This window comes from Carcharodon carcharias, chromosome 7, assembly GCF_017639515.1.
Source record: "Carcharodon carcharias isolate sCarCar2 chromosome 7, sCarCar2.pri, whole genome shotgun sequence".
Taxonomy (NCBI): domain Eukaryota; kingdom Metazoa; phylum Chordata; class Chondrichthyes; order Lamniformes; family Lamnidae; genus Carcharodon; species Carcharodon carcharias.
Genome location: NC_054473.1, coordinates 77,396,495 through 77,540,673, shown reverse-complemented (window position 1 = coordinate 77,540,673; position 144,179 = coordinate 77,396,495). Strand labels below are relative to the sequence as shown.

General features: G+C 44.2%; 1 protein-coding gene and 1 long non-coding RNA gene across 5 annotated transcripts; one reads left to right on the top strand and one right to left on the bottom strand.

Moving 5' to 3' along the window:
• The first annotated feature begins 53,682 nt into the window (after positions 1–53,682).
• On the top strand, positions 53,683–90,194 carry LOC121280346. 2 transcript variants are annotated; one of them, XR_005943601.1, is made up of 7 exons: positions 53,683–53,775; positions 57,141–57,255; positions 60,441–61,364; positions 70,731–70,806; positions 83,151–83,306; positions 88,351–89,374; positions 89,595–90,194. It is a non-coding gene; the product is annotated as an uncharacterized LOC121280346 (long non-coding RNA). The 2 variants fall into 2 exon arrangements; XR_005943602.1 differs by having other exon boundaries at positions 53,708–53,770.
• Positions 90,195–102,415: 12,221 nt separating this feature from the next.
• Positions 102,416–135,013, bottom strand: LOC121280275 (nicolin-1-like). 3 transcript variants are annotated; one of them, XM_041192093.1, is made up of 7 exons: positions 134,879–135,013; positions 131,851–131,987; positions 131,158–131,343; positions 117,407–117,526; positions 108,394–108,456; positions 103,436–103,540; positions 102,416–102,711 (listed from the first exon to the last, which is right to left on the bottom strand). In XM_041192093.1, exons 2-7 carry the CDS (start codon positions 131,980–131,982, stop codon positions 102,670–102,672), a joined length of 648 nt encoding a protein of 215 aa, XP_041048027.1. In that variant the 5' UTR covers positions 131,983–131,987; positions 134,879–135,013; the 3' UTR covers positions 102,416–102,669. The 3 variants fall into 3 exon arrangements, with proteins under 3 accessions (XP_041048027.1, XP_041048029.1, XP_041048028.1); XM_041192095.1 differs by lacking the exon at positions 134,879–135,013 and having other exon boundaries at positions 131,847–131,923; XM_041192094.1 differs by lacking the exons at positions 102,416–102,711; positions 103,436–103,540 and adding an exon at positions 108,126–108,201.
• Between the last annotated feature and the right edge of the window lie 9,166 nt (positions 135,014–144,179).

Genomic DNA, 144,179 nt, shown 5'->3' with positions numbered 1-144,179 from the left:
ATAAGGCAGGTAAGGTAGATAAGGTGATCAATAATGTCGGGATCCATTATCCCAGCAATCATCTTACTTGCATTACATGTAGTGAGGTATATAGTTCAATTGACTCTTTTAAGGAACAACTTGGGGGTAGGCATTTTATAAAGGAAATTATAGCTACTTGTGGGGGATGAGGAAAAGAAGGAAACTATCATTCGATTGCATGCCATCACAGTAAATTCAAGAATTATAGAGAGGATATAAATGACAAGGGGATGATAGAATGTGGGATTTGCAGAATGAAATCTAAGACCACTCATGGGCTAGGACAGCATGAGATGCAGAGGCATGCAGAAGCTAGGAATAATAAAACAATAAATAAGATCAGATCCCCCCGACTGCCCCCCCCCAAAATTATTGGATTAAAGGTCCAAGTGGACCAGTGAAGTAATAACTATGTTTCTTCAGTTGGAAAAGGAATATAAAGAACATCATAACATTAATATTGGGTAAGAAGCGATCTTCTGAATTTATTAAGCTTAGAAATAGTTTGATCTTACATCCTGTCTTAACAACCATTGCCCAGGCGGACAAGCTTAATTCAGGAGATGAGATAGATGAATTTCCATTGGAGAATGCTTCTACAGCTAGGAAATACTGATAATGATGGTGAATTGGACAACAAAAGTATGATATCCTTGATTAATTTGACGATACCCAGTATTGTGACACAGCCAATAGTAAAGACTGAGCTGTTCAAATCCCAAAGGGAAACTTGAAACAACTGTCATAACCCATTTTTGCAATTTGTATATTTTGAAATGCAGGTTTTGAATTCAGTAGTAATAAGACCACCAAGCCCCAAGAGGTTATTTTTAATAAAGCTAAACATTTATTAATCCTTGAAAAATTGTAAATACATACATATATCTACAAAATTACTACTATAATTACTACAAAGGTCCCCTAATTAATCTCTCAGTTACACCCCTGTTAAGGCAACAGTAAATCTCATAGAGTTAAACAGACACCTGGCAGACCACACCCTGGACAGTCGCATTCAAAATGAGCTTCTTTCAGCTCTGGGTCCTTGCAGACAGACTTGAGGATTACAGACTGGAGGCTTCTTACACTTGATGGATCTTAAAATGCCTCTACCTTACCCACAATCTCCTTTCTCCTTTATGCATATCTTTTTCTTTTAATTTTACTTTTTCTAACAATAATATTCTTTCATTCCACCTATTTTATTAGTAAGCTGAAAAAAACACATTGCTTGGCGTCTTTCAGCTAGGTGCAAGATTTCACCCATTCTTTTGAATGGTTTATTTAAAAATGCAAATTGCCCCCTTGACACCTATGTTTCTAAACTTCCCCATATTTATCTAATTACTATTTCAAACCTACTTCTTTCTATACATCAAAGCACCCAGACTATCTGGCTTTAAACCAATTAAGACACACACACATAGACACAGACACCACTAAACTCTATTTTAAACAATAATTTCCAATAGCATTATAGACATGAATCTCTTCATGACATCAGAAGGAAAAAAACACTAAAAACTGGGAAATAAGAATATTGGTCCAAACTTGTATGCCTTAAAATGGAACATCAGTAAAAACTGGGAAATAAGAGTACCCGCCCAAACAGTTTTTTTCCTTCTGGGTACAAATTATTGAAACCAACACAATCAGAGTAGCTCAATTAATATGTTGAACCGTATTGGGATTAAGATAATTAGCTAAGAAAGTTAAAAGGGCAGCAAAAGAAATCAATAGGTGAATCTAAAAATAACACTAATGGTAAAAAAAAAGTCTATAATAACAGTGGTGAGGGAGATACGCTGGGAGGAAATCCACTTTTAAACAGACCCAGGTTCTCTTTATGAAGACATCTCGCTCAGAAAATAATGGGAGAACTGGATCAAATTGTTTGTTCTTTTAGTATTGATTAATTGGCAGCCCATTTAAGGACCAAATTATCAATACCCAGTAACAAAGCAGGTACTGGGAAACCGTCATCTTGCAGGATACAGGCAAATAACAAGGGGCTCTTGGATGAAATTGTAGTAAATGAGATTAAAGTGGGTATTGATGAATTCAAAACTAATACAACCCCTGGATCAGATAAACTGGAAATGAAAGTTTTGAAAGAAAATGTCTAATTGAGACAGGATGATTCTAGCAGGATTTCTTAGTCTGTGGATTAGAACATTAATGGTCCCCGTGATATTAAAAAAATTGTAGAACTAACTTAATCCCCAAAACAGATGATCAAGTTAACCAATTACAATTGACTCAATATTAGTATGGCTGCTTACTAAAATTATCACAAAGAGATTGGCTCCTGCCATCGATATCATTCCTAGGCAGAAGGGCTTTATATCTGAGACGCCCGGATGTAATGAAAATATCAGCATTCTTCAGAATTACCTGAAGGGGGCGAAACTAAACAAAAAACATTTGGTCATGGCATTTAACAATTTGCCCAAAGCATTTGATTCAGTAGGTTTAAATTAATTTTGAAAAGCATAGAAAGTGTGAGTCTCAGTGATAAATTTTTTTAATTTATTGAGGATTTATACAATGGCATAAATACAACCATTGAGGCAGGAGGAGGTAAAACAGAGCTAATTTTAATTTATAAGGGGATCAAACTGAGTGATCCTTCATCTCCTTTACTGCTCAATATTGTAATGGATACACTCATCCATACCTTAGAGGACGCAGGTACTGGGGGGCATCAAACTTGGAAGCAATAGCTGACCTGAGAAATGTATGTCATTAGCTTTTGCAGTAAATATTGCATTATTGAGTGACTCTCGTAGGTATGTGCGGAAATTTACAAATATTAGAAAATATTTGTAGAAAAGCTGGTCTCCAAATTAATGTCGAAGAGACTGCGGGGTTTTATTTGAAGGCAAAAAATAAAGCCTTCCATTACAAAGATGAGGAAATTGGACTCTGAATGGATTGGAATGAAAATATATTATGTCTCGAGAGGTTGAAAAATGTCTTACAGCCCGCATTAACCCCTGGGCCAGGGCTATGCTTGGTAATTGGGAGGCCAAATTACAGGTCTGTATTGACAATTTTATGGTCATATCTTTAAAACCTTCTCAACGGTTGGAAATCTTGAGTACTTATAAAAATCTACTATTGCTTAAGCTTAAAAGAAGCGTCTCAGAACGTGTTAATTAGTTCGGATAACATTATTAATAAGGCCTTTAAAAACATTTTTACATTTATCTGCAGAAACATCAGAAGGCCTCCTTTATTCTAAACATAGAAACTGAGACTTGGGTTTGCTGAGGCTGGAAATCCAAATCCCATGTGTAATTTTAAGGGAATTGACAGCTATTAAAGATCCTAGGGATCCAGCATCAAGGCTTGCTTTGTATATCATGGAAGGGATGTTGATCAATGTATTAATCACTTCATTCATAGAGGAATCAGGTACTTCCCCTGGAGTGGAAGAGTCCCCGAATAGGAATTACCAAGCATCGAACTCAATTGACCAAGATACCATTGTGACCAAGGAAGGACAATAAGTTTATTAATGATCCGCAAGATGGCGAGAGTATGAATTTGATAAAAGAAGCCAACTCAACTTTCAAGGAGTGGGCACTTCATCCTTTCACGAGGACCCTATATCTAACAACTGGCTTCATTTTAACCTCATTAAACAGTCTATTTTAATTACATACCAACACATTTCCTACAAAATGTGCACTGTAATTAGCAGATATGAGCATATGAAAAATTGGAGATGCAGGTACAAGGTTGAGACGTTTTTTCACATCTCAGGCAACTGCCTAGTCATTAAAAATGTCAATGCATAGATATACCCCCAGTATGCTGAAAGAGAGAGTTGTCAAATATGTCTCGTCCGCATTACGTGGAACCCAGATTTGGAACAACTGATGGAAATCTATGGAAACTGAACATCATCTTTGTTAAAGGAAAGGAGGCGATTGTGGTAGATATTACAGTCTGGCTTGAAGACAGCAATAATTCCTTAGAGAAACCGGGAACCGAAAGGTTAGCAAGTACGAATATTTGAGGCCGTTTGTTGCGGAATAGGGTGAAAACATCCAGTTTTTCAGATTTGAAATCGATGCTCAAGGCAAATGATTTTACCGTAACAACACTCTTATGAAGTTTCTCCAGATTAAGAATTGTAAACATTTGCCTGTCACGCTTTGTTAACTTTGGACATTTTATGGATTTTTATGGACAGTTAGATTATCTGCTTATGCTATGTTTTAACTGATTTTAGTATTTCACTTTAATTCAATTTTAGTAATAACGTTTGTAATTTTAGTGATTATGTATAAGATTAGAGTAAGATTAACTTGTCAATCACCTACAGCACTTGGTGAAATTTCTAACCTCTTATAGAGCCCTATTTTACTTTGTTCCTTTTCTCTGCTGGTTTGGACATTATCTACCGATTCGGACTCCTGAGGATGGACCACAGTAAAACTCAAAAGATATACTCACTCAGAACCTTGTTGTGAGACCTACAAAACCACACGTATCTTACAGCAGCCCTAACCAGTTCCTATCTCAAAGGGCAATTGGCATCCTATTCACCTCAAAGGACTTTGATTTCTATATTAAAACAGACCTGCTCTGGCAGGGAACTTGGACAATTGCTGGTAAGTCCCTTTTAAAATGAAGCTGGCCACAGTGCAGCTATTATCAGGGAGGTAAGGACACAACACATAGCATTGTCCTGTTAATTTAAAGTCAATCCCAATGTATGTGTGTGTGAATAAAAAAAATATAGTTTTAAGTTTATTTTGTGCGATGTTAAAATTTTACTTAGAAGTGGTGGAACTATCATGTAGAATTTGTGTAACTAAAACCCCAGAAGGAAAAAACAGTTCAGACCAGTACCCTTATTTCCCAGTTTTCACTGTTTTTTTCCTTCTGGGACTTGGCTGCCAGAAATTTTGAAAGCTACTGCAAGTAGAAATCTATTAAAACATGAAGCTAAATCTTCTTCCTGACTTGGAGAAGCTGTTAAGAAAGGAAGCCGATGAGAGACTGGTAGGCAAGGGAAGAACAATGGACCAGTTGGGAAGTATAATCGGGTGGATAAACACTGGGTAAAATTTCCTGGAAACTCCCCTGGCCAAGCTAAGTGATTTACCTTCATGCGAACGGTTCAGAACCCCCTCCCCCAAATCCTCTCACCCCCAGGAGAATGTAAACAGAGGCATCAGAGTAAGAAACTACTTGAAAACTGGGGGCTTCAGATGGTCACTGAACAACTGTTAGAGATGAGCGCCTGGATCCCCAGCAATACAAATGGTTATTCAATCCTAACAGTGGCAACAATGATAAAAGGCATTGGCACTGTTAAATAAAAATCAGCCACCTCCAAGTTAAAAAGATGATATTGGCATTAGTTAGAAAAAATCAGAGCAACAAACAGGTTGAGATGGATTGCGTGTGTATGAGAAGTCTGTGGGGGAGGCTGGAAGCAGCCCAATGACAGTAGGTAACGCAATATTTTTAAGGTTAAAAAGATGTTCAAATGACTTGTAACTTTTGAGGATGTTTAAATGTGCAAATTATTTTCCAACTTTTTTATGCCATTTGACTGTTCAGCATGCTTTAGAAAAGAGCATTGCAAAACAATATTGTGCTTTTCAGTTTTAAAAGTCTCTTTAATGCAATGTTGAACTTTAGAAGCTTTTTCAAAAGCAGTGTTTTGGTGACTTTTGGTGCTGTGAGCATTAGTGAGGTTTCACTAATACCATGCTCCCTTGGCTTATCTAACCCTGGTGAGGCTTTGCTTCCCTTTGATTGACTTGAGATAGTTGGTATGATTTAACTTAAAGTCTTTTATTAAGAACTATTTACAAAGACTTCAGAATAAGCAGGTGATATGAGGGAGGCAGACTCTTCTGTTTTCGGGCTTATCAGATATTTCTCACTTTATTGAGCTAAATACAAGACTCCAAGGGCTGATTGAGAGAATATTCAATGTCCAGGACAAATTGAGGCTATGATTAAAATGCTGGAATTTTGGGTTGCTGTTTGGAGGATAACAGCATTGAAATATATCTAAGCCTGCATGAATTCCTAATGAGCTGAATTTGCAGGACAGTGTTGAAGGTGACATCAAGCTACACATCACTGAATTGGCACAGCTGTTACTTGGTTACTTCCCCCGTGCCCACCCCACTACCCCAATGGACAACAGAAAGAGCTGGGTTTGTTAGCCTTCCTCAAATTTTCCTGCACTTTCCATGTCACAAGAAGAGCTGATGGGAACAGATCAAGGGAACCTCCTTGACACAGCAGCTACTGGCACACTCAAGGCTGAGTTTCTACAACGGACAGATTTTTGCAATCAGAGTATCCTCAGTGACAGAGCTGTAAAGGCTTTGATGTTGTTCTCTACAACGCACCTTTTGTGAAAGAGGATTTGTGCACTGACTGGAATGAAATCAAGACATGGGAAGAATTTTCCGGTCGGCGAGCAGGGGCGGGGCCCATTCGCCGATGCATAAAATGATACGGGATGACATCGGGCATATGTCCCGACGTTACCACGCGTCACTTAGATTTTCAGTTTGGCAGATGCGCAGCTGAGTTGGCTAGGCGCCCGCCGAACTGTCAAAGGCCTATTAAGGCCATTAAGAAAGTAATTAAAGTTGTTAAGAATGCTGCCCATCCAACCTTAAGGTGAAGACCCCAGGCAGCCCTTGCATTTTTCACGAAGCCTCATCCACAGGCAGGATGAGGTTTAATGAAGGCTTTATTAATTAAATAAAAAATTTTCAAACATTTGATAAACATGCCCCAGCTCATGTGATAGCGTCACTTGAGGGGACATGTCTAAATAATTTTTCTCTGTCTTTATTAAAAACTTTCATTCCAAACTTAATCTCCCTGAGGCAGCTCCATGCCTCAGGGAGATTTCTGCACTCTTTCGCACACAGGCTCCAACTCAGGGAAACCTCCCCCTCCAGCCTGCACAGGGAGCGCTCAGCGCTTCCGGGCATGCGTCACGCTGGGCGGGCCTTAATTGGCCCGCCCACATAAAATGGCGGAGCAGCCCCAATCAGGGGCACCAATTGGGTTTGCACCCACCCCCACACAACCCCCCTGACGGGGGGAAACTTCTGCCCCATATACGTGATGAGAACAGTTTGACCGAAATTGTCACCCATTTCTGCCAATTTCATGTGCTTAACCTCTATCAAACAAGTTCATCCATCACAATAATAATTTTTACTTACCATTTGTAAGTCTCTGCTTAACACCGACTCAGTCAATGGTGTTTCACTACAACATCAGTCATAAAATAGGGACTATTTGGCTCTTTAATGTTGCTCCATTCACTATAACATTCTTTGTTACAGATTTCCTGTTCTGTGGCCTGTACATCCCACATGAATACGTGGCATTTTCTGCCATCTTCCCCTGCACCGTTGGGGTCAGTGCACCAGTACTGAGACCCTTGGCTACTGTTCCGTTTCTACCCACCTCCCCCTCCACTACCCCTATCCTGTAAGGTAGCATTGTCCAAGCTCCCAGTGTCTGCTACCACCACTGGTTCTTCTTCAGCTGGCTCCTCCTCCCAACCCCCCAGCCCCGCACCTTTTTATTTTTATTTGTGCCTGCGATGTGGGCGTCGCTGGCTAGGCCAACATTTCTTGTCCATCCCAAATTGCCCCTGCTCAGGGGGCATTTAAGAGTCAATCACATTGCTGTGGGTCTGGAGTCACATGTAGGCTGGACCAGGTGAGGATGGCAGATTTCCTTCCCAAAAGGACATTAGTGAACCATATGGGTTTTTGTAACAATTGGCACTGACACTGACTCGGTGTCTGGGTCTCTGGAGTAACAGTCTAGTCACAATACCACTATGCCACCACCTGCCCTTGCTCCCACTCTCAGTCCTCAGTCCTGAACTCCCCCTTCTCCCCAGCTCCCGTTTCCACCAACCATCCTCACCTGTAAAGCCCCCGCTGCCAATACTGGGGCCTTCTTCAGCTGGCTCCTCTTCCTACGCCCAACCACCCCCATTCCCATTCCCACCCTGCGCAAGCACTGACAACCAGGGGGAGAATTTTCTCCCTGTCGGGAGGGCTGAGCGGGAGCGGGCACAGGCAGGTGCACAGCCAATCGCCGCCTGCAATTGGCTGTGCTCCACCATTTTACCTGGGGGGGGCCAATTAAGGCCCATCCAGCGTGACATGCACCCAGAAGCGCTCAACGTTACCTGTGTGGGTGGGGGGCAGAGGGAGAGTCAGGGCCTGTGCTCTTTCACACGTGCGCGCATAAGAGCACAGAAACTTCCCGAGGCACGGCGCTGCCTCTGGGAGATTATTTTCATTCTTAAAACTTTTTTTAAAAATGGAAAAAATTATTCAGCTATTTGCCTTCATGTGACAGTGTCACATGAGCTGGGACATGTTAATGAATTTTAATTAAAAAATTTATTGGATTTATAAACACTTCATGAAACCTCATCCTGCCCGTGGATGAGGTTTCATGATAAATGCAAAGGCCGCCTGGGCTCTTCACTTGCTCGCCAACCTTAAGGTGGGGTGGGCAGCCCAGACAACTACTTCAATTAGTTCAATAATGGCCTTAAAAGGCCTTTGACAGTTTGACAGTGTGCAGCCGACTCCGGTGTGCGCCTGTGAACTGAAGATCGGAGTGACGCGCGGTGATGTTGGGACACATCGAACATGCAGGGCCCACCCCCACACGCCAACGGAAAAATTCTGACCAGGCAGCTGAGCTTTTTTACAGTTGTGCAGCATTTCTTTCATATTTTTAAATTTGCTTTATTTTACAAGTTTTTATTTATGAATATAAAGTATTTTACCTTATAGTGTCTTTTCCTGACATCAAGGTCCTAAGGAACCTTTACAATGATTGTGATGGGAAAATCTGATTTGCTTAACATTATGTTACGGTGTGCAGTCAAGATATCTGTATTACATATTTTTAGAAAACTGTTGTAGAAGTTACATTTTTAAAACCTTGGACTGAGTTTAAAAACTGTTCTCAAAATGGCTCCAAGTTACCAGACAGTATTGTGGATTTCAAACTCCTTTCTCTTGCCTCCCGAGGAGGGTTCTCAGACATATATACATGTTAGTTTTTAATTTGTTCATTCATGAGATGCAGTTGCTGCTGGCTGGGCCAGTATTTATTGCTCATCCCTAACTGTCCTTGAGAAGGTGGTGAAAATTCTGGAATACACCAACATCTACATCAAGAACTTTGGAGAAGACTTGAGCACCACCAGGCTGAGGGAGATCTTCAATGTGTTTGGAACAACGCAGAGTGTTTGTGTCATGACTGATGCGAGAGGTCGTTCTAGGGGATTTGGGTTTGTTGAATCTTCTTGAACCGCTGCAGTCCATGTGGTGTAGATTCACCCACAGTGCTGATAGGAAGGGAGTTCCAGGATTTTGATCCAGTGACAGTGAAGGAACAGCGATATATTTCCAAGTCAGGATTGGTGAGTGGCTTGGAGGGAAACTTGCAGGTGGTGGTGTTCCCATGTGTCAGCCTTGTCCTTCTAGGTAGTAAAGTTCATGGTATGAAGTTGTTGAATCATTTCCCTCCTGGAGTTTGACAAGGTGTTTACTAAAACTCGCTTTCACAGCCATGTTTTCTTCCTCAGTGACTGTCTCCATCTCCGACTTACCCCACATGGAAAAGTCCAGCAACTTCAGATCATGAAATCTCTCTTCCATCCTCATCCCTTTTTGATCCCCTTTTGTCAATATTCATTCTTATTTTTTAATTTTAATTTATTTTTTTCACTTATTTTTTATTATTGCTATTTATTTCCATTTTTATTCATTGTTTTATCCCCAGCTTTTAGCCTATTTTTGATATTTATCCCCCCCACCATCCCCTCCCCCCACCCCATCCCCATTAGGGCCGCCTGTCACTTGCTCATGTGGTTCTTTCCAGAGTGCTTACTGTGGTCTGGCCTTTATCACATCCTGCTTTCTACAAAATGTCACCATTAGCACCTCCTTCAGCCAGTATCACCACCATTAATACCCCTTCGACCTTTTGTTTATGACATCTTTTGCAATCTCTCCTTTGCCTCCAACTATCACTGGCCTTCTATTCAGCTTCATCTGTCCCATCCCCCTTAAACAGTATATATTTCACTACATTTCTACCTCCCTTTAGCTCTGAAGAAGAATCTTATGGACTCAAAACGTTAACTCTGTCTTTCTCGCCTCAGATGCTATCAGACCTGTTGAGTTTTTCCATCATTTTTTGTTTTTGTTTCAGATTTCTAGTATTTTGTCTTTATCGTAAAAACCCATCTGGTTTGCTAATATCCTTTAGGGAAGGAAATCAGCCATCCTTACCTGGTCTGGCCTACATGTGACTCCAGACCCACAGCGATGTGGTTAACTCTTAAATGCACCATGAAATGGCCTAGAAGCCACTCAGTTGTATCAAACCTCTACAAACTCAATAAGGAATGAAACTGGATGGACCACCTGGCATCAATCTAGGCACCGGAAACAACAATGGCAAACCCAGCCCTGTCGTACCCGCAAGGTCCTCCTTCCACCTGGGGGCTTGTGCCAAAATTGGGAGAGCTGTCTCACAGACTAGTCAAGCAACATCCTGACATAGCCATCCTCACAGAATCATACCTTACAGGTAATGTCCCAGAAACCACCATAACCATCCCTGGGTATGTCTTGCCCAGCAGAGGTGGCGGCACAGTGTTATCCAGTCAGGAGTTGCCCTGGGAATCTTGAACATCAACTCCGCGCCCCATGAAGTCTCATGGCATAAGTTCAAACATGGGCAAAGAAACTTCCTGCTGATTACCACATATTGCCCTCCCTCAGCTGATGAATCAGTACTCCTCCATGTTGAACACCACTTGGAGGAAGCACTGAGGGTGGCAAGGGCGCAGAATGTACTCTGGGTGGGGACTTCAATGTCCATCACCAAGAGTGGCTCAGTAGCACCACTACTGACCGAGCTGGCCAAGTCCTAAAGGATATAGCTGCTAGACTGGGTCTGCGGCAGGTAGTGAGAAACAAACAAAAGGAAAAAACATACCTGACCTCATCCTCACCTACACACCTGCCGCAGATGCATCTGTCCATGACAGTATCAGTAGAAGTGACCACTGCACAGTCACTGTGGAGATAAAGTCCCAGCTTCACATTGAGGATACCCTCCATTGTGTTATGTGGCACTACCACCGTGCTAAATGGGAGATTTTGAACAGATCTAGCAACTCAAGGCTGGGCTCAACTCAAGAATTGTACTCAGCCACAATCTGTAACCTCATGGCCTAACTTATCCCCCACTCTACTATTACCATTAAGCCAGGGGATCAACCCTGGTTCAATGAAGAGTGCAGGAGGGCATGCCAGGAGCAGCACCAGGTATACCTAAAAATGAGGCGTCAACCTGGTGAAGATACAACACAGGACTACTTGCATGCCAAACAGCATAAGCAGCAAGTGATCCAATGGATCAGATCTAAGCTCTGCAGTTCTGCCACAGCCAGTCGTGAATGGTGGTGAACAATTAAACAACTCACTGGCGGAGGAGGCTCCTCAAATATCCCGGTCCTCAATGAGCACATCAGTGCAAAAGATAAGGCTGAAGTATTTGCTACAATCTTCAGCCAGAAGTGCCAAGTGAATGATTGATCGCTGTCTCCTCCAGAGGTCCCCAGCATCACAGATGCCAGTCTTCAGCTTATTTGATTCACTTCACGTGTTATCAAGAAATGGTGAAGGCATTGGATACTGCAAAGGCTATGGATCCTGACAATATTCCAGCAATAGTACTGAAGACTTGAGCTCCAGAACTTGCTGCACCCCTAGCCAAGAAGTTTAGTACAGCTACAACACTGGCACTACCCAGCTATGTGGAAAATTGTCCAGGTATGTCCTGTACACAAGAAGCAGGACAAATCCAAACCAGCCAGTTACCGCCCCATCGGTCTACTCTTGATCATCAGTAAAGTAATGGAAGGTGTCATCAACAGTGCCGCCACCTCTGATCGACAGGGATGACCCAGGGATGTGCAGGTGTTGTCTGGGACCTAATCTGTAAGGTATGATTCCATGACTCCCCAAAGCCTGTCTACCATCCAAAAGGCACAAGTCAGGAGTGTGATATATGTGTTCCTACACTGCAGGAACTCACCAAGGCTCCTTCCACAGCAACTTCCAAACTCATGACGGCTGCCATCTAGAAGGACAAGGACAGCAGATAGATGGGAACACCATCACCTGCAAGTTCCCCTCCAAGTCACTCACTATATTGACTTGGAAATATTTCATCATTCCTTCATGTCGTTGGTTCAAAATCCTGGAACTCCCTCTCTAACCCGCATTGTGGGTGTATCCACACCACATGGACTGCAGCAGTTCAAGAAGGTAGTTCACCACCACCTTCTCAAGGGCAATTGGGGCTGGACAGTAAATGCTGGCTTAGCCAGCGATACCCACATCCCATAAATGAATAAAAAACAAAGGACAAAACTAAAGACTCTGCATCTGAATGCACGTAGCATTTGAAACAAAACAGGTGAACTGATGGTGCAAATAGAAATAAATAAGTATGATGTAATAGCCATTACAGAGACATGGCTGCAGGATGACATGGGTTGGGACCTGTACATTGAAGGACAGGAAGCTAGGAAAAGGTGCAGGGGTGTCTCTGTTAATGATATTAATAGTACAATGGAGAAGGATGACCCAAGTTCAGGAAACCAGGATTCGAGAAGCGGTTCGGGTAGAGATGGGGAATGATAAAGGCAAGAAGTCACTTGTGGGAGTGATGTATAAGCCCCCTGACAGTAATCACATGGTAGGACGAGGTATAAAGGAAGAAATAATGGGAGCTTGTCAGAAAGGTACAATGATTATCATGGGGGATTTTAGTCTCCATACAAACTGGAAAAATCAGATGGACAGAGGTAGAATGTCTTCGGATTAGTTTCTTAGAACAGCAGATTCTGGCATCAACCAGAGAGTGAGCTATAATTGACCTGATATTGTGCAATGAGATAGGATTAATTAATGACCTCATAGTGGAGGCACCCCTAGGTAGCAGCGATCATAATATGATTGAATTTTACAGTCAGTTTGAGGGAGAGAAGAGTGGGTCTATTACTAGCATTTTAAACTTAAAGAAGGGCAATTAGGAAGGATGAAAGTAGAGCTAGCTAAAGTGAACTGGCTAATGAGGTTAAGGGATAGGCCAACAGAGATGCAGTGGCAGACATTTAGGAGATATTTCAAAATACACAGATAGATATATTCCAATGAGAAAGAAAAATTCCAAGTGGAAGATCCACCATCTGTGGTTAAATAAAAATGTTAAAGATAGTATCAAACTTAAAGAAAAAGCATATAATTGCGCAAAGACGGATGGCAAGTCAGGAGATTGGACAGAATATGAAAACAGCAAAGAATGACTAAAAGATTAAGAAGGAGGGAAAAATTAGACAGGAGAAAGATAGCAAGAAATATAAGGATAGAAAGCAAGAGTTTCTATAGATATTTAAAAAAGAAGAGTTAACAAAGTGAGCTTTGTTCCTATAGAAAGTGTGTCTGGATGATTAATAATGGGAATTAAGGAGGTGGCAGATGAATTGAGCAGACATTTTGCATCAGCCTTCACTATAGAGGATACAAGTAACATCCCAGAAATAGCTGTAAATCAGGAATTGGAAGGGAGGGAGGAACTCAAGAAAATTACAATCACCAGGGAAGTGGTACTGAGCAAATTGTTGGAACTGTGGGCTGACAAGTCCCCTGGTCCTGATGGGCTTCATCCTAGGGTCTTTAAAGAAGTTGCTAGTGAAATAGTTGATGTGTTGGTTTTAATTTTTCAAAATTCCCTGGATTTGGGGGAGGTTCCATTAGACTGGAAAATAGCAAATGTAATTCCTTTAGACAAAAAGGGAGGGAGACAGGAAGCAGGAAACTACAGCCCAGTTAGCTTAACATCTGTCATAGGAAAAATGTTAGAAGCTATTATTAAAGATGTTAAAACAGAGCATTTAGAAAAATTCAAGGTAATCAGGCAGTCAACATGGTTTTGTGAAAGGGAAATTACTAATTTATCGGAGTTCTTTGAACTTCTTTGTGCTGTGGATAAAGGGGAACTGGTGGATGTATTGTACTTAGATCTTCAGAAGGTCTTTGATAAAGTGCCACATCAAGGGTTATTGTGGGAAATAAAAGCTCATGGTCTAGGGTGTAACATATTGGCATGGATAGAAGATTGGCTAGCTAACAGGAAGCTGAGAGTGCATAAATGGGTCATTTTCTGGTTAGTTAGTGGTGTGCCACATGTATCAGTGCTGGAGCTTCAACTTTTTACAATTGATATAAATGACTTGGATGAAAGGATTGAAGGGATGGTTACCACATTTTCGGATGAAACAAAGAAAGTTAGGAAAGTAAGTTGTGAAGAGGACTTAAGAGGCTATAAAGGGATATAGATAGGTTAAGTGAGTGAGCAAAGATCTGGCAAATGGAGTATAATGTGGGCAAATGTGAAATTGTTCATTTTGGCAGCAGGAATAAAAGAGAAGCATATTATCTAAATGGTGAGAGATTGCAGAGATCTGAGATGCAGAGGGATCTGGGTGTCCTACTACATGAATCGCAAAAGGTTAGTATGCAGGTGCAGCAAGTAAACTAGCGAAGCTGATAGACTGTTATCGTTTATTGCAAGGAGGATTGAATGCAAAAGTAGGGAGGACATACTTCAGTTATACAGGGCATTGTCGAGACCACGTCTGGAGTACTGTGCACTGTATTGATCACCTTATTTAAGGAAGGATGTAAATGTGTTGGAAGCAATTCAGAGAAGGTTTACTAGATTAATACCAGGAATGGGCGGGTTGTCTTATGAGGTAAGGTTGGACAGGCTAGGCTTGTATCCACTGGAGTTTAGAAGAGTAAGAGGTGACTTGATTGAAATGCACAAGATCCTAAGGGGTCTTAACAGGGTGGATGTGGAGACGATGTTTCCTCTGGCGGGAGAATCTAGAACTAGGGGTCACTATTTAAAAATGAGATCACTCATTTAAAACAGAGATGAAGAGAAACTTTTTCTCTCAGAGAGATGTGACTCTTTGGAACTCTCTTCCACAAAGGGTGGTGGAAGCACAGTCTTTGAATATTTTTAAGGCAGAGGTAGATAGATTCTTAATAAGCAAGGGGGTGAAAGGTTATTGGGAGTAGGTGAGAATGTGCAGTTGATGTTACAACCAGATCAGCCATGATCTCATTGAAAGGCGGAGCAGGCTCAAGGGTCTGAGTGGCCTATTCCTGCTCCTAATTCATATGTTCGTATGTATGTTCGTATGAGCTGCCTAATGTGCATCAAGGTCCTTAACTGAGACTGAACAACACTATACTATCATAGAAAAAGAAACCCTCGCAGCGATTTGGGCATGTGAGAAATTATCTGATGATGTCCTATGCCAACACTTTAAGATTGAAACTGATTGTAAGCTGCTGGTAAGCTTGGTGAACAGGAAAGAAATTGCAAAGATGCTACCCTAGATCCAAAGATTCAGATTGATACTCACATGATATGATGCTACTATGGAGAATGTACACTAGACTACAGCCGACACTCTGTCATGGATTCCCACCAACTACCCAGAACAGGAAGATAAAACATCCATTGAAGAAGCTGAAGCCTTCATGACTCTCACTACTCAGTGCTTGCCAGCAACTGAGCATAAGTTGCAACAATTTCAAGAGGCTCAAAGGTGAGATGAAGATTGTATGCAGGTTTGTGCATACTGCCGGGATGGACAGCCACAATACATTCCAAGCAACCACCTCTTGAGGGAATACTTTGAACAGTGTCACATTAGCATCGTAGATGACCTCTTGGTCTATGATGGACGATTGGTGGTACCATGAGCTCTCCACCTGGAAGTCCCCCAGAAAATTCACCAAGGACATCTTGGTATTACCAAGTGTCAGGCCAGAGCACAACAGCTGGTAAGGTGATCAGGTGTTTCACATTCTAATGAAGAGATGGTCTCCAACTGTGTCACCTGCACCATCCACAGTCAGGAGCAGAAAGAGCCACTTCTGCCCCTCCTCCTTCCCATCCATGCCGTGGGAACGCCTTGGCATGGATTTGTTTCAATTTAAAGATGCAAAAGCTACATGGCCTCCCCTCTGAAGTCATTATAGCCTCTCTGAAGAGGATGTTTTCCACACACGGCATTCCGGACATTGTCGTCTCTGATAATGGGCCACAATTCACCAACAAGTGTTTCTAATCCTTTGCAGCATCATATGGATTTGCCCATGTCACAAGTTCGCCTAAGTCTAATGGAGAGGCTGAGAGAAAAGTACGTTCTATAAAAGAGCTACTAAGAAAAATTAAGACTTTGAGTTCTCTTTGCTCAGTTTGCTCTACACCATTGCAGAATAGTTTCACCCCATATGGGCTTCTGTTGAGTTGCAAATAAAGAACCCAATTTAGACTCATAGATGTTTACAGCACAGAAGGAGGCCATTCGGCCCACCATGTCTGCACTGGTCAACAAAGATCTACACTGACTACACTAATCCCATTTTCTAGTGCATAGCCCATAGCCCTGGAGGCTATGGCAACACAAGTGAATATCTAAATGCCTCTTAAACGTTACGAGAGTTTCCGATTCAACCACCCTTTCAGGCAGTGAATTCCAGACTCCCACCACCCTCTGGGTGAAAAAATTTCTCCTCAACTCCCCTCTTAGCCTTGCATCTCTTACCTTAAATCTAAGCTCCCCTGACATTGACCCCTCTACTAATGAAAAAAGTGCCTTCCTATCCACCCTATCTATGCCCCTCATAATCTTATACAATTCTCTCTCAACCTTTGCTGCTCCAAGGAAAACAACCCCAACCTATCCAATCTTTCCTCATAGCTCAGGCCTTCCAGCCCAAGCAGCATCCCGGTGAATCTCCTCTGCACCCTCTCCAGTGCAATCGCATCCTTCCTATAATGTGGTACCCGGAACTGCACGTAGTACTCCAGCTGTGGTCTAACCAGCGTTTTATACAGTTCAGCACAAACCCCCTGCTCTTGTATTCTCTGCCTCGTCTAATGAAGGCAAGTATCCCAAATACCTTCTTAATCATCTTATCTACCTGCCCTGCTACCTGCAGGGATCTATGGATATGCACACCAAGGTCCCTCTGATCTTCAGTACTTTCCAGGGTCTGACCATTCACAGTGTAATCCCTTGCCTTGTTAGCCCTCCCCAGTGCATTACTTCAAACTTTTCTATGTTGAATTCCATTTGCCATTGCTCTGCCCATCCTCCTCCTACTAGTTTATGGCTATCCTCCTCACTATTTACCACCCTACCAATTTTTGTGTCATCCATGAACTTCTTGATCATACCCCTAACATTTAAGTCCAAATCACTTATGTACACCACAAACAGCAAGGGCCCCAGCACTGAACCCTGCGGAACCCCATTAGAAACAGACTTCCAGTCACAGAAACATCCCTCTACTATCACCCTCTGCTTCCTGTCTCTCAGCTAATTTTGGATCCAACGTGCCACTTTGCCTTGGATCCCATGGGCTCTTACTTTCTTGACCAGTCTTCCATGAGGGACCTTATCAAAAGCCTTGCTAAAATCCATATAGACCACATCAAATGCGTTACCCTCATCAACACTCCTGGTTACCAAATTTGTCAAACATGACCTTCCCTTAACAAATCCATGCTGACTATCCCTGATTAACCCATGTCTCTCCAAGTGCAATATATCATGTCCCTCAGAATTCTTTCTAATAACTTCCCCACCACTGAGGTTAGATTGACTGGCCTGTAATTTCCTGGTCTATCCCTTCCTCCCTTTTTTAATAACTGCTGCTCCAAGGAAAACAACCCCAACCTATCCAATCTTTCCTCATAGCTCAGGCCTTCCAGCCCAAGCAGCATCCCGGTGAATCTCCTGTTAGCAGTTCTCCAGTCTTCTGGCACCTGACCTGGGGCCAGAAAGGATTTGAAAATTATTGCAAGGCCCCTGATATCTCTTCCCTTGCCTCCCTCAACAGCCTGCGATACATCTCATCTGGGCCTACAGATTTATCCACTTTTAAGGCTGTTAAACCCGCTAGTACCTCCTCTCTCTGTCTGTTAATTTCCTCTAATATTTCACAGTCCTCCACCCTGATGTTTATACCAACGTTGTCCTATTGCATTGTGAAGACCAATGCAAAATATTCATTGAGGACTGTACCCATGTCTTCCGGGTCCACACACAGATTACCTCTATGGTCCTTACTTGGCCCTACTCTTTCCCTAGTTATTCACTTGCTCCTTATATATTTAAAAAACCCCTTTGGGTTTTCCTTTATTCTACCCACCAATGCTTTCTCATGCACTCTTTTAGCTTTCCTAATTTCCTTTTTAAGCTCCCCCCTGCACTTTTTATACTTTTCTAGGGACTGCCATTTTGAGCCCTCGGTATCTGCCATAAACTTTTCTTTTTTCCTTAATCCTAACCCTTATGTCCCTTGACATCCAGGATCCTCCGGACTTGGTATCCTTCCTTTGTCTTTACGGGAACATATTTGCCCTGTACTCTCACTATTTCCTCCTTGAATGTCTCCCACTGCTCTGACACAGTTTTATCTTCAAGTAGCTGCTCCCAGTCCACTTGGGCCAAATTGTATCTCATCTTAGTAAAATTAGCCTTTCCCCAGTTTAGAACTTTTATCCTCGGCCCAACCTTACCCTTTTCCATAACTACCCTAAATCTAACTGAGTTATGGTCACTGCCTCCAAAATGCTCCCCTGGGCTCATTTCCGAATATTAGGTCCAGAATTGCCCCCTCCCTTACTGGGCTTTCTACGTACTGGCTAAAAAAGTTCTCCTGGATGCATCTTAAGGATTTTGCTCCCTCCTTACCTTGTACACTAAAACCATCCCAGTTAATATTTGAAACAAAAACAGAATTACCTGGAAAAACTCAGCAGGTCTGGCAGCATCGGCGGAGAAGAAAAGAGTTGACGTTTCGAGTCCTCATGACCCTTCGACAGAACTTGAGTTCGAGTCCAGGAAAGAGCTGAAATATAAGCTGGTTTAAGGTGTGTGTGTGGGGGGCGGAGAGATAGAGAGACAGAGAGGTGGAGGGGGTTGGTGTGGTTGTAGCGACAAACAAGCAGTGATAGAAGCAGATCATCAAAAGATGTCAACAACAATAGTACAATAGAACACATAGGTGTTAAAGTTAAAGTTGGTGATATTATCTAAACGAATGTGCTAATTAAGAATGGATGGTAGGGCACTCAAGGTATAGCTCTAGTGGGTTTTTTTTTATTTTATATAATGGAAATAGGTGGGAAAAGGAAAATCTTTATAATTTATTGGGAAAAAAAAGAAGGGGGAAACAGAAAGGGGGTGGGGATGGGGGAGGGGACTCACGACCTAAAGTTGTTGAATTCAATATTCAGTCCGGAAGGCTGTAAAGTCCCTAGTCGGAAGATGAGGTGTTGTTCCTCCAGTTTGCGTTGGGCTTCACTGGAACAATGCAGCAAGCCAAGGACAGACATGTGGGCAAGAGAGCAGGGTGGAGTGTTAAAATGGCAAGCGACAGGGAGGTTTGGGTCATTCTTGCGGACAGACCGCAGGTGTTCTGCAAAGCGGTCGCCCAGTTTACGTTTGGTCTCTCCAATGTAGAGGAGACCACATTGGGAGCAACGAATGCAGTAGACTAAGTTGGGGGAAATGCAAGTGAAATGCTGCTTCACTTGAAAGGAGTGTTTGGGTCCTTGGACGGTGAGGAGAGAGGAAGTGAAGGGGCAGGTGTTGCATCTTTTGCGTGGGCAAGGGGTTGTGCCATACGAGGGGGTTGAGGAGTAGGGGGTGATGGAGGAGTGGACCAGGGTGTCCCGGAGGGAGCGATCCCTACGGAATGCCGATAAGGGGGGTGAAGGGAAGATGTGTTTGGTAGTGGCATCATGCTGGAGTTGGCGGAAATGGCGGAGGATGATCCTTTGAATGCGGAGGCTGGTGGGGTGATAAGTGAGGACAAGGGGGACCCTATCATGTTTCTGGGAGGGAGGAGAAGGAGTGAGGGCGGATGCGCGGGAGATGGGCCGGACACGGTTGAGGGCCCTGTCAACGACCGTGGGTGGAAAACCTCGGTTAAGGAAGAAGGAGGACATGTCAGAGGAACTGTTTTTGAATGTAGCATCATCGGAACAGATGCGACGGAGGCGAAGGAATTGAGAGAATGGGATGGAGTCCTTACAGGAAGCAGGGTGTGAGGAGCTGTAGTCGAGGTAGCTGTGGGAGTCGGTGGGTTTGTAATGGATATTGGTGGACAGTCTATCACCAGAGATTGAGACAGAGAGGTCAAGGAAGGGAAGGGAAGTGTCAGAGATGGACCACGTGAAAATGATGGAGGGGTGGAGATTGGAAGCAAAATTAATAAATTTTTCCAAGTCCTGATGAGAGCATGAAGCAGCACCAAAGTAATCATCGATGTACCGGAGAAAGAGTTGTGGAAGGGGGCCGGAGTAGGACTGCAACAAGGAATGTTCCACATACCCCATAAAGAGACAGGCATAGCTGGGGCCCATGCGGGTACCCATAGCCACACCTTTTATTTGGAGGAAGTGAGAGGAGTTGAAGGAGAAATTGTTCAGCGTGAGAACAAGTTCAGCCAGACGGAGGAGAGTAGTGGTGGATGGGGATTGTTCGGGCCTCTGTTCGAGGAAGAAGCTAAGGGCACTCAGACCATCCTGGTGGGGGATGGAGGTGTAGAGGGATTGGACGTCCATGGTGAAGAGGAAGCGGTAGGGGCCAGGGAACTGGAAATTGTTGATGTGACGTAAGGTGTCAGAGGAATCACGGATGTAGGTGGGAAGGGACTGGACAAGGGGAGAGAGAAGGGAGTCAAGATAACGAGAAATGAGTTCTGTGGGGCAGGAGCAAGCTGAGACGATCGGTCTACCGGGGCAGTTCTGTTTGTGGATTTTGGGTAGGAGATAGAAGCGGGCCGTCCGAGGTTGGGCAACTATCAGGTTGGAAGCTGTGGGAGGGAGATCCCCAGAGGAGATGAGGTCAGTGACAGTCCTGGAAACAGTGGCTTGATGTTCAGTGGTGGGGTCATGGTCCAGGGAGAGGTAGGAGGAAGTGTCTGCGAGTTGACGCTCAGCCTCCGCGTGGTAGAGGTCAGTGCGCCAGACAACAACAGCACCACCCTTGTCAGCGGGTTTGATGACAATGTCAGGGTTGGACCTGAGAGAATGGAGTGCAGTAAGTTCAGAGAGAGACAGGTTAGAATGGGTGAGAATATTTGGGTAGTTAAAATCCCCTATTATCACTGCCTTATTATTTTTACACTTCTCTGAAATTTGATTACACATTTGATCATCTATCTCTCATTGACTGTTTGTGGGCCTATACTACACACCCAACAGCGTGCTTGCCCCTTTTGTGTTTTTTACTTCCACCCATATGGCCTCATTTGATGATCCTTCCAAGATATCATCCCTCTTCACTGCTATAATTGATTCCTTGATCAATATTGGGACACCCTCTCCTCCTCTATCCCCCTCTCTATCTTGTCTGAATACCCTATAACCTGGAGTGTTGAGCTGCCAATCCTGCCCTTCTTCTAGCCAAGTCTTGGTCATAGCTATGATATCATACTCCCACATGCCTTTCTGTGCCTTCAGCTCCTCTGTCTTATTCCTCAAGCTCCTTGCATTAAAATAAACTCCATTTAGCCTTGCTAAACTCAATTCTTTCTTATCTAGCCTATGTTTTCTCTGCCTTCCAGACTTAATTACTGGTGTTTTAACTTCTAATTCCATCTCAGCTTCTCTCCCCTCTGAACTACTTTTTAGGATCCCATCTCCCTACCAATTTAGTTTAAACCTGCCCCAACAGCATTAGCAAACCTCCCAGTGAGCATAACAAAAACAGAATTACCTGGAAAAACTCAGCAGGTCTGGCAGCATCGGCGGAGAAGAAAAGAGTTGACGTTTCGAGTCCTCATGACCCTTCGACAGAACTTGCGTTCGAGTCCAAGAAAGAGTTGAAATATAAGCTGGTTTAAGGTGTGTGTGTGGGGGGCGGAGAGATAGAGAGACAAAGAGGTGGAGGGGGGGGTGGGGGTGTGTGGTTGTAGGGACAAACAAGCAGTGATAGAAGCAGATCATCAAAAGATGTCAACGACAATAGTACAATAGAACACAAAGGTGTTAAAATTAAAGTTGGTGATATTATCTAAACGAATGTGCTAATTAAGAATGGATGGTAGGGCACTCAAGGTATAGCTCTAGTGGGTTTTTTTTATATATAATGGAAATAGGTGGGAAAAGGAAAATCTTTATAATTTATTGGAAAAAAAAGGGAAGGGGGAAACAGAAAGGGGGTGGGGATGGGGGAGGGAGCTTACGACTTAAAGTTGTTGAATTCAATATTCAGTCCAGAAGGCTGTAAAGTCCCTAGTCGGAAGATGAGGTGTTGTTCCTCCAGTTTGCGTTGGGCTTCACTGGAACAATGCAGCAAGCCAAGGACAGACATGTGGGCAAGAGAGCAGGGTGGAGTGTTGAAATGGCAAGCGACAGGGAGGTTTGGGTCATTCTTGCGGACAGACCGCAGGTGTTCTGCAAAGCGGTCGCCCAGTTTACGTTTGGTCTCTCCAATGTAGAGGAGACCACATTGGGAGCAACGGATGCAGTAGACTAAGTTGGGGGAAATGCAAGTGAAATGCTGCTTCACTTGAAAGGAGTGTTTGGGTCCTTGGACAGTGAGGAGAGAGGAAGTGAAGGGGCAGGTGTTGCATCTTTTGCGTGGGCATGGGGTGGTGCCATAGGAGGGGGTTGAGGAGTAGGGGGTGATGGAGGAGTGGACCAGGGTGTCCCGGAGGGAGCGATCCCTACGGAATGCCGATAAGGGGGGTGAAGGGAAGATGTGTTTGGTGGTGGCATCATGCTGGAGTTGGCGGAAATGGCGGAGGATGATCCTTTGAATGCGGAGGCTGGTGGGGTGATAAGTGAGGACAAGGGGGACCCTATCATGTTTCTGGGAGGGAGGAGAAGGCGTGAGGGCGGATGCGCGGGAGATGGGCCGGACACGGTTGAGGGCCCTGTCAACGACCGTGGGTGGAAAACCTCGGTTAAGGAAGAAGGAGGACATGTCAGAGGAACTGTTTTTGAATGTAGCATCATCGGAACAGATGCGACGGAGGCGAAGGAATTGAGAGAATGGGATGGAGTCCTTACAGGAAGCAGGGTGTGAGGAGCTGTAGTCGAGGTAGCTGTGGGAGTCGGTGGGTTTGTAATGGATATTGGTGGACAGTCTATCACCAGAGATTGAGACAGAGAGGTCAAGGAAGGGAAGGGAAGTGTCAGAGATGGACCACGTGAAAATGATGGAGGGGTGGAGATTGGAAGCAAAATTAATAAATTTTTCCAAGTCCTGACGAGAGCATGAAGCGGCACCAAAGTAATCATCGATGTACCGGAGAAAGAGTTGTGGAAGGGGGCCGGAGTAGGACTGCAACAAGGAATGTTCCACATACCCCATAAAGAGACAGGCATAGCTGGGGCCCATGCGGGTACCCATAGCCACACCTTTTATTTGGAGGAAGTGAGAGGAGTTGAAGGAGAAATTGTTCAGTGTGAGAACAAGTTCAGCCAGACGGAGGAGAGTAGTGGTGGATGGGGATTGTTCGGGCCTCTGTTCGAGGAAGAAGCTAAGGGCACTCAGACCATCCTGGTGGGGGATGGAGGTGTAGAGGGATTGGACGTCCATGGTGAAGAGTAAGCGGTTGGGGCCAGGGAACTGGAAATTGTTGATGTGACGTAAGGTGTCAGAGGAATCACGGATGTAGGTGGGAAGGGACTGGACAAGGGGAGAGAGAAGGGAGTCAAGATAACGAGAAATGAGTTCTGTGGGGCAGGAGCAAGCTGAGACGATCGGTCTACCGGGGCAGTTCTGTTTGTGGATTTTGGGTAGGAGATAGAAGCGGGCCGTCCGAGGTTGGGCGACTATCAGGTTGGAAGCTGTGGGAGGGAGATCCCCAGAGGAGATGAGGTCAGTGACAGTCCTGTGTTTCCAGGACTGTCACTGACCTCATCTCCTCTGGGGATCTCCCTCCCACAGCTTCCAACCTGATAGTCGCCCAACCTCGGACGGCCCGCTTCTATCTCCTACCCAAAATCCACAAACAGAACTGCCCCGGTAGACCGATCGTCTCAGCTTGCTCCTGCCCCACAGAATTCATTTCTCGTTATCTTGACTCCCTTCTCTCTCCCCTTGTCCAGTCCCTTCCCACCTACATCCGTGATTCCTCTGACACCTTACGTCACATCAACAATTTCCAGTTCCCTGGCCCCAACCGCTTACTCTTCACCATGGACGTCCAATCCCTCTACACCTCCATCCCCCACCAGGATGGTCTGAGGGCCCTTAGCTTCTTCCTCGAACAGAGGCCCGAACAATCCCCATCCACCACTACTCTCCTCCGTCTGGCTGAACTTGTTCTCACACTGAACAATTTCTCCTTCAACTCCTCTCACTTCCTCCAAATAAAAGGTGTGGCTATGGGTACCCGCATGGGCCCCAGCTATGCCTGTCTCTTTATGGGGTATGTGGAACATTCCTTGTTGCAGTCCTACTCCGGCCCCCTTCCACAACTCTTTCTCCGGTACATCGATGATTACTTTGGTGCCGCTTCATGCTCTCGTCAGGACTTGGAAAAATTTATTAATTTTGCTTCCAATCTCCACCCCTCCATCATTTTCACGTGGTCCATCTCTGACACTTCCCTTCCCTTCCTTGACCTCTCTGTCTCAATCTCTGGTGATAGACTGTCCACCAATATCCATTACAAACCCACCGACTCCCACAGCTACCTCGACTACAGCTCCTCACACCCTGCTTCCTGTAAGGACTCCATCCCATTCTCTCAATTCCTTCGCCTCCGTCGCATCTGTTCCGATGATGCTACATTCAAAAACAGTTCCTCTGACATGTCCTCCTTCTTCCTTAACCGAGGTTTTCCACCCACGGTCGTTGACAGGGCCCTCAACCGTGTCCGGCCCATCTCCCGCGCATCCGCCCTCACTCCTTCTCCTCCCTCCCAGAAACATGATAGGGTCCCCCTTGTCCTCACTTATCACCCCACCAGCCTCCGCATTCAAAGGATCATCCTCCGCCATTTCCGCCAACTCCAGCATGATGCCACCACCAAACACATCTTCCCTTCACCCCCCTTATCGGCATTCCGTAGGGATCGCTCCCTCCGGGACACCCTGGTCCACTCCTCCATCACCCCCTACTCCTCAACCCCCTCCTATGCCACCACCCCATGCCCACGCAAAAGATGCAACACCTGCCCCTTCACTTCCTCTCTCCTCACCGTCCAAGGACCCAAACACTCCTTTCAAGTGAAGCAGCATTTCACTTGCATTTCCCCCAACTTAGTCTACTGCATCCGTTGCTCCCAATGTGGTCTCCTCTACATTGGAGAGACCAAACGTAAACTGGGCGACCGCTTTGCAGAACACCTGCGGTCTGTCCGCAAGAATGACCCAAACCTCCCTGTCGCTTGCCATTTCAACACTCCACCCTGCTCTCTTGCCCACATGTCTGTCCTTGGCTTGCTGCATTGTTCCAGTGAAGCCCAACGCAAACTGGAGGAACAACACCTCATCTTCCGACTAGGGACTTTACAGCCTTCTGGACTGAATATTGAATTCAACAACTTTAAGTCGTAAGCTCCCTCCCCCATCCCCACCCCCTTTCTGTTTCCCCCTTCCCTTTTTTTTTCCAATAAATTATAAAGATTTTCCTTTTCCCACCTATTTCCATTATATATATAAAAAAAACCCACTAGAGCTATACCTTGAGTGCCCTACCATCCATTCTTAATTAGCACATTCGTTTAGATAATATCACCAACTTTAATTTTAACACCTTTGTGTTCTATTGTACTATTGTCGTTGACATCTTTTGATGATCTGCTTCTATCACTGCTTGTTTGTCCCTACAACCACACACCCCCACCCCCCCCTCCACCTCTTTGTCTCTCTATCTCTCCGCCCCCCACACACACACCTTAAACCAGCTTATATTTCAACTCTTTCTTGGACTCGAACGCAAGTTCTGTCGAAGGGTCATGAGGACTCGAAACGTCAACTCTTTTCTTCTCCGCCGATGCTGCCAGACCTGCTGAGTTTTTCCAGGTAATTCTGTTTTTGTTTTGGATTTCCAGCATCCGCAGTTTTTTTGTTTTTATCTCCCAGTGAGCATGTTGGTCCCATTCCTGTTCAGATGTAACCTGTCCAACTTGTACAGGTTCCATCTCCCCCAGAAACGGTCCCAATGCCCCAGGAATTTAAAACTTCCTTTCCTTCCCCACATGTTGATACCAAATGTTATGGTGGAAGACCATGGTCAGGCCAGAAAAAAGGAAGAAAATTACAATGCAAGTCAAACCTGTACTTTTAACCAAAGACACAGGGCTCACAACCTTCCCATCCATGAAAGGGGATAGCTGATGTGGATTAGAGACCAGCAGCGAGAAACTGCTGTAATAAAGAGGTTATAGCAACTGAGATTGTATCTGGTCCAGATGCAGTCAAGCCTCACTTGAAGAAACAATACTGCCCTGATCTCAATGGGCAGAAAACCATTAACAGGATGGGCTGCATACCCAGTACCTCAGGAGAACGTCAGACCTACAGAACTACAAATGAGGGAGACAAGGAAAGACAACCCTCAGGAATTGAGTTCAGAGTCAACAGACCCTCAACAACCTCAAAGAGAACTCTGCACTCATTCTGGGAGATTGGTGAAGCCACAAAAGAAACTATGGCTGGGATTTTCCGTGCCTGCCGGTGTCGGGTGTGTTCGATAGCGTGAACAGACAATACGGTGTGATCGGTTTCATGAGATTGTGATGCCAGTTTACGATCATCCACTCAGCCTGCCGATGGTGGGCCGCGTTTCCCACCATCGGATGTCAGGCACCTCATTGTAATACATCAGCATATCAGCCCGCCTGAATCAGCTCCCTCCCTCAACTGGATCGTCCGTCCACGTCAGCAAGAAAGCACACCAGTGTAGAACATGTCTTGACAAGTGTGACGTGCAGAAGTCAGGATTTACCCACCAGGGCCTTGCTCACATCATGGACATCCGAGGAGCAGAAGATGCTGGAGCCCAATACCAATGGCACACTGGAGGAATGTCCATGACATGAGTGGATTCCATGCTCACTGGGAGGATTGCTAATGCTGTTGAGGCAGATTTAAACTAAATTGGTAGAGAGATGGGATCCTGAAAAGTAGTTCAGAGGGGAGAGAAGCTGAGATGGAATAGAAGTTAAAACACTAGTGAGTGAGTCTGGAAGGCAGAGAAAACATAGGCTAGATAAGAAAGAAGTGAGTTTAGCAAGGCTAAATGGAGTATATTTTAATGCAAGGAGCCTGAGGAATAAGACAGACAAGCTGAGGGCACAGATAGACATGTGGGAGTATGATATCATAGCTATGACCAAGACTTGGCTAGAGTGGATTCTCATGGACATGGCTCTGCTGCGAAGCAGCTCACAGAAGGTGGAAAGTCACCATTGACGCTCTCAACAGATGATGGTCAAGGGAGTGGGAGAGGAAAGGGTAGGATTGGCTGGGAGAGGAAGGGGTGTCAGCTGGGAGGAGGGGAATGAAGGTGTCAGGATGGACTGAGGTTGGGAAGAGGGGTGATTGAAGGTTTCAGGATAGGGTGAGGTTGGTGGGGGGGAGGGAGAACGGGGGAAGGAGGGAGTAACCGGGGAGAAGACCACAACTGGGAAGGTAGGTGTAAGAGAGGGATGAAAGGTGCCAGGGAAGGAGTGTGGAGAGTGGAGGGTGTCTGGGGGGAGTGGAAGGAATGTGGAGAAGGGAGTAAGGGTTGAGCAAGAAGTAAAAGTGGAAGAAAGAGTCAGGAAGGGTGTGGGAGAAAGGCTGGAGGAAGAAATGAGGCTGGAGGAAGAGGTAAGGCTAAAGGAAGGAGTCGGGAGTGGGGAGGGACTCAGGGTGACTGATTGAAGATGTGAGGGTGGAGGAAGGAGTCAGGAAGGGGAAGGGATGTGGGGGTGAGTCCAAGCATGTGGGAGGACTGGGGGTGCGGGGGGCAGGCATTCTGAAGGATGAGGGGTTCCGGGAGCAGGGGGGAAAGGGGTGCGGAGGGGGGAATGGGTGCAGACGGGGGTTGTGAAGGTGAATGTGCGTGTGAGGAGTCAGATGGGCCCATGACTGCCTCCTGGGGATCGAACTGAGGGTGGGCGTGGTACGGAGGAATGGTGAGAATGACCGAGGGCAGAGTGCGGTGGTAGGGTGGGAGGGTGAGGGTTCAACAGTAGCTATAAAAGGGACGGCCAGGGTGGTTGGTGGGGGACTTGGACATAGACACGGACTCTGGGGGTGGGAAGGAGGAGGTTGGGGAGGTTAATGTGGATGGGGGTGGGATTTTTGGGAAGGAAGGGAATGTGCACATTCACCTGGGCATCCTTGAAAGAGAAGGGTTGAGGCTGGTAGGTCACGGAGGGGAGGTGGGAGGTGTTGCTGGCGGAGGAGTCAACTGTGATGGGGAGGTAAGGAAATGGGTGACTGGGAGATGGTAAAGGACGGGAAGCAAAAGTAAAACTGAATTAGCACCACTCTGTCCAAATTGAAAGTGAAATGAGAGTCGTGGTGGACGAGATCAGGTGCTGCATGGGAGTGGGATCAATGGGTGGGCAGGGATGCTGGTCAGCTCAGATGGAACGGGAAGGATCTGCGTGCGTGGGAGACTGCTTGCACGAGGCTCCGAAAGGCTCTGCCCTACATACAGACTATTCCCTCCAGAATTACTAGTGGACCAGCTGCTCCCTTTGTGGTGATGGGTCTTCCCGGCTGCTTATTTCTATCTCTTTGATGGAGGATGAGATCTTTGGCTGCAGATGAGGATATGGATGGAGCTGAGGGACTGGCTGGCTGAGGGTGTTAGTCCCTTGGCAGAGCTCCCTGTGAACCAAAGTAGAGATACTTAGTGCATGGCAGCAGAGTCAGAAGCAGGACAGAGAGCACTCACAGTTGTGTTGAGAGGGGGATGATGTGGTGCAGGATCCTCATGTGGGTGTTCACTGCCGACTTCACCGTCACCGCAGGTACAGTCCACATTCTCGCCAGTCAGCACGATGACACACTCCTCAAAGTGAGTGAGGGGCCTAATGTGGGCCACTCCACCCCCGGTCTGGGGCCTCTCCCTGTTGATGTGAGCCAGCTTCTCCTGCATGAAAACAGATGGAGAGAGTGTGAGCAGGACACATGGCACTGTGTGGAATGTTTGTGTGATGAGCGGAGACGTGGACAGGATGGGGAGGTGAGCTCGAGAGGATATGAGGCAGTTGGAGATGTGAGGCTTTGTGTGAGAGTTAGTGGTGTTGTCCCTTGAGGTGTGAGATCCCTGTGGATGTGTGATTGGTTTGTGAATATGTGAGTTGAGAGTGATGAGAACAGCGAGTTACCTGGCAGAACGGATGAGACCATTCATCCTGTAGCGGTACTGGGTGGCTAACTCCTTTTGCAGGGCATTGACACTGATCACTGCCTCCCAAGCCTGGTTGGTCATGTCGCTGCCCATCCTGCAGCCAGGGTGGGGGTACAGGACATCACGGCAGGCCTCCACCACATCCAAAAGGCGTTCCAGTGACGCATCATTAAACCTGGGGGCTGCAGTCTTCTTGCCTTTCGTGGACATCTTCCCTGCAGCAGCCGTGGGCTGGAAGCACTGAGATGTAAGTGTGTGGCTGGACTTTAAATATGGCGCCTGGCTTGATGAAGCGGTGAAGTGATGGGGGGTGGGGGGGGGGTTGGTGTGAATCGAGCACGAATGCATAAATAATGAGGCAGGTTTGGGATGATACAGCGTGAAAACCTGCCATCAAAGCCAGTGGGTAGAATGTCATGTTACCCAACCGCTACCGCACATAGTGCAAATCGGGATGATTCCACCCTATCCCCTTAAAAGCGGAGACTTTGGGGGGAGGTATAGGACAATGTGTACATAATAATATGGGGGTAAAGACTCGGGGTGGGGGGGCAGACATGGAGAGTAAAGGGTTAAGTCTAATAATAACTACTGAGCACGTATGTAAAGATCTATGTCACTGTGATGTCACTCAGGGAGATGGTGAGTGAGAAACACCTTATGGAGAAGCTGTAGCTATGTCCAGATGATCTGTCACCTTATAAATAGCTAGTGAGCAAAAAAGCATTTTGAATGAAAGACCATTGTCTCAGCAAGTTCTCTGCTAGAGTAAGAAAGCCAATGTCTGCTGAGACAACCACACCATAACAGAGATGGTACACACTACCGACACTTTGTGTTGGTGGAGGAAGGAGTGAATGTTTGTGGACGGGGTACCAGTCAAGCAGGCTGCTTTGTCCTGGATGGTGTAAAACTTCTTGAGTGTTGTGGGAGCTGTGCTCATCCAGGCAAGTGGGGAGTATTCCATGACACTCCTGACTTGTGCCTTGTTGATGGTGGACAGGCTTTGGACAGTCAGGAGAGGAGTTACTCACTGCAGGATTCCTAGTCTCTGGCCTGCTCTTGTAGCCACAGTTGTTATATGGCTAGCCCAGTTCAGTTTCTGGTCAATGGTAATGCCCTGGATGTTGATAGTGGGGGATTCAGCGATGGTAATGCCATTTAAATGTCAAGGGAAGATGGTTGGATTCTCTCTTGTTGGAGATCGTCATTGCCAGGCACTTGTGACATGCAAATATCACTTGCCACTAATCAGCCCAAGCCTGGATATTGTTCAGGTCTTGCTGCATTTGGACATGGACTGCTTAAGTATCTGAGGAGTCACGAATGGTGCTGAACATTGTGCAATCATCAGTGAACATCCCCACTTCTAACCTTATAATGGAAGGAATGTCATTGATGAAGCAGCTGAAGATGGTTGGGCCTAGGACACTACCCTGAGGAACACCTGCAGTGATGTCCTGGAACTGAGATGATTGATCTTCAACAACCACAACCATCTTACTTTGTGCTAGGTATGACTCCAACCAGTGGAGACTTTTCTCCCTGATTCCCATTGACTCCAGTTTTGCTGGGGCTCCTTGATGCCCACACTCAGTCAAATTGTAAACCAAAATGTTCATTACCCATCCTTCCCCACCTTTGTTGCCTAATTTCTTCTTAAGTTTTATAATTGTACAAGTGTGTTTTTCTGAAATATATTCTTTGTATATGATTTGTAGAGGCAAGACAGCAAAATTACAAACAAGACAGATTGCTAGCTTTTGAAATTGACATGTCTGTGGGCTGCAGTTCATGTTTTTTGGTTTAAGTGTGGCATTTGTTGAATGAATAGACTGTATTTTGTTTGTTTAAAATAAATGGGATCACTAAACTAATCATTGTCATGTGATGTTTGCAGTCTTCAGAAACCATTGTTCCTGCTTGTTTCAAGTAGGTGGGATCGTTAAACTAATCCTTAATATATTTCATTAATATATGTTTGTGGTTGGGTCTGTGGGGAGGCGATGGTGTGGTGGTATTGTCGCTGGACTGGTAACCCAGAGACCCAGGGTAATGTTCCGGGGATCTGGGTTTGAATTCTGCTATGGCAGATGGTGAAATTTGAATTAAAGGTCTAATGATGACTACAAACCATTGTCAATTGTTGTAAGAATCCATCTGGTTCAATAATACCCTTTAGGGAAGGAAATCTGCTGTCCTTACCTGGTCTGGCCCATATGTGACTCCAGACCCATTGCAATTTTATTGGCTCTTAAATGCCTCCTGAGCAAAGGTAATAAATGCTGGCCTAGCCAGTGAGGCCCAGATCCCATGAATAAATATAAAAAAGAGGTTGTAACTGAATTGATGAGCAAACATGTGGGACAGCTACAACAAGGTCAAAGTAAGAAGAAGATGGAACTCAATTAAATCATGCTATGGGTAAAGCTAACAAGAAGTGTCTAGATATGCACGTGATTGATTTAAACTTTACGATGTCTGTAGAAGTTGTGAAAACAACTTTGTCGGCTGATCTTACAGCTTTATCAGCAAATATTGACACCAGAGGTTACAACAAAGCTGAAAAGGAGGAGATTGCACAGCCTCAGGTATTGCAGTCGGGTGGGAGTGATTTGGTCAATCGCTCGAAGGTGAGGAGGAGGCAGGATGATGTGGAGTGACCTGTCAGTGAAGTCTGCTCCCACACAAGGGTAACTTAGAGAATCGGGGTATAGTAGGTGTAACTTTTCCACAACTGTTATATACAATAAATGTTCCCATGCTTAGTGAAACAAATTGAATCTGATCTGAGTGTCTTTCATCCATGCAGAGGAAGGCTCCAAACTCACAGACTTGATGGCATTTTCTCTGCACACAAAGAAACTAACTGATAAGCCACTAAGATGTGAACACAGCAGGCGGTAAAAAGAATTCAAAACAGTAATGGAATTACCACATGCCTTATATGGAACAATGACTCAACAAGACAGCAGCCATCTTTGCTTCATGCTTATACAAAAAAGGCAGGAGCTGCACAGAAGCAGATCCATCTTCAACCAATTTAAAGAACCAAATTGAAACAGCTTTAACCCCCAGGGAAAGAACAGTTATTGGTCTGCTGTGAAGTAACTCGGTGGCTAAAAGTGTCATATTTGCAGAACAGAAGTAAGGAACCTTCTCTCCTCCCTATAAACCCTAATTCTACCTAAACTCACCTGTAAAAGCAACCCTCTGACAATTCCACACGGGAAGTCATTGCAGCTGTGGAGATAATCCTACTACCTCAAAACCTTCACTTCAGACACACAACATCTTGACTTCTAAACATATCATGCCTGCACCAAATACAGACTGAATTATTCCTATTTTTATAAGTGTTGTTTTTTATCTTTGTCTGTCACTAATCTTTGTATGTGTGTGTGTACTGACTATCTTTCCTTAGGTAACTTCCAGAGCAGTAGTGTAAAATAAACTAACCTTTTCTTTTTAAATAAAAAAAGGCTTTGCTGCTGGATTATTTTAACTTGAATTACCAGTGCCAGATGTAGACTTAAACTAATTTTTTTTATTCATTCACAGTATGTGGGCTTCGCTGGCTGGGCCAGCATTTATTGACCATACCTAATTGCCCTTGAGAAGGTGGTGGTAAGCTGCCTTCTTGAACCGCTGCAGTCCATGTGGTATAGGTACACCCACAGTGCTGTTAGGGAGTTCCAGGATTTTGACCCAGTGACAGTGAAGGAATGGTGATATATTTCCAAGTCAGGATGGTGAGTGGCTTGGAGGGCAACTTCCAGGTGGTGGTGTTCCCATCTATCTGCTGCCCTTGTCTTTCTAGGTGGTAGTGGTCGTGGGTTTGAAAGGTGCTGCTGAAGGAGCCTTGGTGAATTCCTGCAGTGCACCTTGTAGATGGTACACACTGCTACCACTGTGCGTCAGGGGTGGAGGGAGTGAATGTTTGTGGATGTGGTGCCAATCAAGCAGGCTGCTTTGCCCTGGATAGTGCCAAGCCTCCTGAGTGTTGTGGGAGCTGCACCTACTCAGGCAAGTGGGGAGTATTCCATCACACTCCTGATTTGTGCCTTGTAGATGGTGGACAAATGGGGAGTCAGGAGGTGAGTTACTTGCCGCAGGGTTCTTAGCCTCTGACCTGCTCTTTTAGCCACAGTATTTATATGGCTAGTCCAGTTCAATTTCTGGTCAATGGTAACCCTCAGGATGTTAATAGTGATGGTAATACCATTGAATGTCAAGGAGCGATGATTAGGCTCTCTCTTGTTGGAGATGGTTGTTACCTGGCACTTGTGTGGTGTGAACGTCACTTGTCAGCCCAAGCCTGGATATTGTCCAGGTCTTTCTGTATTTGCACATGGACTGCTTCAGTATCTGAGGAATCAAGAACGTTGCTGAACATTGTGCAAATCATCAGCGAACATCCCCACTTCTGACCTTATAATGGAAGGAAGGTCATTGATGAAGCAGCTGAAGATGGTTGGGCCTAGGACACTACCCTGAGGAACTCCTGTAGTGATGTCCTGGAGCTGAGATGACTGACCTCCAACAACCACAACCATCTTCCTTTGTGCTGGGTATGCCTCTAACCATTGGAGAGTTTTCGCCTGATTCCCATTGACTCCAATTTTGCTAGGGCTCCTTGATGCCACACTTGACCAAATACAGCCTTGAGTCAAGGGCAGTCACTCTCACCTCACCTTGGGAGTCCAGCTTTTTTGTCCATATTTGAACCAAGGATATAATGAGGTCAGGAGCTGAGTGGCTCTGTCAGAACCCAAACTGGGCATCAAGGAGCAGGTTAATGCTAAGCAAGTGCCACTTGATAGCGCTGTTGATGACCCCTTCCATTACTTTACTGATGATCAAGAGTAGAGTGATGGGGTGGTAATTGGCTGAGTGGATTTGTCCTGCTTTTTGTGAACATACCTGGGCAATTTTCCACACAGCTGGGTATTTGCCAGTGTTGTAGCTGTGCTGGAATAGCTTGGCTAGGGCGCGGCAAGTTCTGGAGCACGAGTCTTCAGTACAGATACAGCTTAGAGCGTCACAAAATGAGGGGACTTTAAATAAGAAAAAAACTGACTCAATATCAAGTTTTATCAAAATTGGTTGCTAAATAAAGGAGATTTGGGTAAACAACTCTCTAAATATGGACTTTATGTTCTAATATGACATAAATCTGCACTTATATGGTTACATGGTCATATCGAGTTCATAAATTTGTGCAGATATAATAACCCATCACAAAATTTCATGAAAATCCATTGAAAAAGCCAGACAAAATGAAAGATTTCATCCTGTTACCCCCTGCTGCTATCCACAGAATTACTGTCTCTGCCTTAACCATGTCCCATGTTGAGGTTTTAACTTCCACATCACGTGTATAATACCCAGTGGCCTGCTGGTTCTAACTACAAGACAGCATCAGTTGTACCTCTATAATAATAAAAACAGAATTTTTTGTACCTCTGAGTCGCACAAGGATTCCTTCTCTCTTAATTGACACAAGGTAATTATCTACTTTATTGAATATGTGTGTGTGTAAATACAGCAGTTCAACGTGTTTAGAAGCTTAAAAAGGAATATGTCTTTGTAAGAGTGGACTAGATGCAGTAAATGTTTTTGTTGTTGTGCACCAAATATACACATTCTTCTCTGCCTCTACAAAACACCGGGCAGTGCTCAAATCCTTTTTGGGTCCTGATTCCACCGTACCGGAATGTCTCTCTGACACTAGGTGGGATGCACATGCAAAGGCTATTTCAGCGGTAGCTGATAGTTATGGCTCAATTATTGATGCTCTAAATCAGCTTCATACTGGCGACAGTGATAAAGGTGATTCAAGGAGAGAAGCTGGCATTCTGCAGGAGAAAATGGAGAAATTAGAGTTTCTGTTAATGTTGGGACTTTGGAATCGTTTGTTAGATCAGTTCCACAAAACCAGCCGGGCCCTACAGGATGCAGAGATAGCCCTTAGTATATGTGTAAAATCTTACACATCACTTTCACTTCTTGAAAGAACCTCATGTGAGTTTTGACAAAATTGAACTCAAAAGAAAGCCTGCCTGGTGTGGACTACCAGAGTGTAAATAGATGGAAAAGGATTAAAGAAGGTCAATGATGGTGATGCACCAAATACTGACAAAATGCTTTTTCCAAGAGACAAATTTTGGGTGAAATCCTTTAATCCCTGTGATGGATGCACTTTATACTAACTTGAAGGGGAGAGCAATTTTTCATTTTGGTTCATTTAGATGCCTCGGGAAAAACAGCTGTGTGAAAGTGTAAACCTGACAGAAGACCATCCTAAAGATGTGATGTTTAACCTTGTTGGGGAAATAAAGTGCTTCAATGCCTATATTAAGGGAAATTATGCAGATAAAGGACATTTAAGCCACCAGGACCTGTATCAAGTTATCATCCAAGATAAGATTCAGTTGGCATTCCTGATTTATAAACAATACTGTGGCTATTTTTGAGCTCAATGGTAACAAACTACTGAGGGGAAAGGTCATTTTCGTGACTGAAAAACATCAAGAATGAACAGCAGACAACAATGCTGTAAGGAAAGCCATCTGCCCTAAGCATTATGCACATCGAATGTGATAAACTTTGCAGCTTAGCATTTGAGGATATCATCGGTGACTTTGCTCTCTAAAAATCATGAAAGCAAATGTTAAATTTTAAACTTCATGTGATGTGCAAACAGACACACAAGTTATATTAATGCATTCGTTTAGTAAACTGCTGATTTGTGTAACAGTTTTTCTGTGGTGATGATAAAAATTTTGCATATATAATAATTAAGAAATCATGAACGTAATTTAATTTGAAAGTATTATATAATGTAAACAGGTATTTTGTAAGACCTGTTAGAGTTAAATTATAATCTTTCCTTAGTGCCTTCACCTTTGCATATATGCAGATATAAAGCTTTCATATTTATATTTTTTGTGTCCTTTCTGTGAGAATAATAAAGCATTATTTTTATTGTATGGGGCTTCTTAAACTTGATACAGCTTAAGGCCTCAGCATGTCATAATCCAGCCCTTTGAATTACTCACTCCAAGTGTAAAATATATACACACATAAAAAAACAGCGTTCATGGGTGACCTTGGGGAAACACCTTTTTAAGCATCTGTCGCTTCACTTCAAGTTGCATTTTTCAGGAGTACAGCTATAATGTTAAAGTGAAGAATTACAGTACAGATACGTATTTACCTGTAATATATAATTATACAGTAAGTCCCCGCTTTAAGGCACCTCGCTTAATGTTATTTTGTTTTAAAGTTGTTTATTCCTCAGGGTCTATTACGAAACGGGAACTTACCTTGTTCAGGACAGAGCCCGAGGACTCCAATTCCCAGCAGACCAGAAAGTTCCGGTGGATGTGCAGAATGCGGCAGGGTGATAGGCTGCACATACTCCGTTCTAGGCTTTTTTGCTGTTAAAAGGCACCGGGTACTTCGGGGCTATTGCAGAACTCACCAGTGTGCCTGCATGGCACAGGAACAACAATCACTGCAACCAGTATGGCACTATCAAAAGGGGGAGTCTCATGACAGAGGAGGAGGGACAGCTGGGAGAGAGCCCAGAAAGGGAGAACCCAGAGAGAGAGACCATTGGGAGGAGTCCACCAGGAGGAGAAGACTACTGGAGAGAAAAACCACTGGGAGAGGATCAAAGAAAGAGGCTCCAGGCAGAAAAAGATTTGCTGTGTGCTGGCTTTTTACAGGTAGGGCTCAGAGAGCCCTGGAGAGCTGACAAAACAGCAGAAGGCTGTTAAAGCTATGCTGTTGGCCAGTGAGGCAAAGGTAACCCTTTGGAGCAGTGGCGTTCTTTTTGGCATGGCTGAAGAGCTGGAATTGTGCTGGTGAGTTGATGCCGGAGTGCAGCCTTGGGAAGCCAGTGCAATGCAGTCTCAGGAGAAGAGATTAATCCATCAGGTCAGTGGTTAATAAGGCCGTCTGAATTGGAGGGATGTTTAAAGGGAATTCAGAGGCTAGATCTTCAAAAGTGAGGACTTGAAATCCCTTGTGAAGGGAGACAGAATTTTAACGAGCTTGTGTAACTCAATGAACACCGATGTCTAGGTGGGTTGCTGAGAGATCTGTGGGATCTGTCTTGTTCGCATCTGCCATTTATTGTGCATTGTGGTGTGTTCGACCACAGTTTGCCTGTTAACATTCACATGTATCTCATGGTAATTCTGGATGTTAGCGTATAAGATAGATATTGCAAATTGTTTACTTTTCTGACTGTGTAACAATGTTTATTTTGGCTTGTTTAAAAACCATGGGATCTCGCGGCTTTATTCTCTTAGTAAGTACCTGGGATCTCAAACTTTGTCTACTTTAAACAAAAAAATTACTGGTCCCTAATAAGATTGTACCAAAACCTGGGGACTGGCTGAGGATTATAACAGGCCTGTTTTTCTGATTTGTGTCGCTATTTACATTTGTACATCATTTGCATGCATCGTCGGTAGAATTGGGTGTCGGTGGCCAGAGCTGCCTGTCGTCATTGCAGATCAGCTTACAGTAAGTGAACAGAAATCCCACTGACATGAATCTGTGGAAATTCAGGCAAAAAATGCTGAAAACGTATCTGAGGTGTCTGAAGGGCTTGGGTAACCATCTGTGTCACAGGATTAAATGTTTTATTCAAAGGGCAAAAAATGCTCAGGAAGAAAGTCATTGGGGGAAGTAAACGTAATGTGCAGGGATAAAAGCTGTGAAAATGTAATGCAGCATTTCATTGTTGAGAGGTTACCAAAAGTTTTTTAAAAAATGCATTTAGCTGGAAGACCGGAAGAAAGCACTTAGGGGACAAGGTTTCTGAACTCTGCAGAGGAATATATGGCAGAGACTTACTCTAGTTTAGGGAAAGGATCAGAGGACCAGACTCAGGTCTTCAGCTTCTAATCTTAGAACAATCAAACTATTACAGCACAGATGGAAACCATTCAGATCATTCCTGTGCTGGCTCTTTGAAATAGCAATCCAACTACACTCCAGCTCTTTCCCCATAGCCCTGCAATGTTTTCCATTCAATTTACACAATGTTTATTTTATATTTAGTGGCTCATTTTATTTTGTAAGTTATTTCAACCTGGAATACACAGTTCTGCACATGTACAGTACAGTATTTCAACTTGTAACTCTGGCTTTAACATTGATTCCAATGGGAACCTATGAATCACTAAGTGGTAACAAGGCAGTGGAAGGTTGTTGACTCGGTGCTGTGGGCCAGTGGGGCAAAGGTAACCTTTTGGAGTAGTGGTCTTCTGTTCGACATGGTTGAAGAACTGGGATTGTGCCTGTGATGCTATGTTGCGATTTCAGGGATGCAATTACAACTTTTAGTGAGGACTCACTAATGATTTACAAAACGTGTGCTCCAATGAAGCTATGGTTAAAAAAGAAGAAACTGCCTGTAGGGATATGCAAAATGTTGGTACATCTGAATAGGAATACGTGACCAAAAAAGTTTGGGAACCATTGGCGTGCCAGAGACATCTTAACGATAAAGAATGTGAAGAGATCAGGGAAAGAACACAAAAGCTAGTGACCAGGAGGCTGTGGTTGACCGATTATTAGAAAGACAAGAAGAGAAAAATACAAGCGAGAAGAGCTAAAGTTACAGGACAAGGGAGGAAGAGATTGTGCAGGAGATTGGGAAGTTATAGCATTCAAATATTGTAAAAGATTGATTTAAAAGAAAACTCTGGGTTAGGGAAAACAGCTAAAAGGAAAAGAAATTAGTTAAAAAGCCCACAGTGAAAGTTAAAACTGTTGTAAGAAAGGAATAGGTATCATGTTCTATTTTAAGGAGAAATGCAACTGGATTTGTTTTCAGTATTTGTGTACGTGAATGTTGGAAGCTTCCTGTGAATGAAAGTCTGTTCATATCTCTGTGTGCTTGCAGAGTTAAAAGTCTTTAATAATTTGTAATCTGACATTTAATGTTGGAAGCACAAGTTTGTTACTTATCCTCGCTAAGTATCTAAAAATGTGTAATTTTGTGGGAAAGTTGATTTGGTTTGTTTTGGTTGTGAATTGGTTGAAGCTGTTGTTCCTCGGGCTTAAGACTCAAAATATAACACATGTTTTTTGGCACTTTGAATTCATAACCCATTACAGGAACCAATATTCCTAAATTGCTTGGAATTATGAATGTGCGAAGAGGATTGTTGAGCCTGTTCATTTCAATTTCATTTGTGTACCCAGAATTGGAAAGAATATAAAAATTGAATTATATTTTAAATTAATTGCTGCTTTAATTTAAAATTTAGTTGGGCAACTGTTACAAAACACAACTTGTTGCCTTTTCAAAGATAACTTTAGCCTTGAAGATGTTTGGCACAAGTCAAATTTCAACTTTTTGAAACACTTAGGCTTGGAATTTTTCCCTTGTTGGGCGGCTGGGCAAGTGCCCGACCTGAATGAGCATAAAATGACAGGCGATATTTCAGTTGGCAGCGGGAGTTGGCAGCGCCCATCGAAAATTAGGTGGCCCATTAAGGCCCTTAATCAATTAAATGATTCAAATTTTTCGCTGCCAGTCCAACTGTTCGGTTGGCGAGCGGCCCAAAAGGCCAAGCGGCCTTTGCATTTTTGATGAAACCTCATCCACGGGTGGGATGAGGTTTCAAACAGTGATTTTAAAAAAGTAAAAACTTTTAACACTCCTATTTAACATGTCCGTTAATTGGCCAGTCAGCATGAAATCGATGTCGGGGCCTGACTGAGGGCGCTGGTCAGCTTCATGACCACTTCTGGGCCTGCCTGCCGTGCCCACCTGGCGAGGGCAAAATTCTGCCTTCAAATTGGATGACAGTTTAAAAAACTGATATTAATTTTTTGTAGTTTAAAGACATATCTTACTGACTATTTTTCCCAGATGACAATAAGTAGCAAATATCAGGAATTAAAAACTGGTTTAAGAGAGGAAAAGAATAAAGAGGAGACATGGGAATATATCCCCATTACTACTGTTAAAAAGACTGCAAGGTTATGGTATTGTCTCTGTAAAGCACTAGTGTGAACGCTTGGGGGTTCACAAGCTTAGGGAGTTTCACCCTTGTTAACTCTTTTTACTTTTTCTTACTTTTTAAAAAATGTCGAAGGTTTTATTTAACAGGGAAAGCTAACCTTTTCTTTAGTTTTATTACAGGCATTTAGGAAAAGTGCCTGAAGAAAGAATTTTCCACCCCCATCGTGGCAGGACCGGCCATGGAAGATTCGGTGGCCCAACCAAAAGTCCATTGATTTCCAGCGGGATCGGAAGATCCAGGCTGTGGGTTGGAGCAGAAAATCCCACCCCAGGAAATTGATGTGATGTATCTTTTCTTCTTAAAATATGTGTTATTATGATTTGAGTTTAGTTATTAAGTATGGGTTTGAATTGATTTAGAAGTATTGAGGTTAACACCAAACCTGTTCAGTTATGAAAACCCAAATTTCATTGTGTGACCATGGTGAAATTCTGGTTATGATGAAGGAATATGAATTCTAGATATAAAGCTCACTCAGATTATTAGCAGTTTTTAATTTTAAATGTTCAACGATATGAATTGGAATTTGGGATATTCGAGTTGATTCCAGTTGTACCAAAAAATCTTGGCTTGGAAACTTCTTACAATAAAAAACTAAAATGTTTGCAGACAATTGCAGTTTAATCTAAAATGCTGTGTTTCCTGGTGAGAAAAGGAGAATGTTTTCATCCGAAGTTGATAATGTCGCTAACGATTTTTATTATTTTCAATCCTCGAGGGTAAAACATCAGCAAAGTTAGAGAAAAGATACCAAAACATTAGGGGAAAAAATGTTTAAAATTGAATTTGTTTCTTTTCTGATTTGGAAAGCTTTAAAAAGTTATGCAAATGCATCGAAATAAGAGCTTTCCTCTGACCCAGCTAAAAAGTGAAGTTAACCCCTTATGCTGACAACTGTTTCTGTTAATTCACTTCACTTCTGCATTGAATTTCTAAATTGACAGATGTGAGGACTAATTAATCCATCGGGCTCATGGGCACGGCCACATTAGATTCTGTTCTATTTTTTAATAAAAGACAAGGGATGGCGGTTCCCAGCGCAACATGAGTACTGATACTCATGTTCCAAGAGATCTAGGAGTTGTTCAAAGTTAAGAGAAATTATCTGCAGCTATCACTTGCCATTCGATCATCTGCATTGGGAATTTATTCATCATCTTCCCAGTGTGCGTTTACACCATCATCTGTAAAGGCGACATGCAGTACGCAATAGTGAGCCAGAGGAATGAGAGCTAAGTGCCTCTCTCTTATCCGGGGAGCATTTCAGGAATGTCAAAGGCTATTTTCCTGAAAATATTAAGTGATGCTCATTTTCCAAGCCAAGATAGCCATGAATAGTGTTATGACCAATGCAGTCGGTAAAGCGGAGCTATTTTAAAAATCCAAGAGGGAAACTTTAAACAACTGTCATAACCAATAATTTTAAGTGTTATGTTTGAGATGCGACTCTAAATTCAGGAATCAGACCACTAGTTCTCGAGGTTTTACATTAAACTAAATGAAACATTTTATTAATTTACACAGGTTAAAATATATACACATGGCTACAAATTACTACTATCATAACTTTTAACAAATTCCCAAACTAATCTCTATTAAGGCAACAGCAACCCGTAGACTTAACCAAACACCAGGCAAAGCATTTTCACCTTACAAATTCACTTCTTTTCACTGTGAACCCAGTTGGAGGCTTGCAGCTGCCATTTGATCTTACATTGCCTCTGCCCTGCACACCCGAAAACTACTGAAGTTATACCTACCACCACAGATTGAATTCAAATTCTCATTGTCCCACCAGTCTCTTTGAACTCCACCTTTTAACAATGAAACCCTGATCATAGTACAAATTTTATTAGTAATATAAACATATGACTTGGTATCTGCTAGAAAAGCATCAAGCCTTCAGCCCACCTCCCTTACATATCAAAACCAGTACATATCAAAGAACCCAACTAGCTGGCTTTAATTCAATTAAGATACACCTGCAGACTAAATCTCTATTTTAAAAGAAAAATATTTTCCAAATTATTATATACATTAATAGCTTCATGACAATAGTGATCTACATACATGCAACACCATGTGTGTTGAAATTTCCGCTGCATTTTCAATCTCTGGGGGCTGTATCTGTAACCTGTATCTGACCATCAGAAATCCTTCATCTTTGTCAACAGTTTCCTCAGGCATTGCTCCTTCTACAGCTTCCTACACCAGGAATTAAGTTCACGAGGAACCAATTTTCTGAATTTACCAGTTGCTTAATTAGCTTCCAAACATTGCTGCCTAATTATCTTGGTTACTTGATGCAAAGGAGGATAATGACAGCAGTGATGATGCCGCTTAAGCTTCGTGCTCTTTGTCTGAGACGTCAGCTCCTGGGGCATCATCCCATTGGTGCAAATGAATTTCCATTGGTTGATGTTCAAGCTGGGCTGCAGCACGTTGCTTTGTCCTTGGAACCTGGCTGCTGCTTGCATTCCAGGCTGCGTTCTGTGCCCTTAGCTGCTGCTGCTTCTCTGGCTTGCTTTGCCCACCTATATCGAGTCGATCTTAGAATCTTATCCTTTGCTCCAGGCTCCAGATAAGCCTTATACTTTCTCCCCGTCATCGTGTCACAGGTGCTCAGGCTTTGCGAACAGCCCTGGGCAGAAGAAATCACTTAAATGATTCAATAGTCAAGAAGGCGGTCCAGCATCGCATTGTGGAATGTGCAGAGCATGACAAAAGATGTCGTGGTCACCCACTGCAGCCAGAGAAGTCTTCAGTTGTAACTGTTCTCCATGCCACTGAACTTAAGCTTCTGCAGCCCAGAGAGTGGAATTGCTCATGTGCAGCGGTTCTCCCACTTTAAAAGCATTCTTGCACAAGATTTTTGTGCAAACTCATCTTTGTTTCTTTCTTCCAAAGTCCTGCAGTGATGGGGATGTGGTGAAGCAACAGGTGGAGGTGACCACTAGCAGTTGTAAACATGTGGGTGGCCCTTGGACTAGTGGGCACTTGAGTCTGTACCCAGGGCAGCAGAGGAGTTTGGAAGGGCAGCCCCCTTTAGGACAACACTGCCCAGCCCTCCGGAGGGAGAGGGTTAGAAAAGGTACCCCAAACATGGCTTGTCCTACAAATGCCTGGCTATCATAACACAGCTGGCAGATCATCCATTAAGCCATTGAGCAACATCAAAACAGGAACAGGAAGGAGTAGGCCATTCGGCCCGCCGAGCTTGCTCCGCTATTCAATTTTGATCACAGATGATCATCTACCTCAACACCACCTTCCAGCACTATTCCCATATCCCTTGTTGTCATTGGTCTCTAGGAATCTATCGATTTCTGTCTTGAATATGCTCAATGATTGAGCTTCCACAGCCCTCAGGGTAGAGAATTCCAAAGATTCACCACCCTCTGAGTGAAGAAATTCCTCTTCATCTCAGTCTTAAATGTCCTACCCTTTATTCTGAGACTGTGTCTGCTGGTTCTAGACTCAGCAGTCAGGGGTAACATCCTATCCACACCTACCCTGTCATGCCCTGTAAGAACTTCGTAGGTTTCAATGTGATCACCTCTCATTCTTCGAAACTCAAGAGAATACAGACGCAGTCTCCTTAATCTCTCATCATAATACAATCCTGTCATCCCAGGGATTAATCTGGTGAGCCTCTGTTGCACTCCTTCAATGGCAAGTATATCCTTCCTTAGATAACGGGACCAAAACTGTACACAATGCTCCAGGTGAAGTCTCACCAAGGCTGTATAGAACTGCAGCAAGACAGCAAGAAAGTTTTGTGCCTTAACGTGAGGAGCATTCACAATAAAGTGGATGAATCAACTGCGCAAATAGATGTAAACAGGTATGATATAGTCAGGATTACAGAGACATGGCTGCAGGGTGACCAGGGATGGGAACTGAACATCCAGGGGTATTCAGTATTTAAGAAGGACAGGCAAAAAGGGAAAGGCGTTGGAGTTGCATTGCTGGTTAAAGAGGAAATTAACGCAATAGCGAGGAAAGATATTAGCTCCGACGATGTGGAATCTGTATGGGTAGAGCTGAGAAACACTAAGGGGCAAAAAACATTAGTGGGGGTTGTATATAGACCCCCAAACTATAGTGGTGATGTTGGGAATGGCATTAAACAGGAAATTAGAGATGTATGTAATAAGGGAACATATATAATTATGGGTGACTTTAATATGCATATAGATTAGGCAAATCAAATTAGTAACAATACCGTAGAGGAGGAATCCCTGGAGTGTACACAGAATATTTTTCTGGACCAATATGTTGAGGAATCAACAAGAGAACAGGCCATCCTTGACTGAGTATTGTGTAATGAGAAAGGAATAATTGGCAATCTAGTTGTGCGAGGCCCCTTGGGGATGAGCGACCATAATATGATAGAATTCTTCATCAAGATGGAGAGTGATGTAGTTGATCCTATGACCTGGGTCCTGAATCTTAATAAAGGAAACCAAGATGGTATGAGGCGTGAGTTGGCTATGATGGATTGGGAAACATTTCCTAAAGGGATGATGGTGGATAGGCAATAGCAAACATTCAAAGAGTTCATGGGTGAATTGCAACAATTGTTTATTCCTGTCTGGCACAGAAGTAAAACCAGAAAGGTGGCCAAACCATGGCTTACAAGGGAAATTAGAGATAGTATTAGATGCAAGGAAGAGGCACACAAATTGGCCAGAAAAAACAACAGACCTGAGGATTGGGAGCAGTTTAGAATTTAGAAGGAGGACCAAGGGATTGATTAAGAAGGGGAAAATAGAGTACGAGAGTAAGCTTGCAGGGAACATAAAAACTGACTTTAAAAGTTTCTATAGGTATGTGAAGAGAAAAAGATTGGTGAAGACAAATGTAGGTCCCTTACAGTCAGAAACAGAGGAATTTATAATGGGTAACAAAGAAATGGCTGACCAACTAAATACGTACTTTGGTTCTGTCTTCACAAAGGAGGACACTAATAACATACCAGAAATGTTGGGGAACACAGGGTTTAGTGAGAGGGAGGAACTGAAAGAAATCAGTATTAGTAGGGAAATGGTGTTGGGGAAATTGATGGGATTGAAGGTCAATAAATCCTTGGGGCCTGATAATCTACATCCCAGAGTACTTAAGGAAGTGGCCCTAGAAATAGTGGATGCATTGGTGTCATATTCTGAGATTCTATAGACTCTGGAACAGTTCCTACAGATTGGAGGGTAGCTAATGTAACCCCACTATTTAAAAAGGGAGGTAGAGAGAAAACAGGGAATTATAGACCAGTCAGCCTGACATCGGTAATGGGGAAAATTCTAGAGTCCATTATAAAAGATTTAATAGCTGAGCACATGGAAAACAGTGGCAGAATCAGACAGAGTCAGCATGGATTTATGAAAGGGAAATCATGCTTGACAAATCTATTGGAATTTTTCGAGGATGTAACTAGTAGAGTTGATGAGGGGGAGCCAGTGGATGTGGTTTATTTGGACTTTCAGAAGGCTTTCGACAAAGTCCCACATAAGAGATTAGCGTGTAAAATTAAAGCACATGGGATTGGGGGTAGTGTATTGAGATGGATAGAAAACTGGTTGGCAGACAGGAAACAAAGGGTAGGAATAAATGGGACTTTTTCTGAATGGCAGGCAATGACTAGTGGGGTACCGCAGGGATCGGTGCTGGGACCCCAGTTATTCACAATATATATTAATGATTTAGATGAGGGAATTAAATGTAATATCTCCAAATTTGCAGATGACACAAAGCTGGGTGGAAGGTGAGCTGTGAGGAGGATGCAGAGATGCTTCAGTGTGATTTGGACAAGCTGAGTGAGTGGGCAAATGCATGGCAGATGCAGTATAATGTGGATAAATGTGAGGTTATCCATTTTGGTAGCAAAAACAGGAAGGCGTATTATTATCTGAATGACTATAAATTGAGAGATAGGAATGTGCAACGAGACCTGGGTGTCCTCGCATACCAGTCGCTGAAGGTAAGCATGCAGGTGCAGCAGGCAGTAAAGAAGGCAAATGGTATGTTGGCCTTCCTAGAGAGAGGATTTGAGTACAGGAACAGGGCTGTCTTGCTGCAATTGTACAGGGCCTTGGTGAGACCACACCTGGAATATTGAATGCAGTTTTGGTCTCTTTATCTGAGGAAGGATGTACTTGCTATAGAGGGAGTGCAGCGAAGGTTTACCCGACTGATTCCTGGGATGGTGGGACTGACATATGGGGAGAGATTGAGTCGATTAAGATTATATTTGCTGGAGTTAAGAAGAATGAGGGGGGATCTCAGTGAAACCTATAAAATTCTAACAGGACTAGACAGGGTAAATGCAGGAAGGATGTTCCCGATGATGTGGGAGTCCAGAACCAGGGATCACAGTCTGAGGATATGGGGTAGACCATTTAGGACTGAGATGAGGAGAAATTTCTTCACCCAGAGAGTGGTGAACCTGTGGAATTTGTTACCACAGAAAGTAGTTGAGACCAAAACATTGTATGTTTTCAAGGAGTCAGATATAGCTCTTGGGGTGAAAGGGATCAAAGGGTATGGGGAGAAAGCGGGAGCAGGCTATTGAGTTGGATGATCAGCCATGATCATAATGAATGGCAGAGCAGGCTCGAAGGGCCAAATGGCCTACTCGTTCTCCTAGTTTCTATATAAACCTCTTCCTCCACATGAGTTCTCATTACCAAAGGAATTGAACCTTTAAATTCTTCCAAAGAATTACTTCCTTAAGAGCTGCATATGTTGTCTCTACTTCTAATGCCTGTATCCACTTTGTATTACTCTCGCAAACTCAATATAAGTTTTCCCAGGCTGTTTTCTCATATTCCTAAATTTCTGCCTGTATGCCTCAGGAACCAACTCATAGGCACTCAAAATAGCCTTTTTCACCACATCATAATTCACCAATACCTTTTCAGATAGTGAAGTATATAATTCATGCACTCTACCCAGCAACTTAGACTGTAACAATAATGTCCAGTTTTCCTGCGGCTATTTCATCTGTTTAGCTATCTTCCCAAATGAAATAAAGAATGTTTCAATTTTTTTTCCTCAAACTTTGGAAGCGCTTGTACAAATTTAGCCATCTCCCCACTGGGTTCTATTCTGGAGATAAGTCCTTCCTCACCTCCTGGCATCTCTTTTTTTAATTGCCAACATTTTCTGTTGAAATTCTCTCTCTTTTTCTCTTTCCTTCTTCTCTATCTTCACAATTTCTAACTCCCTTTCCTGTTTCTTTTTCTCTCTACTGCCTTTCTTCCTGATCCCTTTGGAATGCCTTGTCTCTTTCCTTTGCTTCTAATTCAAGTTTTTTCAGTTCCTTTGCTTCTTCAAATTCAAGCATCTGCATTTCTAACTGAAGCCTCACTTCCTCCAGCTGTGACTCACTAGTGTCAGGTAGCACTTCCAACTGTAGATGCTGTGCTATACCTTTAATTATACCTGATTTCCTAGCCCTCGCAGGTAACCCCAATTGTAATTTATCCACCAACTCTGTTAACTTACTCTTGGTTACGTTTTGTAATACAATTGGAATTATATCTTCTACTCCCAGACAAGTCTTAGCAATTGCCAAAGCCATCTTGCAGTCTAACCGCTTGTAAAAAACCTGACCAACTCCTGAATTCAAAGTGCCTCTCGTACTTGTAACCTTAAGATTCACCAATTCCTAACCAATCAAGGAATTACAAATATTATCCCGGACGAGACCTTAATTGTTATGACACAGCAGTTGCTAAAGGCTGAATTGTTTAAATCCCAGAGGGAAACTTTAAACAACTTTCAATTGGTATATTTGAGATACAGCTCTGAATTCAGGAATAAAACCACCAGGCCTCCAGAGGATTTTTAGAATAAAACTAAATTAAATATTTATTAACTTAGCAACAAATTAAATGCATACACATGTCTACAAATTACTACCATAACTTTTAAACAAATCCCCAAATGAATCACTCCCAGGTAAATCTTCACCAAGGTAACAACAACCCATAGACTTTAAACAGACACCAGGCAAAGCACATTTGACCTCACAAATTCAAAATGAGGTTCCTTGTAATTTGGTTTCTTCACAGACACAGTTGTAGACTTACAGACTGGTTAGATCTGAAATGCCTATGAATTACATACAGACTCCTTGCTTCCCCTTTCAATGTAAGTTGTTCCATTGTATTACTAGGTTTTTAAGTTTTACCTCTCCTAACAATAATCCTTGCATTCCACCAATTTTATTAGTAATATAAACACATTGCTTGGCATCTCCTAGCGAGGTGCAAGATTTTACCCCTTCTTTTGAATGGTTTATTCAACAAATGCAAATTGCACTTTTAACTTCCTTACATTTATCTAATTAACATCTCAGAACTACAATGCATCAAAGCACCCAGACTAACTGGCTTTAATCCAATTAAGACACACACTGACGCACACATAGACAGACACTAATCTCTATTTTAAAACATAATTTCTAATAACATTATAGACATTAATATCTCTTCATGACAGGCAGTGTATGCCTGCAGTTCGTGGGCATTGGGGGAACTGCAAAGTCAGCACTTTCACTGGTTAAGCTGAACACAGTGAAATGTAACCATTCAAATGTACATCTTAATGTTAATTGTTGTCATCTTCCTTATTCCATGTCTTTGTTCTACTGTTGCTCTCACTTGCCTAAATGCAATCCTTTGTGCTGTGATAAAGGCTTAAAATAACTCCCTGGTTATAACTGTTGTCTTCTCGGTCCACCAGCGTGTTTCATATGTCATCTCCACATCCAAGGCCTAAGTGCAGAGGAAATGAGGACGATGATAATTATATTTCAGACAAAATTCAGGATCTGAACAGAGGCTGCATTCCACGGATATTTCATGCATTTTCACAAGTGCTTCTTTTAGTTGTGTTTGATTTTGCAAATAAAATAAATCTTTCAGTTGAGTTTCGCATTGTTTAATTTCTGTTTTTAACAATAGAAGTTTAAAGTCAGCTACTGTCTTTCAGTTTCTTGATGTGGTAGAGGATGACAAAGAACCATGTGCATCACAAACTCGTTTAGCGGGGCAGAGCCAAAGGGACAAGCTATGATAGGTCAGGGGTTAGATATCAGTAAAAAGTGGATTGTGAAGAACAGAAAAGAGCTACTTTGTCCAGAACAAAAACAAAAACAGAATTACCTGGAAAAACTCAGCAGGTCTGGCAGCATTGGCGGAGAAGAAAAGAGTTGACGTTTCGAGTCTTCATGACCCTTCGACAGAACTTGAGTTCGAGTCCAAGAAAGAGTTGAAATATAAGCTGGTTTAAGGTGTGTGTGTGGGGGGCAGAGAGAAAGAGAGAGAGAGAGAGAGAGGTGGGGGCGGGTGTGGTTGTAGGGACAAACAAGCAGTGATAGAAGCAGATCATCAAAAGATGTCAACAACAATAGTACAAAAGAACAAATAGGTGTTAAAGTTAAAGTTGGTGATATTATCTAAACGAATGTGCTAATTAAGAATGGATGGTAGGGCACTCAAGGTATAGCTCTATTTCAACTCTTTCTTGGACTCGAACTCAAGTTCTGTCGAAGGGTCATGAGGACTCAAACCGTCAACTCTTTTCTTCTCCGACAATGCTGCCAGACCTGCTGAGTTTTTCCAGGTAATTCTGCTTTTGTTTTTGTTTTGGATTTCCAGCATCCGCAGTTTTTTTGATTTTACTTTGTCCAGAGGTCGGCTGCCAAAAGTGGGTTCTTGGGTATCATACCATCCAGAATGATCAGATAACTGGACGGATGCAACAAAAAAGGATGGGCAGGAAAATCTACTGGAAAATATAAGAATTGGTTGAATGTCCAGGATGATGGGCAAGCAATGAAGGCCACGGGCTGGGAAAACAGGAGTGTTTAGATGTGGAGAGTGGCCACTGAACAGTCATCTGAGTCAGCTGATGAACTTTTAACAAAAGCATTAAACATTATTCAACAAGAAAAGATGAACTATATTACAATACTCCTTCACCTACAACTATACATTTAAAAATATATACAGGTTTATAAGGATAACACAAGTTACAAAAGCTACCTTATACTTTAATGTTCCCAGTAAGAACACAGCCCATGCAAATTGATGGCACCCTGTGGTCAGACACACCAACTCTGAAACCAAGTAACAGATGCCATCTTAACCAGATGCTATGGATCTCTCCTCAACTCCCCTCCAGACGCTTGTCACATCGTGAGCCAACCAGTCTCACTGAATTCCATCCTTCACACGAGGATTTCCGATCTCCACTCCACAAGACCTCACCTTGGAATCTTCTCCCAAACCGACGCTTTCTCTCATGCGCCTTCTGCAAGGGTTCACCTCCAGGGTTTCGAACTCTCCTTCTGATGTACAAGAATGGAAAATAAGGAAGCGTAGCTCGAGTTATGGGTTATGTTAGAAATAGAGATAGTTTAAGTAAGTTATATTGGTATTTGTGGGTGTTAGGAATGAGTTTTAGCTTTAATGTTTGGGTTCAATTTGTATTTCTGTATCTGTGTGTTAAGAATCAGAATCACAGAATCACACAGTGCAGAAGAGGCCTTTGGCCCATTGAGTCTGCACCGACACGTGAGAAACACCTGACCTACCTACCTAATCCCATTTACCAGCACTTAGCCCATAGCCTTGAATGTTATGATGTGCCAAGTGCTCATCCAGGTACTTTTTAAAGGATGTGAGGCATAACACCTCCACCACCCTCCCAGACACCTCTGGGTGAAAAAGTTTTACCTCACATCCCCCCTAAACCTCCTGCCCCTCACCTTGAACTTATGCCCCCTTGTGACTGACCCTTCAACTAAGGGGAACAGCTGCTCCCTATCCACCCTGTCCATGCCCCTCATAATCTTGTACATCTTGATCAGGTCACCCCTCAGACTTCTCTGCTCCAACAAAAACAACCCAAGTCTATCTAACCTCTCTTCATAACTTAAATGTTTCATCCCAGGCAACATCCTGGTGAATCTCCTCTGCAGGTCAAATTGAGTTTTAGTTTCACTTTAAAAGGGGCTTGCATTTCTAACGAGGTTTTTAATGACTGAAAGCTAAGTTAAGCAAACAAGAGTAGAGGAAATTGGGCTGTTGCCTAGCAACAGGTGCCCAAAGAGGCAGGCCCCTCCCACAGTCTCACATAGAAAAGCTAAAGAAACAGCAGTTTTGATTTGGAAGCTGTTGGAGTTCAGCAGGTTTGAAGACAGCTGCCAGGAAGCAGCAGCCTAGAAAGGGACAGATAGCCAGTCCCAAGCTAAAGAAAAACCCCAAAATCCAGGGAAGTGGAAGAAGAGAAAGTCCCAAGCAGACCTTCTAGTCAAAGGGAGGACAGAAAACTAGAAAAGATCCTGTTAGTGAAGTTAAGGCTGAGGGGCAGAGGGAAAGGCTCCAAGCTTCAGATTTAAAGAGACAAAAGCTGCAGAAAGCAGATTTAAAGTGAGAACAGCTTGCAAGAGGCAAGAAGGTCTAAAAAGACAACTGAAGGTCTGTAACTCTGCTATGGCCATGTGAAGCAGTGGTGTACTGTTGATGGCTGAGTCAGAGAGAGTATGTGGAAGACAGCTTGAATGCATGTGGTGACCATGGGGAGAGAAACAACAGAAGGAGAGTTCGAAATCCTGGAGGTGAACCCTTGCGGAAGGCGTCAGTTTGGGAGAAGATTCCAAAGCCAGTTCTTCGACAGTGGAGATTGGAAATCCTCATGTGAAAGACGGAGTTCAGTGAGACTGGCTGGCTTCCAGTGTAACAAACATCTGGAGGGGAGTTGAGGAGAGATCCATTGCATCTGTCTGGGATGGAATCTGACACTTGGTTTCATTGTTGGTGTGTCTGACCACAGAGTGCCATAGATTTACATGGACTGTGTACCTACTGGGAACATTAAAGTATAAGGTAACTTTTGTAACTTGTGTTATCCTTATAAATCTATATATATCTGTAAAGGTATAGTTGTGGGTGAAGGAGTATTGTATCTTTTCTTGTTGAATAAATGTTTTTTGCTTTTGTTAAAAGTTCATCAGCTGACTTCTGTGACTCTGTTCAGTAGCCACTCTCCACGTGTCTAGACAAACAAATAATAGTTAGGATCTATCAGCTTGGTTCCACCTGGGGCCAGGCTTGTCTAGGAATAACCTCAGCTAGGATCATAACAGTTGGATGATGAATTCTGGGTGAGAAAGTGTTACAGTGGATAGGGCCACAGATACGGAATACAGGGGATCTGACAGTAACAGTTCAGAAAGTTTGCAATAGGCAAATTGGTGCTGTTTGACTAGACGATACAACATGATAGAATGGAAAATGCAGAACCATTGGAACAAAATAGTAGAGGCAGAAGGCCCCATGACCAAGAGGTTTTTGTAACAGCCACCAAATTAGAGGATAAAGACATAAGGTCGGCTAAACAGAAGGGGTTAGATAGTTGGAGGGAGGTGGCATGTATTCAGAGGTCCCAAATATGGATCAGCCAGGACTGTCGCATCGGTGGCTCTGCATGGAACCTATAAGGCCAAGGCTAGGTTAGCAGTCCAAAGTTTTGAGGAATGCTTAGCAGTTAAAGAGGTCAGAATGAAATCGCCCGCAGCAGGGAAGGTCATTTTGAAAATTGTTTGGGGCTTTTTGGCAATGTTTTCTTGGGAATGTAAGTTAATAAATAGAACAGTTGTATTTCTGCAGGCGGATCACCTACAGCAGGAAGTGTTTCTCAAACCTTCTAAGGAAGCAGCAGAGGTAGAGGGAAGACATTGCAAGTTGAATAAGTGTGTGAATGGTTTAAACCAGCAGTTCCCAGACTGGTTCATGAACAAAATGCTTCAAGGGTTTGCAGGAAAAACCCCAGAATGACCAACGCAGAACTATCTGTCCACCAGAATTAATCTCCGCTGTCAGTTGGACAGTAGTAGCCTGTCACTCGTGATGGTCAATGTCCAATGCAGCCAATCAGGTATGCAGATCATCCCGATTGACAGACTATTTGGCCAATGGTTGATGTTGTTCTAACCAACTGCAATCATTGGCCTAGTAGAAGGTGTCACTGGTTGGGTGTGCATTGGAGTTGAGTGCTGCCTGGAGGGAGTGCAGCTCTCAGCCAAGTACTTGCTTTTAAATTTTAATGCTTCCGGTGTTTCCCTTTCCCCTCCGCCCTCTAGTCTGAAATCCTGAAGGTAAGGTGAGTTCCGATCATTTAAAATCTGATTTTTAACCTAGTCGAGCTGCTGCACTGGTTCTGACCTTTGACAGTCTCGAGTTTCAAAAGGCCGACAAAATCCACAATACACCCGAAGGTCAGAAGATCTGTTCAAAGGCTGGCAAGTCACTTAATCATTTTTGGATGCTGGGAACATATGGCGGTGAAGGGAGTGGGACGACGACAGGATGTGGAGATGAGGAGGGGGGCAGCGTGTGGAGGTGAGGGGGTAGCGTGTGGAGGTGAGGGGGTAGCGGCGTGTGGAGGTGAGGGGGTAGCGTGTGAAGGTGAGGGGGCAGCGGCGTGTGGAGGTGAGGGGGCAGCGGCGTGTGGAGGTGAGGGGGGCGGCGTGTGGAGGTGAGGGGGTAGCGGCGTGTGGAGATGAGGGGGTAGTGTGTGGAGGTGAAGGGGTAGCGTGTGGAGGTGAGGGGGTAGCGGCGTGTGGAGGTGAGGGGGTAGTGTGTGGAGATGAGGGGGCAGCATGTGGAGGTGAGGGGCTAGCGTGTGGAGGTGAGGGGGTAGCGTGTGGAGGTGAGAGGGTAGCGTGTGGAGGTGAGAGGGTAGCGTGTGGAGGTGAGAGGGTAGCGTGTGGAGGTGAGGGGGTAGCGTGTGGAGGTGAGGGGGTAGCGTGTGGAGGTGAGGGGGTAGCGTGTGGAGGTGAGGGGGTAGCGTGTGGAGGTGAGGGGGTAGCGTGTGGAGGTGAGGGGGTAGCGTGTGGAGGTGAGGGGGTAGCGGCGTGTGGAGGTGAGGGGGTAGCGGCGTGTGGAGGTGAGGGGGTAGCAGCGTGTGGAGATGAGGGGGCAGCATGTGGAGGTGAGGGGGTAGCGTGTGGAGGTGAGAGGGTAGCGTGTGGAGGTGAGAGGGTAGCGTGTGGAGGTGAGGGGGTAGCGTGTGGAGGTGAGGGGGTAGCGACATGTGGAGATGAGGGGCTAGCGTGTGGAGGTGAGGGGGCAGCGTGTGGAGGTGAGGGGGCAGCGTGTGGAGGTGAGGGGGCAGCGTGTGGAGGTGAGGGGGTAGCGGCGTGTGGAGATGGGGCAGCGTGTGGAGGTGAGGGGCTAGCGACATGTGGAGATGAGGGGGCAGCGTGTGGAGATGAGGGGGTAGCGTGTGAAGGTGAGGGGGCAGCGGCGTGTGGAGGTGAGGGGGCAGCGGCGTGTGGAGGTGAGGGGGGCGGCGTGTGGAGGTGAGGGGGTAGCGGCGTGTGGAGATGAGGGGGTAGTGTGTGGAGGTGAAGGGGTAGCGTGTGGAGGTGAGGGGGTAGCGGCGTGTGGAGGTGAGGGGGTAGTGTGTGGAGATGAGGGGGCAGCATGTGGAGGTGAGGGGCTAGCGTGTGGAGGTGAGGGGGTAGCGTGTGGAGGTGAGAGGGTAGCGTGTGGAGGTGAGAGGGTAGCGTGTGGAGGTGAGGGGGTAGCGTGTGGAGGTGAGGGGGTAGCGTGTGGAGGTGAGGGGGTAGCGTGTGGAGGTGAGGGGGTAGCGTGTGGAGGTGAGGGGGTAGCGTGTGGAGGTGAGGGGGTAGCGTGTGGAGGTGAGGGGGTAGCGGCGTGTGGAGGTGAGGGGGTAGCGGCGTGTGGAGGTGAGGGGGTAGCAGCGTGTGGAGGTGAGGGGGTAGCAGCGTGTGGAGATGAGGGGGTAGCGTGTGGAGGTGAGAGGGTAGCGTGTGGAGGTGAGAGGGTAGCGTGTGGAGGTGAGAGGGTAGCGTGTGGAGGTGAGGGGGTAGCGTGTGGAGGTGAGGGGGTAGCGACATGTGGAGATGAGGGGCTAGCGTGTGGAGGTGAGGGGGCAGCGTGTGGAGGTGAGGGGGCAGCGTGTGGAGGTGAGGGGGCAGCGTGTGGAGGTGAGGGGGTAGCGGCGTGTGGAGATGGGGCAGCGTGTGGAGGTGAGGGGCTAGCGACATGTGGAGATGAGGGGGCAGCGTGTGGAGATGAGGGGGCAGCGTGTGGAGGTGATGGGGTAGCGGCGTGTGGAGGTGAGGGGGTAGCGACGTGTGGAGGTGAGGGGGTAGCGACGTGTGGAGGTGAGGGGGTAGCGACGTGTGGATGTGAGGGGGTAGCGGCGTGTGGAGGTGAGGGAGTAGCGGTGTGTGGAGGTGAGGGGGTAGCGGCGTGTGGAGGTGAAGGGGTAGTGCCGTGTGGAGGTGAGGGGGTAGCGGCGTGTGGAGGTGAGGGGGTAGCGACGTGTGGAGGTGAACGGGTAGTGCCGTGTGGAGGTGAAGGGGTAGCGCCGTGTGGAGGTGAGGGGCTAGCGACGCGTGGAGGTGAGGGGCTAGCGACGCGTGGAGGTGAGGGGGGGGCGGCGTGTGGAGTTGAGGGGGTAGCGACGTGTGGAGGTGAGGGGGTAGCGACGTGTGGAGGTGAGGGGGCGGTGTGAGGAGTTGAGGGGGTAGCGGTGTGAGGAGTTGAGGGGGTAGCGGTGTGAGGAGTTGAGGGGGTAGCGGTGTGAGGAGTTGAGGGGGTAGCGGTGTGAGGAGTTGAGGGGGTAGCGGTGTGAGGAATTGAGGGGGTAGCGGTGTGTGGAGTTAAGGGGGCGGCGTGTGGAGGTGAGGGGGTAGCGGTGTGTGTAGTTGAGGGGGTAGCAGTGTGTGGAAGTGAGGGGATGGTGTGTGGAGGTGAGGGGGCCGCCTGAGTGAGAGGTGGTGGGGTGGTTTGTAGCATTTACACTCACCCTGTAAGTTGCAACATACAGAACATGTTAATGAGGCAGTGTTCAAACTTATGCAGTGTTATACAGAGCTAATACTGTCAGATTATCTGAAAAATCTAAGTCAAATGATCAAGATGGTCTGGGAAAGTCAATTATTATTATGACGATGTTTATATAAAACATGGCTTTATATGCATTGGTGATCAAGTGTGTCCAAAACCGCAGTGTGGAACTGATGGTGATTTTCTGCAAAGAGCAGACTCACTGGTGCCACTTAGAAACTAGGCACCCCACACAACTCAACAAACCTGTTGGCAAAGTGACATTACCAGTTATGTATCCAAAGCAAATACTGAGGCAAAAAATGCGCTTGAAACATCGAGTGAGTGTGAGTAGCAACAGCTGCAAAAGCCCATACCATAGCACAGAACTATATTAGTCCATGTATACAGGACATAGATCAGTGAATGTCTGGAGAAAAGGCTGCAAAAAAGATTGACCTGATACCTTTATCCAATAATAGATTGTCGCAGAGAATTACTGACATGGCAAAAGTTGAGATCACAGTTCTGCAGAGAGTGAAAAATAGACCATATTATGCTATACAGTTGGATCAACTGCTAATTTAGCTATTAATTTTGCTAGTATTTGTATGTTTATGTACATGAAGGTACAGTTGAAAACTTTTTGTTTTGCCATCCATTCAGACAATGTACAACTGGAGAAGATGTCTTCAATCTGACTGATGAATATTTTGAAGAAACTTAGATAGATTGGTCTTGTTGCTAAGCATCAGATCTGATGGGGCCACATCAATGATGGGTAAGTACACTGCATCTGTAGCTCGAACAAAGGTCATCAAACATCTCTTGGACAATTGCAGTATCCATAGACAAACTCTCGCAGCAAAACACATACCTGAGGAGCTGAAGGAAGTATTGGACAATGCAGTGAAAATAGTGAATTCCATAAAAATCATGGCCAACAAACTCCAGAATATTTCAGGCACTTTGTGAAGAAATGGGTGGTGAACACAGTTGTCTGTTGACCCCTACCTAAGTTAGGTGACTCTCATGGGGCAAAATCTTCATGGAAATTCTAGTTTTTTTTGTTCATCAGCCAGCCCTCCCACCTTGTCAGCTGCATGGAAAATCATGTCTGGCTCCAAAGCCTTGCTTATTTAGCAGACATTTTCTTGAAGGTCAGTGAGCTAAATTTATCTCTTCAAGACCTCGATATAGTTTTCAACATGTGGCACCGAGTTCAATCTATGATAAAGAATCACAGAATTGTTACGGTGTTGAAGGATGCCATTCAGCCCATCGTTTCTGCACTGGCTCTGAGCATTTGAACTTAGTGCCAATCTTCTGCCTTTCCCCCATAACTCTGAACATTGTTTCTATTTAAATAATCATCCAATGCCCTCTTGAATGCCTCAATTGAACCTGCCTCCACCACACTTCCAGGCTGTGCATTCCAAAACCTAAGTACTCGCCGTGTGAAAAAGCTTTTTCTCACCTCCCATTTGCTTCTTTTGCAAAACATTTTAAAACTGTGCCCCCTGGTTCTCGATCCGCTTACAAGTGGGAACAGCTTCTCCCTATCTACTCTGGCCAGACCCCTCATGATTTTGAAAACTTCTATCAAGTTTTCTCTTAGCCGCCTTCTCTTCAAGGAAAAGAGTCCCAACTTCTCCAATCTTTCCTCATAACTGAAGTGTCTCAATCCTGGAACCATTCTTGTAAACTTTTTCTGCACTCTCTCCAATACGTTCACATCCTTCCTATAGTGTGCCATCCAGAACTGTACACAATACTCTAGCTGAGGTCTAACCAGTGTCGTATATAAGTTCATCATAACTTCCCTACTCTTGCATTCTATGGCCCTATTAATGAAGCCTAGAATACCATTTGCTTTAGAAGCAGCTCTCTCTACCTGTCCTGCCACCTTTAATGACTAATGTACATATGCATCCAGGTCTCTCTGCTCTTGCACACCCTTTAGAATAGTATCCTGTACTTAATACTGTCTCTCCAAATTCTTTGTGCATCACCTCACGTTCTCCTGTGAAGAAGTTGCAGTTCTGGAAAAGGTATTTGGATCACAGCCAAACTACGTGTTTTGCTACTCTTCATGACTTCCTGGCAGAAAGTGAACTTTGGTTGGATCAGTGCACTAAAATCAATATAACTACACACCTGAAAAGGCTTTGCACACCGTTCAGGGAATACTTTCCAGCTATGTTAGGTGATAATGGCTGGATTCGCAACCCCTTTGATGACACCACTTTCTCATCACAGATACTGAGCACAGGGGAAAAGGAACAATTGACATCCTCCATGATTAAGAATTGAGATGGGGTTTCAGAAGTCGAACATCGATCAACTTTTGGTTGAGTTTAAGAAATTATTACCCTCTGCTGGCAGAAAAAGCTACTGCAGTTTTATTACCATTTTCAACATCAAACTTATGTGAGAAAGCATTTTCCTCATGTGCAATCTGAGAAACAAATGCAGAAGTAGACTCAGTGTTGAACCAGACCTGAGAATTTATCTTTCTTCAGTGGTTCCAGATTTCCAAGAGCTATGCCAATCAAAGCAAACGCATCCATCACACTGAGTAGATTGAAAGTTTGCAGTTTAACCGCAAGTTTAGGCTTAATCAAAGTGATACAAGTTACGAAAGTGAAATCTTGGAAATGTAATTATTAATGTCACTTCACTGCACAATATTAGGAAAAAAACATTTATATTTCCAAGATCACTGCTTTTCTAATTTATACTCAGGTAAGGGAGAAAATCCCTGGGATATTTTTATTTTTAGGAGGGGGTTTTGCGAGATGTGGCATTTTCATGAAAGGAGTTCAAGGTATCTTAAAGTTTAGGAACCAAACTTCCAGAGTATGGGACTTTTCAGTTCGATTGGTTATGTTAAAGTTGGGTTGTCTCCAATTGAAGGCAGATCCTGCCATGTTTTAATGGTACCATGGGGGGAAACTTGCGGGTGTTTTTATGATGCATGTTGACAACTTCCTATGGGGTGGCACTAGTTTCAAGACGATGTTATTGACAGGATAAGAACAGACTAAGATTGGAAGTCAGGTAAGGGGCCTTTAAATATATTGCAATAGAAATAAAACAGTATGGGTCTGAGGTTACTTTATACCAATTGTACTTAAGGGTGTGTTAGCCCTATCACAATCATTTGGGCTGGGTCCTCAAAAAAAGATGCAGATGCTTCCAAGGATGAGACAGAGCAGCTACGAAGTCTGATTGAACAATTAAACTGGCTGGGCACTCAGACAAGGCTGTTCTTGAACTGAGTACTATAATGAAACATCCCAAGGTCCAGGATATCTTATAGGCAAACAAAACATTAAAAACATTAAAGATGGAGAAATGTGTACTCAAGTTTACATCTTTGGGCTACCCTAAGAATATAAAATTGATTGCGTTCAGTGACACCTCACACTTAAACCTTGTTGATGGGTTTTCCAAGTGCAGTGGGTTTTATAATATTTCTTGTGGGTGAAAATCGTAATTGTTGTCCCCTGGTTTGAGAAGCCAAGAAAATAAAGCAAGTAGTAAAAAGCACTTTGGCTGCAGAAACTCTCACACTAGTAGAGATGGTTAATGTGGCATTTTTTTTATCTAAAGCATTAGGCGAAGTGACAAAGGAAATGTCCCAACAGTGTTTGTTATATTGACAATCGATCTCTTTGGGATAACGTACGCTCCACAGAGAGCGGGAGTGAAAAATGGTCACAAATTGATATTGCAAGTCTAAAACAAATGGTGGAGAAAAAGGAAATCTCTCAGCTCTATTTGGTTGACACAAGCCACCAGATTCTTTCATCAAAAGGAAGCCTACTAGTGAAAAATGATTGGGGCATTAGAAGAGGGACAATGCAGGATGTTAGTCTTAAAAATGTGAGATGTATTTCAATGTCTTCAGTTTATTTTGTTTTTGAAAATAAAATGCATTTCTTTTTCTTGTATAAAAACCAGTTCACACAGGGTGTTAGGAGGGAGCAAGAGGAATCTACGCCTTTACTCTGGAGCCATGGAAATAAACCTAGACTAAGGAAAAGACTGGCTCCATTTTCATCCCTTCCTCAATGTGTGGACAGTGACTTTAACAGAACCCACATGGACAGCTGGGAAAACCACCAACACAATACAGGACCAAAGGGCACCCCCTGATTATGGGAAAAAGGACACAGTCAGACCAGGAAACCAACACAACCCACAAACCCAGGCCACAACGCAAAATACTTTCTCTCTCAAGAACAAAAAGGAGAAAACCTGGGAGAAGTACTAATAATGACACACCAGACTGAACACAACAAACCCACCCCCTAGTCAGGATCCCAACCTGGTCACAAACAAATGTGCCACAACACAGGAGCAGACCCACTAACAGGACACAACAACTCGTGGGGGTTGACAACACTTAGCACCAAACTGGGGCCCACAAGGGAACCCAGACTATGGAAAATCCCTCCCCCCACACTCAAAACCACCCACGACCCCTTCGCAAACCCCCAAACGAGGCAATCAGAACATAGGGAACTACCACAGCTATCAACAGAGGGGAGACCAACACTGAGCACTACAACAACCGCCTAGAAACTACACATACCCAAGGGGCAAAACACCATCATCGACACTTCCATCCCACCACCCCTTGGTTTCAACAGGCTCAGTGTGGTTCCAACACGGGTCACACGCCATAGAGCCCCCAAACTCACAGCAACCAGAGAGAGGCAAAAGAGACTCACCCCAATTCACAACCCCCACAGCAGCTGAAACCAACAGGCCCAGAAAGCCCAGGGAGGGAGAAACAGGGAGGCCACATGGGAGAAACGAGCCACACCACCCACCAGGACTTGAGATCTCACATCAAAACAAGACAACACATACACGAACAAGGTAATTAAACATCCCAGATCCAGTCAGGAGGGCAGAACCTGGTCAACAAGCCTTATCAAATCAATGGGCAGAAGTTTCCATCCCGTTGGTGGCAGGCGTCATGGCGGGTATGAGCGGACAATATGGTGGCAAGGCCAAAAATCGGTTTCATGCCATCATGAAGCCAGTTTGCAATTGTTTGCACCCCCCCCCCATCAACGGCAGGCTGCATTTCCAGCATTTGCATCTAATTATAAACCCTGCTCGCCGGAATCATCCCCCTCATGCTGATCATCCGGGTGTGTTGGTGTGATTGCACGCCAACATGTTTCACAACTGAGCATAAGCGACGTGCACCTGGTGAGCTGCACATCACTTGGGTCTTCAAAGTTTATTTGCCTCCATTGCTTCGGGCAGCACTCGCAGTCATCGGCACCAGGCTTCACAGGCAGCACCACATCACTATTAGGGGGGCTCATGGGCTGGTCTCTACTTGCCTGAGGCCACTTCTCCCCCTTCCCCAAACAGGGCTAGAGCTTGCTTGGGGAAGGGGGAGAAGTGGCCTCAGGCAAGGGAAGAGGCTGCAGGACGAGGGTTGTACTGGGGAAGGAGGGTATCCCAGGATGTGTGGGGGGGCACTTGTTGTTCTGAGCAAGTGGCCTCAAGATGGTGAGGGCTTAGGAGGCAGTCTCTGGAGGAGATGAGGCCAGATGGAGATGTGAGGGTGTGTGTGAGAGAGTGAGTGGTGATGTCCCTTGAGCTGGCAGTGAGTGAGATTCTAGTGAATGTGTGATGGGTTTGTGAGTGGGTGAGTTTAAAGCAATGAGATGGTTGCCTTACTCTGGCGACACAGATGAGATAATTCATTCTCTTTCCGCACTGGATGATGAACATCTTCTGTGCAACAATGGCACTGACCACCACTGCCACCACCTCCCAAGCCAGAGTGGTGATACTGAAGGGTCTCCTGTGGCCAGAGCAGGGGTAGAGGACATCTTGCGGGCTCCACTGGTGTCCAGAAGTTGTCCCAGGGATGTGTCACTGAATTTGGGGCGTGGGGGTGGGCTGCAGACATCTTGCCTTTTGAAGCCATGTCTTCTGTGCAGCAGTCCTGGGCTGGAAGCACCCGAGAGGTGTGCGCACAGCTGCAGTTTAAATAGATTGACTGCTTTGGGGGAAAACATTCATACACAACACCACAGTCCGATAAAAATTACAATCCCACCCAGAGACCAAAACACTGTTGGGTATCAACAAACAGAACACAAACAGCAATAACAGCAACAAAACAATTACACAGCTTAATGAAAGGAAATAGACACAGGTTCCCAAACTCACAAATCTGGACCGTGGAAAATACATTTTAGCCAAAACCTCCCATGGGAGGAAAAGAACACAATTAAAAACCTAAATAATACATCAGGACCCTAACACAACCCAACAATAGCAGACAAACACTTCAGGATAGGCCCAGGCAACTGGACAGAAGACACAGCCCATTGAATGAGCACCAACTCAAATGATACATTTAAACTGAGAGAGATCTAAAGCCAAGAAGGACCACTAAATCTAAACAAAAACGTTGTCAACATTGCCAAAACATTTTAACCTGGCCCAAGAGAAGGTACTAAACATGGGCCTCATACTTGTACCAGTAGCAAACCAACTGGCAGAACAGAGCCAAATAGATCTTCAGAGATTCTACAGGAAAGTTAAACTAACATCCGTGGCTTCATCTGTGCAGTTAGAAATGGTGGCACTGGGTGAGGAGCACAGCACACGTGCTGTCTGAAGCAGGGGCATCTGGGAACAGTGCCCTTTGGGGTGGCGGGGGGGGGAGGGATGGTGGTCAGTTACAGTGATGCTCTGCTGGGCAGTGAGGAAGAACTTCAGGATTTACAATTTGGGGTTTAGTACCTAGAGAACCAGGAGCAGACATTTGGCCATCTGTCAGAGTTCCTTGAGGCCATGCGAGCTCAGATTCCCTCATGTCAAAGGGAAAACCTAGCAAGGACTGAGGAAGTGCTAGAGGAGGATAAGGGTCCCACACCACTCACAGCACCCTCATCATCCTCGGCCCCTCTGCTAGAGTGGGCATCTGTGTGCCAGCTCCCAGCAAATGGCCTAGTTATATTAAAAAAAATTAAATTTTACATGTCAAGCGTTATCAAGGCCTGTTACATTATCTGCCTAACAGAGCAGCCCAACACAATACTAAGCCTCTCAATGTTTATTTAACCATTGACCTTTCAAGACAGTCAGAGACCAAGGCCGCACAATTATCAACATGCTATGGCAAGTAAGAAAATTTGGGATGCCGGATCCATTTATTACGTTTACTGCAATCCAAAATGGACTGAAATTGCTGAAATCATTGAAGCTTATCAAAGTCTAGAACACAGGCCAGCCCTGTCGACCCTGCAAACATGTGGGGATTTGTGTCAAAATTGGGAGATCTGTCTCAAGCAACAGCCCAACATAGTCATACTCACGGAATCATACCTTACAGCCTATGTCCCAGACACCACCATCACCATCCCTGGGTATGCCCTGTCCCACTGGCAGGACAGGCCCAGGAGAGGTGGCAGGCAGCACAGTGACATATAGTCTGGAGTTGTCCTGGGAGTCTTCAACATCAGCTCCAAACCCCATGAAGTCTCATGGCATCAGGTCAAACATGGGCAAGGCAACCTCCTGCTGATTACCACACACTCCACCCCCTCAGCTGATGAATCAGTGCTCCTCCATGTTGAACATCACTTGGAGGAAGCACTGAGGGTGGTAAAGGTGCAGAATGTACTTTGGGTGGGGGACTTCACCAAGAGTGGCTCAGTAGCACCACTACTGACCAAGCTGTCCCAGTGCTAAAGGACATAGCTGCTAGGCTGGGTCTGTGGCAGGTGGTGAGGGAACCAACAAGAGGGAAAAACATACTTGACCCCATCCTCACCAACCTGCCTGGCACAGATGCATCTGTCCATGAGCAACTCAGGACTGTGCAATCATGGAGGCGCTGTGGGCCATCAGCAGCAGTAGAATTGTACTCAACCACAATCTGTAACCTCATGGTCTGGCATATCCCCCACTCTACCATTACCATCAAGCCAGAGGATCAACGATGGTTCAAAGATGAGTGCAGGAGTGCATGCATGTGCAGCACCAGGCATATCTGAAAATGAGGTGTCAACCTGGTAAAGCTACAACACAGGACTACTCATGCGTCAAACAGCATAAGCAGAAAGTGATAGATGGAGCTAAGCAATTCCACAACCAACAGATCTGTTCTAAGCCCTGCAGTCCTGCCACACCCAGTCATGAATGCGATGGACAATTAAACAACTCACTGGAGGAAGAGACTCCACAAATATCCCCATCCTCAATGATGGAGGAGCTCAGCAAATCAGTGCAAAAGATAAGGCTGAAGTATTTGCAACAATCTTCAGCCAGAAGTGCTGAGTGGATGATCCACCTCAGCCTCCTCCATAGGTACCCAGCATCACAGATGCCAGTCTTCAGCCAATTCAATTCACCCCATATGATATCAAGAAATGGCTGAAGGCACTGGATACTGCAAGGGCTATGGGCTCTGACAGCATTCTGGTAATTGTACTGAAGACGTGTGCTCCAGAACTTGCCGCACCCCTAGCCAAGCTGTTCCAGTACAGCTACAACACTGGCATCTACCTGGCAATGTGGAAAATTGCCTAGGTATATCCTGTACACAGAAAGTAGGAAAAATCCAACCTGGCCAATTGCCATCCATCAGTCTACTCTCGATCATCAGTAAAGTGATGGAAGGGGTCATCAACAGGGCTATAAAGTGGCACTTGCTTAGCAATAACTGCTCACTGACGTTCAGTTTGGGTTTGACCAGGGTCACTCAGCTTCTGACTTTATTACAGCTTTGGTTCAATCATGGACATAAGAGCTGAACTTCCGAGGTGAGAATGACTGCCTTTGATATCAAGGCCGCATTTAACCGAGTGTGGGCATTAAGGAACCCTAGCAAAACTGGAGTCAATGAGAATCGGGGGAAAGCTCTCCACTGGTTGGAGTCATACCTAGCAAAAGGAAGATGGTTGTGGGTGTTGGAGGTCATTCATCTCTGCTCCAGGACATCACTGCAGGAGTTCCTCAGGGTAGTGTCCTCGGTCCAACCATCCTCAGCTGCTTCATCAATGACCTTCCTTCCATCGTAAGATCAGAAGTGGGGATGTTCGCTGATGACTGCACAATGTTCAGCACCATTCACGACTCCTCAGATACTGAACCAGTCCATATCCAAATGCAACAAAATCTGGACAATATCCAGGCTTGGGCTGACAAGTGCCAAGTAACATTTACGCCACACAAGTGCCAGGCAATGACCATCCCAAACAAAAGAGAATCTTACCATCACCCTTTGACATTCAATGGCATTATCATCGCTGAATCCCCCACTGTCAACATCCTGGGGGTTACCACTGACCAGAAACTGAACTGGACCAGCCATATAAATACTGTGGCTACAAGAGCAGGCCAGAGGCTAAGAATTCTGAAATGTGTAACTCACCTCCTGACTCCCCAAAGCCTGTCCACCATCTACAAGGCACAAGTCAGGAATGTAATGGAATACTCCCCATTGGCCTGGATGAGTGCATCTCCAACAACACTCAAGAAGCTTGACACCATCCAAGGCAAAGCAGCCCGCTTGATTGGCACCACATCCACAAACATTCACTCCCTCCACCACCAACGCACAGCAGCAGCAGTGTATACCATTTACAAGATGCACTGCAGGAACTCATCAAGTCTCCTTAGACAGCACCTTCCAAATGCATGACCGCTACCATCTAGTAGGATAAGGGCAGCAAAAGCGTGGGAACATCACCAGCTGGAAGTTCCCCTCCAAGTCACTCACCATCCTGACTTGGAAATATATCACTGCTCCTTCACTGTTGCTGGGTCAAAGTCCTGGAACTCCCTCCCTAACAGCACTATGGATGTATCTACAACACATGGACTGCAGCAGTTCAAGAAGGCAGCTCACAACCGCCTTCTCAAGAGCAATTAGGGATGGGAAATAAATGCCAGCCTAGCCAGCAATGCCTAAATCCCACGAATGAATAACATAAAAAAACGGCTGTCCGTTTTGAATCTGAAACTAAAAGAGTGTCTTCATGTTTCAACAATAGTCAGGAAAACAATTGTATTTTTCTAAGTATTTGAACTTTATGAGCTGAATTTTCCCCCCGTTGAGGGGGAAGTTGATGGGCGGGCACATGCGGGCACATTTCCGATCGGCATCCCTAATCGGAGGCGCAGCACCATTTTACGTGGGCGGGCCAACTAAGGCCTGCCTAGCGTGACATCCGCAGGGAAGCGCTATGCACTCCCTGTGCGGGTTGGGGGGAATGCTTCAAATCGAGAGTGTGCTCTTTCACACATGCGCACAAAAGAGCGCACTCATCTCCCCGAGGCTAAGTGCTGCCTCAGGGCGATCGCCTCTACTTTCAAAAATATTTTTAAAAAAAAATCCCTTACATGTCCCCTCATGTGACAATGTCACATGAGTTGGGACATGTCCATAATTTCCAAAAAAACTTTATTAAAATTTTTAAAACCTTACATGAAACCTCATCCCGCCCGTGGATGAGACTTCGTGTTTTTTCTACTTCCCACCAGGGCTCCTGGCCTGCCCGCCAACCTTAAGGTTGGACGGGCAGGTCCACTAATTACTTTAATTGATCTGTCAATGGCCTCAATTGGCCATTGACAGGTCGGCAGGCACACAACTCTTTTGCTGCACCCCCGCCTTCCTGAAAATTTAAATGGGGCGCGGTGACATCGGGAGTTCCCCTCGATGTCACCGTGCATCATTTTACGTGTCGGCGAGTGGGCCCCGCCCCCATTCGCCAACAGTAAAATCCTGCCCCAAGAGTAGATTTCCACATGCACACACTTACAAGCTCAGTAAATAAAGACAAAATATGTGCCAAATAGGATTTTGACCATTCCTTGTTTATCATCCTTTTGTGACCAGCTTCCCATTCCCTCCTGGGGTGGCCATCTTGTGTTGGATATTCATTGATCTAGATAATGTGGTCGCACGCACACGTGCAAATGGAGTTTTTTGCAGTAATTTCACTGCCAGGTAGCAGCCAGTAAAAAAGTTGGTGCTGATCATATTCTCACAGTGAGGAAACAAACAGCTCAGAGCCTCAATATTTGGAGAACTTGCTGGATGAAATGTCGATGTTCTTGTTAATGCCCAGCACAATTCAAAAAGCAGAGTTTCCCTGGCTGGGCGCTCAGTCTAAACACTGTTGAAAGAATTCCCTCAAGCAACAAGGCTGACTCTTCGAGATTGTTAAAGTGTACATGGTACCTGGCCCATGCAGAGCTTTCAAACCAATTTCATTGTGTATTTGTGATTGTCAATCTAGTTTAAAAGATCCAGAAGAATTTACAATCGAAACTGAAGAGACTGCCCCAATACAGGAGACACCATGCAAATGGGAGTTAAAGTTGGAAAGTACAGACTCAATTATTGCTGCGTATAATACCTTACAACCCACGCATTATTCTCAAATATGACACTCATTAACATTGAAATTTATCTGTAAAAAGCCTGAAACACTGATACAAGTACGCTTACAAGGGATATGACTTTGTGAGTTAAGGAGGCCACAGACTGAAAACATGAAATTGATGTGGAATGAAGCTTCAATATATATATTGTGATATATATGCTTTTTATATATATTGTGATATATATGCCTGTTATATATATTGCGATATATATGCCTGTTATTTTAGCATCTCCGAAGCAATGTGGACACTGAGAAAACAAGATAAACAATTTACTTCCAAGAAAATTAAGAAGTCACCACACAAATAGCAAACAAGAGTACAATATGAACAGCTTTTTCAAATTGAAACAATGACGATATGTCCACACAAGAGTATTTTTTAGCATGAATGACTAAACCAGTGTTTGGAAAACAGGAAGCCATTTAGAAAAACACTGTCTGCAGCCAACACAAGGTGGCTGCCAATAGCTGTCTGCACATGCACAGAATCAAATGAGGTCATTTCATTGTGTCCAGCCTGCCAGTATCCCTCTGCACATGTCAATGATGTCACCACGTGCATACACAGTGATGTCACCAGGACGTGAACGTGCAGAAGTCCAGAAATCATTGGACGGACTGTGTGCATGGATCTGATGTCACTGCATGTGAACATGCAATGCGTCTAAAGCAGTGCATGTGCATAACATGGATAGCCGGAGCGTATCTGCACACGTTTATGGTGATGTCACAACATTCATGCACTGTGATGCCACCAAAACTACGCATGCACAGTTTGAAAATAGGCAGGTAGTCCCCCCCAACAGTCAATGGTGTATGTACGCTTGATGTCACTGCGCACATGGTGACATCACAACGATCGCACATGCACAAATTTTAAAGTTGTGCAGTTCAGCTTCAGAGCCGATGTCATCATTGCGTATGTGCATGAACTGCACTGAGACCAGAAAACAGAGACCCTGAATTCAGGCTTCTTGTCTGATTAACCAGGTTCCAGAGGAAGTTCACCTTTTTTTTTAAGATACTATTTTTTGGAAGGTGAGTGAGCAAGAATGATGTTCTTTATTGCTAAAGGATTTCATTATTTCTTTCAGGAGAGAGAGAAATAATGGCTGGGAAGACATTTTGCTCCCATGATCTAAACTGAACTCAATCTACCCTGTACTGTCTTCTGAACCTCTGGCGTCCACTAAATCCTTGTTACTATTGTCTACGCTGTTGTGTTTTTGATGATTGGAGCCATGTTAAGTATTTAAATTTAACTTTTGTAAAATATCGTTGAAACATTTATCTTTTGATAAGGGTTGCTGTTGCCCACCCCCCAACCATCTGCCATTATCAGCTTCACTTGCCTATACTCCAAGCCAGGAGCTACATTTTCCTGCGTTATGGTATACTTCATCTCCCTTCCATTTTGATGAAAAGCCTTGCGTGCCCCTCATCTCATGTTTCCTGTGTGATCTTTGTGCAGCCTCTGAGCTGCCAGTATCTATGCTGGCTACTTCAAAAGACACAACTGAGCAGTTCCTCACCACCTTCACAACCCTGGAGTTCGAGATCTCCAGTGATTTCAGCAGTAAATTGGAAACTTCCCAGGTAACATTGTCTGAAGGTACGTGCTGCAATGTGCCTTTCTGTGGATGCTGCTCAAATGCAAGTTTGTGGTTACAGGCAACAGGGAGCCTATTCCAGAAAGTAAGCACCTGTAAGCTCGAGGAGGAAAACAAGACATAGTGAACCCAGGTTCCCAATGATGGCCCTGCGCCATGAGAGTGGCATCTCTCCCGTCGCGATACTCTTCGCCCAGGACCCCTGCATAGTTGTTCCCCAGGACATCCCAGAACGTCCTGAGGAACTCCACGGTCAGCCCGTCCAGCCCCGGGGACTTGCCCCTGGAGAGGCTGTCAAGGGCGCCGGTCAGCTCCTCCAGACTTATTGGGGAGTCAAGCTTTCCAACGCCCTCTGGGCTGACCTGCAGCAGGTCCTCCCACAAAACTCTGCGAGCATCCTCGCTGGATGGATCCAGACAGAACAGGGCAGCGTAGTAGTCTCGGGCAATGGCCCTGATGCCTTCCAGATCCAAGACAAGGGATATGTCGTCAGCCGCCCACTCAGACCTCAGGAAGAACACCACCTTCCCATATGTCTGTGAGACTGCGACTATGGCTGAGGAGCCAATAACCCCAACCATAGCTTTGATGCACACCTCTATGGTCATCCCAGTCAAGAGTTTGAAAGGGGGCGGGGCCACAGGAGCTGGAGAGGCAGCTGCTCATGCATAGGTCTTACTAGGTCCTGCCGCCAGTGACGATGTGACTGTTGTTACCACCTTTAGGCTTTCGCTACATTTTGGTGGTACTAAGAAAAAATTGATCTTGGGGGAGGTAAATAAGTGGAATGAATGGTCTCCCCCAATCAGTACAGATGGTTGGTTTAAGAGGGAGCAGGTGAGAGAGAAACTGAGATAGAGACAGGAGGGAAGGCAAAGGGAAGGGTAAAGGGTAGGTGGGTACCACCGGCTTTTGATGGAGGGGAACCTCTTGATAGTATCGGTCTTGTGGCAAGGGTCCCTTTAAATTACACAGTCAGTCAGTCTGGGCAGCACCAGCTGACCGAGGTTAAAAACTAAGGAGGGGTTAGGGCGGTGTCTTCAGTAGGCTTCTGATCTTACAGCCCACCCCTCCCTAGATCCCGTGATTCCTTTTCCCTCCTATCCCACTTGCTGTGCTCTGCCAGTCTGCCTGGTGACCATAATGGGCAAGTTAAGATGCTCAAATAAGACACAATCATATCATTGTGTGCATTCCTTTTACAGAACATAAGAGGGAGAGAGTGGTGAGACTTCATAAAGAGCACGAGGGGGAGAGGAGGAGACAATTGGTGAGTGACAGGTGAGTAAACACTTCATATAAAGTTTCAGGTATTGTCAGTGCAGCTCGGCCATGTGGAATGTGCATTCTGCAGGATGTGAGAAGTCGTGTAGGCACAAAGTGCCCTCGATGACTACATCTGCAGGAAGTGTCACCAGCTGCAGAATCTTGAGCTCCGGGTTGGGGAACTTGAGCGGCTGCTGAAGTCACTCTGGTGCATTAGTAGTTTCCATTTTGGATACTGGTAAGCGAGATGATTCCTTAGCAAGAGCCAAGTCCGTGGCACCACAAATGGCTCAGCTGCACAGGAGGGGATGAGGAAGAGTGGAAGTGCTATGGTGATAGGAGATTCCATAGCTAGGGGAACAGACAGGTGTTTCTGTGGCCGGAGACATGACTCCAAGGTGGTATGTTGCCTCCCTGGTGCCAGGGTCAAGGATATCACAGAGCGGCTGCAGGACATTCTTTTGGGGGAGGATGAACAGACGGAGGTTGTGGCCCACATTGGTACCAATGACTTAGGTAGGAAGTGGGAATGTGGCCCTGCAATCAGAATTTAGGGAGCTAGGTAGAAAATTAGCAAGCTGGACCTCAAACGTAGTAATCTCCAGATTACTCCCAGTTCCACATGCCAGTGCATACAGAAATAGGAGGATAAGGCAGATGAATGTGTGGCTGGAAAGATGGTGCAGAAGGGAGGGCTTTAGATTCCTGGGACACTGGGACTGGCTCCGGGGGAGATGGCACCTGTACAAGCCAGATTGCGCCTGAATAGAACTGGGGCTGAGTTCCTCCTGGGGTGTTTTGCTGGTGTTGTTGGAAGGGCTTTAAGCTAACTCGGCAGGGATGTGGGAACCAAGAGAAAATATTAGAGTGAAATAGCAGGATGCACAAAGTACTGGGAGGGACAGATAGCACTAGTATAGAGATTAGTAAGTTAATAGGTGAAGATGGGGTCAGGGAGAAAGTAACAAAATCTATATCAGGGTTACTATGCATGTATGTGAATGTATGGAGTATAATAAATAAGATTGGGGAGTTACAGGCGCAGACTGCCATGTGGAAATATGATGTTGTGGCTACAATGGAGACCTGACTCAAGGAACTGGGTGTTAAATATTCCCAGGTACAAGGTGTTCAGAAAAGATAGGAAAGGAAGGAAAGGAGGAGGGGTGGCGGTATTGGTTAAGGAGAGCATTGCGGTGCAGGAGAAAGGACGCCCCAGAGGTTTCAAGGACAGAATCAATTTGGCTAGGGCGAAGGAACAGAAAGGATGCAATTACATTGTTCGGTGTAGCCTATAGACTGCCAACTAGTGAGAAGGACATAGAGGAACAAATCTGCAGGGAAATTGCAGAGACATGCAAGCATTATAGAGCAGTTATAATGGGTGACTTTAATTACCCAAATGTAGACTGGGACAGTGGTGGTGTAAAGAGTGGAGAGGGGCAAAAGTTCCTAAATGGTGGTCAGGAAAGTTTTCTACAGCAGTATATGCCAAATCTGACAAGAAAATACACACTGTTGGACCTGGTTCTTGGAAATGAGGTGGACCAAGTAGATCAAGTGTCAGTGGGGGAACATTTAGGAAACAGCGATCATTGTATTGTATGTTTTAGGATGATGATAGAAAAGGATGATAGACAATCCAGAGTAAGAATAATTAACTGGATGACAGCCAATTTCGATGGGATAAGAACAGAGCTGGGCCAGATAGACTGGAAAGAAAGATTGGTGGGAAAAGCTGTAGCTGAACAATTGGCTACTTCTGAAAAAGAATTGGTTCGGGCACAGTCAAGGTATATTCCATCGAAAGGGAAAGGTAGGGCAAACAAAACCAGAGCTCCCTGGATGAAAAAGGAGATATAAATTAAGATAAAAAAGAAAAAATGTGCTTATAACAGTGTCGGGTAAAAAATACAATTGAGAACCAAGAGGAATACAGAAGGTTCAGAGGGGACGTAAAAGAGCATGTTAGAGAAGCAAAGAGAGATTATGAGAAAAGACTGGCAGCTAACATAAAGGGGAATCCCAAAGTCTTCTATAGACATATAAGTAGTGAAAGGGTGGTAAAAGGAGGAGTAGGGCTGATTAGGGACCTAAAAGGGAATTTACACATGGATGAAGGGGCCATGGCTGAGATATTAAATGAATACTTTGCATCCGTCTTTACCAAGGAAGTAGATGCTACCCAGGCCATGGTGACAGATGAGGAAACTCTGTCACTAGAAGGGTTCAAAATTGATAAGGAGGAAGTGTTAAATAGACTGTCGGTACTTAAAGTTGACAAGGCACTGGGACCAGATGAGATGCATCTAAGGATATTGACGGGAGTAAGAATAAAAATTGCAGGGGTACTGGCCATAATCTTTTGGTCTTCCCCAGACTCAGCGGAGGTGCCAGAGGACTGGAGAATTGCAAACGTTATACCCTGTTCAAAAAAGGTTGTAAAGATAAGCCCAGCAATTACAGATCAGTCAGTTTAACTTCAGTGGTGGGCAAGAATCTAGAAATAATTATTCGGGATAGAATTAGTAGTCACATGGAAAAATATGGGTTGATAAGGAAGAGCCAGCATGGATTTCTAAAGGGGAAATCGTGTTTGACTAACTTGCAGGAATTTTTTGAAGAGGTAACAGAAAAGGTCGATGAGGGTAATGCTGTTGATGTGTTGTACATGGACTTTCAAAAGGCATTTGATACAGTGCCACACAACAGACGAGAGAAAAGTTATTGCTCATGGAATAAAAGGGACAGGAGCAACATGGATACAAAATTGGCTGAAAAATAGGAAGTAGAGAGTGATGGTCAATGGACATTTTTCAGGCTGGAGGAAGGTTTGTAGCGGAGTTCCCCGGGGGTCAGTATTGGGACCCTTGCTTTTCCTGACATATAATAATGATATAGAGCTTGGTGTGTAGGGGACAATTTCAAAGGTTGCTGATGATTCGAAACTTGGGAGTGTTGTAAACTGCGAGGAGGACAGCGTAGAACTTCAAAAGGACGTAGACAAGTTGGTGCAGTGGAGAGATAGGTGGCAGATGAAATTCAATGCAGAGAAGTGCGAGGTGATGCATTTTGGAATGAGGAACATGGACAGGCAATAGAAAATAAAGGGTAAAATTCTGAAGTGGGTGCAGGAGCAGAGGGACCTGGGTGTATATGTGCATAGATTATTGAAGGTGGAAGGACAGGTGGAGAAAGAAGTTAATAAAGCATGTAGTTTCCTGCGCTTTATTAATATGGGAAAGAGTTCAAGAGCAAGGAATTATGCTGACTTTATATAAGACACTTATTAGACCTCAGCTAGAATATTGTGTATAGTTTTGGGCGCCACAGTATAAGAAGGATGTGAACACATTGGAGAGGGTGCAGAAGAGGTTTACAAGAATGATTCCAGGGATGAGAAACTTCAGTTATGAAGATAACTTGGAGATGCTGGAACTGTTCTCCTTGGAGAGAAGGCTAAGAGGAGATTTGATAGAGATATTCAAAATCATGGGGTAGAATCTTACCTATGTCAGGCGGGCTGGGCAGGAGCGGGTGGGGCTGGGCGTGGAGCTGATTGCCGCCCACAATCAGCTGCCTGCTGCCATTTTACGCGGGTGGGCCAATTAAGGCCGTCCAGTGTAATATGTAACCGGTAGCGCTCAGCGCTAACTGTGCGGGCAGGGGTAGGAGGGACAGTTCAGACATGCGCGTGAAAGAATGCAGCAATCTCCCTGATGCACGGAGCTGCCTCAGGGAGATTATGTAGATAATAATTTTTAAATAATAAAGTAAAAAATTATTTAAACATGTCCCTTCATGTGACAGTGTCACATGAGCTGGGACATGTTTGTGAAGTCAAGAAAATGTATTTATTTATTTTGTACAAGCTTCAGGAAACTTCATCCCGCCCATGGATGAGGTTTTCTGAAAAATGTGAAGGCCGCTTGGGCTCCTCGCCTGCCCACCAACCTTAAGGTTGGACGGGCATCATTGATAACAATTTTAATTGCTTTTTTAATGGCCTTAATAGGCGCACGCCCGCCAAATGAAATGTTGAGATGACGCACAGTGACGTCAGGATGCATGCCTGACATCATCGTACGACATTTTACACGTTGGCGCATCAGGCCTGCCCCCGCCCGCCGATAGCAATATTCTGTCCATGAGATGGCTGTACAGAGTAGATAGGGAGAAGCAGTTCCTGCTCGTAAAAGGATCAAGAGCGAGAGGGCACAGATTTAAAGTGATTTGCAAAAGAAGCAAATGTGAGGTGAGTGGTTCGGGTCTGGAACGCAGTGCCTGGAAGTGTGGTGGAGGCAGGTTCGATCGAGGCATTCAAGACAGCATCTGTGCCCTCTCGCTCTTGATCCTTTTACGAGCAGGAACTGCTTCTCCCTCTCTACTCTGTACAGCCATCTCATGGACAGAATATTGCTATCGGCGGGCGGGGGCAGGCCCGATGCGCCAAAGTGTAAAATGTCGTGCGATGATGTCAGGCATGCATCCTGACGTCATTGTGCGTCATCTCAACATTTCATTTGGATGATTATTTGAATAGAAACATTGTGCAGGGGTTCAGGGAAAAGACAGGGCAATGGCACTAGTCATAATGCTCATTTGAAGACCGGTGTAGACACGATGGGCTGAATGGTCTCCTTCTGTGTCGTTAAAATTCTGTGATTCTGTGAAAAGGGACAGAATGTGCATGGTTACAGGGATAAGGCAGGGGAGTGGGACTAGGTGGAATGCTTTTCCAGAGAGCCAGTACAGACTTGATACACTGAATGGCCTCCTTCTGCACTGGAAAGATACTGTGATGTCATGAATGGATCACAATGCCCTTTACTTGCGGACTGATGGATTCCCTTGTGAAGACGCAGTTGGATTTCTCGCCTCAATGAACCACCAAGGAAACAGTTGGGACACTGTGTGTGATCCAAGGGAAGAGATGAATGCTGAAAAGCTTGTTTTTGACGATGGTGAGGGTTCAGCCTTGAAACACTGTCAATAACTGCTGCTGAGCCAAAACACCTTGTCTTGAACATATAGTTGTAGTGGCAAATAAGGGGCAGCTACTAGTACATATACTAAAAGGGTCTGGCTCTTGCAACTCACTTAAACACTTTGGAATGAATGACACTGAAAAACATGCTCAGTATTCTCTATCTTTCTGGGAAAAATGTGACACTGTTGCCATGCATTGACTGTGTCACTGCCATTCTGTGATATTGAAATGACCCCATTCTAGGTTTGGGATTCATTATTGATACCACCGAGACTGCTATATTCTGGAAACCCGGTGTTTTTTTGAGTTGGGAAGCTACTAAGTGAAATTCTGCTGCACAAGATTCCATTTTGCAATGAACATTGGAGTACTTGAATATTTGTTCTGGCAGATACATGGCTGCTGTTGACCAGCACATTGCTTCCTAACATGTACATGTGTTCATGTGCTTACTCTTTGGCCAATTCTTTTACAGTAGTCAAGACTGAATAAGAAGCTAGTGGGATGCGAGACAACTTTCCTTTGCTAGAGGAAGAACCGGATCCGGCAGTTGAGAGTTTTACTAATGGCACAGTTGATGAAGATGACTCACTTCTCTATGCAGTTGCCCCCATTACAGGGTTGGAGAGTGCATTGCTGACATTAACCTTCACACTCAGGCATGGACTTTCTGGACAATGTCTGGCTGATTTGCCACACCGCTTTGAATTACACTGTCCATTCTTGAACTCTTGGAACACATCTCTGTAATTATTAGGAAACCCACTTCACTGGACTAAAATCTCCTCAAGTTTCACAGGTTTTGTGATTGTTGTGGTATGTATATAGGTGACAGTAATGATATTAATCAGTGTACAAATGCCAGCTGTAGGGAGCTGTGTGGAAATGGTGAACAGCTGCCATTCTTTATTGAGGTCCCATTAGAAGAGCAGCTGAAGAACCTATTCAAAAGGCCTAACTTTCATCAGGATCTCCTGCACAAGTTCGCTGCTGGGAAAAACATCTCGAGGAACACAACTATGTGACATCTATGGTGCTCTGTACCAGCGATATTTTCAGCCTAGGGGATTCTTGTTCAACCCAAATCACATTTCTTTCATAGGTACATAGGAGCTAGAAGCAGGAGTAGGCCATTTAGCTCTTCGAGCCTCCTCTGCCATTCAGTAAGATCATGGCCGATCTGGTTGTGATCTCATCTCCACTTTGCCATCTGTCCCCCATAACCCTTGACTGCCTTGTCTATCAAAAATCTGTCTAACTCTGCCTTGAATAAATGCAGTGACCCAATCTCCACTGTTTTCTGGGGAAGAGAATTCCACAGACTAACGACCCTCAGAGAAAAAATTCCTCCTCATCCATCTTAAACGGTAGACCTCCTATTCTTAAACTGCGTCCCCTGATTCTAGTCTCTCGCACAAGTGGAAATGTCCTCCTGGAATCTAACCTGTCAAATCCCCTCAGGATCTTATACATTTCAATAAGATCATCTTTAATTCTTCTAAACTCCAATGGATACAGGCCCTACATGTTCAACCTTGCTTCATAAGATAAGCTCCTTATCCCAGGGATGGGTCAAGTGAACTCGCTTAACCTGTCTATATCTCATTGCAGATTCTCTATCTCCTCTTGACAACTAAATTTCCTACCTATCTTGGTGTCATTGGCAAATTTAGATACCATACATTTGGTCCCTTCATCTAAATCATTGATGTAGATTATAAGTATTTGAGGCCCCAGCACTGATCCCTGCAGCACTCCACTTGTTACAGCTTGCCAACCTGCAAAAGACCTATTTATCCCTACTCTCTGTTTCCTGTTAGCTAAACAATCCTTTATCCATGCTAATCCCTACACCATGTAATGTTATCTTGTGCACCTTATCAAATGCCTTCTGGAAATTCAAGTACAGCACGTCCACTGGTTCCCCTTTATCCATGTTGCTTGTTACTTCCTCAAAAAACTCTAATAAATTAGTGAAACACTATTTCCTTTTCACAAAGCCATGTTGACTCTGCTTGATCAAATTATGATTTCTAAGTATCCTGCTATAAGTTCCTTAATAAGAATTCTAGCAATTTCCCTATGACAGATGTTAAGCTAACTGGCCTATAGTTTCCTGCTTTGTGTCTCCCTCATTTTTTGAATAAAGGTGTTAGCTATTTTCCAATCCACTGGGTTCCTTCCAGAATCTAAAGGATTTTGGAATGCATCTACTATCTCTGCAGCCACTTCTTTTAAGACCCTAAGATGCGGGCCATCAGGTCCTAGGGTCATGTCAACTATTATGTCCAATAGTTTTCTCAAAATCTTTTTCCTGGTGATGGTGATTGTTTTAAGTTCCTCCCTCCCTTTAACCTCTTAATTTTCAAGTATCTTTGGGAAGTTTTCTAAGTCTTCTGCAGTGAAGACAGACAAAATATCTGTTCCAATGCCTCTGTTGTTTCTTTGTTTTCTATTATCAACTCCCCAGACTCTCTCTCTAGAGGACCAATAACAGGTTTAGTCACTCTTTTTTTCCTATTTAAATACTTGTAGAAACTCTTGCTATCTGCTTTTTATATTACTAGCTAACTTTCTCTCATGGCCCACTTTCTCCCTCTTTGTTTGTTTTTAGTCATTCTTTGCTGATTCTTAAAATCTGACCAATCTTCTGACCTACCACCAGTCTTTGCAGAATTTTACAGTGTTTCTTTCAATTTGATGTTATCCTTAACTTCCTTATTCAGCCATGGATGATGTAACCTTCTCAGAGTCTCTCTTTCTCACTGGGATAAATCTTTGCTGAGAGTTCTTAAATATTAAATATCTACTTAAAAGTCTACCACTTTGTCTCTACTGTCTTACCTTTTAACCAAGTTTCCCAATTCACTTTAGCTAGATCTGCTTTCATACCCTTATAATTACCTTTATTCAGGTTTAAAACACTAGTCTTAGACTCTCACTTCTTCCTTTCAAACTGAACATGAAATTCACGATATGATCGCTGTTACCTAGAGGTTTCTTTACTATGTAGTTATTGATTAATCCTGTCTGATTGATCATCACCAAGTCGGGAATAGCCTGCTCCTTGGTTGGCTCTAGAATGTACTGTTCTAAGTAATTGTCCCGAATGCACTCTCTATGAACTCATGTTCCTGGCTGCCTTTACCAATCTGATTCACCCAATCTACATGTAGATTAAAGTCACCCATGATTATTGTGGTACCTTTCTTACATGCTTCATTTATTTCTTCCTGGATACCGTGTCCTACTGTGTAACTACTGTTAGGATGCCCATAAACTACTCCCATAAATGAACTCTTACCTTTCCTATTTCTTATCTCTACCAAAACTGATTCTACATCTTGCTCTTTCAAGCTAAGGTCATCTCTCACTTCTGTACTAATGACATGTTTAATTAACAGAGCGACCCATCACCTTTTCCTAGCTTCCTATCTTACTGTAATATCAAATACCCTTCAATAATCAGGCTCCAGGCCCTGTATCCATGTTTCTGTAATGGCTATAGGTCATACATATTTAATTCCATCTGTGCTAACAGTTCATCCATTTTGTTACAAATGGTGCACACATTCAGATATGGAGCCTTTAACTCTGTCCTTTTACCATTTTGACCTAGTACTAAGCGAATGAACCCAGAGAATATCATCCTTGACGGGCTCTAGTTTCATGGAGGAAAGCCATGCATGAGCTCCTACATGAAGCCATTTTTCGATTCACTCGGAGAACTGTGCAAGGTTGGTTCTGATGTGAGCTGTAATTATTGCAGAGCTGAAATCAATTATAAAGGTGCTTCCTCAATGGGAAACCTGAGATTTGCCTTCAAATGCTAGCATCATGAACATGACACATTTTCTGGTTTGTGGTTTGGTTTCCACCCTGAATATTATTTGTATCTCTCTCTGGGTAACTTGTGGCCTGTTCTGGTTTGGGAAGGTTTCTCACTACTAATGAGCGACTTAGGTTAGAAACCGTACAATATGCGATTGAAGCTGAAGCAGGCAGAAAGCCAGTGCAAGGGATAAAGGGTCATTCATGGTTTTCCACTTTGGAAAACTGATATGATACAAGGAACTACCATTGACTATATGCATGATGTCCTTCTAGTTCTCAGGTAGCGTCTGAGGCTTTGGTTTGAGCTAAAATATCATTTGAACCACATTCAGCATTTGTAAATATGTTTGACATAGTTGATCAGAGGTTAATCAGTATGAAGCTACCAAGCGTCATTTCTTGCCTTTCAAGATCTATCAAACAATATGTGGTGTACTGGAAAGCAAATGAATGCAGAGCATTGCTTTTGTACTACTCTGACTATGTGCTGTGTGGCGTTCTACCTAATGATTTCTACCAACAACACCTTTTGGTTGAAGCTGTTCATATGCAATGCAAGTGGAGAATAGAAAAAGCTGAGCTTTTGCACTGTAGACGGATGCGCATTCACTACTGTGCGATTTTTGGAACCTTGTATGTTGATTGACACGTGAGTATTAATGTGCACCAGCTCCTTTATTTAGTTGATGTTGGTAAGGCTTTGGGATCACTTTGGGTTTGCAGCTGTTTTTCTTTTTAAGGCCTTAATAGAAAGTCACTGAAACCTGTCCATGGTGCAAATAGACTGTCATGCAGATAGAAAATGCTGTTACTTCTATGCTTAGAATTCCAGAATTTGGTGTGAGATTGCCTCTTGATTGAAGAAGCTAACAACTTGGGGGAGAATTTTCTCCCTGTTGTGAAGGCTGGGTGGGAGCGGGCTCGCAACCGATTGCTGCCTGCAGTCAGCTGCACACTGCCATTTTGCGTGGGTGGGCCTCGTAATGCACACCGGGAAGCACTGAGCACTCCCTGTGCGGGCGGGGGGAGTAGGCTGAGCTGGGGCCTGCACTCTTTAGTGCATGTGCACGAAAGAGCGCAGAAATCTTCCTCAGGCAGCTCTGTGCCTCAGGGAGTTTAATCTCGTTTTTCAAAACTTAAATTGAAAGAAATTTCAGACATGTCCCCTCAAGTGACAGTGAATTTTAATTAAAAAATTTATTGCATTGTGGATGAGGTTTCATGAAAAATGCGAAGGCTGCTCTTTGCTGGTATGCCGATGTCACCGCGCAACATTTTACACATTGGCAAGTGGGGCTCGCCCCCGCACGTAGACTCAAAGATTCTGGCCCTGGAATCACTTGTGAAGTTGAGCAACCAAGTATCAAGGTGGGGCTGCCATTGCAGAGAGTATCTATGCAATAGGTAAAATGACAGTAGTAACTGGAAAATGTAAGCTGGCTCTAAAGGCCTTGTTCTCTCCTGTGCCATGATTCGCAGTTTGATTGTGTGTGGCCTTCAGTATAAATGGTCGCTTCTCAGTGCAAATCATATCAAATATTAGTTAAATGATTGCTTTGGAGGGCAATTGCTGTCAACTGAGTGCAAACGAATGCTGTTGAACGTAAGTGATGTAAAACGATGTCAGAATTTTCTGGTAGGGCATATGCTAATCTTATTTCAAAGTGAGATTGTGGCCAGAATTTTATATTCTTCAGGCGGGCTCAGCGGGAATGGGTGGGGGCGGTTGGGAATCCGACTGCCACCCACGATCAGCTTTGCACTGCCATTTTACACAGGTGGGCCAATGAAGGCCTGCCCAACATAAGATGCAGCAGCGGCAACAGCAAGAAGGGGCGGGCGGGGGTGGGAGCTCAATATCCGCTAGGTCCAATAGTGACCTGGCGGCCGATTCAAAAGTGGCCGCAGCAGCCATGCAACGGCTGCCAGTGACTCGGAGGAACCTTGTATGGAGACTGGAAGCCAGTGTCTAGTGGCGTACCACAGGGATCTGTGCTGGGTCCCCTATTATTTGTCATTTATATAAACGACATAAATGACTATGTGGGGGGTAGGATTAGTAAGTTTGTGGATGACACAAAAATTGGCCGGGTGGTTAACAGTGAGGTTGGGTATCTTGGGCTACAGGAAGATATAGATGGGATGGTCAAATGGGCAGATAAGTGACAGATGGAATTTAACCCTGAAAAGTGTGAGGTGATACACTTTGGAAGGAGTAATTTGACAAGGAAGTATTCAATGAATGATATTACACTAGGAAGTTCTGAGGAACAAAGGGACCTTGGCGTATGTGTCCATAGATCTCTGAAAGCAGAGGGGCATGTTAGTGGGGTGGTGAAAAAGGCATATGGAACACTTGCCTTTATCAATCGAGGCATAGATTACAAAAGTAGGGAGGTCATTTTGGAGTTGTATAGAACCTTGGTAAGGCCACAGCTGGAGTACTGTGTGCAGTTCTGTTCGCCACATTGTAGGAAGGATGTGATTGCACTGGAGGGGGTGCAGAGGAGATTCACCAGGATGTTGCCTGGGTTGAAACATTTAAGTTCTGAAGAGAAGTTGGATAGACTTGGGTTGTTTTCATTGGAGCAGAGAAGACTGAGGGGCAACCTGATCGAGATGTACAAGATTATGAAGGGCATGGATAGGGTGGATAGGAAGCAACCCTTCCCCTTAGTTGAAGGGTCAGTCACAAGGGGACATAAGTTCAAGGTGAGGGGCAGGAGGTTTGGGGGGATGTGAGGAAAAACTTTTTTACCCAGAGGGTGGTGACGGTCTGGAATGCACTGCCTGGGAGGGTGGTGGAGGAGGGTGGTGGAGGCGGGTTGCCTCACATCCTTTAAAAAGAACCTGGATGAGCACTTGGCACATCATAACATTCAAGGCTATGGGCCAAGAGCTGGTAAATGGGATTAGGTAGGTAGGTCAGGTGTTTCTCACATGTCGGTGCAGACTTGATGGGCCAAAGGGTCTCTTCTGCACTGTGTGATTCTGTGCGATCATCAGTGCTAAACACGGCAGGCAGGAGAGCAGTTCGGTGGGGTGGTCGGCCCCGCATTTTCTGATGAGTGTCTTGGTGCTCTCCTGGAGGATTTGGCAGCGCAGAGAGAGATCCTTGTCCCCAGGGACAGGAGGAGGAGGCCCCCCACCTCACCAAAAATGCCTGGGAGTGGGTGGCATGCAGGGTGAGCTCCCATGATGTGGTGAGGCGCTCATGGGTGCTGTGCCATAAGCAGTTCAATGATCTCCTGCGATCAGGAAGGGTGAGTACCGTGTTGGCATGGGTCACTTAGCACAGCAGTTAGGAGCTGCCCACCACCCTTGGACCTCAGAGTTCATAGAGTGTGAGTGGCAAATGTCAATGAAGCAGCATCTGGGCAAGGGGGTGAGCCCTGGCTGTTTGGAATGAGTGTCTTGAGACTCCAGGGTCACAAATCAGCTGAGCCCTGCAAGGTGTTCCTCAGGTGGGGTTGGCCAGGCTGCAATGGCAATGCAGGTACAGGGTGGACTAATCAATGCTCTTCTGTTCTTTCAGGGAAGACATCCCAGAACAATGCCGAGATATTGCGGACTGGCGGAGGACCAGCCCGTCTTCTAATCCTGAGTAGATATAAGCAAGAGTCCCTAGAGCTGGAGAGGCACCATCCGCCAAGGTCAATCAGCTGCAGTGAGGTTGGGGTGCCATAGGGAGGTAAGAGTGCAGTGCACTGAGGCCAGAATGTCTGTAATAGCAACCATTCCACTGTAGTCTCTTTACTGATGTGAGCTTCGAACATGGAATCCCCATTGATAATGGAAAGATGAGGGCACCCTGATCCCGGTGCCAGGCATGTACAGTAACAGCGTAATGACTTCAACTAATGATATGTCCTTATTCTTCCTTTCAGGCTCACCAGAAGCCTGTCGGGCTGAGGAGCCTGAAGGTCCATTGCTGACCCCAGAGGACAGGGACCATAGAGAGTATCTTGGTGCACAGCAGTGAGGGCACTTCACACTTGCCTGAGGTGCAGGTGGAGGCAGAGAGTGCCCAGGCCGCTGGCAGTTGGAGGACTGCTGGAGACCAGGAACATACTCAGTCGGTGGCTGATAATGTGCCTCTGGAGTTGTCCCTGAGACAGCAGATGCTGGAAGTCCTGCAGGGTGTGCACGAGGATCCAGTGGAGATACAAGGGAATGCTTGCCATGGTCTCCGTGATAGAGGAGTCCATGTGGAGCGTGAGCAATGCAATGACCCTCATGGCCAAGCACAATGCCTCCTCCATGGAGAGAGTGGCGACTCTCATGGAAAGGCTCCTCCAGGAGCTGAATCAGAGCTTCCTAGGGATGTGCCCGGACCTGTAAGACCTCACACCAGCAATGACCTCAGGTGGTCACTGTCAGTGTGGGAGATGGATTGGGCACCCAGTGTCCCAGCTCGGTGCCCATCCATCAATGGTGAACAGGGAGGCCCAAGGTGACCTGATGTTAGCATACAGTCTCTGTAGGCTCCTGTCAGGGCACTCCAGATGACGGCAGCAGCACCTCTGCCAGTGACCGTGGCATCCGATGAGGCTGCAGCAACTGGGGAGATGCCAGATGTGACACTGGCTGCTCCCTCCCAGGTGGGGCCAGCACAGGCTCCACTGGTCAGAGGACGTCCGCCAAGGTCGCGAGGTCAACAGGACAGCGGAGTGAGCAGGCTATCTCCAATGCCAGTGCCAGCAAGGGGGGAGCACCTAGACATAGCACCCGCAAACTAAAACTTAAAGCACCTTAAGCACAGCATGACAAAAACAGAATTACCTGGAAAAACTCAGCAGGTCTGGCAGCATCGGCGGAGAAGAAAAGAGTTGTCGTTTCGAGTCCTCATGACCCTTCGACAGAACTAGGTGAATCCAAGGAAGGGGTGAAATATAAGCTGGTTTAAGGTGGGGGGGCGCGGGGAGAGAAGTGGAGGGGGATGGTGTGGTTGTAGGGACAAACAAGCAGTGATAGAAGCAAATCATCAAAAGATGTCACAGACAACAGAACAAAAGAACACATAGGTGTCGAAGTTGGTGATATTATCTAAACGAATGTGCTAATTAAGAATGGATGGTAGGGCATGGGCATGGGCTTATCACTGGTGATATTTTCTTCCCCCAATTTTACATTAAATATTATTTGGTGTGATGGATAATACCTTTCCACTTAATTTATTTTATGTATGCCAGGCACCACAACAGTAAATGTATTTGTGTTTAACAAGCCTCTGGGTGCTTCATTAGTCCTGTAGGTGCAGGGTAACCCATGATGTTATGAGTGACTTGTTTGTCATTGAATTTTATTGAAATGGCACATAGTGCATGTTGTTCACTAGGCAAATGTTCCAGTCAGGTATCGAGTATGGAGCCTGCAGTCCTGGCATGTGGTGGTGGTTCATCTTTGGTAGCCTAGCTGAAGGACTGTTGGATCAAAGCCTCCCAGGTATCCCTGCCTCCCTGGAGGTTGCCCGGGTCAGCGTCTATCCCCTCAGCTTTCTCCTGACTGTGCTTGTCCTCGGACTCACTACTGGACTCATTGTCTGCTGCCAGAGCAGCTGTGTCAACATCTTCTTCCTCCACTGCGTCCCCCCTTTCCAGCGCCAGATTGTGGAGAGCGCAGCATGCAAACACTATCAGCGACACACAATCTGGGGGTACAGGAGTGTGCCCCATGAATGGTCCAGGCTTCGAAAGCGCATCTTGAGAAAACTGATGGTTCTCTCTACCACAGCCCTTGTGGAGGCGCGGCTCCTATCGTAGCGCTGCTTGGTCTCTTTCTTGGATGGCAGAGAGGCGTCATGAGCCACCATTTGAGGGGATATACCTTGTTGCCCAGCAGCCATTCATCCAGCCGGGCTGGAACACTGAAGAGCCTCGGCACCTGGGAGTGTCTGAGGATGTAAGCATCATGGGAGCTGCCTGGATACCTTGCACAGACTTGCAGAATCTGCATCGCATGATCACACACTATCTGCATGTTCATGGAGTGGAAGCCCTTCCTGTTGACGAAGGCACCGGGCTCACCCACTGGCACCTTGAGGGCCACATGTGTGCAGTCGATTGCACCCTGGATGCAGGGGAACGCAGCAATTGCTGCAAAGCCTCTGGCTCGCTCTGCCTGGCTTGCCTCGTCCAGTGAAAGTGAAAGTCAATGCAAACCTGAACAGAGTGTCTGTCACCAGCTTGACACAACTGTGGACAGCTGATTGGGAGGCTCCACAAAGATCACCCACCAACCCCTGGAAAGAGCCGGAGGCATGGAAGTTGAGGGACACTGTGACCTTCAGTGCCACTGGCCTGGGGTGTCCACCCACACAGTCCGAGTTGATCTCAGGGCTGATTATCTGACAAATGGAGGTCACTGTCTCCCTTGAGAGGTGAAGCCTCCTTTGGCACTGCACCTCAGACATATTGAGGTAGCTGCTTCGCCACCTGTAAATCCTGGCAGCAGGATAGTGGCATTTTCTGCAGCCCCTTCCACCTTGGACTTCCTGTTGGCCCTGTGCCCCTTGTGCCTGCGCCTGTCCTCCCAGAGGTAGCTCCCCTGGAGGCTGAATATGGACATCTGGCCTCCTCCCCCTTCTGGCCCTCTCTTCCTCAGAGGAGGAGGAGGTGCCTCTGGCAGAGACCACAATCCCTATTCCCAGGGTAAGGGAAAGCTGTCTGATACCTGGAAGGACCCAAGTGGTATGACTCCTCCAGAGTCCTGAACTGAAGCCTCTTATTTCTGTCAAAGCAGCTCTGAAGCGAAATGAATATGTCCTGTTCACACAAGCAACAGCAGCAACTTATAAGCTAAAGTACAAACAACTCACAATGGTGAGCCCACTCACCCATCTTATCCCACCCGTGGATGAGGTTTTCGATACCGCCTGCCCATTGCGCCTGTGTGATGCCCTGAAAGTTGCACAGGCTGCGTAAACATAACAAAAGAAGAGACTAGTGTTCTTCCTCACTCAATGCTTCCCACACATTCTTCTTTCCCCTCTGATAAGAACTACGCCTTCAGTGCTGGCCCAGCTTCATACTACTTGTTCAATCACAGGCAGAAGTGACAGCCACCCTGTTGTTATGTGCCAAAGTGTCCAGTCAAGAATCTTCCACTGGATGTCTACCCAGCATTTAGAGACCATGGGGTTAATTTTACAGTCCCCCCCCAGATTAACCCGCCTGAACTTCGGGGGGCACAGTTTAAGAATAGAGATGAGACAGAGATTGAGGAGAAATTTTTTGAGGGTGCTCATGTGGAATTCTCTTCCCCAGAAAGCAGTGGAGGCTGGGTTAGTGAATTTATCCAAGGCAGAGTTAGATAGATTTTTATAGACAAGGAGTCAAGGATTAAGAAGGGACAGACAGGAAAGAGGAGTTGAGACCATAACCAGATCAGCCATGATCTTATTGAATGTCTGAGCTGGCTCGAAGGGCTAAATGGCCTATTCCTGCTTATACTCCTAAAGATACATGTTTGTGAACATGCCCATTGCCCCCTATGGGAACACTTGGTATGTTACAATCAAAGTTCTCACACATCACCAAGCATCATGGGGTATGGAATCACTCACTCATTCTCACTAACCCTTGCCCCCACCAACACCCCCCTCAACCTGGGGAGTGAAGTCTGTCGCAAAGAAAGAGGGCAGGGTGAAGGGTGACCTGGCATGGGGCCGAGCGATGCTGAGCTGAGACCTGGCGACTGCTGAAGAGGGGAAAGAGCTGGCCTATGGGGCTGAAGCAGCAGGCTAGCAGTACCGGGCCAAGCTGGGGATGGGGCAGAAGAACTGGGAGACAGAGGGTGGCCTGTGGGGGAGCTGCAGAGAGGGGCCTGGGGCGTTTTCAATCAATTAAAAGATAACTATAAGTTTTAACATGCAGCACTCAGCTGAGTGTAATGATGGTGCCCATCAAAGTGAGGATTCCTCACCCTACCCATTTCAGCCCCCCTCTAGGCCACCTGTCTCCTCCCCCTCCTCACCCCCTGCCACTCCTTCCTCACCCTCCACTACCTCTCCTCACCACCCTCTAGCCCCTCTGCCCCCCAGCCACCCACACACCCCTCTCCAGTCCTCCACTCTCTGGCAACCCCCCATCTCTGCTCTTGTGCCACATTCTCTGGCACCACCACCCCCACACCCACCCCCCCAACACCACCCCTCCCCACCATCCCCTTCTCTGGCAATGTGCCCTCTTCTTTGGCGTGGACCCCTTCCCCATCTCTCTGGCACACCTCCCCTCTCTGGCCTCTACCCCTTTATGCTGTCCACCCTCTCTCTCTTCCCCATCCTCCCCCACTCTGGCCGCCCATCCAACCCCACTTCCCCCTCTCTGGCTGCCCACACGCCACTGCCCTCTTCTCTCGTGCCCACACCCACACCCCTGGATATAGATATTGGCAGAGATTTCAAGAACTTTAATCCCTAAAAGCATAAGGCAGGCAAAGTCTACAAGGCTCAGTGGATCTCAGAGTCAATCTTCGGACTACCAGTCACCAGGGAGGAGTGCCATTGGCCACAGACCAATATGTTTACGAAGCTCAGGTTCTTATGGTGGCAGGTAAATCTCAAAGCCAAGAAGATTCTTACCCAGAAGGGATGGTCAAATTTTTAAATATGTCTTTGCTCTTACATTGAAAGCATACTTGGTTGGAAATCTCCTGAACGATTGGATTGGTGAATGTGAAATGAATTCTGTAAAACTGAATTTAAGTTGATTTCTGTTTTATTCTTGCTCTCCTAGGAACCTGCAAACAAGCGGTGTCTGCTGTCAGCATCCCAAGAATTGGAGAACATCAGTGCTGACAAAAATCAAATGCCGGACTTTGAGAAAAATGCCGGTGAAAAACAAGACACCCAGCGTGCTTAACTGCTTCTTGAGGACTACTGTTCAAAGCTGAAGAAACCGATAATAGTAAAACTTCTTCATAATGAAATCCCAAAAACTACATGTACTTCCAACGGAAGGGAATACTACTTCAGTAAATCTGCTGAACCTTGGGCGATGTAATTCGATTCTCCTGTGGTTTCATAGTTTTAGCTTGAGAATAAGGCTGCTGAAGATACACCAGTGTTGAGGAAGACCACTGTAGTGGAGACAACATCCCCTGCACAGAACTGCAGAGTGATGAGGAGGCTGGAGACTGCATATGCGTCCAGAGTATGTGCTCTCTTGATTCTCATTTGCAAATTATCTTCGACAGTTAAAATGAAACCATCTGATGGCTGTGACTTCACATTTTTTAAATTCCTATTTCTCTGCTCTAGAAGAAGAAGGCTGCTGTAGTGAAGGAGAACCCAAAGAATCAGCTCGAGGTCATCCTGAATGAGAGGCCCTTGCAAAGGGTCAAGGGCAATAAGACTGAAAAGCCGATGTTCGCGCTGAGCAACAGGAGGTACCTGAACACCCCTCCAGCCCCACCCAATCACAGCTGCAAAAGAGGGAGAGGAAGATCTTGAAGCTGTGGTAGAAAGTTGCACACCTGGGGGAAGAAATTTCATCAGAGGGTGGAGGTGCTCAAGGTGCAGAACTTAAAGCTTGAAAATGCACTGTTAGAGTCAGGAATTTTATAATCACTTACATCCCTTTCTGTAGCTAAAGCAGCATCAAGTGTAAAATTTGCATTGGTTCAGTAGCATCCTGGAATGGCGCAAACTATTCTCCATCATTGAAGTTCAAGAGCTGCAGGAGCCCCAACAACGTCAAGGCAGAGTCACCTCCCCCCCAAGTGCTTTGGAGACACAGCCATGGACCTGGCTGTGGCAAGGTATTAATGGAAGGGTAATTAATCTTAAATGATTCTCAGTGCATCACCCAAATGCTGCATGACTTGTGGCCTTTCATAACAACTGCATGTAGAAGTAGATCAATATGACAGCACTGACTGCAGTATTTAAATAGTGCCAAGCAATGAACCTTAATGAAGTGATATTTTCCTAGTTTTTTTTAGATGTGTGATACTGATCTGTCCTTGATTTCCTTTACAGGTTCGGTTGCTGGATGGGATCAAGATCCCAGAGTGACTGTGGGATTCAGTCCATGGCCAGAGGACTAATTCCTTACTCATTAAGTGACTGGCTGTTGTTGTCTGAGGCTCAGATGTTCCATGAGAGGTCTGGCTGTGACAGAGCATGCCATGGTCTGTGAGCAGTGAGGGTGTTGCAAAATCAACACGGTCACCAGTAAAGCTGAATGTTGCGAAAGGGATCCACTCAAACACACACCTTGATGTAAATTGTTGTTACCTTCTTTGTCCTGTGACTCTGATCTACTTTTGTACCTCTCTCACTTGCCTGCCATTGGTGTCCATTTAGTGTTGTGACCAAAGGCTTATAAATAATCCCTTGGTTAAACCTTTGTCATCGCTGCCCACCAGCATGCTTCACGTGCCACCTTTGTACCCAGGGGCTAAGTTCAGAGGATGTCACCAAAGAGCTGAAGAAGATGAATAAATTACATCTCTGATAAAATTCAAGACCTAAACAGGAAACATTTTCTGGAGATGTGGACGCATTTAAATTTTGTAAGGAGAGTGTTTATTTACGTATTGTTTAATTGGTGTCTTTCCAATAAAAGTTTGAAACTTAGCTCGTGTCTCAACTTCTTCAATAGTTTTTCAAAATTGCAAACATCATTGCGCCCATTGCGCAAGGCCTTCCTTCATCCAAGGTGGGTCTGATATATAGTTCCCTTTCACAAGTTGAATTAGGGGAATTCAGATTCAAAAGATATGATGGAGATCAAAAGAGACACATTTGATTGTAAATGAAGGTCCTTCTACCTTGCCTCCTGATACCTTATTTTGGATGGATGAAAAACTGGAACATATTGCAATAAATCTTACAACTTTTTTCAATAAATAATTTTTTAAAAATAAAGAGGCAGTGGGCCCTCTAACATATCCTGATTGCACTCAGAAACTATGGTGGAGACTTTACTCTTCATCAATTATATTTGAAGAAAAGCCATCATCATCAGAATATCTGCCAGTGAAATTCAGTTTATTTGGGATAAAAACAGAAAATGCGGAAAAACTCAGCAGGTCTGTCAGCATCTGTGGAGAGGGACAAACAGAGTTAAAGTTTTGAGTCTGTATGACAGTCAGACTCAAAACGCTAACCTTATTTCTCTTTCTACAGATGCTGCCAGGCCTGCTGAGTTTTTCCAGCATTTTCTGTTTATATTTCAGATTTCCAGCATCTGCATTATTTTGCTTTTATCTTAGTTTGTTTGGGATGCCTGCATTTTGTGTGGACATGGACACTCGTCTGCAGTTGTTAATTCTACTGGATTGGGAAACCTTTTTGGGTGGGAGCCAAGCGCCATTTTTGGAGATTTGCCTGGGTGGTAATAATGGGGGCATTCGACATTTTGTGCCTTTGGAGTTTGGGATGGTCGGAGTTTCATGTCCTCTCCTGTTCTTTGGATGTATTGGACTGAGCCAACGTGAGCTCACAGTCGATATAATTGCACCAGAACATTTATCATGGATTACAAGCAGGCAGCCTTTGAATAAAGCTAGATCTAAATTTGCTATATCCACTGTGTAATGTATAATTCATATTGACTTTGATTTGACAGTTAAAATACAGAAAAGGTGAAATCTTGTTTATCAATTTTTTTGTTGTGGTTGTTTGGTGATTTCAGTTCCTTTGTTTGTTGATCTCAGAGTGAATTGTAACACTTTTTTTTAGTTCCAATTCGACCTTATTTCTTTATTGAGCAAGACAGCGTCATTACTGGCTGGTTTGTTCTTTTTTTTAAACAAAAACAAACTATACTGTACATATAAAACAAAAGAATATTAAAAACCAGCAATACAAACTTAACACTATACTTTATAAAGGCTTGTTCTTTTTTAGTGCAATATCTTTCCCCCGGACTCTCTTTATAACCATGTTTTCCCTTGCTCTTCATCAGTAAATTATTTGTTTACTTTTTCCTCGTTACACTTTCATCTCCTTAAAATGAGCCTTTTTCCAATTTATTACTTTGGTCCAAAAGCAAAATACTGCAGATGCTGGAAATCTGAAATAAAAATATGAAAAAGCTGGAAATGTTCAGCAGGTCTGGCAGAATCTATTGGGGGAGAAACAGTTTAGGCAGAATTTTACGGTCCTGCTGAAGTCGATGGACTTTTGAACGTATCGGCATATTTTATGGCCCTGCTCCTGCTGTTATGGGGTCTTAAAATTCCGCCCAACGTGTCCTATCGTGATCACTACCGGACACATTAACTCCACAGGTTTCTCCATAGACGCTGCCAGACCTGCTGAGCATTTCCAGCATTTTCTGTTTTTATTATTTAGGTCTTTATCTTTCTCGATCTTTATTTTAAACCTTATTTTGAAGATTGCTATTGCCTATATGTTCCCCTACACTTGGTTCTTTTATTTGTTCTATTTAATTTTTCATCATTAGCTCTAATTATGTTCTCTCTCTTGTTAAGCTTTAAACATATGGTCTACAACTTAAAAGTAAAGCTGCCCTACCACCACCTCCTTCACAATAAAAGCTGGGCCACCATCTCCATCACAATAAAAGCTGGTCCGCCACCTCCATCACAGTAAAAGCTGGTCCATCATTTCCATCACAGTAAAAGCTCGTCCACCATCTGCATCACAGTAAAAGCTAGTCCACCATCTCCATCACAGTAAAAGCTGGTCCACCATCTGCATCACAGTAAAAGCTGGTCCACCATCTCCATCACAGTAAAAGCTGGGCCACCATCTCCATCACAGTAAAAGCTGGGCCACCACCTCCATCACAGTAAAAGCTGGTCCACCATCTCCATCACAGTAAAAGCTGGGCCACCACCTCCGTCACAGTAAAATCTGGTCCACCACCTCCATCATAATAAAAGCTGGTCCACCATCTCCATCACAGTAAAAGCTGGGCCACCACCTCCATCACAGTAAAAGCTGGTCCACCACCTCCATCACAGTAAAAGCTGGTCCACCACCTCCATCACAGTAAAAGCTGGTCCACCACCTCCATCATAGTAAAAGCTGGTCCACCATCTGCATCACAGTAAAAGCTGGTCCACCACCTCCATCACAGTAAAAGCTGGACCACCACCTCCATCACAGTAAAAGCTGGTCCACCACCTCCATCACAGTAAAAGCTGGTCCACCACCTCCATCACAGTAAAAGCTGGTCCACCACCTCCATCATAGTAAAAGCTGGTCCACCATCTGCATCGCAGTAAAAGCTGGTCCACCACCTCCATCGCAGTAAAAGCTGGTCCACCACCTCCATCGCAGTAAAAGCTGGTCCACCACCTCCATCGCAGTAAAAGCTGGTCCACCACCTCCATCACAGTAAAAGCTGGTCCACCACCTCCATCACAGTAAAAGCTGGTCCACCATCTGCATCACAGTAAAAGCTGGTCCACCACCTCCATCACAGTAAAAGCTGGTCCACCACCTCCATCACAGTAAAAGCTGGTCCACCACCTCCATCACAGTAAAAGCTGGTCCACCACCTCCATCATAGTAAAAGCTGGTCCACCATCTCCATCACAGAAAGAGCTGGTCCATCACCTCCGTCACAGTAAAAGCTGGTCCACCACCTCCATCACAGTAAAAGCTGGTCCACCATTTCCATCACAGTAAAAGCTGGTCCACCATCTCCATCACAGTAAAAGCTGGTCCACCACCTCCATCACAGTAAAAGCTGGTCCATCACCTCCATCACAGTAAAAGCTGGTCCACCATCTCCGTCACAGTAAAAGCTGGTCCACCACCTTCGTCACAGTAAAAGCTGGTCCATCACCTCCATCACAGTAAAAGCTGGTCCATCACCTCCATCACAGTAAAAGCTGGTCCACCATCTCCATCACAGTAAAAGCTGGTCCAACACCTCCACCACAGTAAAAGTTGGTCCATCATCTCCATCGCAGTAAAAGCTAGTCCACCATCTCCATCATAGTAAAAGCTGGTCCACCATCTCCACCACAGTAAAAGCTGACCCACTATCTCCAACAAAGTAAACCTCAAATATAAAGAATCAGGGAAAATGTGTAAAGGAGCTACTCGACAGGATGAATTATCTTACCTGCTCTCCCAGGGAAAGTCAACCTTCTCCCCACTCCCAACTCTAATAAGGCCATCTGGCCATCAGTGTCACAGACCACAGGGATCTCACACACTACCAACACAAAGGTCATTAGCGCTGATTGTCCCCCACACACTTTAACATCATTCTCTCCTATGCCATTCTGCACAAGTCATGTCATCAGCCTTTACTAACGGACACTCAACACACATAGCAGGCATGCATGTTTATGATTTTCTCCTTCATCCGTGGTGCTTACAGTCTATTCATCTGTCTTTATGCAGAGCACAAGAGGGAGAGATCCCAGACCTGAGTGGGGATGTCAGAATTGAGGTCACTCACCCCATTGGAGGAGCAGTCAGCAGAGCTGGCTGGTGAGGACAGGGGCCGTTCCTGTGCGGAAGGTGAGATCAGCGTCTCCCAACAAGCCAGTGAGTATACATGCAGTAGTCATCGGCCACCGCAGGCAAAGACTGAGCTCTCTTAAAATTAGGTGATTGTCCAGCCAAACACTAATCTCTTCACTCTATTACAGCCACCAGCAAGAAAAGGCAGAGGGACACTGCCAGCCAGCCATCAGCCCCCATATGACTCAGATGAGGATTCTGAGGAAGCATCCGATGAAGACCTCTCACTGCGTACATCTGTACCCTCTACCAGTGCAGAAACACACACTTTGGTTCACCAGTTCCAGAGCAGGCTCAGGGTCATTATCTGGTGAGCACAGCACAGAAACAGCTCCACAGAAGGCGATGACAATGACAGCAAAGGTCTCTGACACTCGGAGGACTGCTGGAGGCCAGGCTCTGCTGAGTCCGAGTCCAAAGACAAGTCCCCGGAATTGGTCTTCAGAGAAATGATGGAGCTCCAAAGACAGGCAGAGGCACACTAGGCAGGGTGGTTAGAGGCCATCAGCAGATTAAGATGAAGGATGGAGGAGGCCATCCACGTTCTGTCTGATGTCATCAATCCGGCATGCGAGTGTATCAAAGTCACCCTTGGAAGGGTGTTAGCTGCCATGGAGACCGTGGTCTAGCAGTTTATGCCGGATATGTGCTTGGATTTGCACACTATTGCAGTAGCCTGAGTGGGATCCATCAGTGGCTAGGCAAGAGGGGATGGGGCACCTTGATCTCCTCCCAGGTGCCCCTTCCGTTCAAGGAGTCAGGGAAGGGCCCTCGGGCACCCACAGAGAGGAGGAGCATCAGCTGGACACCCCAGGGGCCTCTACACAGCACGGTCCAAGGGTGTCCAGCTGCTCCAAATCCCCTTGGCCGGTGATCCCATCCATTCCAACAGGTCAGGCTGAGAAGGGTGCACCAGACCAAGAGCAGGAGACCTTATCAGGCTGGGGCCCTCCAGGCCTCAGGCCTCCAGAGGACGTACGCCAAGGTCATCTCGGACAACAGGACATAGCAGTCAGCAGGCTACCTCCATCTGTGCTGCAGCTGTCAGGGATGCACCTAGACGTAGTGGTAGGGTAAGAAAAATTAAAGTACTGAGAATGCAATGGTGGTTCACTCACTGTTTATACTTTGCACGTGTAAATATATTTTACTTTTCTGCCTCAAAGCCTCAGCTAGTGAATGGCTCCTCCATGTTCTTCAATGTTCTGAGGTCATACAAGTGGAATAGGTACCCTCCTTTAGTATCTCTCATTGTGTCCCTCAGGTTTATGGTATTTCACTCAATCTTAGTTCAATAAGTTGCCTTTATGTCAACAGTAGCGACATGAACAAAACCAGTTGCTATATGAACATGGTAGTTGGACAATGCGAATGTAAGACTTGTGTCAGCACTGGAGTACTGGTTTGGGCTGCATTAGAGTGCTTAAGTTGGAGTTTGGTGAGAGAGGGAGTTCTATGAAGAGGGAAGGAGGCGATCCTTTTATATTCTACCTTTCCTCAGCAAGAAGAGTGGCGGCCTTGAAAAGTAGGACCTCGTGAGTATTTCTTCTGTCCTTAATATTTTCTAACCTATAGGAAATAAAAGTAAAGGGAGTGATTTAAGGGTAAGCCATGGCAGGGCAGCTCAGCCAAGTGGAAAGCACCTCTTGTGTGATCGGGAAGTCAGGGACACTTTCAGTGTCCAGGATGACCACGTATGCAGGAAATATCTCCAGCTACAGCTACTCGAAATCCACAGTTCGGAGCTGGAGCTGGAGTCACTGTGCAGCATCCGCAAGGATGAGATCTTCGTGGATAGCACGTGCAGTGAGGTGGTCACACCGCAGGTAAAGAGTGCTCAAACAGAAAGGGAATGGTGACTGCCAGACAGAGTAAAAGCATGAGGCAGATAGTGCAGGAGTCCCCCTGGTCCATCGCCCTCTCTAACAGATTTCCTGTCTTGGCTACTGCTGGGAGAGATGGTTTCTCAGGGGAATGCAGCGAAAGCCAAGTCCGTGGCACCACGAGTGGCTCAGCTGCACAGAGAAAGGGAGAAAAGAATGGGAGAACAATAGTGATAGGGGATTCTATTATAAGGGGAACAGACAGACGTTTATGCGGCTGCAGGTGTGACACCAGGATGGTATGTTGCCTCCCTGGTGCCAGGGTCAAGAAACAAATTAGAAGCAATAGGCCATGCGGCCCTTCAAGCCTGCTCCACCATTCAATATGATCATGGCTGATCCTCTATCTCAATGCCATATTCCTACTTTCTCTCCATACCCCTTGATGCCCCTAATATCCAAAAATTTATCAATTTCTTTCTTGAATATACTCAGTGACCTGGCCTCCACAGCCCTCTGTGGTAGAGAATTCCACAGGTTGACCACCCTCTGAGTGAAGAAATTTTTCCTCATCTCAGTCCTAAATGGCCTGTCCCATATCCTGAGACTGTGGCCGCTGGTTCTAGACTCCCCAACCAGGGGAAACATCCTCCCTGCTTCCAGTTTGTCTAGCCCTGTTAGAATTTTAGATGTTTCACTCAGATCCCCTCTCATTCTTCTAAACTTGAGTGAATACTGGCCCAGTTGAACCAATCTCTCCTCATATGACAACAGTCCTGCCATCCCCAGTATCAGCCTAGTGAACCTTTGCTGCACTCCCTCTATGGCAAGTATATCCTTTCTTAGGCAGGAAGACCAAAACTGCGTGCAATACTCCAGGTGTGATCTCATCAAGGCCTTGTATAACTGCAGTAAAACTTCTGAACTCAAATCCTCTTGCAATGAAAGCCAACATACCGTTTGCTTTCCTAATTGCTTTACTTTCCTTAACTGGTGTACAAGGATCCCTTTGTACATCCACATTTCCCAATATATCACCATTTAAATAATACCCTGCCTTTCTGTTTTTCACACCGAAGCATATAATTTCACATTTATGCACGTTATACTACATCTGCTATGTGTTTGCCCACACACACAGCTTGTCTGAATCGCCCTAAAGCCTCCTTGCATCCTCCTCACAACCCCACACAGTTTTGTGTTGCCAGCAAACTTGGAAATATTGCATTTGATTCCCTCATCCAAGTCATTTATATGTATAGTGAATAGCTGGGGCCCAAGCACTGATCCCTACGGTACACCACTAGTCACTGCCTGCCACCCGGAAAGAGACCAATTTATTACCACTCTGTTTCTAGTCTGTCAACAAATTCTTAATCCATGCCAGTATATTACCCACAATCCCATGTGCTTTAATTTTGCCCACCAGCCTCTTATGTGGCACCTTATCAAAAGTCTTCTTGAAATCCAAATACACCACATCCACTGGTTCTCCCTTATCTATTCTACTAGCTACATCCTCAAAAAACTCCTGTAGATTAGTTAAGCATGATTTCCCTTGCATAAATCCATGCTGACTTTGTCTAATCCCGTTAATGCTTTCCAAGTGTTCTGTTACTCGTCTTTCATAATAGACTCTAGCAATTTCCCACTAACTGGTCTGAAATCCTCTTTTTTCTCTCCCTCTTCTTTTTAAATAGTGGGGTTACATTTGCCAACCTCCAATCTGTAGGAACTGCTTGAGTCTATAGAACTTTGGAAGATGACCACCAACGCATCCAATAGTCAGAAACGGGGTAAGTTATGATGGGGAATAAAGAAATGGCAGAAGAATTGAACACATATTTTGGTTCTGTCTTCACAAAAGAAGGGCAACAAAAGTTACCCAGAAATGTTCGGGAACCAAGGGTCTAGAGAGAGGGAGGAATTGAAGAAAATCAGTGTTAGTTAAAAAAATGGTTCTAGAGAAATTAATGGCGTTAAAGGCTGAAAAATCCCCAGGGCCTGATAATCTACATCCCAGAGCACTAAAGGAAGTGGCCCTGGAAATATTGGATGCATTGGTGGTCATCTTCCAAAGTTCTATAGACTCGAGCAGTTCCTACAGATTGGAGGTTGGCAAATGTAACTCTACTATTTGTCTTCGCTAATCTTTTTCTCTACACACATATATAGAAGCTTTTAAAGTCAGTTTTTATGTTTCTTACCTCATGCTCCATTTTCCCCCTCTTGATCAATCTTTTCGTCCACTTTTGCTGAATTCTAAACTGCTCACAATTCTCAGGCTTGCTGCTTTTTCTAGCAATTTTATATGTCTCCTCTTTGGATCTAATACTATCCCTAATTTATTTGGTAAGCCATGGCTGAGCCACCTTTCCTGTTTTATTTTTGAGCCAGACATAAATGAATAATTCATGCATATGTTCCTTAAGTATTAGCCATTGCCTATCCACTGTCAACCCTTTTAGTAAGGTTCCCCAATCCACCATTGCCAACTCGCGCCTCAAAGCCCCATAGTTCCCTTTAGATTCAGGATCCTAGTTTCGGATTCAACTTCTTCATTCTCTATCCTAATGAACAGTTCTATCATTTTGTGGTCGTTCTTCTCCAAAGGACCCCACATAACAAGATTGTTAATTAATCCTTTCTCATTGCACAATATACAGTCTAGGATAGCCTGCTCTGTAATTGGTTCCTCAACGTATTGATCTAAAAAGGTATCATGTACACACTCCAGGAAATCCTCCTTCACAGTATTATTGCTAGTTTGGTTTGTCCAATCTATATGTAGATTAAAGTCACCCATGATTACAGTTGTACCCTTATTGCATGCTTCTCTAATTTCCTGCTTAATGCCTTCCCTTACATCTCCATTACTGTTTGGGGGCCTACAGACAACCCATAAGACCATAAGATGTAGGAGCAGAAGTAGGCCATTCGACCCATCGAGTCTGCTCCACCATTCAGTGAGATCATGGCTGATCTCATAAACCTCAACTCCACTTTCCTGCCTTTTCCCCATAACTCTTGATTCCCTTACTAATTAAAAATCTTTCTATCTCTGCCTTGAATATGCTTAATGACCCAGCTTCTACAGCCTTCTGTGGTAAAGAATTCCACAGATTAACTATCCTCTGAGAGAAGAAATAACCCCTCATCTCTGTTTTAAATGGGTGACCCCTTACCCTGAGATTACGACATCTGGTCCTAGACTCTCCCACAAAGGAAAGCAAACTCTCAGCTTCTACCCTGTCAAGCCCCCTAAGAATCTTATCTGTTTCAATAATGTTGCCTCTCAAACCCAACCTACTCAACCTCTCCTCATAATTAAACTCCTCCATTCCCAGGATCAACCTAGTGAACATTCTCTGGACTGCTTCCAATGCCAGTATATCTTTCCTTAGATAAGAGAGCCAAAACTGTTCACAGTATTCTAGGTCTAACTAGTACCTTGTATAGTTTCAGCAAGGCTTCCTTATTTTTATATTCCATTCCCTTTGAAATAAAGGCCAACATTCTATTTGCCTTCCCTATCACCTGCTGAACTTGTATGTTAGCTTTTTGGGATTCATGCACAAGGACTCCCAAACCCTTCTGTTCTGCAGGCTTTTGCAGTCTTTGTCCCACCAACATTTTCTGCCCCTTGATGTTGCTTATCTCCACCCAAACAGATTCCACGTCATGATTTTTCAAGCCAAAATCCTTCCTCACTATTGCATTGATTTCTTCCTTTACTAACAATGCTACCCCACTCCTTTCCCTATTTGTCTGTCCTTCATAAATATTGAATACATCTGGATGTTGAGTTCCCATCCTTTGTCGCCCTTCAGCCATGTCTCCTTAATTGCAACTATATTATAATCGTTTATATTTATTTGCACTGTTAATTCATCTACCTTATTGCGAATGCTCCATGCACCAAGCTACAATGCCTTTAGACTTGTCTTTTTAACCTGGTTAGTCACCTTAGCTTTATTTTGCACTATGACCCCATTTGTTTATCACCCCTGTTTTTTCTGCCTTCCACTTTTGCTTCTTTTGTTTATATCCTTGTTTCCCCTCTCTTCTGTCTCCCTGCTCAGATTTCCATCCCCCTGCCATTCTAGTTTAAATCCTCCCCGACAGCACTGGCAAACACCCCTTCCAAGGACAGATGAAACATGTCCTGTTTGTACTGGTCCCACCTTCCCCAGAACTGATCCCAATGTCCCAGGAACCTGAATCCCTCCCCCTATACCATTTCTTAAACCATGTATTCATCTGATATATCCTGTTATTTCTACTCTCGCTAGCACATGGCACCGGTAATAATCCTGAGATTACTACCTTTGAGGTCCTACTTTTTAATTTACGCCTTAACCCCTTATATTCAACTTGTAGGACCTCATCCCTTTTTTAACCTATGTCGTTGGTACCAATATGTACCACGACCACTTGCCGTTTACCCTCCCCCTTCAGAATGCCCCACAGCCTCTCTGAGACATCCTTGACCCTGGCACCAGGGAGGCAACATGCCATCCTGGAGTCTCTTATGCAGCCACAGAAACACCTGTCTGTTCCCCTTACTATTGAATCTCCTACCACTATAGCCCTTCCACTCTTCTTCCTCCCCTCTTGTGCAGTAGAACTACCCATGGTGCCATGGACTCGGCTCCTGCTGCTTTCCCCTGAGAAGTCATCCCCTCAACAGTATCCAAAATGGTATATCTGTTAGAGAGGGGGATGGCCACAAGGGACTCCTGTACTCTGCGGGATGGTCACCCATCCCCTTTCTGCCTGTTCATTTTTTACCTGTGGTGTGACCACCTCATTGAACATGCTGTCCATGAAAATCTCAGCATTGCAGGTGCTCCACAATGAATCCACCCAGAGTTCCAGCTCCGAAATGTGGTTAGCCAGTAGCTACAGCCAGGCACACTTTCTGCACACATCGTTGCCAGGGACACTGGAAGTGTCCATGACTTCCCACATAGCGCAGGAGGAGCGTATCACAGGTGTCAGCTCTGCTGCCATGACTTCCCTTTAGGCTAAGCTTGTTAGTTACTCCCTTTAAATAATGCTAATTACGCTAGGGGCCTTATTCCATTCCCAACACCCACACTACTGTCCAAAGTCCTCACCTTATTTTGTTTAAGCTAATGGATTGCAGCAATTTAATTAGTAGAAGAAGTAGAACTACTCACCTGACCTTACTTACCAATCAGCTGTCTCCCCTGCGTCGCATCACTTTCTGAATCGTGATGTCCTTGCGCCACTTTCAGTCCCATGTCTCCCTGGAACTCTCACTCTGTCCTTGCGCCACTTTCAGCCCTGAGTCCAGCTCCCATTCTTTTTAAATCTCCTCTCTGACTCTCAGCTCCCGCTCTTTTTAAATCTTATCAAGGCCGCTGCTCCACTCGCACTGTCTCCCAGTCCCACTCTGGTCTCGGGCCTGGTTTTCCTTACACTTTAAAACCACCGCTCCATTGCATTGCCTGTCAAGGACATCACTGAGCAGCTGCAGGACATTCTGAAGGAGGAGGGTGAACAGCCAGAGGTCATGGTCCATATTGGTACCAACGACATAGATAAAAAGAGGGGTGAAGTCCTAAAAGCAGAATATAGGGAGCTAGGAAATAAATTAAAAAGCAGGACCTCAAAGGTAGTAATCTCAGGATTACTCCCAGTGCCACATGCTAGCAAGATCAGGAATAGGACAACAGACCAGATGAATGCGTGGCTGGAGAGATGATGTAAGAGTGAGAGATTTAGATTCCTGAGGAATTGGGACTGATTCTGGAGAAGATGGGTCCTGAATAAGCTGGACTGGTTGCACCCCAGCAGGACCGGCTGCACCCCAGCAGGACCAGGACCAATATCCTCGCAGGGGTATTCACTAATATTGTGGGGGAGGGTTTAAACTATAGTGGCAGGGGGATGGGAACCTGACGGGGGAGACACAAGGGAGGAAAACAAAGATAGGAATGAAAGATAGAAGAATAGAAAGCAAAAATGGAAAGCAGATGAAACAAGGGCCAGCAGCAAATTGGGCCATTGTATAAAAGAAATGTGTATTAGTGTTAAAAAACAAGTCTAAAGACATTCTATCTGAATGAACAGAGCATTCACAATAAGGTGGATAAATCAACAGCACAAATAGATGTTAACGAGTACAATATGATTGTGATTACGGGGACATAGCTGCAGGGTGACCAAGGCTGGGAAGTGAATATCCAAGGGTACTTGATATTTAGGAAGGACAGGTGAAAAGGAGGTGGGGTGGTGTTGTTAGTTAAGGATGCAATCAGTGCAATAGTGAGAGAGGATATTGGCTCAGAAAATCTAGATGTAGAATCAGTCTGGGTGGAGCTAAGAAGCAACAAGGGATGGAAAACATTAGAGGGACTTGTCTACAGGCCTCCAAACAGTAGTGGTAAGGTAGGAGATGACATTAAACAGGAAATTAGAGATGAACAGCTTTTCTATTCTTTTGGTTATTTTGCCTTCCATAATGGCTTAATAATGGCTCGTTTTACTACAACATACATTTTGAAAAACAGTATATTACATTTATTAATTCTGTACATATAAAACACTAGCAGAGGTAATATGTAACGGTTTGAACTGATTGCAATCCCACTCAGGCAAATAGTAGAACACTAGCTCCTGTTTCACTTTTCAGTTTCCTGTTATCAGTGACATCAAGTTCTTTTGATGTAGGCCTGCATGCAGTCACAAACAAGGAGCTCTAAATCCTCTGGTCCTCCCAGCAGGAACAGTGCTGTAGGATGAGTCAGTCAGGTGTAGGATAGCAGGTTGACATTATAGGAACCATCCACCTGTGGACAGGATAGTAAGGATAGTAGAAAGTATAGCAAGGCTGATTCCTTCATATTCTGTCTGCATCTCAATTCCTTGTCTTTTTAAAATTTTCAATAATCTTCCTTTCCCTCCTGAACATCCACTGTACACATTTTAATCCCCTTGCTGCTCTTTTCCTGTGGCCTTACATCATGTAAGAGCCCAGACTGTGAGCACTGACAAGCTGGCGGATTGCAGAAGCCATCCAAGCACATCCTCAATCCTGTCTTCAACAACATCTACACAAAAGGACTTCCAGCAGGGGTCACTGAATAGTGATTGGGAACAATGTCTCCGCTAAGCTGTGTAAAAGTGAAGGGCCCGTTCATTTAAATCATTCAGTCACAAATTACAAAAACAAATTAGAAGGTACGTTGATCAGGAGTGGGAACTCTGGCTGATTTTCTTCCTTCATAGCCCAGGGCTGCTAAGATCAACTGTAGTTGCCCTAAACTGACAAGCCAGCAGAGACTAGCTAACTGAGCATAGACTGTGGTTTGAACCTGTAACCTTCTGGTCTGAAGATAATGGTGCTACATCAGGTCATCACTTACCCCTCTGAGCCACATTTTTACTTTTAAACAACATCATAATGTTGAGACTGCCTCTTTAGACTTAATAAATATAACGTTTATTAGCAGTGTTCACTTTCCATTCTGCCTATTTGTAAACATACACTGAGAGGGCGATAACAATACTTACATCAAACCGTCCGACGCGGTTGGTCGTTGGATTGTTTCGGACCATTTCAGTTAACACCCACATCTGCTGAACATTGGAAGCTACAACCTCTGGATCTGGTAGTCCCTGTGAAAGGATGTTTATAATTGAACAAAAATGAACAAACTGTGATGACTGCATCTTATCCTCCACAGTCATGTTTGTACTCTAGTAACCCTCACACAATTTCAAGCTGACACTTTACCATGTCATGAAGATATTAATGTATATATTTTGGAAAACATTTTTCTTTTAAAATAGAGGTTTAGCTTGCAGTTATGTCTTAATTGGATTAAAGCTTTGATGTGTACTAGTTTTGATTTGTAAGAGAGATAGCGTGCATTTGAATAGAGCATTCAAGAAGTGGGGTGAAAATTGACGCCTTTCTAGCAGCTACCAAGCAATATGCTTATGTTACTAATAAAATTGATATGAAAGGGGTTTCATTGTTAAAAGGTGAAGTTCAAAGAGGTTGTTGATTCAGTGAGAATTAACATTCAATGGGGCTGGCAGGTATAACTACAGTAGTTTTCAGGTGTGCAGGCAGAGGCAATGTAAGATCAAAAGGCAGCTGCAAGCCTCCAACTGGCTCCACAGTGAAAAGAGCCTCACTTTGAATTCGTACGGTGAAAATGCTTTGCCTGTTTCGTTAAGTCCATGGGTTGCTGTTGCCTTAATGGAGATTAGTTTGGGAATTTGTTTTAAGCTATGATAGTAGTAATTTGTAGCCTTGTGTATATATTTTAACCTGTGTAAATTAATAAAATATTTCAATTAGTTTAATGTAAAGCCTCAAGAACTGATGGTATAATTTCTGAATTTAAGGTCGCATCTCAAACATAACACTTAAAATTATAAGTTATGACAGTTGTTTAAAGTTTCCCCCTGGGATTTTTAAATAACTCCGCTTTACCAACTGTATCAGTCGTAACAATTGGGGGCTGTGCCGGGATAAATTATATTTCTAATTCCTTGATTGATTAGGAATTGGTGGATCTTAAAGCTTAAGAGTACGAGACGCTCTTTGAATTCAGGAGTTGGTGAGGTATTTTAAAAGTGGTGAGACTGCAAGATGGCTTTGGTAATTGCTAAGACTTTGTCTGGGAGTGGAAGAGATAACTCTGAGTGAGTTGGAGAAAATAACCAAAAATAATGAAGTTGCATTTCTTTAAAATGTTATCTGATGTAGTTACACACTCTGGGAAATAAGATTTTATGAAGACTGAAAGAAACAACCTGTCGTGTCCCTTACAAATACTGAACTGGGAGACAGAGGCTGCAGGAGTCTATTTTGTTAGGAGGACTAAAGGTAAGGATAATGGGAATCACAAAATATGTAACCGTTAAACACAATACGTTGTCTGACTTTAGAGGGGAGCATGCATGATACAGCTGAGTATAGCACTAAGATTGTCATGTAGAGCTACAGTTAGCAAGGCTGATGGTGGACACCAGGTGAGTTCAGCCTTGTTCAAGCAAGGAGAGTGCTTCAAATATTTAAGTACTACTTACTTAAACCGAACAAAGGAGTCAAAGTACAAGTTAATTTAGGACACCATTTTCCCTGAGGCCAGCACTGTTATTGAGTATAACTATAACAATTCCTTGTTTAGTCCTGAAAAACTGCGCAATGGTGCACTGCGGAAGCTCATAGTTACCATACAGAGCAAACAAAACCAAATAAATATATTTACATTTAGAATACATTTTGTCATTCTGACAACTACGTGCCTGTGTACAACGCAAATACTCGTAAAAAGGTTGATCAATATAATGTGAGTAAATTACTTTAAAATGGAAAAGTATTTGAAACAACCTCATTCTGATTTTGCAAGTGCTTTAGCTGAAGCTATGGGCAATGCTGAGTCCAGTAGTAAGAAATAGGTGAGAAACAAAGAATGAGCATGATTATATAGAATTTGGATCTATGGAGTCCAGTGGCAGACAGCTGCAATGTGTTGTGTGCTAACAAACTTTATTCAAAGAAGCAATGAAACCTGCAAAAACAAAGTAACACCTCATAACAAAACATTTAGAATAGAAAAATAAATCAAAAGACTTATCTGAACCACAAAAAAGAACACAGTTGTCAGAAAACTCAAATGACAAATGGTAACATTGATTCTGGAATAAAGCTCTGACAGCTTTCCTCTTAACAATGTTTTGGTTTGCTAGAAGCAAGAAAACCCATATGATCGGAGAGCAGACCATTCTTCCAGCTACTGTGGAAATGTGCAAAGTGACGGTAAGTGAAGATACAGCACAAAAGGTGAAGACCTTCCCTCTTTCTAATGACTGAGTTAGCAGAAGAATCAAGCAGTGTTCAAGAGATATTTGCAATTGAGGTAAATGAGACAACTGATGTTGGGAGTGCAGCATACTATGTTCGCTGTTTGGCTGGGGGAAGTTTTAGAAGGTTCTCATTTTGGTCAGGAGTTATCAGAATGAGCAATGGATGATGCAATATTACTGGAAACAAGTGAAGTTGGAGAAGTGCACTCCTGTTTGCATAGATGATGCTGTTGCAAGGATAGTCAATAGGAATCCTGTTTTTGCAAGAATATGAGTTGTCAATCCACAGGTAATCATGACACATTGCATGTTGCATTGCCAAGGAACAAAGGAACAGGAGTAGGCCATGCAGCTCATCAAGCCTGCTCCGCCATTCAATTAGATCATGGCTTATCCTCAATGCCACTTTCCTGCACTATCTCCATTTCCCTTGATGTCATTAGTCTCCAGAAATCTATTGATTCCTGTCTTGAACATGCTCAAAGGTTGAGCTTCCACAGTGCTCTGGGGTAGAGAATTCTAAAGATTCACCACCCTCTGAGTGAAGAAATTCCTCCTCATTTCAGTCTTAAATGGCCTACTGCTTATTTGGAGATTATGTCCCCTGGTTCTAGACTCACCAGTCAGGGGAAACATCCTATCTACATCCACCCTGTCACATCCTGTAAGAATTTTGTAAATTTCAATGAGATTACCTCTTACTCTTTGAAACTTTAGAGAATATAGACCCAGTTTCCTCAGTCTCTCCTCATAAGACAATCCCGCAATCAAGATCTTACTTGAAAAAGAGTGAAATCCAAATTACTTGCTGTGTTAAATGCAGCTGTGAACTTTGTGAAGTCCAGACCTGTGAATTCACATTTGTTTACAAAGCTGTGTTCTGAAATGGGTGCAGGATATGAAAAAAATACTGCTTTACATTTAAATACGTTGGTCACTGTGCAGCAGAGTTTGAGGAAGAGTTTTCGAGCTTCGAAGAGAGCTGCTGGCTTTTCTTTCTCTGCACAATCCTGCATTAGCTGAAAACATCGCTAACCAATTATGGATAATGAAACTTGTATACATTGCTGACATTTTTAAACCTGCTGAATATGCTGAATCTGTCCACACAAGGGGCAATATAACCATAATTGAAGTGAGTGACTCGATTGTACCATTTAGGAAGAGAATTGATATTTGGAAAATCAGACTGAGCAATGGCGTTTCAGATATGTTCCCACTACTGATAGCTTCTGGATGTAAACAATGAGAGTTGAGTCTGTGGAAGAAAGGATCATTCCTCATCTTGCAACATTGGCAGAATACATCAATGTTTATATTGAAAATATAAAAACAGGTAAGTAAGGTTGGGTTCAGATTCTGTTTTCAATGTGCACAACAGAAGCAGAGTTAGTGGGACCGTGCTGCCAATGCCCACTTAAAATTATGTTTCAGGAACATAATGCTTCAGGAACAAACACCTTCCCAGTTTTTGTGATTTGTTGCTGTAGAGTGTCCAGAATTAGTCAGATAAGCGATGAAAGTGTTGCTACCTTTCCGAAACATCATTCTCTGTTAATGGTAGCAATGAAGATGAAGAATAGGTCCTACCTGGAAGCGGAGAATGATTTACAATATCACTATCAAACATCATATCAAGGATAGACAGACTGCAATGAGAAGCAGGCATAACCTTCTCACCGATATCTGTAACTAAATACCTGTTTTCTTAAACAGTGTTTCGGTAACGTTTTTATATGCAGCACTTTCATATTATGAGTATTAGATGCTGTAACCTCCCCGATTCAAAAATCCAAAATCCAGAAAAATCCAGTTGTCCAGAAATTTTGAGCAGGCCCCGAAACACTCAGACTTGTCACTTGTGGCGCTACAACAGGTCATGAAATAGGAGAGAGAAAAACAAGATGGATGACAGAGGAAGAAACATTGGCTAATTAGGTAGGAATTAAAGTTAAAAATCACAGCCTTCCACACTGGTAGGTACATTTCTGGATGAGGGAAGTGTTCTGTTTTTTTATATTGAATGTTTATTATTACCCTACTTTCCCCAGCCTGGGCCTGTTGTTAGTGCTAATTCTGGTTCCTGTGTTCAACTGCAATCACATGCTGCATTTTCCTGTCCTACAGTCACCATGTCCCCCCATCGCCCACCATTTTCTGCCCTCAGTCCATTTGCAGTCCGTTTTAGTACAGTACAGCACTTACAAACATGAAAGATACCATATTTGGATAAATAAAACAATTTTATTGGTGTCCTGTAATGTTTTGTCACTGTTTTATGTCTCAGGAACAAATTTATATCCAGTTCACACACTTGTTGTTAGACATTCTAATAATGTTCTATAATCCAGGAACATCCAAAATCTAAAAATGCCTCAATCCCGAGCATTCCAGACTGGGGGGTTTACACTGAGTTAGAGATAACAGAGAAACCAGATAAATACATTTGGGGAATCCTGCAAATCAAAAATAAATGAAAAAGTCTTACATAAAAACAAAAACCGCAAGTGAAAGAAATAAACAGCAGGGATTCAAGGACATCTGAATAGAGGAGAAGCAGGTTAGGGTTTTAGCACAGACTCTTTGTTCTTTCCTAAGCTTTATGGAGCCATTGTATTTTAAGCTATAAAAATTTGCATCATACTCACGTCACTTAAGTTCAAAGGTTGTTCTAGAGGAGTGAGCTGAGAAAGCCATGGTCCCTGTACCTTCTGTAAAATAGAAATAATTACATAACAACCTGTTAATAAGGAAATAATGAGTATATTAGGCCGCACAACTTTAACCCTTGTGACTAATCCAAGAAAACACCCAGGCCCATTGCTGTTTTTGGTTTTTGCATGTATCACTGAAATACTCAATATTACAATTATAATTACGTAAACTGGTTCAAGAATATTAACCCAGTAAAATAAAAGCACATATAAAATGCAAGAAAAAGAATTAAAAACATGTCAATTGTGTGTTGGTCATCTTCATTTCCATCCCATTGTTATCTTTGCTCCCAATTTTATTCCCTTTTCTCTTAGACATGGGAGTATAACTCCTTAGGGTACAGGTCCACAGGCTCAGGTAAACCTGCATTCTCACCCAGGTGACCATCTTCAGTCAGTGCCTAAAACTCTAACCTGCTTCTCCTCTATTCAGATGTCCTTGAATCCCTGCTGTTTATTTCTTTCACTTGCAGTTTTTGTTTTTATGTAAGAATTTTTCATTTATTTTTGTTTTCCAGGATTCCCCAAATGTATTTTTCATCTGTGTACCTTGACAATGAGCAGTCAGTGGAATTTACAACGATGGCCAGCATCACAGCTGAACTTAATCTGTTCTCATCAGAGATGCAAGCGCGCCAGGATGAGTCACTGAAATTGATTAGGAGTAGGACTGCTTTTCTACCCCCACCAACTAACCCAAAATACTTGCACCTGCACTAAGGAGTTTAAAAGTAAAACCTTATCTTCTGTATGGCTCAGCATGATACTGAAGTGTTTAGCCAATCACTGTTTTTTAAAATTATAAATTATATTGGTCCGCATCTTCCAGTCTCTGGGTAGTTGGAGACTGGATGTACAACCCAAGATGCGTGTTGGGGCCCCGCAGAAACCCCAATGCGTTGACCTCTGTGGGACTTGCCCAGGAAGTTTGAACTTCCGACAGGCAATTCCCCTGCTCCCCGGGACCCTCTTCAAAACTCTTCGGCTCTGAGTTAGAGTCGGAGACTTCGGGCAGTTCAGTACTTACCAGGATAGTTACCCACTAACTCTGGGTAACTACAGAACTGAACCCCCAATTACTCACACTGACCACCCCACCCCCCCCGACTCCCCAAATACTCCACCTGAGCCTGTGATTTCTCTGACCCAACCTGAATAGCCCCCCTGACCAATCCCTCCAACCTGACCTGACTACGCCTCCCGACACGCTAACACCCGACTACCAGACTACCCCCCTCGACCTGACCTAACTAGCCAACAACCCACTTACCCACCTGCCACCCTATCCATCTACCACCCTAACCACTTACTTCACCTACCCTAACACACTGCCCATTCATTACCATTCACCCATTCGCTAATATTCACACTGGACATTTAAACTTACTTACAGAATCTCATGCCATAAAAAGGGTGTGTGGCTAAACTACCCTGTTGCTAGAAGCTGCAGTGAAGTTCTTCATGGGACTGTATGCTCCGCATTTCTAAAGAAGCTGGGCTGAGAAGACCCGGACAGAATTACAGAACAGTGTATCGGGGCATTGAAAAGTTTGAGTAGAGTGGCAATCCAACTATCACTGCTGCTTCGCAGAAGAATTGGGCCATTATTCTACCTCATCCATCTCTATCGTTCCCATCCTAAAAAAAAGTTTCAAATCCTTTAATTACCCTGATTCTTCTTGCTACTTAAGAGCTGTTTCTCAGGCATCCAATTGTCTAAATTAAGATTGCCAATCAGAACAGAATACAAATGAGGCCATATGATTACAAAAGATAGATGCCACAGAAACGGGGCAATTGGCCCAACTAGTTCATGCTGGTGTTTATGCTCCACTTGACTCTCCTCCCATGTTTAATTTAAATCTACCATTGTAACCAGCTTTTCCCTTCTCCCTCAATTAGCTTCACCTTAAATGTAACTACCCTATTCACTATAAGCACTCAGTAGCAAGTTCCACATTTTTGTTTTAGTTTTTCATGGGATGTGGGTGTCACTGGCTAGGCCAGCATTTGTTGCCCTTGAGAAAATGGTGGTGAGCTGTGTTCTTTAACTGCTGGAGTCCACCTGGTGTAGGTACACCCACAGTGCTGTTAGGAAGGGAGTTCCAGGATTTTGACCCAGGAACAGTGAAGGCATGGCGATATATTTCCAAGTCAGGATGGTGTGTGGCTCGGATGGGAACTTGCAGGTGGTGGTGTTCCCATGCATCTGCTGCCCTTGTCCTTCTAGGTGGTTGCGGGTTTGGTGTCAAAGGAGCCTTGGTGAGTTGCTGCAATGCATCTTGTATATAGTACACAATTCTGCCACTGCGTCAGTAGTAAAAAGAGAGTGAATGTTTAATTTGGTGGTTAGGGTGCCAATCAGGCTTTGATGGTCCTGGATGATGTTGAGCTTCCAGAGTGTTGCTCGAGCCACATTCATCCAGGGACCCTAGGGGTAAAGAATGTTTCTTCTGAATTCCCTATTGGATCTCTTGGTGACTATCTTTTATTGATGGACTCTGGTTATTCCAATCCCCACAAGAGGAAACATTCTCTCTGCATCCACTCCATCAAAACCTTTCATAATTTTAAAGAACTTAGCCTTCCTTTTTCAAGGCAAGAGACCCAGCCTGAAAACCCTGATAAGTATATCCACATTTTCCTGGTATTATCCTTGTCAAATCTTCTCTACACTCTCTCCAGTGCCTCTCCCTTTATATACTATATGTACACACAGTTCTCTAAGTGTGGTCCAACCAATGTTCAATACTGGTTTAGCATAGCTTACCTACTTTTCGATTCTATTCCTCTAGAAATAAAGCCCAATGGTTACTTTGTTTTGTTTTATGGCCTTGCTAACCTGTGGCACAACTTTTACTGATGGGGGTATTTGTTCTCAGAGATCCCTTTGTTCTTATACACTAGTTTTAGACTTGCACCTTCCTAGTAATAAGTGACTTCCCTATTCTTCCTACAAACACGTACTGCCTCACATTTACCTCTGTGCAACGTAATTTGCCAATTATTTGCCCATACTGCAAGTTTATTAATAATCTCCTATAACCTCCTCAGTATCGACGACCCTCCCAATTTGGTGTTATCTGCAAATCTAGAAATTGTATTTTTGATACCAAAATCCGAATTGTCATTGTGAATTGTGAACAGCAGCAGTCTCAGTACAGATCCTTGTGGAACATCACTTCCTTCCTTCTGCCATTCCAAATAACTGCCCTTTACTACCACTTTGCCTTCTGTCCTGAAGCCAGCAAACAAGCCATTCTGTCATGTGTCCAGTGACTCCTTATTCTCTAATCTTATTCATTAGTCTATTATGGGGCACATTATCAAAGGTCTTTTGAAAATCCAGATAAATTACATCTACTGCACAACGATTCTCTGTTACCTCCTCAAAAAATTCAATAATGTTGATCAAAGAAGATTTTCCCTTTTGAAATCCATGCTGACTATTCATTATTATATTTCTCATTTCTATATGTTCTTTTACTCTCTCCTCTTCTAATTCTTTCATGGGATGTGGGCGTTGCTGGCAAGGCCAGCATTTGTTGTCCAACCTAATTGCTCTTGAGAAGGTGGTGGCAAGCTGCCTTCTTGAACTATTGCAGTCCATTTAGTGAGGCTACACGCAGAGTGCTGTTAGGAAGGATTCCATTATTTTTCCTATCACTGATGTTAAGCTGACTGGTCTATTGTTCCCTGGACATGTTCTGTTCCCCTTCTTAAATATTGGAATTACATTAGCTATCTGCGCCATGATTAGTAATGCTTCAGCTATCTCTACCCTAGACATGGTTGCAATTCATCTGGATCAGGGGTTTCGTCATCTTTGAGTTTGTTTAGTTTGTTCAATACATCCTCAATTTTTATTTGACATGCAGTTATCTCACTACTTATTTCATCGTTCTATGTTATGTTTATCTGTTCTATCTTCCTGGTAAATAATGAAGTGAAATAATTATTTAATATTTCTGCCATTTCTCTAGCGTTGCCTGGTGTATTATCTTGCATAACCCTTAATGGTCCTATTCCTATCACAACCTTCCTTTTTATTGATGTGCCTATAAAATATTTTATATTGCTTGTTAAGTTAAGTTCATAATTCCGCTTTGTCCTCCTGACTGTTTTTCTGACTTCTCTCCTAATCACTTTATATTCTCTCTGCACTCCTGTGCTGTCTATTTACTTAATGTAAGTCTCTTCCCAAAGCTCCTGATTGTTCCATTCCATCTTTATTTCTCCATGGATTCCCACTAGTGTTTGGTTTGTTCTTTCTATTTAGTGGAATATATTTTCCCTGCACTCTGTTGGATAGTGTTTTAAATGTTTCCTACTGTTGCTCTACACTGATGTTTGCCAGTATGGTAGCATAATTGCCTCCAGTTTCCCCATTTTATTATAGACACTGTGTACATTGCTGTACAAAAAATTTAACTCATTTTTAATGAGAAACCCCCACGTGGTCTTCCTGTTAAAACTAGTTTTCTAACTTGAAAACCTGTGAACTAATGCTGTCAAGAAGGCGACTGAGCCTTGGCTAGTGGACTCTCTTCCAAGCAGTAAAAACCCACTAGAAAATGAATTCTCTCAAGGACAAAGGCAAGAAATGGAACCAGCAACAAGAATATACCAGCTCAATGTTGAAAGCCAATCCTGGGAAAAACTTAAGCTACTCACAAAAGGACTCTCTGACAGGAATGTTGACATAGTCACCCTGCAAGAGACTCACCTTGGGGACCACTCCAGCCATTGAGCCCACCTTCCCGGGTACCAACTCATTATAAGCAGGGATAACAAGACATACAGCCTAGCCATGAACATCAAAGGAAGCTTCACCAGAGATGCAGAAGACCTAAAATCAGACAGCCCCTGCTCCATCTCCATCAAAATAGGTAAGCTGACCATTACAAATGTCTACAAACCACCAAATATTGCAACACAGCTTGCAGCATACCCAACACTGGCGACTTCAACAGCCGACACCACAAGTTGGGGTACTCAAACAACAACACTGTGGGAGGGCAACTGTCAGACTGGGCCTATGTGCAAGACCTAAAACTTGTATACGATGCAAAACAGCCTGGCACATTCCATTCCGCAAGGTGAAAGAAGGGCTACTCACATGATCTTTGTTTCATGACCCACAACAGCAAAAGCTGACCACTGATGAATTCCTGACAAGTGCTGTCCATCTTCCCCACTCCCAACATCACCCAAACCTCATTGACATCAGCCTCAAACCACTATCCATAAACTTAAAGCCAAAATCATGCTGAAATCTGTGAAAGGTCAACTAGGATGCTTACAGCAGATACATGGAAACCGCCATTGACTGGAATCCACCCGATGGACTGACCCGAGTGTTAAAGTCCCTGGTTTCAACCTTCCACGGAAAATCTGAATAACCCTCAACCGCTTGAGGATAGGCAGGGAAGATGTGGCCACTTATTCCACAAGAGAAACAACTCAAATTGTGACTGTGGCCATTCATGTTAGACCATAGTAAAAAACTAAAGTCTTGCTCTGAAAGATCCATTCCTGGTGCCATCACAACCATTCATACTATATCAGCTGAAGCCGGTGAATGGATTGTTGACCTTGATATCGTATTATAACTATTTCCCCAGCCAGACAAAGAAGTCATTTTTAATAGAATTACCTCTCACTTTAACCATCTTTTTTGACTCCGTCCTATAACTCTACTTACTCTCGTCTTCAATGTCCTCCTTTATTTTATTCTATCCAATGTTCTCTTGTCTGTTTTGTTTACAGTTAAACTGCTGACATTTCTTATAGGTCTCTCTCCCCTCTTACTAGTTTAAAGCATTGCCACTTCTCTATTTATCCTTTCTGCTAAGATATGGGTCCGTCCAAGTTCAGATAGAGCTCATCCTATCAATAAGGTTCCTTCCAGTATCGCTTGAAAAGGAACTTCTCCTTGCTCCCACCTCAGCCACATGTTAATTCTCCTAATCTGACGGCTCCGATGCCAATTTGCACATGGTTTGTGCAATAATCTAGAGATTATTACTCTCAAGGTCCTGCTTTTGAATTTAGAGCCTAACTCCTGGATACTGAAACAAGTCTGTGTCCATATGCAGCAAGATCTCAACAACATTTAGGCTTGGACTGTTAAGTGGCAGGTAACATTCACCCCACACCAGAGTCAGGCAATGGCCAACTCCAACAAGACAGAATCTAACTATTCCCCCTTTGACATTCAATGGCATTACCACTGCTGAAACACCGCCATCAATATCCTGGGGGGGTCGCCATTGCCCAGAAAGTGAACTAGACCAGCCATATAAGCACTGTGGCTACAAGAGCAGTCAGGGTGGGAATTCTACAACAAGTAACTCACCTCCTAACTCTCCAAAGTCTGTCCATCACCATGGCAGGGGTCAGAAGTGTGATGGAATATTCTCCACTTGCCTGGATGATTGCAGCTCCAATGACACTCAAGAAATCTCCACACCATCCAGAACAAGGTAATGCACTTGACTGGCACTCCATTCACAAACATTCACTCCCTCCACCATCAATGCATAGTAGCAGCAGTGTGTACCATCTACAAGGTGCACTGCAACAACTCACCAAGGCTCCTTCAACAGCACCTTCCAAACCCGTGACCTCTACCACCGGGAAGGACAAGGGCAGCAGATGCACGGGAACACCACCACCTCCAACCCACACACTATCCTGACTTGGAAATATATCACCATTCCTTCATTGTTGCTGAATCAAAATCCTGGAACTCCCTCCCTAACAGCACTGTGGGTGTACCTACACCACATGGACTGCAGCGGTTCGAGAGGACAACTTACCACCACATTCTCAAAGGCAATTAGGGATGAGCAATAAATGCTGGCCAGCCAGGAATGCCCCCATCCTGTGAAAGAATACTAAAATAGTCTCTCATTTCCATTCTGCTCTTCATCTCCCACCCTGGACAGCCTTCTGAGCCACGGTACCTTGGTCTGCATAGTGGCTATTCTCGCTGCAGTCTTTTGGACAGGACCAGTGTCTGAGGGACCTCCTTTTCAACCTCTTGACAGAGAATGACTTCTACAGAGTCGTTACTTAGCTCGGGGCAATTTGATCAATGAAGGTTGATATCTTTCTAAAATCTAGTCAAGTTTGTATGTAGCATTTAACCTAACTTGTAGTTTCTTTCTGGCTTAGTCAGTGGCAAAAAAGCTGCTTGCTAGTGGTGGCTATTAGTTAATTAGGTCAATCTCTGACAAGCTTTATAGAATTATATAGAGTATACAGCACAGAAAGAGGCCATTTGTTGTAACCAGTCAATTTTTTTTTTATTCTTTCAAGGGATGTTGGTACCGCTTGCAAGGCCAAAATTTGTTTCCCATTCCTAATTGCCCTTGAACTGAGTGGCTTGTTAGGCTATTTCAGAGGGCAGTTAAGAGTCAATCACATTGCTGTGGGTCTGCGACTCACATGAAAGCCAGGCCGGGTAAGGATGGCAGATTTCCTTCCCTAAAGGAAATTTGTGAACCAGATGGGTTTTTACAACAATCAATGGAAGCTTCATGGTCACCATTTCTGAGATTAGCTTTATATTCCAGATTTATTAATTGAATTTTAAATTCCACCAGTTGCCAAGAGCCTAACGAGGACCGAGTGGGACTTTCGTCCCTCATTGTAGCCGAAGTCCCACCCTCTGGAGTTGCCCGCCAATCCAATTGGCTGGCAGATCTATCAGTGTCAGCAGTTCCAGGAAAGCATCAGTGGCAGTTGCTGGGACTGCAGAAGGAAAATAAGATGGATGACCGGAGCAGGTAAGTCCGGGGTGTTGGGCCAGTTTTGGTAGGTTGGTAGGGGGTGGGGGTGGGAGGGGATTGGGTGGGATTAAGGGAGGGAGCAGGTCAGAAGGGAGGCAGGGGGGTTTGACCTGAGGGGTGGGGTCGCATCGCAATTGGCAAAAGGCAGCCCCCGAAAAGCAATCCACCCCACCACCCTCCCCGGCCATCTTTCCCACCATTTAAACATTTAAGTTCAAAAATTGGGTTTCCTGCTCCAGCCCTGCTGCCCATGCCAAATGTTTTATGGCATGGGTAAATTGGCTTGAAAACAAGCCTAACTGACTCTTAATTGTTCATTTAAATATGGCGGGTGAGCTGATTTCAGCGACCCCACCTCCCCCACCTCCGTATTATGGGGGACAGCTCGGGGTGGGTAGAAAGGTAATGGGATGGGCACCTGCTCCATTTTACATGCCCCCCTCCCCCACGAGAAACACACCTGCCGGGGGCACATAAAATCCAGCCCACTGTGTGTCTCTTTATAATATATCTAGCGTATCTGACTTATTATTTCATATACTCCATTTCCTCATGATTTTTCTCAGTGCTAAGAATGGGCTCTCATATATTCCCTTTATCCAGTTATAAAGGAGAGTCTCCACCCAAAACCCGAACCGACTCTCTTCCATTTCAGATGCTAGCTTTGCATTTCCAGTATTTCTATATTTATGGCAGTGTGACTGTAAGTTGGTTCAATTTCTCAACTGTGCACTCAAGATGGAACTTACACGTTATTAATTTGTTGGTTGGTGCCAAAAACATAAACATAAATCACAAATGTCCTACAACTTTTTCTAATCAGTGGTGGTTCTATAGCTGTGTGCGACCTTGATGAAGAAACCCATGGCACGAAATGATATCTGCTCGTTGTCTTGACTCTGAGGTATGGGAATGTTCTACCTTAGTTTGCTGGAATGTGTTAAGGTGTGAGAAAGCATCTCTTGGGATCAAACTGCAGAAATTCTATTTATCTTTTGCCACTTAAATTGTCATGAGTCCCTATATTAGAATGGCTCCAATTTCCACGTTAACATGTTTCATGTTATTCCATGTTCTGTGTTGTCCCAAAGACATGTTTTAATACTTTCAGGGTGGCTGTAATAAAAGAGATGCTCAGTACTGATACTTACATCCTTATCGTGATCACACTCATACATTTTGATGTCTTCTATTGTAAAGTTCAGCCAAACTGGAGATGGCTGCCGCAGGATCAGGCGCACTGTCGTTACCTCATCTGGTTCAAACAGCATCTATGGTTAAAGCCCAATATACATCGTCAGTCAACTTAACAACATGTGTAGAAACGCCTGACAAAATCTCACTGTCTTACTACAGAGTAATAATGCTGGAAACATTAGCAGTGCATTATATTGTCCATTTGCTGCCAATAGAAGCTCCAAAGTTAGCAGCAAACTTCAAGAGCTGGAGGCAAGAGGCGTTTTGATCCCATGCCTCTGACAAGTAAAACACCAAGCGGCTCATCATTAGAGGAATCATACCTTTTGACCATTGACAGGCTAAGCAACTGGGATACTTGCTCCTTCTCCCTTATAGCACAGGGAAGCGATTGCAGGAGAGCTGGTGGGGACTGATGCTGTGTTTAAGTTACACCATGCTGGGATGGGTTAGTCTCAATGAAGCAATTTGTCATTTCATGTCCTTATTTGTACATAAATAATTTGTTGTCATGGCCTATGTTGATTTTCTCAGCTATTGGGGAAGTTACCAAATCCAACAAGATAGTTAGTGCTTGTGACCTCAAAAGGAACTGCATGTGTATGAATTCAAACATGCTCTGTGTTTTAAAATATATCCTGGGAGTATAGAAACCATACTTAACAAATCCACGCTGGCTGGTCTATACCAATAGAAATGGGGCTGTTTCTACAGCAGAAACATTAGGATAGACTGGTTGTAATTAATTGATAAATCACCAGGACCGGATGAGATGAATCCAAGGACACTGATGGAAGTAAGGGTGGAAATTACAGAGGCATTAATCATAATTTCCAATTCTCCTTAGATACAGGGATGATACCAGAGGACTGGAGAACTGCAAATGTTACATCCTTGTTCAGAAAAGGGTGTAAGGATAATCCCAGCAAATATTGGCCAATCAGATTAACTTTGATGGTGGAAAAGCTTATCGAAATAATAATTCAGGACAAAATTAACAATCGCTTGGGTAAGTTTTTTTGATTAATTCATGGGATGTGGGTGTCGCTGGCTAGGCCAGCATTTATTGCGCATCCCCAGTTGCTCTTGAGAAAGTGGTGGTGAACTGCCTTCTTGAACCACTGCATTGTGGGTTAGATGAGGAAAGCCAGCATGGATTTGTTAAGTTCTTTGATGAGATAACTGAGAGGGCTGACGAGGATATGTGATTTTTTTTTTATTATTTGTTCATGGGTTGCGGGCTTTGCTGGCTAGGCCAGCATTTATTGCCCATCTCTAATTGCCTTTGAGAAGGTGGTGGTGAGCTGCCTTCTTGAACCTCTGCAGTCCCTGCAGTGTAGGTACACCCACAGTGCTGTTAGGGAGGGAGTTCCAGGATTTTGACCCAACCACCGTGAAGGAATGGCGATATATTTCCAAGTCAGGATGGTGAGTGGCTTGGAGGGGAACTTCCACATGTTCTCAGGTATCTGCTGCCCTTGTCTTTCTAGATAGCAGTATTGTGGGTTTGGAAGGTGCTGCCTAAGGAGCCTTGGTGAGTTTCTGCACTGTATCTTGTGGATGGTACACACTGCTGCCATTGTTCGTCAGTGGTGGAGTGAGTGAATGTTTGTGCCAATCAAGTGGGCTGCTTTGTCCTGGATGTTGTCAAGCTTCTTGAGTGTTGTTGGAGCTGCACTCATCCTGGCAAGCGGAGAGTAATCCATCACACTCCTGACTTGCACCTTGTAGATGGTAGACAGGCTTTGGGGAGTCAGGAGGCGAGTTATTCGCTGCAGGATTCCTAGCCTCTGACCTGTTTTTGTAGCCACAGTATTAATATGGCTAGTCTAGTTCAGTTTCTGGTCAACGGTAACCCCAGGATGTTGATAGTGGAGGATTTGGCCATGGTAACGCCACTGAATGTCAAGGGGCAGTGGTTACATTCTCTCTTGGAGATGGTCATTGTCTGGCACTGGTGTGGTGCTAAAGTTACTTGCCAGGCCTTGCTGCATTTGGAAATGGACTGCTTCAGTATCTGAGGAATTGCGAATGGTGCTGAATATTGTACAATCATCAGCGAACATTCCCACTTCTAACCTGATGATGGAAAGAAGGTCATTGATGAAGCAGCTGAAGATGGTTGAGCCTAGGACACTACCCTGAGGAACTCCTCCAGTGATGTCCTGGAACTGAGATGATTGACCTTCAACAACCACAACCATCTTCCTTTGTGCTAAGAATGACTCCAGCCAGTGGAGAATTTTCCCCCCGATCCCCATTGTCTCCAGTTTTGCTTGGGCTCCTTGATGCCACACTTGGTCAAATGCTGCCTTGATGTCAAGGGCAGTCACTTCCACCTCACCTCTGGAGTTCAGCTCTTCTGTCCATACTTGAACCAAGGTTGCAATGAAGTCAGAAGCTGAGTGACCCTGGTGGAACTCAAACTGAGCATCAGTGAGCAGGTGATTGCTAAGCAAGTGTCACTTGATAGCACTGTTGATGACCCTTCCATCACTTTACTGATGGTGGAGAGTAGATTGATGGGGTGATAATTGGCCGGGTTGTATTTGTCCTGCTTTTTGTGTACAGGACATACCTGGACAATTTTCCACATTGTTGGGTAGATGCCTGTGTTGTAGCTGTACTGGAACAGCTTGGCTAGGGGCACGGCAAGTTCTGGAGCACAAGTCTTCAGTACTATTGCCGGAATATTGTCTGCCTTAAACCTCTGTAGTCCATGTGTTGTAGGAACAACCATTGTGCTGTTAGAGAGGGAGTTCCAGGATTTTGACGCAGTGACAGTGAAGGAACAGCGATATAGTTCCAAGTCAGGGTGGTGTAAGGCTTGGAGGGGAACTTGCAGGCGGTGGTTTTCCTATTCATCTGCCAACCTTGTCCTTCTACGTGGCAGAGGTCACAAATTGCAAAGGTGCTGTTGAGGGAGCCTTAGTGAGTTGTGTGGTGTACATGGACTTTCAAAATGCATTGGATAAAATGCTGCATAACAGGCTTATCGGCAACGTTACAGCTCATGGAATAAAATACAAAAATGGCAATGGAAGCAATGGACAACAAAGAGTAGTGGTGAACGTTCATTTTTCGGATTGGAGGAAGGTGTATGATGGGGTTCCCCAGGGGTTGGGTTAGGACTCATGTTCTTCTTGATATATATTAATGACCTGGGGATACAGGGCACAATTTCAAAATTTGTAGAGGACACAAAACTTGGAATTATTGTGAATTGTGAGGAAGATAGTGATAAACTTTAAAAGGATGTAGACAGGCTGATGGAATGGGCAGACAAGTGACGAATGAAATTTAATGCAGATAAGTATGAAGTCATACATCTTGGTAGAAGGAATGAGAAGAGGCAACATAAAATAAAGGGTACGATTCTAAAGCAGGTGCAGGAGTAGAGGGACCTGAGGGTATATGTGCACTAATCGTTGAAAGTGGTAGGGCAGGTTGAAAAAGTGGCTAATAAAGCTTACGTGATCATGGGCTTTGTAAATAGGGGCATAGACTACAAAAACAAAGTTTTTATACAAACAAAGGTTATAGTATACAGTAAGCTCTCTGAGTCAAATCCCAGGGAAGCAGCCTTTAAAATCAAGTTCAACAGAGTATCATGATAACCGAGGAGGCCCAATATGCCTCATGAATGCATCTCTATGTAACTTCTATCACTATTTTGTTTTTCAGATTCAAATTGTGAATAAAACACAAAGTAAAAAAGTGAAAAAATCTTTATTCCATTTGTTCATTCTTTATATTGTGTTGGCCTTGAAAAAGGGCAGGGGTTGGCCATGAGAATGGCTGGGATTTAGCACCGGAAAAACTCTGTAATCTTTTTACAATCCTCGAGGATTGGGCCAGAGATGGGAACGTTTTCTGTTCTGGCTGCCCTGAACCAGATTAGCAGAGCTTCTTTGACATTGGGATAGGCAACCGTTCTCATCCTCTTCCTTGCTGGACAGAATGTCTGTTTGTTGAACTATTCCAAGATGTTGTCCTTGTTTTTCAGAATGGTGGACAAGCTTGATAGTGGAATCTCCCGCTCTTTTGTGATATCCGCTTTCCGCTTCATACCACGGTTTTCCACTTACTCTATCTGCTTCACCTTCTTTCCAATCAACAATACTTTTAACTTTCTGACAGGTTTCGCCATACTTGCCTGCTTTGCAGGCCACTGCACAGAGAAGTTTGAACGTGCTTAGGTCCAGCCACACTGGTCTATTTGGTCACATGATCCCTGAATTCCACATTAGTTCTCTTGCTGGAGTTTGACTAATCCGGATCAAACACAGCGGAATATCAGGTAATCATGAGCATTGTTTTTACAGCTTCTGTTATTTTACCGGTAGAAATGGCTGGTAACTTCGACACAAGCAGAATTTCATATCATTCAAGCTTGACTCTGGGATTTCACTGTACCTGTATAAAGTACTGTTTTGGCCTCAATTGGATATCGTGTCCCGTTCTGAGCACCGTGCTTCAGGGAGGTTGTGAAGGAATTAGAGAGGGGGCAGAAAAGATTCATGAGAATAGTTCCAGGGGAGAACTTCAGTTAAAAACAATGCCTGTGATTACCCAAAATTCCGCTGTGTTTGATCCGGGTTAGTCAAACTCCAGCAAGAGAAATAATGCCAAATTCAGGGGCCATGTGACCAATTAGAGCAGAGTGGCTGGACCTAAGCACGCTCAAACTGCTCTGTGCGGTAGCCTGCAAAGCGTGCGAGTATGGCAAAACCTGTCAGAAAGTTAAAAGTATTGTCGAATGGAAAGAAGGTGAAGCTGATTGAGCAAGTGGAAAACCATAGTGTGAAGTGGAAAGCGGACATCGCGAAAGAGTGGTGAATTGATGAAGCTGGGGTTGCTCTCCTTACAGAAGAAAAGATTTAGAGGAGATTTGTTAGAGGTGTTCAAAATGATGAGGCATCTGTACAGAGTAGATGTGGAAAAACTGAACCAGAGGATGTTGGTATCCACTAGGTTCTGTTGATGGATGTTAAATACCTAGTAGTTTCAGGTAATAAAGGTTAACAGCTGTTGGGTATTGCTTACTTAATTATACATGGATGTGTATATAAAGAAGAATCAGCCAGCACTGGGTGCGGAGACTGTGTTAGAGTGGAGAAGTAAGCGAGTATTAAACAATCTGTACCAAAGCATCCTAGTCTCAGTACCTTCTTCACAACAAGGTTGGGAGTTTCCTCTAACAGCGGACACCAATTTAAGGTGATTAGCAAAAGAACCAACGGTAACATGAGGAAATACCTCAGCAATTAGTTACGATTTGGAATGCACTGCCTGAGAATGTATTGTAGGCAGATTCATTTGTGGTAATCAAAAGGGAATTCCATCATTATCTGAAATGAAAAAAAATTGCAGGGCTACAGGGAAGTGGTTCTAGGCAAGTTGCTTTGCAGAGAGCCAGCCTAATGGCCTCCTTCTGTGCTGTAACCATTGTATAATGCAGTATGGTACCAAGGCCTTTAGGAAGTGAATTATCAATATACATACAATATAACATTCTGAGTTCAACCAGGTTAAAGTAAAAATCCTAAGTAAACATTCAGTCTTTAAGTTGTGAATTCTATTTGCAGTTACCAGTTGTGAATGGTGGCAGACAATTAAACAACTAACTGGAGGAGGAGGCTCCACAAATATCCCCATCCCCAATGATGGAGGAGCCCAGCATATCAGTGCAAAAGACAAGCCACATGCATTTGCAACAATCCTCAGCCAGGTGCCAAGTCAATGATCATAGATGCCAGTCTTCAGCCAATTCAATTCACTCCACTTGATATAAAGAAATGGCTGGAGGCACTGGATACTGCAAGACAATGGGCCCTGACAACATTCTGGCAATAGTACTGCAGACTTGTGCTTGAGAACTAGCAGCGCCCTTAGCCAAGCTGTTCCAGCATAAGCTAGAAGACTGGCATCTACCTGGCCAAGTGGAAAACTGCCCAGGTGTGTCCTGTCCACACAAAGCAGGACAAATCCAACCCGGCCAAGTACTGCTGAATCAGTCTACTCTCAATCATCAGCAAAGTGATGGAAGGAATTGTCGACAGTGTTATCGAGCTGCACTTACTATGAAACAACCTGCTCACTGACGCTCAGTTTGGGTTCCACCAGGGCCACTCAGTTCCTGACCTCATTACAGTTTTAGTCCAAAGATAGACAAAAGAGCTGAACTTAAGAGGTGAGGTGGAAGTGACTGCCCTTGACATCAAGGCCGCACTTGACTGAGCGTGGCACCAAGGAACCCTAGCAAAACTGAAGACAATGGGCATCAGGGGGAAAACTCTCCGCTGGTTGGAGTCATACTTAGCATAAAGGAAAATGTTTGTGGTTGTTGAAGGTCAATCATCTCAGTCCCAAGACGTTGCTGCAGGAGTTCCTCAGGGTACTGTCCTAGGCCCAACTATTTTAGCTGCTTCATCAATGACCTTCCCTCCATCATCAAGTCAGAAGTGGGGATGTTCGCTGATGATTGCACGATGTTCAGCACCATTCTCGACTCCTCAGATATTAAAGCAGTCTGTGCCCATATGCAGCAAGACCTGGACAACATTCAGGCTTGGGCTGACAAGTGACAAGTGATATTCCCGCCAGACAAGTGCCAAGCAATGACCATCTCCAACAAAACATTCAATGGTATTACCATTGCTGAATCCCCCACTATCAGCATCCTGGGAGTTACCATTGACCAGAAGCTGAACTGGACCAGCCATATAAATACTGTGGCTACAGGAGCAGGTCAAAGCCTGGGAATTCTGCAGTAACTCAGCTCCTGATTCTCTAAAGACTGTCCACCATCTTCAAGGCACAAGTCAGGAGTGTGGTGGAATACTTTCTCCATGCCTGAATGAGTGCAGCTCCAACAATACTCAGGAAGCTTGATGCCATCCAGGTCAAAGCAGCCTGTAGGATTGGCACCCTATCCACCACCTCCAGCACCCACTCCCTCCAGCACCAAGGCAGCAGGATGCACTGCAGTTCACCAAAGCTCTTCTGACAGCACCTTCCAAACCCACAACCTCTAACACTTATATGGACAAGGCAGCACATGCAGGGGAAGAACACCATCTGCAAGTTCCCCTCCAAGGCACTCAGCATCCTGACTTGAAAATATATCACCGTTCCTTCATTGTCGGTGGGTCACAATCTTGGATCTCTCTTCCTACCAGCACTGTGGGTGTAGTTACACCACATGGATTGCAGCGGTTCAATAAGGCAGCTCACCCAGACCTCCTCAAGGGCAATTAGGGATGGGCAGTAAAATTGCTGGCCTAACTAGCAATGCCCACATCCTGTGAAAGAATAAAAAAACCCAACTCACATTCATATTTGTTAGCGCAGAAACAAAAGGTAATTAAACTAGTAATCTCTGGCTAGGACCCCAAGGATGGCTAGTGGTAGCAGATATAAATACTAAACTGGTGTTCTGAAACTGAGGTTAATACACGTTGTTGAACTAATGGAAAGAAGCTTCAGTTTACATCTGCCCTATATCTGGACTCTCCTCTGAAGTGTGTAAAATAACACTGGATAAATCAGGTGTTTCATCCTGCACCTTGATGGGTTTAAAATTTTCCAAAAAATGTAAAAATAAAAAGGGATTCACATCTTTAATTCAAACTTAACATGTGGGCCCAGAACTTCCAAGGAGCAGCAATCATAATCGGATTTTCACTCCCAACGCTGCTCAGCATTTCTGATGGGTCTTCCGAACCCGGCTGCCCAAGGAACGCCTCGTGGAACTTCATCGAATTGTAGTAGAGTTGGGGGAAGAGAAAACACTCCCCCCTTTTTACGGCATTAGCTGCCACATGGTAAGTTTAAATGTCCAGTCTGAATGTTGGCGAATGGATGTTAGCAAATGGACATTAGTGACTGAACGTTAAAAAATGTATGTTAGCATATGAGTATGTGGGTGAGGTGAGTAAGGGTAGGGGTAGAGCCACAAGGTGGGTATGTGTGTAGGGGGTGAGGAGTGAGGTGGGTATGTGGATAGGTTGTTAGAGAACAGGAGATGAGGTGATTGGGTGAGTGGGTATTTAGGTCGGTGTAGTCGCGTGAAGTCAGGACGGTAACTGGGTCAGGAGGGTAGCTGATTAGGTGGGTAGTCGAGGGGGTAGTCAGGGGTCAGAAGGCTAGTGAGGGTGTAGTTGGGTGGTCGGGAGGGTAGTTGCAGTGGGGTGGTCAGGTGTTAGTCGGGAGGTTGGGGGGTAGTCGGTGGGGGTGGTCAGGAGTGTAGTTTGTGTCAGGGGAGTAGTTGGAGAGTCAGTGAAGGCGTTCAGGGGGCCTGTGATTGGTGGGTGCAGGGGGAGGAGTGGGGGCGGCGGTTGTGTGGTTACCCAGGAGTTGGACTAGGTTTCAATCTGACTGACATTTCTGGTTAACTATTCAGGTAAAGGACAGCGGATCTGCCTGAAGTCTCTGACTCTAACTCAGTTGGAGACATTCGCGGAAGGTCCTGGGGAGCAGGGGAATCACCCATTGAAGTTGAAACTTCCCAATTCCCACAGAGGTCAGTGCGTCTACAGGTTCCAGTGTGCAACTTCAGTTAGATGTCCAGGCTGCGACTCTCCGGAAGCCAGAAGATTTTACCCATTGTTTAATATTTTGCCCATTTGCAAGTTTAAACACTCATTATGTATTTGAATGAAGTCATCTCCAGAATTCCTATACTAATGAAAACAAATCAGACACTGAGCTTCTAAACTCTTGAATTTAATCTTTGTATCATTATAGATGGTCTTTCCATTCCCTTGGGTCTTTTCACAGGTCTTGGCCAATACTAGTTACCATGGTCCCAGTGTGCTATTTGGAACTCTCTATTCAGATATTAACTCCAATGTTTTGTCACGAATCGTGATACCAATCATCTTTCTTGAGGATTGTTGTTGGAAACACTGCTATGGGGAGATAGGACAGGGATTTGCAGCTGCCATTTCATACTGAAGCCTTGATATCAATCATGTTGCTGTGGACACTTGCCAGCACACGGCACCCAACAACAGAAGTGATCTGGTTCTGTTAAAACAATATCAGTTGCTAAATTTTAATAGATTCTTTTTATTTGCTCAATGGATGCTGACTGTCTCACTGCTTTTACATTAGTGGAATGGACAGGTCCACAGAATTGTTCTGGTGCAGGAGGCAATTCAGCCCATTATGTCTGCACTGTCTCTCAAAATGAGCATAACTTAGTGCCATTGCCCTGCCTTTTCCTCGTACCCTTGCACATTGTTTCTATTCAAATAATCATCCAACATCCTCTTGAATGCCTCGATTGAACCTGCCTCCACCACACTTCCAGGCAACGTATTCCAGACTTGAACCACTCGTTGAGTGAAAAAGTCTTTTCTCACATCACATTTGCTTCTTTTGCAAATCACTTTAAATCTGTGCCCTCTCGTTCTCGATTCTTCTATAAGTGGGGACAGTTTCTCCCTATCTACTCCATTCAGCCTCCTCATGATTTTGAACACCTCTATCAAATTTCCTCTTAGCCTTCTCCTCTCGAAAGAGAACAGTCCCAACCTCTCCCATCTATCTTCATAACTGAAGTTTCTCTTCCCTGGAACCATTCTTGTAAATAAACCTCTTCTGCACTCTCTCCAATGCGTTCATGTTCTTTCTATGGTGTGGTGCCCAGAACTGTGCACAATGCTCCAGTGTCTTATATAAGCTCAGCATAATCTCCTTGCTCTTGTACTCTATGCCCCTACTGATAAAGTCCAGGATACTGTATACCTTATTAACTGCACTCCACCTGTCCTGTCACCTTCATAGATCTATGCACATATACAACCAGGTCCCTCTGCTCCTACACCACCATAAGAATTGCACCCCTTATTTCATATTGTGTCTCCATGTTCTTCCTACCAAAATGCATCACCTCACAATTCTCAGCATTGAACTTCATCTGCCACCTATCTCTCCACTCTGCCAACTTGCCTACGTCCTTTTGAAGTTCTACACTGTCCTCCTCACAGTTTACAATGCTTCCAAATTTCGTATCATCCGCAAACTTTGAAATTGTCCCTTACTCACCAAGATCTAGATCATTAATATATATCAGGAAAAGCAAGGGTCCCAATACTGACCCCTGGGGAACTCCACTACAAACCTTCCTCCAGCCCGAAAAATATCCATTGACCGTTACCCTCTGTTTCCTATTACTCAGCCAATTTTGTAAACCCACTGCAACTGTCCCTTTTATTTCATGAGCTATAACTTTTCTCACAAGTCTGTTGTGCGGCACTGTATCGAATGCCTTTTGAAAGTCCATGTACACCACATCAACAGCATTACCCTCTCTGTTACCTCTTCAAAAAACTCCAGCAAGTTAGTGAAGCATGAGTTCCCCTTTAGAAATCCATTCTGGCTCTTCCTAATCAACCCACATTTTTCCCTGTAACTACTAATTCAATCCTAAATAATTGTTTCTAGAAGCCTCCCCACCACTAAAAAACTAAAAGGTTGGTAATTGCTGGGCTCACCCTTACAACCTTTGTTGAACAAGGGCGTAATGTTTGCAATTCTCCAGTCCTCTGGCACCTAAGTATCAAGAAGACTGAAAGATTATGGTCTGTGCACCTGTAATTTCTACTCTTACTTCCTTCAACATCCTTGGATGCATCTCATCCAGTCCCGGTGCTTTGTCAACCTTAATTTATCCAACACTTCCTCCTTATCAATTTTGATATCAACTTCGAGTGACAGTTTCCTCCTCTGTCACCATGCCCTGGGTAGCATCTGCCTCCTTGGTAAAGACAGATGCAAAGTATTCATTTAACACCTCAGCCATGCCCCTGCTTCTATGTGTAAATCCCCCTTTTGGTCCATAATCGGCTCTATTCCTTTTACCACCCTCTTACTATTTATGTGCCTAAAGAAAACTTTGGGATTCCCCTTTATGTTGGCTGCCAGTCTCTTCGCATAATCCCTCTTCGCTTCTCTTATTTGCTTCTTCACCTCCCCTCTGAACCTTCTGTATTCTGTTTGGTTCTCAATTGTATTTTCTACCTGACACCTGTCATAAGTACATGTTTTTTTTCTTTATCTTAATTTCTTTCTTATTTTTCATCCAGAGAGCTCTGGATTTGTTTGCCTTACCTTTTCCTTTTGAGGGAATATACCTTGTCTATGCCTGAACTATTTCTTCTTTGAAGGTACTGCTACAGTTTTTCCCACCAATCTTTGGTTCCAGTCTATCCGGCCCAGCTCCGTTCTTGCCCTGTTTAAGTCGGCTCTCCCCCAATTAATTATTCTTACTCTGGACTGCATGTTGTTCTTTTCTACTGTCATCCTAAACCTTGTGTTACAATGATCACTGTCTCCTAACTGTCCCCCCACTGATAATTGATCTTCTTGGCCCACCTCATTTACAAGAACCTGGTCCAACAGTGCCTCCTTTCTTGTTGGACTGGATACATACTGCTGTAGCAAATTCTCCTGAACACAATCTTGGAACTTTTGCCCCTCTCCACCATTTACACTACCACTGTCCCAGTGTACATTCTGGTAATTAAAGTCCCCCATTATAACTGCCCTTTAATGTTTGCATATGTCTGTAATTTCCCTGCAGATTTGTTCCTCTACATCCTTCCCATTATAGACCACACAAAGCAATGTAATTGCACTCTTTTTGTTCCTTAGCTCTAGCTAAATTGATTCTGTCCTTGAACCCTCTGGAACATCCTTTCTCCTGCACTGCAATGCTCTCCTTAACCAATACAACACCCCTCCTCCTTTTCTTCCTGCCCTATCTTTCCTGAACACATAATACCCAGGAATATTTAGCATCCAGGCCTGACCTTCATTGAGCCAGGCCTCTATTATTGCCACAACCCCATATTTCCACAAGGTAATCTGTGCCTGTAACTCCCCAATCTTATTTACTATACTTTGTGCAATCACATACATGCACAGTAACCATAGATTTAGACTTCATAACTTTCTCCCTTACTCCGGCTCCACCTATTAACTTTCTATTCTCTATTCTAGTGCTATCTGTATCTTACAGTATTTTGTGAAACCTGGTATTCCTCTCTAATTCTCTATCCTGGTTCCTAAACCCCTATCAAGTTAGTTTAAGGCCTTCCCAACAGCACTAGCAAAACACCCCACAAGGAACTCCCAGCTCTGTTCAGGTGCAACCCGTCCAGCTTGTTCAGGTGTCATCTCCCCCAAGCCGATCCCAGCATCCCAGGAATCTAAAGCCCTTTCTCTTGCACCACCTTTCCAGGCACGCATTCATTTGCCCTATCCTCCTATTTCTGTACTCACTTGCATGTGGCACAGGGAGTAATCTGGAGATTACAACATTTGAGGTCCTGCTTGCTAATTTTTGACCTAGTTCTCTAAATTCTGATTGCAGGACTACATCCCCCTTCCTACCTAAGTAACTGGTACCAATGTGGACCACGACCTCTGACTGATCACCCTCCCCCAGAAGAATGTCCTGCAGCCGCTCAGTGACAACCTTGACCCTGGCACCAGGGAGGCAACATACCATCCTGGGGTCACGTCTCTGGCCACAAAAACACCTGTCTGTTCCCTTAAATAATGAATCCCCGATCACTATTGCTCTTCCTTTCTTCTTCCTCCCCTCCTTTACAGCCAAGCCGCTTGTGGTGCCACAAACTTGGCTGTGACTGCAGTCCTCTGAGGAACCACCAGTATCCAAAACTGATTAGCGAGTGGGTACTCCTGCACTACCTGCCTGGTTCTCTTGGACTGCCTGGCTCCAAGAAGAAGTTGGCCAATCCAAATGTAAACAGTTGGTAAATGTGACTGTAATATAACTAATGTGGGAAATAAAGAGTTAATATGATTACTATGGGTTACAAAGTGAGTTATACATGTGAAAGCTTTCTCTCCCGCTCTATTTTTCCACCTCACCCCTTGGACTACACATCTGCATGCTATTTTTCTACATGGGTTATAGAGATGAAGTTACTGTTACCGTTAAGTCTGAGCTGTTTATTCTGTTTTTTACATTTTGTACTGTCCCATGAAAATATGATAGGACCTATTGACCAGGAGCACATGAGGGCCATGAACAAACAAAACATGCTTGGATGTGCAGCCAGCTGAAGCTATATTGTGCATAGAAGTATGCCACAATAACTACTTTTTGAGATACCTCAGTTCGTTGAAGGACTCCCCTGCATGCTTGTAATAACATTTCTTACTTTCAGCTTACTCCAGACTCTGAGTGGTTTTTATCCACAACATAACCATCAGAAGAGCCAGCTTGCAAACCTATCCAAAGGCACAAGAGCGGGGAAAGTTAGGATTGTCGGGTCTTAACTTCTGATTTATTCTATGCAGCTCCTTAGGGTCTGTCCCTAATCTACTTCATTATCTCACTGTTAAGTGGCTTAAATGAAATGTGTTAAAGTAGTCTCAATCCAATGCCTGGTGGATGCACAGTCACTGCTCATAATTTGGCACAAAATTGGCAAGATCATTCAGAGATGCTACAAAGAAGGCTGGTCTGGGAAACTGAAAAATATCACATTGGTGCAATAGCCGAAAATAACACGAGATTAAGACTGAAATATAGGCTAAACTGCACCAGCAACCAATTCTGGATTTGTCCAACCTCTGATGTGCAACAGCTTAGGTATCAAAGAGTTAAGGTGAAATAATAAGAATATACAGTCTGTTAAATCAAACAAATTTAGTCGAACTTGACCTGATCTCTATAGATGGAAAAGTAATCCTGTGATCCATTCTCAGTGTGGGGGTCGGGCATCAGACACTTGTTCCGGATGCAGGTCTTCCATTTCAACAGCCTCCTGTCAGACACTGCAGGCACTCGTCGTTGAAGACGTACGGTTAAGAAAGCGGTGTAATAATTCTTAAATGTAATTGCCTGAAGCTGATCAGTGAAGAGCAATATAACACAGTGTTAAAAGGCAGCTGAATGGGTGAAATGACAAGTTCTTCCAAGGAAGGAGATAAAGGTTCAGAAAAAGACATTTCATACAAATGACTAGAATATTTCAATCCAAGAAAAAAAGTGATAAATCTGGAATGGTTTAAGATTACTCTTCTACTTTTATAAGAGAAAGGAGCATAACAAAGTTAACTGGGTGAACAATGGACTTACTCTGACTGCAACAGCGAATTAGATGTTACTCTGGTTATTAACTAACATCTACAGTTTACAATTTAACCACTTTATAAGCAGATAATCCACATTAAAAGATAACATGCTCCCAACAACAAAAAATGTCAATCCTGATGGTAAAGACTTTTGGGGTAAAGATCAGTCTTTATATATACTGATTATATACTTTAATATGGAGTAAAAAAGGAGTAATATTTCCATTGTCAGTTTTGCATTTAATAATTAATATATTTGAGAGGCATGAGACTCACATACATTAACGACCCTTTCCCGTGGAAAAGTCACCTCAATTACAAACACTCCGGGTTTTGCCAAGTCTGTTTTCACATCGCCAGTCTGTAGTGCAATTGGACTTTTGATTACACATGCAATACTCCCGTCTGCCATTTTAGCTGTATGGATAGAACAGGAGATTTGTGTTAACATACAACCAAATGTCAGTGAAATAATGGAAGATTGGCATTGTAATTGGCTAGTGCCTTAAGATTTCAAATTACTTGAGTTGGAAAAAGTTCATCGTTGGAATTCTAAGCCTCTAGTTTTTTTAGGAGACTCTATCCAATATTGTATCTGCAAAGCATGCTTTGAGAGGTAATGCAGCAGGAAATAAATGCTACAAAAAAGTTTGCTTCAATTATAACATCAATTTGAATTTTGACAAGAAAGTTCATTTTCCCACAGTCATTATAAATTTGTTAGTGTATTCTATTAATACCCAACACTAAACATCAAAAATCTCTGCTTCAAAATGAACAATCAACAAAAAATACACTTGTTGCTATTTTATTATTCCAATAAGTTAATGAATAACAACATTTTACATTTATATAGCACAATTGGCATAACAAAACATAAAAGGGCTGCACTTAGCAGACTTGTAAATGAAGAGAGCTCAGGAGAAGCTCTGGCAATCAAAGAGGGCTCAGGAGAAGCCCTGGAGGTCCAAGGACACAGCAAAAGGTTGGTGTCTCCATGCTGTAGGCTGTTGGGGCATTTGGAGCAGTAGTGCTCTGCTCAGCATAGCCAAAGAGCTGAAGTTGCGCATGTGAGTTGGTACTTGAGTGCAAATGTGGGAATCCACGGGAACAAAATTTTGGGAGATTGAAACCCTGGGAAGTGGGCCACCGTTGAGGCCATCTGAGTTGGAGCAACTTGTGAAGAGAATTCCCAGACAGAATCTTCAAAGATGAATGTGGCAAGAGAGAGAGAGAGACAGAGTTTCAGTAAGATTCAGTGATTACTGACATCAGAGTGGGTTGTTGTGAAATCCGTGGAATCTGTCCTGATTGTGTTTGTCATTTAGAATGCAGTGTGGTGTGTTCGATCAGTATGCCTGTTAATTAACATGTACCTCATATTAACCCTGACTGGTAGAGGATAAAGTGGATATTGTAAATTGTTTTACCTTTCTGAACTTGTATAGTAAAGTTTATTTTTGTTTGTTCAAAACCTTTGGGATCTTGTGACTTTATTCACTGAGCAAGTGTCTTAAATCTCAAACTTTATTGACTTTAAACAAAACGTTATTGGTCCCTAAACGAATCTTAGCAAAAACTTGGGGGTCTAGTCTAGGGTCATAATAGGCTGGTATGGCCTACATGTGACTTCAGACCCACAGCAATGTGGTTGACTCTTAACTGCCCTCTGAAATAGTCTAGTAAGCCACTCAGTTCAAAGGCAATTAGGGATGGGCAACAAATGCTGACCTTGCCAGAAATGCCCACATCCCATCAAAGAATGAAAACAAAAACCCTTGCTTAAAACCTATCAGTTATAATGAGAGGTCATCAACCTGAAAGATTAGCTGTTCTCTCTCCACAGGAGTTGCCAGACCTGCTGAATATTTCCAGCATTTATTGTCTTTATTTCAGATCTCCAGGATGCCGTTCTGAATGCAAGCTGCCAACTTATCACAGGTTGTTTAAAAGCAACAAACACCAACAGCCTATATATCCTGGCAGGTATTGCTCCCCCTGATAATAAGAATGGTAGCCAGCAAGAAAAAGCGACTCCATCAAACATCAGATGAGAGGCACCCTCTACATGGTCATACACCTACACTCAGCCGCCTAAAGTCAAGGAAGAGCTTCATGAAGTGTTGTTCCATTAAATCAACCCCATCTGAAGCCCGTATCACCTTGTGGAAAGACCGGCTCGCCAGTCTCGAACAACCCCCAGCGATGGAAATTCTACCAGATGAAAGCCTTCCCCCAGGAGCCAATTGCAACTGGGCAACCTGGAAGTGCCTTAACAGACTTAGGACTGGTGTAGGTTGTTCAAAGATGTCACTAAGCAAATGGGGATATACAATCAGCCCGACAACTTGTGAATGTGGAACTGAGCTACAGACTATGCAATATCTCCTGCAATGTTGCAGATCTTGCTGAATTCAACAAGGCGCAAAAATGTGTCCAGTTCTGGCTGGACCATGTATAGACTGTCCGTGGACACGATAAGATGATCTCCAGGATATGCAGCATTTTGCTCTTGTAGAAATAGATAAAAATAAATTAGTCATGGGATTGAAATAAAAGCATTGGAAGAGAGTTCCATTATTTGTCTTATGTTTCAAGAGACTTTTCCTGTTTGTCTTTAGGTCAGTCCATGGTTTTTCAATTTGCCAGACACTCATGCAATTTGGACAAATCTTACAAGCATCATTGCTTTATGCAATGGTTTCAATATGACAGACTAAGGAGGAATGGGTAATCAGGGGATGTGGAGGGAATGCAGGAATCATCTTGTGTATGAGTACTGGGTTCAGAGAATTTATGCTGAATTGTGATGCCTCACATTTGAAGTGTGACCACACGATTATAATCTCGATTATAAACTGCTTCATAAAGTGGGTCTTGAACCCCAAACCTTTCATCAAATGAGCCAAGCTGCCAACTGCAGTTATTTACACCTAGAACAAGTTGTACCATGGATTCCAAATGTATGTCAGTGTTTGGGAGAGAGGAAAATGAGGAAGGAAAGGGAAGATTTATTTTACTGGGAAGTGGAATTATTTGTGAATTTTAGGCTTTATTACTCAATGTAACCATGTTCCTTGATATAATAATTTAGTAGGAATATCATAAACATTTAATATCTCAGATATTCTCATGATGTAGCTAGAATAGTGAAACCTCCGGATAATAATGGACTTTATTTAAAATATAATAAAATCAAATGCTCTGAAAATATCCATTGTGATCAGAGATTGGGTCAAAACCTCGTACAATTCCAGCAGTGTTTATATACTTAGAAAATTACAGGGCATCATAAAAGCATATCTTACCGTCAGTTTACTAATTTTGGAATAAATGATGGTGATTACTTTCCGATTTTAACTGAAACAAACTGGATCCGTTTATTAAAGAAATCGGAGTTGAAGGCGGAGCGCGACCATGCCGATAGATCACGTGACCAGGAGAGGGGCGGAGCCCAACGGAGGACCCGTGTCTTGCCCCGGCAGCGCGGCGCGGTGACGTCATTGATAGGCGAATCACGGAAGAAGTCACGTGGTCTTGACGTTACGGAGGCGGTGAGTGCGTGATGTTGATCACATGGTACTATAAATAGGAAGCCTTCGGAGTCCTGGGCTTTCAAGCGAAAGCGGTTTCAAATGGGATTTGGGTTGTGTGGGTCGGTTAATTTTCAATACGCAGCTCCAGTGTTCAACACAAAACGTAAAGTAAAATTATATAATACGAAGGCATAGTTTCTGTGCCACAAATTGATTTAACCCAATGGAGAGATTAGTGCAGGATTGTTTTTAATCAGAGACTGGTGCAGTGAGCTCCTCGTGCCGCGGTGAAGCTGAGGCTCTAACCGTTTTTTGCAAACGGCTAGTCTATTAAATTAGACAAACCAGCCAAAAATTCTCCCAGTCGTAGAAAATTCACCCGGCATTTTAACCAGTAAAGCCATTGCTTATCGCCTAATCTTTCACTGAAAATAAAAGTAGAAGGATTTTATTTGGATTATAATTGTGCAGACATTTTAAAATTAGAATGATTAACAAGTCACCCAGGCTATTCAAATTCCCTATTCTATCAGATGTATTTATATCTTCAAACGTTTTTAAAGATAAATGAAAGGTAATCAAATGTCAATAACGCTATGGTATCTGAAATCTGAGGGAGGGAGGGTAATTAATACTGAAGCACTTCAGGGGAAAAATTACCAGAAGGGCTCATTTTCTTTGAAAGAAAATTAGCTTTTATTGAAATGATTTTTTTTACTGAGCTGCAGCTCAGGTAGTTAGTTCCTATTGTTTTTGTGTTTTATCTAGGTGGATTGACCTCAATCTGAATTCACAGAATTTCCCTCAGTGCCACTTTCGGCCAGGAATACTGGCTAGTTGGGCATATTTTTTTTGGTACAAAGCAGGCAGGTTCTAAGTTCTCAAAACTCTCAAAGACAAGCAACTTTTTCAGCCATTTAGTTTTTGGAGGGGTGGGGGGAAGAAATTGGCAGTGGTGCAAATGCATCCCTTGCAATGGATGATTATAGGATGTTAAGCCTGTCAAGTTTGAATTCAAACCATCACCTGTCAGGAAAATGAAAATGACCAAATATGCTTTTTTGTAGTGTAAAACTTTGCAAATGCAATGATAGTTGAACAAATTTTCATTAAGGTAAAAGGTGAACTTTCTATTTTTCCTAGTGCTGAGAATTAGGGCCAACAGTGTTAGTGGTGATCTGCCTAAAGGGCGGGTTGTCTGTTTATTTCTCCAAGCCTTCTGGTTCCGTGCAGTTGCTCATAGGAGCCTCCCAATTTCAATTTCCAGTTGTTGAACATCTTTTGCCCCTACCCCTTGTTCTACATAATTCAACTTGTCGTGAACTCCTTCAAGTTCACGTCTTAGAAAATGGCCAATTGAACCTTGTTACCTTTCCTTGATATTCACTAACCTCTGAGAACTTTATTGCTCTTGTGCTCTCGCTGACTGATCAACTCCATTCTCTAGAACGTCTCACAACCTTTTAGACTTTGTATATGTGATTTTCTCAAAGTTAACAATCTATGTTTCTCAGCAAAACAAAAACAGAATTACCTGGAAAAACTCAGCAGGTCCGGCAGCATCGGCGGAGAAGAAAAGAGTTGACGTTTCGAGTCCTCATGACCCTTCGACAGAACTGTTTCAGAACTAGTTCTGTCGAAGGGTCATGAGGACTCGAAACGTCAACTCTTTTCTTCTCCGCCGATGCTGCCGGACCTGCTGAGTTTTTCCAGGTAATTCTGTTTTTGTTTTGGATTTCCAGCATCCGCAGTTTTTTTGTTTTTATCTCTATGTTTCTCAGCATATGTTCCAGTTTCTACATTGTTCTAAGGAGTTTCAGACCACAGCAGTTTCTAGTATAGGTCCAATCAAGCCTGTGCTTGCCGTCTACCAGAATACTGCAAAGCAAATCTTGTGACCATATGAAGATATGAACTTTGTGCAGGATTTGGCCACTTGAGCCTGCTCTTTAAATTTATATTATCAAGGGTGATCTGATGGTGATCTCAACTTTTCCTGAATACTCCCATACTCCTTGATTCCCTTGTAAATCAAGAATCTTTCTAATTCAGCTTTAAAAATATTCAATGACACTGCCTTCACCAACGTATGGGGAAGAGAGTAAGTTAATATTAAAGGACATTCCTCAGCATATGTTCCAGTTTCTATGAATTTCTCAGGAGTTTCAGACCATAGTTTCTTGTATAGGCCCAATCAAGCCTGTGGCTTGATGTCTGCAAAATGAAACTTGTGACTTCATCTTCTAATGCCATGTGTTTTCATTTACTCAACAAATGGAATGATTCAATCCTTGAATTGCGAAGCAAGAAAAAATTTCTCCCAATTCATTCATGGGATGTGGGTGTCGCTGGCCGGGCTAGCATTTATTGGCAATCCCTAATTGCGCTTGAGAAGGTGGTGGTGAGCTGCCTTCCTGAACTGCTGCAGGCCATGTGGTGTAGCTACACCCACAATGCTATTAGGAAGGGAGTTCCACGATTTTGACCCAGAAGGAATAGTGATATATTTCCAAGACAAGATGGTGAGTGGCTTGAAGGGGAATTTCCAGTTGGTGGTGTTCCCATGTGCCTGCTGCCCTTGCCCTTCTAGATGGTAGTGATCGTGGATTTGGAAGGTGCTTCCTAAGGAGCCTTGGTGAGTTGCTGCAGTGCATCATGCAGATGGTACACACTGCTGCTACTGTGTGATGATAGTTGTGGGAGTAAATGTTTGTGGATGGTGCCAATCAAGCGAGCTGCTTTGTCCTGGATGGTGTCAAGTTTCTTGAGTTTTGTTGGAACTACACATCCAGGCAAGTTGAGAGAATTCCATCACACTCCTGACTTGTGCCTTGTAGATGGCGGGACAGGCTTTGTTGAGTCAGGAGGTGGGCTACTTGCCAGAGGATTCCTAGCCTTTGATCTCTTGTAGCCACAGTATTATATGGCTAGTCCAGTTTCAATTTCTGGTTAATGGTAACCCCCAGGATGTTGGTAGTGAAGCATTCAGCCATGGGAATGCCATTGAATGTCAAGGGACGATGGTTAGATTCTCTCTTGTTGGAAATGGTCATTGCCTGATACTTGTGAGGCACAAATGTTACTTGCCACTTGTTCAGCCTAAGCCTGGATATTGTCTAGGTCTTGCTACGTTTGGACATGGACTGCTTCAGAAGCTGAGGAGTCGCGAATGGTGCTGAACATTGTCATCAGTCAACATCCCCACTTCTGACCTTGTGATGGAAGGAAGGTCATTGATGAAGCAGCTGAAGATGGTTGGGCCGAGGCCACTACTCTGAGGAACTCCAATGATATCCTGGAACTGAGATGATTGAATTCAACAACCACAACCATCTTCCTTTGTGCTAGGTATGAATCCAACCAGTGAAGAGTTTTCCCACCAATTCCCATTGATTCCAGTTTTGCTGCTTTTTGTGTACAGGACATGTCTGGGCAATTTTCTACATTGCCAGGTAAATTCCAGTGTTGTAGCTATACTGGAACAGCTTGGCTAGGGATGAGGCAAGTTCTGGAGCACGAGTCTTAGTACTATTGCAGGAATGTTGTCAGGGCCCATAGCCTTTGCACTATCCAGTGTCTTCAGCTGTTTCTTGATATCAGGTGGAGTGAATCGAATTGGCTGAAGACTGGCATCCGTAATGCTGGGGACCTCCAGAGGAGGCCAAGATGGATCATCCACTCTGCACTTCTGGCTGAAGATCATTGTAAATGCTTCAGCCTTGTCTTTTGTACTGATTTGCTGGGCTCCCCCGTCATTGAGGATGGGGATATTTGTGGAGCCTTCTCCTCCAGTGAGTTGATTAATTGTCCATCACTATTCACAACTGGATGTGGTAGGACTTCAGAGCTTAGATTTGATCCGTTGGTTGTGGAATGGCTTAGCTCTGTCTATCACTTGCCGCTTATGCTGTTTGGCATGCAAGTAGTCCTGTGTTATAGCTTTACCTGGTTGAGACCTCATTTTTAGGTATGCTTAGTGCTGCTCCTGGCATGCCCTCCTGCACCATTCATTGAACTGGGGTTGATCCCCTGGCTTGGTGATAATGGTAAAGTGGGGCATATGCCAGACCATGAGGTTGAGTACAATTCTGTTGCTGCTGATGGCCCACAGCACCTCATGGTTGTCCAGTCTTGAGTTGTTAGATGTGTTCAAAATCTATCCCATTTAGCACAGTGGTAGTGCCACACAACACAATGGAGGGTATCCTCAATGTGAAGGCGGGACTTTGTCTCCCCAAGGATTGTCCAGTGGTCACTCCTACTGTACTGTCATAGATACCCTTGTGGCAGGTAGGTTAGTGAGGATGAGGTCAAGTATGATTTTCCCCTCTTGTTGGTTCCCTCACCACCTGCTGCAGACCCACTCTGGCAGCTATATCCTTTAGGACTCAGCTAGCTCAGTCTAGTGGTGCTTCTGAGCCAGTCTATATGATGGACATTCTGTGCCCTTGCCACTTCCTCCAAGTGGTGTTAAACATGGAGGAGTACTGATTTTCATCAGCTGAGAGGGGGTTGGGGGAGTTTTTCTTGTCCATGTTTGCCCTGATGCCATGAGACTTCATCAGGTCTGGAATCAATGTTGAGGACTCCTAGGGCAATTCCTGACTATATACCATTGTTCTACCACAGGAATGGTGACGGTGGTGTCTGGGACATTGTCTGTAAAGTATGTTTCCATGAGTTTGACTATGTGAGGCTGTTGCTTGACTAGTCTGAGAGGCAGCTCTCCCAATTAGTCCCCAGATGTTAATTTGTAAGGAGGACTTTACAGGATTGACAGGGCTGAGTTTGCCATTGTTGTTTCTGTTGTCTAGGTTGATATTGGTCTGTCTAGTTCTATTCCAATCTTAGCAGATTGATATAACTGACTGGCTTGCTAGGCCACTTCAGAGGGCAGTTAAGAGTCAACCACATTGCTGTGGGTCTGGAGTAAGGACGGCAGATTTCTTTCCCTAAAGGGGCATTAGTGAACCAGATGGGTTTTTTACAATAATCAACAATGGATTTTATTGAACTCCAGTTTTACCATATACCATGGTGTGATTCGAACCAGGGTCCCCAGAGCATTACCCTAAGAGTCTCGATTACCAGTCCAGCGACAATACCACTCTGCCACCACATCCCCACAGTGCAAGAGAGAAAGGGGGCACTTGCCAAATCAAATAGTAATTGCTAATCTTCAATCCAAGTAGCAGATGGAGACAAGTGAGTTGATTTGTGTACTGGCTAGTCATGGGATTCACATTCTCCAGAGGGGGAACAAGTAAATGCCTTTTTAAATGGAAAACATAACTGACACAGGCTCTGCAGACTAGTTCTGTAACAATGTTGGATAAATGAATGACAGCTATAGTGAGGATGTGAAAAGCACACTTGTTACATCGAGCTGCACTAAGGTCAATCTAGATGAACTGAAGTGGCTTGCTTGACAAATCTTATACCCATACCTAGCAAAGAGGCACACAAGACATTCAATTTTTGGGGGCCAACAAGACCTTCCAGAGCCCTGAACTCATGGATTTTAGCTCTGATTGTTGGAATAAGCACTTGAAACTCAAGGTATAAGTGTAGACTCGTTTTGAACGCCTGTTAGCTACATAAAGCCCTTAAATGTATAATCTAAGGGATTGTAGGCTTCCAAAATATAGGCGTCCTAGTAGAATTGGCGGATGCAATTAAAGTTTTGAAGGATTAAGATCAGTGCAGATTGGCTGGTAATTTATTAATATTAATTTGCTAAAAAAATGAGTGCACGTTAAAGGGAGTAGAATTTTCACAAGGAAGTTTTGTCTCCACAATTAAAGCAAATTTGTAGTCCCTGCCTGATCCTGAATGAAAGGAACAAACAACTTTATTTTAAAAAAGCAAACTAAATGTTTCCAGTCAGTCCTCTGGAGTTATTCTCGGCTTAATAATGTACTGATGAGGCTATACCTGATGAATTTCATGCATTCCCGTTGCAGCCTTTAGAGACATCTATACATTGGGTTGCAGAGAAAGAGCAACGACCATGATCTCAGTGTGGAAGCTCAGGAGTGGTTAAGGAACGGTTGAGAAACCTTAGATGACATCAAGCGAATCCAGAGCATACCTGTAATAATCTGATGTGTAATATACCTTTAAGATGGATGTTGTAATGGAAGATCACATGATCTTGGTATCCAATAGTGGGCTAACTCTAGCCAGTAGTCTTGAGTTAGTCTGAAGTGTAAAGATGGAGTTTTGAGTTGTAGCACTAAGTTGCTTTTGTAAATAAACAATGTATTTCCTCTAGGAACAATCTACTGATCTTCTCTTTCTATAATACCAACTCGGTCATTTTGAAACAAGCGTGCAACCCGGATCCTTAAGTTCTAACAAACCAGAGTAGAGGATCCAATAAACTGATGACGAGAGTAAAAAGCACAAAAGGATAGGAAAAAGCAAGAAAGAATGAAGGAAATCAAGAGAACCAAAATTGGGTCATACCTCATATGGTAATTGTAAGTAAAGAAAAATTTCCGTCCTGATCGTTGAAGCAATCCCCTCAGATCATGCAACAATTTGGAAGAGTTGAACCTTTCAGTCCAGCCTCAGACGATTGGTCTCAATATGTTGTACACCTCGCGTTCTTCTTCCAAGCGAACAACATTGCAGTGGAGGAGAAGAAGCACATGATCCTCCTATCCACATGTGGGAGTAAGACATATGGATTAATTTGAAATTTGTTGGCACCCAGTGCCCCAGATTTGAAAAGTTTTAATAACTTGGTGAACCTCGTAAAGAATCATCACCAGCCAAAGTGCTCAGTGAGGATGCAACAGTTCAAATTTAACTCAAGGAATAAAGCTGTGGGGGAGACAGTTTGTCATGTGGCAAGTCTGAAACAATTAACAATATTGAGAGTTTGGTACATCTACTAATGATATGCTTGGAGATCATTTTGTTGTGATATAAATGAAGACCCCATTCAGAAGAGATTGCTGTCTGAAACAAATGTGAATTTTCACACGGTATTGCAAATGGCTCTGGCAATGGAAGGTGTAGTGTGGGGCTCGAAAGCCATACAGGGAGTGTTGGGTGGGAAGCCTCAGCCAAAAAGAGCATGAAACAGCAAGGTATCGCTCAGAAGCAGGAAACAGCCACTGCTAGAAGACAAGTAAAAAGAGAACTTTGCAGCATAAACATGGCATCAAGGTAACGGAGGTGGAAGCAGACAACCTTGTAATGAATCACTTTAAAAAAAATTGAATGTTTTTCCTGTCATCAAAACCGATACCTCATGAGACACTAAAGATAGAATTAAGCAGACTTTCAAACAAAAGCAAAAACCCAGTGAGATCCATAACGTTGAAGAGCCTGAAGTAACAGATTCAGATATTTATTCTTTGTATAATTTAAAGGTAGGAAGAACAGAACCTATCTATGTAACCATGAGAGTAAATGAGAGGCTAATAAGAATGGAGATGGATACAGAAGCATCCACTATGGTGATAGGTGAGCATGGTTTTAAATATCTGATTCACGGGGAACGTAAACCACATTTGGCAGAAATGGATACCAAATTGAAAACTTAACGGGAGAAGACATAGAAGTCAAGGGCATAAGTAAAATCACAGTACACTATGGAGGTCAAACAGTGAAATAACCCTTGATGGTAGTAGCAGGCGAGGGACCTATTGTCCTTGGGTGAAACTGGTTGAAAGAAATTAAACTGGAATGGCCTGAAATCTTCCAACTGAGAACTAATGGGCTACCAGAGTTACTGCAAAAATATGCCTCAGTCTTCAAGGACAAACTTGGGAAGATTGAGGGGCTACAAGCAAAAATTCATGTGGATCCAGAGGCAACACAGATTCATGAATGCATGACCAGAACCTCATGCAGTGCGGGATAAGGTAGATGCCGAACTGGACAGATTAGAAAAACTGGTGGTGATACAATCAGTGCAATTTTCAGAATCGGCTGCACTAATTGTACCTGTTCTCAAATCTGACCAAAGCATTCAAATTTGTGGGGACTACAAATTAACAGTCAATAAAATAGCTAAGTTGGACAGACACCCCATGCCAAAAATTGAAGACTTGTATGCTAAACTGGCAAGTGGAACTGCCTACACGGAGCTTGATATGAGTCATGCTTATCAACAATTGGAATTGGAGAAGGCCTCCTGGAAGTTTGTCACCATTAATATACACAAAGGGTTGCACCAATACACTTGTTTACTTTTTGGCGTATCTTCAGCTTGCGCCATATTCCAAAGAAACATAGTTTATTACAGGGACTGCCCCATGTTGTAGTTTGTTTAGATGACGTTCTGGTGACAGGACTCGCTGAAAAGGAACATCTAGTAAACTTGGAAGAAGTTTTGAAACATTTTTTGCAGGTGGGAATGCGTTTGAAAAAAGAAAAGTGCATGTTCCAAGTGAAAGAGTTAACCTACCTAGGTCACAAGGTAGATTCACAAGGCATACATCCAGTGGAAGAAAAAATGAAAGCCATTAGGGAGGCATCAGCACCCAAGAATACATCCAAACTTAATCATTCTTGGGGTGATCAATTACTGTGGACGTTTCTTGCCTGATTTGTCAACAGAATTGGCACCACTGTATTGCTTGCTCAAGAAAAACCAACGATGGTCATGGCAAACACCACAGGAAGAAGCTTTCACAAAAGTGAAACAGTTGTTGCAATCATCTACCCCACTAGTGTATTTTGATCCGAAGAAAGAATTGGTATTGACATGTGACAAATCTCCCTATGGAGTAGGAGCAGTGTTCTCTCATCAAATGGATGATGAATCAGAATAGCCTATAGGATATGTATCGAGAACACAAGACAGAAAAGGGGTACTCACATAGAGAAAGAAGGCCGGTCAATCATCTTTTGTGTTAAGAAATTTCACCAGTATGTACACGGCCATCATTTTACTATTGTATTGGACCACAAGCCCTTGCTGGGATTATTCAGCAAAGACAAGGCTATACCACATATAGCCTCAACAAGAGTACAAGGATGGGTATTGACTTTGGCAGTGTATGAATATACTTTGCAATTTGACTTCGAGGGCTACAAATGAAACACTAATGCATTT

What these genes read in the sequence shown, in the direction of transcription:
- LOC121280275 (XM_041192093.1), bottom strand. Translation starts at nt 131,982, where the DNA reads ATGGCAGACGGGAGTATTGCATGTGTAATCAAAAGTCCAATTGCACTA. An exon ending in CACGGGAAAGGGTCGTTAAT is followed by an intron (nt 131,344 to 131,850) that starts GTATGTGAGTCT and finishes TTCACTGATCAG; the next exon opens with CTTCAGGCAATTACATTTAA. An exon ending in TTTCCATCTATAGAGATCAG is followed by an intron (nt 117,527 to 131,157) that starts GTCAAGTTCGAC and finishes CTTTAACCATAG; the next exon opens with ATGCTGTTTGAACCAGATGA.